At 43.8% G+C, this 140,561-nt stretch overlaps 1 protein-coding gene across 2 annotated transcripts; it reads right to left on the reverse strand.

Moving 5' to 3' along the window:
• Positions 1 to 15,214: 15,214 nt before the first annotated feature.
• LOC121442697 (LIM and cysteine-rich domains protein 1) lies at positions 15,215 to 76,540 on the reverse strand. Of its 2 annotated transcripts, XM_041644308.1 has the most exons (6): positions 76,392 to 76,540; positions 42,012 to 42,100; positions 36,416 to 36,671; positions 30,995 to 31,330; positions 16,901 to 17,116; positions 15,215 to 15,812 (listed from the first exon to the last, which is right to left on the reverse strand). In XM_041644308.1, exons 1-6 carry the CDS (start codon positions 76,431 to 76,433, stop codon positions 15,654 to 15,656), a joined length of 1,098 nt encoding a protein of 365 aa, XP_041500242.1. In that variant the 5' UTR covers positions 76,434 to 76,540; the 3' UTR covers positions 15,215 to 15,653. The 2 variants fall into 2 exon arrangements, with proteins under 2 accessions (XP_041500242.1, XP_041500243.1); XM_041644309.1 differs by lacking the exon at positions 42,012 to 42,100 and having other exon boundaries at positions 76,392 to 76,516.
• Between the last annotated feature and the right edge of the window lie 64,021 nt (positions 76,541 to 140,561).

The raw sequence follows: 140,561 nt of genomic DNA on the forward strand, positions 1-140,561 counted from the left end.
GTGGGTCATTTGCCCAGCATGCGCTTTCTCCCGAGTTTATGCAGCAATCACTTTTGTTGTTCATGTTCTGTCTCTGAAACTCAGACATTTAGGGTTTTTTTTTCCCATTGTTTTCTTTCCAGTATTAACACCAATGCCCCTCTCTCTAGATCCTGCTTTCATGTCATAATCACTTCCTTGAAGCTCATCTTCTTGTTGGGGAGACAATAATAAAAGAACAGATGCACAAAGAAGATAATCTGTACAGTGCTCTGAGCTACAGTGAAGGCAAAGCAGAAGCAGAGAGGAGTAGTGTTGTGCATGAAGTAATCAGGAATGGCTTCTCAGAGTGGGCCATAGCCACATTGATCCTGGGTGGCAACGTGGAATCAATGATGTAAGGACCTGGAGAAGGATGGAGGGGGCATCTGGACATAGGAGCAGCAAGTACAGAGGTTCTGGGGTTGGAACAGGAGTTGCCCATGCTATCTCAGACACAGAGGAAAGGCCCCTGTGCTGGAAGAAAGTGAGCCAGGGAGGTAGAAAGAGATGATGTTGGAGAGGTGTGCATGTTGCAGGTCCTCCAGGCCAGGCTAAAGAGACTGGGTTTTATTTTGTGACATCACTGAGCTGTCAAGTGTGACCTGAGCTGGTGCTTGTTAGTCATGAGCTGATATAGGATGGGTCATAAGGGCACCGGGGTGGAGATCAGTTGGAACTTGGCTATGGGACAATTCTAAGTGGCATGCTGCTTCTGAATGCACAGTAGGCTGCTAGCTAGTGACGATACTGTGGTCCTGGTTCTCATGGCGTTATAGTATACAGAGCTGACCTATGGGGCTACAGGTCACACAAGCAGTATGTCTTTTCCTGTGCTAGCTTTGCAAGCCCCATCTTCCAAATGAGGCCCCTGGGTCCTCCAGGAGCACAGTCAGCTTTCCAGAAGAGCACAGCAAACCCTTGTGAAGTGGCTCTTCAGAGCCTCTTTGTCATTACATGCCAGGGCCACCTCACTTTGGATGCACACAGGGAAGAAGGTTCTGGGGCTCGTGTGATGCCCTTGACTGCCATCTGTGTTAAATATGAACAAGACTCCAGGACACTCAGCAAGTTACTCTCCATAGTCAAGATGGCTGCCTACAGGGCCATTTGTGCATTTTTCTACACAGGGGACTCCCGGACCACCTGGGGTCTCACTGTGACTTGGCAATCTAAGCCATGTAAAAACCAAACCTATAGGCCCAGTCAGAGGCACTGTGACTTTAAAATGATGTCAAAAGAGAAGCTGGCATCTAGAAGTCACACGAGTTGCCACTGACTGTAAGGCCTCCAGGATTTCACTTCTCATAGTTAATAAGCAGCATCTCTGGAGTTAACTGTGTGGTGTTGTCATTCCGAAAATAAGATGTTTTCATTATAGGTTGTGGGTGTTCCTCCTAGAACCTTGGTGTTTTCTTCTAGTCCCTTATTTTAACAACTCACACGCACACGCGTGCACACACATTTTTACAAATGTGAATATGTAAATATATCATGGATTCTCCTCTCAGCTGGGATGCTTCTTCCAGATGAAAAGGTGCTGGTGGCTGGGACTTTGAAATTCCACCTGTTACATTGTGAACTGAGGCCAAACAGCATTCTGTCCTAGCCAACCCTCTCAGGGGAGATTTCCTTAATTTTGAAAAAAGAATTTTAAAAGATTTTTGTTTATTTTTCATTTATGTATAAATAAATGAAATAAAATTTAGGTACTACTGTTTGTTATTGTGTGATTGGTGTGGAGGTGGTGGTGTATGTGTGTGTGTGTGCATGTGTGCATTGGTCAGAGGACAGCTTTCAGTGTGTCCTTTCTTTCCACGGTAGGTTTTGGGGATTGAACTCAGGCCATCAGACTTGGGTGGTAAGTGCTTTTACCAGCTAACCTGTCTCACCAGGCTTTAGAGGCTGAGGCTGATTTTTGCACAACGTGGTTTCCAGTTATCCAGAGGTCACCTTCTTTGCTGAGTTCCATCAGCACTGACACATCACTCACTTAAGCAAAGACTGGCCAGGACATGGAGAGAAACTACTTGTCAACATACAAGAGACTATCAGGGACATTGTTCTTATTTCATCCCCTTTGGCATCAAGGAAACAAGACCATTAACTCCTGTCTTCCCTTTATGGAGATGTATAGGAAGCACCACTGATCCTGAAAGGCCTGAGTTGTGGTTTGGTACACAGCCGTGTCTGCTATGCATGTTATCTGTGCCTCCTTTCACATCACAGCATCAGAGTTAGTAGTTGGTACACAGACCTTGCAACCTAAAGTCTAGAATATTCGCTACCAGGATCTCTATCGAAAGACCTGCTGACCCTGCTCTGGGGAAGTAGGTGAGCCAAGGACTGGCATCCTGGAATGTTTTGTTAGCAACTGAAAAAGAGAGGTGACAGCAGTCACATAAGCATCGTGGCCCTAGTTGTTGGTACCAGGCTTTCCCATGTTTACAAAACTGCCTAGCTCCTAGGGCATACAGACCCCATCTCTGGTTAGGAGATTCAAAAAAGGCTTTGGATTAGAACTGACAACACCTAGGTTGTAGCCTTGGCCCAGTCTTAAGCTTGAGTGATGTTGACAAAGGTACTTTGGCTTTTAGGCTTTCAACCAACTGCCATAAGGACAAAAATATCTGTGTTGCTTACCATGTTAGCATATTGTGGCTGTGTTGACTGCCTTGTTGGATCTGTGTTGTGTACCATGCTGAATTTGTGCTTCCCACCATGATGTATCTACAGGGTTTTCCATGTTGAATGTGTGCCTGCCACTGGCCTCATAGGACCTGTGCTTCCCCCTATGTTGAATCTGTACTACCCACTGTGTAGGAACTGAGCTGCTTGCCATATTCAATATGTACTGGTGAGTGGGGAAGGTCGGGTTGATGTGGGATATCCTTCTGTATATGTGTTGCTTTTATTGGCTAATGAATGAAGCTGTTTCAGTCAATGGCTTAGCAGAGTAAAGTCAGGATGGAAATCTGAGAGATATATAGAAAGAGTAGGTGGAGTCAGGAAGACACCATGTAGCTGCCAGAGGAGACAAATGCCAGAACCTTACAGGTAGACCACAGCCTCATGAAGATACATAGATTAACAGAAATGGCTTAATTTAAGATTTAAGAGTTAATAAAAAGCCTGAGCTAATAGGTCAAACAGTGTTGTAATTAATACAGTTTCTGTGTGATTATTTGGGTATGGGCGGCCGGGAAATGAAAGTGCAGTCTCTGATTACAAAAGGGCACCCACTGTCTGGAGTATGGATCCATATAAGACCTAAAAAAGGCTTACGAAAGGCCTCTAGACCCACAAAAATAGTGCCATGTTCAGCTTCTTTGTAGTCTCATTTTTTTTCAGATAGGCTCTATTTGTTAGAGGCAAGCAGAGATGTGATTCCTTTAAGAGAAGAATTCCTGACTCAGCATTAGCAGCAAAAACTCCAAGGCTCCTTTAAGAGACAGCTTCCTAGTTTATGCTGGTCCTATTATAGAACAACAAATATGGTCTGTGAGCAGCATGTTACAAATTTCTTACTGGTGACATAGACCTGCTGTATCCCTGGAGCTGGGGCTGTGAGCATGCCTTGCAGAGGCGGTGAAAAAGTCTACCATGTTGGATGGTGCAGAGTCAACAGTTAGGGCCATGGAGTTTGTCATAGCCATGTTCGATTAGCATTTTTTTTTTTTAAAAAAAGGTGCTCCTGGTCAGAAAACGATTACAGATATGTGATAAAGACAGATTAAGATAAAAATAAACCTCTGAATGTTTTACAATATGTTTAAAAAATGTACTTAGGTTTGTGAGAGAGAAGAAAAAGAGTATAGACAAGAGTATGGAGAGTCATAGATTAAAGGAGTAAAGAAAAATAAGCCATGTAAATATGGAATATACACAGAAAGTTTGAATTATGTATACTGTGTTTTCTTTGAATTTTTTGACTGCAGAAAGACATTTGATTCTGGGGGCTGTTAGTTAAACCAATATAAAGGTATCTTGACTTCAAAATTTGAGTCTAAGAATATGTTGCTTTGGAAAAGAGGTTCTGCTTTTGTTTTCACAGAAGATGTGAACCTGTAAATTTCTTCCAGGCTAATGTTGCTTGATGGAACAAGACCCCCCAAAAGGTCTCCATGAACCCTAAAAACACATCACCCAACAAAAGCAGGAAGCAGTTTGGAGAAAATTATGCTGAAATTCCCAAAATGATTATTTATAAATACTTATTTTAATTTTAAAAGGTTTAGTTATAAATGTTTAATGGCCACAGTCAATTTCTGAAAAAAATAAGGAAGATATGATATATAGAGATAAATACTTTATATTGGTATAGACTCTGGTCTATGGATAGAAATTTAAGGTTGATTTGCTACACTGTGTATATGTATTTCTCTCTTTTTAAGGTATTATGTTTGTGGAGCTCATTTTAAAATATAATGTATAATTAAGAAATACAGATTAATAGGTAGTCATCTAAAATAATCAAACTTTTAATTATGTTAGATTTTCTAGATATGCAGAGATAAATTTCAGTTAGATAGACAACCTTCAATACTTCATAGACTTATAGAATATGGCAATTAAAATATTTTAAGAACTTAGACTTTTTTCAACAGTGAGACACATCTGCTTCTGGCAGAACCAATTACTTCATGAGGATAATGGGCATCAAAGAGGCTCCTTATGGAGTTTGCTAACCATTTGGGCAAGAAACTGCTCTTGCCTGGAAAGCTTGATGTTATCCTGTATGAACTGGACATACAGGACCCACAAAGAAATGACTGCTCAATTGCCTAAAGAAGGTAAGATAGTCCTTTAGGTTTCCTGCTTCATGAAACAGCTTGCCAGACATTCTACAGGACATAGAAGAAAGTGACTGATAAACTGCAAATAGAGGTGAAACAGAATTTCAAATTTCCTGCTTTATGAAAAAGTCTGCCGAAGGCTATGGGTCTGGGTTGAAGATGGATGCCCCAACATTACAGAAGAATTTTGTTTGGGTGACTGTCTAGGCAATAAGAAGTCTCTGTCAATTCTAGAATTTTGAAAGTTGCCTACAATGCACTTCCTGTTAACATAGGTAATATTATATCCTTCTGGGGTTTTTGATGGAGTTGAAGACAGATAGCTATAGTTATAGATCTCCTTAGTTATGACAAAAGATAAATTAGATATAAAACTTTAGACTCACAAAAATATTGTTAACTGGAATGCTTGATACTTGTTTTTATATGTAATTTTACTATGTTAAAGCTAAAACTTTCCTTTTTAATTAGACAAAAAAGGGGAGATGATGTGAAATGTCCTTCTGCATATATGTTGCTTTGATTGGCTAATAAATAAAGTTATGTTGGGCAGTGGTTTAGCAGAGTAAATCCAGGCAGGAAATCTGAACAGAGATATAGAGTAGGCAGAGTCAGAGAGACACCATGTAGCTGTCAAAAGAGACAGATGTGGGAACCTTACGGTAGGCCACAACCTCATGGCAATAGATAGGTTAATAGAAATGGGTTAATTTAAGATGTAAGAGTTAGTTAATATGAAGCCTGAGCTAGTAGGTCAAGCAGTGTTGTAATTAAGCTAGTTTCTGTGTGATTGTTCATGTCTGGGCAGCTGGGAAATGAACACAGTCTTTGGTTACATCAAGTCTATGTACTTCTGGGGCACATTGCTTTGCTTAGTTTCCTATGCATTTACAAGGCTCGACATCATGTTTTAGCCAAGGGAGATGTTGAGTAAGTGCTTGGCAAGTGGATAAATCAAAGAACCACCCTACTAGTGAATGAACTGTCAATTGTTTCAGAGACAACATTATAATGAGTAGTGAGTACTGCCCAGTCAATAGCCATATTAATCATATGGTTGGTTGAGAGCCTAAGAAGCTGACAGAACATCTCAAAAAAAAATCACTAAAGCCTTCCTGGAGAAGCAGTGCTTTGCAGTGCTGAGAGTTAAAGGCAGATGCAATACCTGGGACATGTTTCAGGTAGAAGAAGACAAAATGTTGTGTGTTTATGTGCTGTGACCCAAGATGTTACAGTCACCTCTTCTGAGGACAGGACCACATAGGAAATGCACTGAGCAAACTGCATCTTCTCCTCTGGCCTAAGGAGCATGATTCTCATCCAGCCTTGATACCTAAAGGTCCTCAGGATGCTTGCCCATCCACTCCTCCCCCTTCCTGTTATCAGCTGAAGATGAACTCTACACAGCTCTCTGTTAGTGCAGCCCAAACCATTCCCTTCTAGGGCAAAGGCTCACACTGCTTTGGAGCAATATTTCATAATTTATATATTTGATGAAGATCCAGAGTCTGTGCCAGCAGTCTGCAAAATCTAACATCCTGGGATCCATTAGCTATGCAAGTCACTTCTCTATTTTAAAACTTTCCATATTTGAACTTGTGGAAGCCCATCTTTCCCATCTATTAGAGTTTTCCCACAGAATGGTTTGTAAGTATCTGTCATTCCCCACAGCTGAAAAAGAAAGGGCCGGGACAGTAAAATCCTTTTAGATATTTACTTCAGGGATTACCATTTTATGTAGGCCTTTAAAAAATTTGTCTTATCTTGCCAGTAATTAAAATATCAAGACAAATGAGATTTTAGTAGAATTCTAATTACTTCAACATGAGCACTGGTACTTGGCTTTGAGCCTGGGTGCATGCTGCAGCTTCCCCAGGCCTCCTATGAGCCTCATTCCTTGATCCTGGGACTCACCCTCTGACTCTGCTTTTGTGAGGTGCTCTTCTCCCAGGGTCATTTGCTCTGACTTCAACATGCCTTGTTCTTATTGTTTTATTTATATGGTCTGCCTTCTGGTACTTTGGCAAGTGGAGTTGGCTCTACTTCACCCGGGAGGTTTTTCTTTCTCCTAGCTGCCTCTAATAGGACCTCTGTCTTTAAAAGGAACCCAGTTTCTTGTCACTTTGATGGTAGATGGTTTTCTTGCCCTGTCCCTGGCCTCTCTTCTTAGAGATGTCTGTCCATCTCCCTCTTTATCGAATAAAGCTTTCATAAGACTAGGCTAGCCTCAAGTTTATGTAGCTGAGGATGACTTTGGAGTCCTTCTGCCTCCACCTCTTGAGTGCTGGGCTTACAGGCATGTGCCATCACATCTGGTTTGTGTGGTGCTGTGGACTGTTTAACAGTCCTTTGCACATGCTAGGCCAGCTCTCTATCAACTCAGCTTCATCCCCAGCTGCTATAGCTGTCTTTACTAATCTTCCCCTCCCCAATAGAGGTTGGCCTCCTGGTGATGATGAGACACTGTTAGTTAGAGTATTATAGGGCTCTTGGCATAGGGATGGGTTGAGGCGTAAACATTTAACCCAGAGTAGCTGACCAAAGTCATTTATAAAAATCCATAAAAAGAGACATTCCATTTGCACTGGGATCATTGGCTCCAAGAAAGATCATGAATCTATATGGTGCTGGCAGCCATGGCTAGGACACTCTGGGTGAGCATGATGGAGAAGACCAAAGGCAATGAGGAGGAATATCATGATAAATCAAAGGGATAGGTGGAGGAAAAAAGCTGAGTCTAAGTTTGAAACTTGAGCTTCTGGATCTAGTTGTTCCTAAAGCTGGACTTTCTCTTGAAGCTGGACTTTCTCTTGAAGCTGGACTTTCTCTTGAAGCTGGACTAGAAAAATAGATTCTAGAATGTACATCATCTCTCACCTTCTTTTGTATATTTATATTGACTTGAACTAGGCTATCTTCTCTTATAACAAGAGATATATAAACATTATTTCTTCTGGCCACAAATCCAAATCTTTTTTGTCTATGAAGAACCAACATTTCCTCAAACAGAACAAAGAAACATAATGCCAGTGTCTGTAGCTCCTATTTCAGCAAAACCAAGAGTTTGAACACTGGATCTCTTTTCATCTGACTAGTAGAATAGGACCACTGTATACACTGACTGAAACAAAACAAAGCAAAACCAACCAACTGGCCAACCTACCTACCAACCAACAAACCAATCAACCAAACAGCCTATCTACCAACCAACAAACCAACCAGCCAACCTAGATACCAATCAACAAACCTACCCCCTATAAACAAACCTTACCACTAACTAACTAACCTACCTACTTATCTACCACTAACCAACATACCTATCAACTAACAAACCAACCAACAAAACTACCTACCTACCTACTTACCTATGACCTACCAACCAACCAATCAACCAACCAACCAACCAACAAAACCAACCAACAAATAAACAACTCTTGCAGAGAATGCCCAGTCCTCAGCAGAACCTGCAGTCTTGTCTTGTAAGAAGCAGAGGAAGCTGTGACTAGGCATCTCCATGGCAATGGATGACCTTGTTATTCTCAGAACCTTCTCATGTTGGAAGACAAGCTTTTGGAGCACAAGTGGGATGACCCAGGGAGTCCTTCTCTCAGTGTCACTAGTGCTTGTGTGTTAATGGGACAGATTTGATGATAAATTGGAAGGATATTTAGGGCAGTGGATTTTAGATGCCCTCCTGCAAGGAAATGGTATGCGAGGTCACAGACGCACTAACTTTCAGGAGCTACGCTACACCATATGTGTGCATAGTTGTACGCTGTGCCATGAGGTTCCAGGTGACAAGAGGTTGTAGGGCCATATTTCTGTAAGGCACGAGAGCCATTAGCCCGGTCTGAGCTGATCACGTAACTCTGCAGGCAAGCTGTCTCTGTTTAACAATAGCCAGGATGTACTGCTCCTAGTTTCTTTTGCTATAAATGTAGATTACCTGAGAAGAGATATTGGCTGAAGCTGATGACATAAGAGTTAAGATGTTTGGTGCTTCCTGCCTTTGAAATTTGGAGGATGTCTTATAGAGATGCTAATTCATGGCCTAGCTGACTGCTAGCATACAGGTAGATGTGGACATGACTTGAGCCCAGGCACCCCATTGCCTAGGAGACAGCCTAATGTGTTTTCCTGCTCAATTGATGTGATGGTATATAAGGTGTTTGGTGAATAAATGGGAGATCTTGGGAGAGAGATCTGGCCCTTCCATGATGACCGTGTAAGCTGCATCAGTTTATTCCTCGCAACTCCTTTCCAGTCTAGTTAGGGAATCTGTGTTGGACCCACACGGGCTTCGACAAGAGGTCACATCCAGGATGCTGCTCTCTTCAGATCATTTCACTGTTGTAATAGTTATTTTAGTCTTTGTGTCTGCCTTCTTTATTTGTACAAGGTCTTGCTCTGTGGTCCATCTGTCCTTGCACATTCCTGTCTTCCTCTTTCAAACTTCTAAGTGTTCAGGTGTCAGGCATGTGCTACCACCAGAACCTTTAACACTTTGTTCTCTTTATGTTTTGATGGTCTCCTACATATATAGATGTGTTGTGGTATGTTTACCTGGTGTGGGAAGTCCTGTATATGTGTTTATTTTTATTGGCTAATGAATAAAGCTGTTTTGGCCAATGGCTTAGCAGAATATAGCCAGGCTGGAAGAGATCTATAGAGAGAAGAGTAGGCGAAGTCAGGGTGACACCATGTTGAAGGAGAAGGACACGCTGGAGCCTTACCTGGTAAACCACAGCCTCCTGGCGATACACAGATTAATAGAAATGGGTTAATTCAAGATGTAAGAACTAGCTAGAAATATCATTAAGCTACTGGCCAGACAGTATTGTAATTAATATAGTTTCTGTGTGATTATTCAGGTCTGGGTGTCTGGGAACGAACGAGTAGTCTCCACTTACAAAGCATAGCCTCCGTTTACATTTACCCTCTATCACCTTCTCATATCCGCCTTACTTGCCTCATCTGTGAGACATATTTTCTCAGCCAGTCCCTCTGTGACTATGCCATGAAAGAAAAGATTCCTCCAGTTATGATTAACAGTCACTAGATGCTTAGGAAGGCCGTGGGCTTCATGGCTACTCCCTCCATTCATGATACAAAGTTGGGGCACAATCCATAGCTGGTATCCAAGGTATATCTATATTTATGTCTACATCTACTTCTATATCTACATCTATATCTATATGATGTGGGATTCCCCTCTGTATACTGTGAATACCATTGGTTAATGAAGAAACTAGATTGGCCTGATAGGGTAGATAAGCAGGGAAAACTGAACTGAATGCTGGGAGAGAGGAGGCAGAGTCAGAGAGAAGCCATGTAGCCCTGCCAGAGAGAGAGAGATGCTAGAACTTTACCAGGTAAGCCACAGCCTGGTGGCGATACATAGATTACTAGAAATGGGTTAAATAAGATCTAAGAGTTAGCAATAAGAAGTTAGAGATAATGGGCCAAGCAGTGATTTAATTAAAACAGTTTCTGTGTGATTATTTTGGGGCTAAGCATCTGGGAACCAACAAGCAGCCTCCCTGCAACATCTATCTATATCTATGTCTATATCTATATCTATGTCTATATCTATATCTGTATCTATATCTGTATCTGTATCTGTATCTGTATCTGTATCTATATCTATATCTATTCTGTGCATTCTTGACCTCAGGAATTGAAATATTTATCTTCCCTAGAGACACCTCAGTAGCACAAAAGTATCTCTCAAGCATTTCTGGTGAACTTGATGTCAAAATCATATGTAAACTCATTATTTTCTACACTGAAAAATTAATTAAGAAATCTCTATTGGGGACTGAAGAGATAATTCAGTAGTTAAGAGTGCTTGCTGTCCTTGTAGAAGATCAGTATTTGTAACCCAGTACCCACACTGGGCAGCTCACAACTGCCTGTAACTAAAGCTCCAAGAGATCTGATGTTCTCTTCTGGCCTCTATAGGTACCTGCACTCATGTGCACATCCTCACACATGATATACACATACATACTATCAAAAACCAGACTCTTTTGCTTTGTCAGTCATTAAAGACAATCACATGCCTTTTGTACTGTAACGATTACTAGTTAATGATAAAAATGATAATAAATCACTGTTCTATTAGTTTAGTGCACTGGACTTATGATCATTAGTGTGTATTTCTTTTACTATAAAGCCCCAAATTCATCATGAAGTGGTGGCCACATACACCTGCAGCAGCCTCAGCGTCTGCTTATCTAACTCTTGTCTGCTACAGGAAGTCACACCGAGTGTGTGAAGTGCATACAGGTCTGGTGCATTCTCTCCGGGATATTCAGTACTGATGCATCTCTGAGAATGTTTCCTGGTACCCAAGTGACTCATGCCTGGATCAAAGCCTCATGCTGAACACCATCAACATTTTAAAATCTGTCAAACAAACAGTTCAAATGAACTGGAAAAATATAATGGCTTCAGAAATGTGTAGTCGGGTAAGTAAATTGATGTGTGACCCTGGACTGCGATTTTTGTTTTATAAGCCATTATTGTGACCATTGGTGATGGTGGGTTAGGTCTGAGGATTCTAAGATAGCAACATTTGTGCATTCATTGCCTGATTATGATGGCCACACGGTGGCTTGTGGGATAAGAACATCCTTGTCGGAAGTCACATGCTAACATTCTCATGGGAGGCTATGGGTGTGATTCAGTGGTAGCACTTGCTTATCCCAGGGAGGCCCTGGCTCCATCCCTGGCGTGGTGAAGAAGGTTCAGGTGTGGTGGGGCCTGATGTCTGAAAAGCTTTTCAGCCATTCTTCATTCCCTTCTTGGCACTTTTCATGTAAGTTTAAAGCTCTAGAAGCAGTAGAAAAAGAAAGCAACAGCAGAATTCCCCAACAAGGCTCTCTGTTCATTAGGGAAGTTAAGAAGCACCTTGGTGGAGAGGCCACAGCCAGCACCAAGCCGTTTTTTCCCCTGGGAACAAGGCTATAAGAGCCACTTTATGTCACAGGAATTACCCCACCCTCACAAAGTAGGAAGCAGGGCTGCTTGAATAGGTGCATAGCCAACAGTGTCTGCTTCAGTCTGAAATCTCTATCTGTGATCTCCATCAGTGGGAACACGGTGCCTTTAGCAAAGTGAACCACAGCAGATCCCGGGCTATTTGTGCTTTCTGTTCCTTGCCAGGCTGTGTACAGAGGGCGAGGGAAATCGTGATGGTGAGATTATTGTAAGGAGGGCCATGGCTCATTCCACATTGCAAACATCTATCAAAATGTCACATTTTGTTCCCCATAAAAAATGCACAATGCTTATTTGCTCATTAAGAATAAAATAAGAAAGAAAGAAGTTTGTAAATGGAGCTTTTCACCAACAAATAATTGCAGTTTGATAAGGGTGCCGGAGTGCTGTTGGCCTGGGGCTGACTGAGTACACAGACCAAGGGGCCAAGAGAATGGAGTGATGAAGTTGGCAGCCACTCTTTCTGCTGATTCAGGGATGATATGATGCAACAAGGACTGCTGGGCATTGAATGCTTGTGTCTTTCTGCTGCTGGTGCAGTGTCCCTCAGCTCCAGGTCCTCCTAGAAGAAGCAGAAATTAAGCATAATTAAGAAACCTGATTGCAAGTTAAAGAAATTTCAACTTCTATGCAAGAATCAGGGAGTTCCTGATTGTTCTTCAAGCGAGAGTACACAGGGGAAGTGTGTATGTGTGTGTTTGTGTGTTTGTGTGTCTATGTGTGTGCTAGTGGCTTATCTGGAAGTAGTGTAGCAGTGTCGAGATACTAAGGTCCTGCCAGAGAGAACATGAAGAAGCATTGCCTGTCTGCTAGAATATGTGCCAGGCAGGATATGACATTGGAGACAATGGTGGCATGGCATTGGACTGAGCGATACCACAAATGCAAAGGCAGGGCTATTTCTGGACAGGAGGAGCAGGGGTACGCTCCAGGAAGATATACTTGATGTCCTCCTGGTAGGCAGAGGCAATCTAATCATTTTGGGTTTCAATAGGACAGATCATGCATCTCACCATCTCCCTGTCCATCTCTCACCAACTCTGGCTTGAGTATGTTTAAATGCTCCCATGGTTCCTATGACAGGGTCTCAGCTTTTATATTTCTCACTAGGGAGGAGCAGACTGGCCTTGTTCACTCTTCTTTTTGTGTTTCTGTCACACATTGTGCAATCCATCCTATCTGTCTATGCTTCGTATTCATCCCTGTATTTCCAGTATCAAAAACTGGGCATAGAATAAATTGACAAGGCTTCCTTCATGGGGTCTTTGTACATGGTATCCATCTTTAACCCTTGATCCTTCTCTCTCTTTCAGATCAGGGTCCACTGTCGCAGGGGCACATTTTCTTTCTTTCTTTTTTTTTTAACATTCCTGACTAGGCCTAGTCTCTTTTTTCTATGTGTGAATCTTCCTTTTATAGCTTGTACAGTAACTATAGTTTCACGTTGACCTGTAGATGTGTTTTTCTGAACCTGGTCTTCATAGTCTGTAAAATTCATGGAAGAAGTGGCCACTGTTTTGGAGGGAGAGATATGCTCTGCACACAGCAAAGGACCAACAACCATAGTGCATATTGAACATTTCTAGGATGGCTGGCTGGATGGCTGGCTTGCTGGCTAGGCAGATGGATGGATGGATGGATAGATGAATATGTGATCATTCTTCTGTACTCAGGGGAAGTGCCTGTGAAATGGATGATGTCCCAGGAGCATCTTGTAGGGCATGCGAACTTTCAATAGATAACCAACTTGACCTTCAGGTAACCAAGAAGGAGCTAAATCATGGGGTGGGGTTTGTACCTATGTAAGAAAAAGAGGGAAGTACTGAGTTCTGAGACTGGAGACAGAGGGACCAAATTTCGGAAGGTTTCAAATGCTATAGTTGAAACCTGGTTCCTAATTTGACAAGCACTGAGGAGCCATGGGAGTCGATTGAGGACAAAGAAGTGCTTAGAACTTGTCTTTGAGATGGCCCAATAATGTTCAAAGCAGGGGTATGGGAGAGATGTAATGGAGGTGATACCCATCACTGTAGGGGAAATCATAACAGTTTTATCAGAATTAAAAAGCACATAAATGGACTGGGGCAGAGAAGAATCAGGGCAACAGATGGGAAATTTTAAGGAGAGTACTGATGACTGGAACGTGTACCCCTGGGGCCAGTGTCTTTTTCATTCTTGTATATCTGGTAGAAAAAGAAATGGTACTTAGTAATTGTGGGAAGGAAATAAATTTGAGGACTGAAAATACTCAGACCATAAAAGGGAGATAAAATTACACCCGTCGAACTTTGTATTTGGCTCACAAAATGTTCAGTTGGCAACATGTGAAAATTGAGAGATTTTAAAAGATTTATGTTTACTGGGCACCATGTATGTCCCACCCACTGCTGCAGCTCCCAGCACTCTTCCAGGTCTTGCCCCCAGAAAGGCTCACCTGTGACCTGCCTAGATACTAGGACTGATGAGTTGAGCCTTTGACTCTAAAAAGATCATTAGCTCCAGTGACCCACATGAAAGGAATGAGACTGTTCTTCAAGTAATTCCTCTCTCTCTCTCTCTCTCTCTCTCCCTCCCTCCCTCCCTCCCTCCCTCCCTCCCTCCCTCCATCTCTCCCTCTCTCAGTCTCTCCGTCTCTCTCTCTCTCTCTCTCTCTCTCTCTCTCTCTCTCTCTCTCTCTCTCTCCCCCTCTCTCTCTCTCCTCTCTATGAGACTGTTAAACAAGGCACCCTATGGGATTGGAATTTCCTCCCAGGAATCTTATCCTGGGAGAAGGAAAAGGCTGAATGAAGTTTGATGCCAGCCAGGGAGGGAATCTGTCACTTGGAGAGATTTCACACAGTGCAGAGATGACTTGATCTGTGTAGAGTCAGTGATGATGCAACAATGGCTGGGACCATACCTTGGCCAGAGATGCTTAGTTATGTACACTTCTTACATCCTATTTAAACACAAGACTCTTCTAAGTACCCCAAAGACGGATTTTTTGTTGGGGATTGCCAGATCTCTTTGTCCCTTTTCCATGTGTGACCAAGTTAAACAATTTTTCTTTTTATGTTTCTCACTATTAATTTGGCTCATTTAATTGGCTTATTGAGGATGGATGGCTGAGCCTGGCTAGTTAGTGCTGCCAAGGCCCCAATCCTTAATTCTAGTAACATTTTTACTTTTGGGTACCATGAAATATGGATATGTGTTTCTATCAGATATTTGAGAGCATGGGAATAGCAATGGAGGAGAGGAAGCTGGAGTCTGCTATACGCACGTCTTATCATATTAGTATAAGATTATTATTAGTGTTTACTCATTTTCCTGCAGTACCAGATCAGGGTCTTGGTGATAACCACCTTTTCCAGAATCAGTGTCATGGTGTAAATAATCAGACAAAATGTGTGTAAATGTGAAATTCATAAACATTTTATTGATATGTTTATCATGCCAACAGCATTGTTTATTGCAGATTCAGATTCCACTTGAAAAAGAGGCAAACAAAAGAGAGTTGAGATCCCATCCTGCCCCTTGGAGAGATCCCTTGTCCAAGGAAAAAAAAGCACAGCCTACAGCTACTTCATTGGATCCCTCAGAAATGCATTCTGGGAGATTTCTCCTAGGGTTCCCTTGCGGGACACCAGCCTGTCTTTTGTTGGCTGCAGTTGGGAAACAATAAATTCATTCTAAGACTTCTTAGAATCCCTCTGGTTTCAAAACTACGGACCCCCAAGGATCTACCACCCCTCAACCTAGAATATGCACTGCTTGCTGGCTGTTGCATTCGCCTCAGAGGACTGCTTCAGTCTCTTGGTGGGATCCAATCGACTCTGGCTGTGGGTGGGAAGCCCTTCAGGAGCGTTTGGACTTGCTACAAGTGGGGCACAGGAGCTGGCCCTTGGTGACAATGTATGCACGGCCACTCAGCAGCTGCTCACAGCCCTCACAGATGAAGTGCTTCCGATGCCAGGCCAGGTCTTCCACGCGCTGGTAGTCTTCGGAGAAGATGATCTAAAGAGAGAGACAGAGGAAGGAAGGCGTGACTGAGGTTCTGGCCCTAAGTAGAGGCAGTGTGTAGGGGATAAATTATGGGCTAGTTTCATTCCATCCCATGCTGTACTGCGACCTTTAAATGCCCCCACGAAGCACTCTGACATGATCTGAGGGTCATGGCTGGGTCTCAGTTTTTCAGACATGAAAAAGAAAATACTCTGCTACAGACAGGTTTTTATTTATCTGTCAGTGAAACTTTTGGGGCAAGTCCAGAGGACAGTTATTTTCTGAGCTGGGATTAAATAACTCAAGTGACCCTGGAAGACAATTAACAATGGGGAAGCAGACAGTGGCCGTTTCCTAAGAACAAGAAACCACGGGTGGTCTGTTGGACCCAGAATAAAGTGACACCCTAAAATAACTCCAGAAGCTGAGAAAAGTCAGAATGGAAACCTGCTTTAACGGGCTCGGAGCACAACAGGACGTGAGCCCCAGCTGTCACTGAGGTCTTTGACAGTCTTGTGACTTGGCAAATTATACCCACTTCTCTGTCACTCCATTTACATATAACCTCGCTTAAAAAATACTGTTGTATAAGGAGTCAAACTTGATTCTTCATACTTGCAGAGCAAGAGTTGACTAGCTGAGCTATCAGGGTGGTCCTTCTATAGCCAAACTCCAAAGCTCTGAGATGGTAAGCATGTGTCACCATTCTCAAATCAGGCCCATTTTGTAGATGAGAAAATCTAGGCTTTGAGGACCCAGTGAAGTGGACCTCAATTTTCTTTTTTTTCCCTTTAAATTTATTTATTTATTAAGGATTTCTGCCTCCTCCCCGCCACTGCCTCCCATTTCCCTCCCCCTCCCCCGATCAAGTACCTTTCCTCATCAGCTCGAAGAGCAATCAGGGTTCCCTGACCTGTGGGAAGTCCAAGGACCGCCCACCTCCATCCAGGTCTAGTAAGGTGAGCATCCAAACTGCCTAGGCTCCCCCAAAGCCTTAAAGAAGAATACACTATCAGCAAAGCCACACCTATTTGTCTTCCGGTTGCGCTGTTCAGCATGGCCACTCCCACTTACTCCCATCTGCCTACCCTGACTCTCACCTCATCGCAGCCTGAGCATCGGGGTCTTAAGCTCTCACAGTAGTGGCGGCCACACCAGGGTGCACCATCCTTCCAGAAGTAGATGAGGTCGACCAGTGGCTCTGAGCACTTGATACACACAAAGCAAGTGGGGTGCCACTGCTTGCTGTAGCCAGCCCTGTCAGCATAGACCACAGGGCTGTCAGCGGGGGCCGCTCCCTTGCAGAGCTCACAGACCTAGAAAGGATATGAGAAAGAGGGACGTGTGATGTCGGTTTGAATCCCAGTTCCATCCTCTCTACCTCCTGTGTGACTTCGGACGAGTTAAAAGACTTCTCTGTTCTTTGGTTTTCCCATTTGCGAAGTGGCATAAATATATTTTCTATCTCTGAAGGGCTAAATAAAGTGACTCATCAATCCCTGAGTCTCGGGTTGATTAGTCTCACCACCCTTGTGTCCTTGGAGTTACTGAGAGTTTCACAAAGTTTTTGTTGAAGGGGAAAACAGTGATAGTCACCTTAAGAGAAAACTGTGCTTCCTCACAATGATAGAAAAAGCTTATATGGCATGTTAGCATATATGTTTTATGTCTGAAAACAACTGTATTTTATAAAACAAAAACAATTTAGTGAGAGGAACAATTCAATATCTTTTAAATAACTCACTTAAGATGGCTGGATTCTCGTAACTACTCATGTGTTTGTATGCCTTGTGCCGTTTTGGTTGAAAACTGTACAGGAAAACTCTGGCCTCACTCTGATAAGTTGGACTAGGAAGGGAGGAGTATTTTAATAGCTGTCCAAGAAAACAGGATGTGCGTCTTTGACTCTACATCAAAATTTAACAAGTGCCTTTTCTCAGAAGTTAGTCATGGACCTGAGATGGACCCTGGGTAAGGGAGCTTGCTGCCAAGCCTGATGACCTGAGTTTGACCCCTACGACCCACACAGTGGAAGGAAAGAACCGACTCTAACCAATTGTCCTCTGATCATATGTGTGTGACATGTATGCTGTGGCAATGCGTGTGTCTCTCAAAAATATCAACAAAAAATGTCACCACATATAGTATAAGGTCACACACACACACACACACACACATATATATATATATATATTATATATTGCTCAACTTTAAATAGATTTCTTGTCCTGCATTGTCTTCTGATCAGCTTTTTGTTCTTGAACAGTTTGAGATTTACAGAAGAAAAAAAAAAGCAGAGAATTCCCACACACGACATTCCATTTTTTCTGTTCCTGATTGACTTGTATTAACCAGGTACCTTTCTCAATGAGCTAGTGGTTAACATGTCATTAAGGAACTTCATTAAGGTACCTTTAGATTTCAAGTGACCTCTTTCCTCTGTTCTGGGACACCACACTTAGCCTTCTGCTTTTGCAGGCTCCCCTTTGGGGGAAGGGGTGACAGTTTCTTAACATGTCTCTGTGTTTGTGGAACCTTGACAGTCTGAGGGAGCCAACAGACCTGGGTTCTGGGAACCACACTTGGTTCCTCTGAAAGAGCAGTAAGAGTTCTTACTCCAGTCCCTACAGTAGACTTTTAACATATACCTCCCCATCTAAAGATGGCAAAATATAAATATTTTGGGAGGCAGATATTAGGTAAAAATGTGTGCCAACTACAATCTGCTTGATGTCACAATCATGGGGTAACACTGAGATGAGGACCCCAGAGGCCAAGCAGGCTCTCCTCATCTGCTACCAGGGGCATATGCTGTCACTCTGCCTCCCAAGGAGGATTGCTGACTTTTGCTGAAGTAGGATGTTGATCTTGACCCCCTGGTTGAGAGTTGGTTGTCAGGTCTCTCCACAGTAAAGATGTGTTCCTCTTTCCATACTGCTCTTTTTGCAAGAAGCATACTCCATGTTCCTCATGTAATGAACCTCCCACTTTCTCAGGGTTCAAGTAAATACATATACTATGTGGAATCATATAAAACGTTGACCTCACAGGTTCCTCTAAAGGTATTTTGAGAACCATTGCTTGACTTATCTCCTGGAGTTGTGAGTGTTGGACAGCATTCATCTTACATACCAATCCACCTATCTATCCATCCATCCACCCACCTAACTATCCATTTATCCATCCATTCATCCTTGCACACCTCCCTCTCATCCTTCCATATTTGTAACTTTGTCTTTTCCATTCTCTCAGGAATGGGAATTTGACAGACCTACAACATAAACTCTCTTGAGCCATTTTAAATCTTCTTCTGCTCCCCAAAGCCCTAGGATAATGATGGCTCTCATGTCCTTAGGGCACATCTGTACCCTGCAGTGTGCTTGGGATGTTTTGCCTATTATGAATAACCTCACACATACCTGGTGGCTGTTTCTGAGTTAGGAAAACGGTTATTTTCCCTTCCAGAGACAACCGTGCCTCTGAGAGACTCGGTGACATGCTCAGTGATGCACAATTTTCAGAAGACAAAGCTGGCATGAGAACCTAGCCATCCTCCTCCACAGCTAGGTCTGTGGACTATGCGCTGTGGCTTTTACAGCTGGGGTCAGCAAACAGCTGCCTGGGGCTCCTCCAGTACAGCAAACATTTTATCCTCAAAAAGAACTCCATTCCCTTATTATTAGACCTAGGGTTTAAAAAAGACCCACATTTAAGGGCTACATTTTCAATTGCATGAATAAATATGTCATGGAGATTTGTTTTCTCTCTTGTTGTGTAAAACGCTCACAAGGTGCTTAATTTTGGCTGTTGGCTCAGGACCCTACTATGTTTGCTGTCTTTGGTTTTTTTTTCTTCAGATACTAATTTTAACTTACTAAATCCTGTCAGCCCCACTCCCAAATATTTATATTTTGCCATCTTTAGTTTGGGAGGTATATGTTAAAAGTCTACTGTAGGGACTGGAGTAAGAACTCTTACTTCTCTTTCAGAGGAATTAAGTGTGGTTCCTAGCACCCAGGTCTGTTGGTCACAATTGCCAGTATGTCCTGCTCCAGGAGACCTTATGCCCTCTTCTGGCCTCTGCAGGCACATGCACACACACATATGCATAAATTAGAAAAAAATAAAAGTTTACTATACTTTGGAATCAGAATATTCCTTACAGGCCCTATGTTGATGGCTTGGTTCTCAGCCTATGGGTATTATTGACGAGAGGTGGGGTCTCATAAGAAATCAGAAGGATGTGGCCGTGAAGGGGATGGTGGGATGCTCATTTCTTAACTCCTCTGCTCTCTGGTCACCATGTGATGAGCAGTTTTGTTCCACTACCATGATTCATCTACACTCACCATGATTCATCACCTGACCATATGACCAAGGTGACAAGGGCAACTTATCATAGGAAGAAACCAAGGAAGCTGTGATCTCAATGAACATTCTTCCCTTGTTAAGTTGATTCCTCCAAGTATTTGTTAAAGTAACAGAAAACTGAACACTATTTCTATCTTATCTCGTTTAGTGATCTACTCAATATACTCTTGCACACTGGAGAGGAAATAAGAAGTAAAATGATGACAATTAGGATAAGGAAACCAAGTGAGACCATGGAACACAGCTTCCTGGAGCACAGTAGGTGCCGAGTTAATATCTAGGCATGGAAGGCATTTGGTTATCTGGATGGATCTGAAGTGGACCCTCACTGATTGATAACAGACTTTAGAACATTCTAGTTTTTCAGCTTCACTTCTCTCCATTGAATGAAAGTGGGGAGCCCCTCAGTTAACTGAAAATGCTCTACCTCTTCCCATGACCGAATGCAACCAGCCTGGGACTCATCAGAGGGTCAAAATCATAAGTTGTAGTCAGCTCTATTCTGATACGCTGCCTGGTTTGCCCACTTGGGCCCTGAAAACCACATGGACAGGGCTGCTGGAGCACACTGTGCATTTTCTGCCTGGCATCTACGTTTTGTAGAATGAAATTTCCAGTCCTTTCCTCCCACACGGAAGGGACTGAATGGACTTACTGTTGGCTGACCACACACCAGATTCCCAGATGTTGCTTAACATGGAAGGAGAGGACAGGGATAAAGAAATGGCCTGGGGATGCTGGCAAGCACCTTGGTGGCACACATAGAAAGGAGCTGCTGATATGGGCTTTTAAGAAAGGCAGTCTGAGTGGGTGCTCAAGGGTGACCCTGAAGTCACGTGGTAGATGGAAACTTCATTTGGGAGCCAATAGGGAACCATTGCAGGTTCTGGAGGCCAGGAGTATGGGGGTGTGATTTGAGCTGTAGGCTAATAACCAGGGCAGGGAGCAGGAAGAAGGTCAGTTTCACAGACCTTGGTTGTAGCCTGACCATCTAACAGTGCTTTGTCAGGTCCCTGCCTGAGGAATGTGCTCTCCGCCATGAGTTTTGGGTGGCAGTTACTACCCTTCACCAGCTCTTTTTTTTTTTTTTAGCAAACAATGTCATTGTCAGTTTGTAAAAACATATAGTATGATGAGCCCCTTCAACATGACTGTTTTCTCTTTCTACCCCTGGGTGGCCTCCTCTTCTTCCTCCTCCTACTTCTTCTGTCTTCTTGGTTTTCTCAAAGGCTGAGGACTCTGGGGTTGTCTGGGTCTGGCAGTCTCATGGGCTCTCAGCCACCAGGAACAGGAATGAAGGATCAGACCCTACACCTACTTGGGCATTATGATCCTGGCCTCCCCGACCACCATCATTGGTGAACCTCCCCAGTCCAGGGTGGTGGGGAGCCAAGCCCCGGAGTCAGGTGCCAGCATGATTGCCGTGTGACTTCGGGCAAGCTAGCCTCTTTATGTCTCAATTTTGCCATCTGTCAAATAGGGACAATGTTAGCAGCACCAGCATTTTAGGGTTATTGTATGAGTTCAGTGGATTTACTGGGGAGTTTGAAGGGCTCATTTATTGTCTAAACTGCTTCTCTCATAGGATAGAAAGTTGAGGCTCAGAGGGGTTAAATAACCCCTCCCCCCATAAGATGACCATGCCAGGGTGAGATCAGGGTTGGAGCTGCCTCTTCGTTCCCATGATGCTATACCATGTGGACTTGCCCTGGATGCTCCTCCCATTCTCTGCATTTCCTGCACCCTTTGTCTCCAGCTGAGCAAGGTCAGAACTTCCACCCAGCAGATCGTCTTAAGTCACAGTTCCATGCCCACTGACTCTTAGCCCTGGGCTTGTGGTCATGCTCTACTTCTCTAACCCTACCTGTTGGAGACCCTAGTTACCAGGCTTATTCTGCCTCATGTCCCACGGAGGGCTTGCAGCCACACACTCTTCCACTCCCTTTCCCTATAGCAACTGATTCAGCAGGCCGGGAATTTGCAAGGTTCAAGGAGATATGGGTACTGCCACTGACTGCACAGTAAGGAACCACCATGGCGTACGAACACCTGAGTGAGCTTTGTGTCAAGTCTGCCCTGTGGCTTGGGGACTACAGGCTAATTTGATTTCCTGGGGACGTTTACATTTTAACACTTTTCAAGGAAGCCCATTTGGCCATTCCTTGGACTTTTTGGTAAAGGAGGTGGTACAGGCGGGCAGAATTTCCTTGGGACTAGGGTAAAAGGCATTTAGAAAGTCATTTATCTTGAGCCTGGCAGCTGTATTTTGCTCCTGTTCCCAAGTGCTCAAACTCAGCTTGCTTGTGAGAGTGTTCCCAGTAGCTGCCAGAGAACCTTGTCTGCATAGCACTTTCCCTTGGGACAGGGGATGTGGGACAGAACCTTTCAGAGGTAGAATGAGTAGAAAGGAGGCTTTTGTCCATGCCCGTGACTTTCTATGACCTGCTCACATAGTGTAAGGTGTTTAATTAAATAGTCAAAAGCAGTGTTATAATCCCAACACCCAGGAGACTAAGGCAGAAGGATCTCCACAACAAGCAAGAGACCATTCAGGGCAACAGAACAAGTAAATGAATAGGAAAAACACAAGTCCCCCCCCCCCCCAAAAAAAAGTCAAAATGAGCAATTTTGAGTATTCTGTGCTTGGACTTAGGCATTGTTTAAACATCTGATTTGAGAAAGGCAAGGGCGATCCAACAAGATTGTTGGTAGCTGAGCCTTTGGGTCATAGGCTTCTTACTTTGGGATGTGTTTAGCTCACACTGGCATAGCCTTAGATATTCTTTCAATTATCAGGACATCCCTTTCCCCGAGGAATCATGTCCCAGCCCAGTGTAACAGAATTGGTGGAGTGCCACCATAGCACATAAAGCAGGAGAGGGGTTGTCTTCTTATGACAAGGTTAGGTCATCGGAAGTGGAAAATATAAGTTGCCATGCACCCAGCACTGTCAGCTATCAGCCTTCTGACTCAGCAACATAGTTCAGCAGTCTTGGTGTTCACTCTTACAACGGTATGGCTGACAAGCAGCTGTGCCCTACTGCACTGTTTAGTGCCATCAGAGAAAACACTATCTATGGAGAATCTGGGAAAATATCAAGCTTCAAGACTCAATGTCACCCAAATCCCTTCCCCTTTTTTATGACAGTGTAAATTTGTACAATCTTAAGCAGAGCTGCCACAAGTTAAGGATCACGTATGTAGCTTTTTCCTGGACTCTATTTCTAAAGACACACCCCGAGGACTCCTGAGGAGACAGAAGTTACAGCAACTGGAAGCTTCCATGCTAAGGTGATCATCACATGGAGAAAGTAGAGGAAGAGTCCCAAGGAGACCCTGCCTGACCAACCTAGCTGTGTGTTTCCCCCAGTGCAGTCCAAACATAAGCACAGACCCCTGCCCAAGTAAAGCTGAGTGGATAGAGCCAAGATGTCCCTATGGGGCTCTGATCAAATGTCTGATCTGAGAACAAGAGGGACCTCATTGACATTAGCCACTTGGCCAGGACGGCTTGCTCCACAGCATAATGAAAGGACGACACTGAACAGGGACAACAGGGACACATGGGGTCATGTGGTTACAGCAAGACAGAGTAGGTTCAGGACAGTGGCCAAGGGCTATGCAGCTATTTAGAACTGTACCTAAGGACCAAGGTTCAGAGGGACTCATGGGCACAGAAAAACCTCTCTAGCTATAGTAATCTCTGCCTTGGGCTTGTCAGAAGCACATCCCAATTCTTCTGTTTCTCTCCTGGAAGGCTCTTATCCGAAAGCCTACCCAGTCTAAATCCAGAGAGCCTCGTGAAAATCTTACCATTGCACTCCAGTAAATATTAACACAAGGCCTTGAATTCAGGCACTGGCTTCACTCCCGTACAAACACTCAACAACTTATTTATAAACAGCATCTCCCATGTCCTCTTATGGTGCTTAGTCCCCAGCTTTGCCTCTCAACCTTGTGTCTGACAGATGGTACCACTCCCCCCAATTTTCAGACCTGGCATCGTTTCTGCAGGCTTAGCTGTCTTGAATTCTGTTTTCTTACACACTAATCTTCCCGAGACCACAGAGGGCACTGGAGGAGCACATTGAGTGCACAATGGTTAGGGCCCCAGGCCTGAAATGTGGTCAGTACAATGGCTTCATTCCTAGGGAAGCACAGGGAAAGCTGGGGCTTGTTCAAGCCTCAGTAATGGTGCTCTCTGGCTTGGAGGAAACTCGTTACCCATGGTGGCCACTACTGCTAACAGCAGTTTTACCAAGAGTGTTTTCTTGGAGCAGATTGCAACTATGGGGTCTTTGCCCATGGAAGCTAAATATCACTGAGATGGGCACGAAGCACATAAACTTACTCTCATGATAGAAACAATAGTCTGCATTTATTCTCACTTAAGTTCAAGGACCAGCTTGCTATTGAAAGTAAGTTACAAGGGATCTGATGTCTTCTTTTGGCTATGACAGTCACTAGATACACACATGGTGCACATATATATGTGTAGGTGAGCATCTATATACATAAAAGTTTAAAAATAAATTATTTTTAAGCTTGGAAACACACACACACGTGTGTGTGTGTGTGTGTGTGTGTGTGTGTGTGTGTGTGTGTGTAAAAATTACAGGGTAATTTTTAGGATTAGATAAAATGACTTGGAAATTTCCTGGCATGGTACCTGACATAACTTAGGTAAAGAATGGCAGCTCACAATGTTGTCACCTGTTGATCATCATCACCAACGTCATTAGCATCAGCATTTCATCATCATCACTAGGACCCTCACTGACACCAGGATCAACATTATCATCACTAGCACCATCGCCACCATCCCCATCATCATCACTGGCACCATTATCATCGCCATTGCTATGGTCATCGCTGTCTTTATTATCTACACCATCTTCCTCACCATTCCTATGACCATCCCCACCATCATCACCAACACCGTCATTAATACCACCATCACAATCAACATCATTGATTGGCCTACAAAAGTAAAAAGCAGAAGAAAAAAGAAGAGAGACAAAACCCAAATAGGGAAAAGCTGAAGATGTTTTTTTTCTTGCTCAGGATTAGCAAACTACATTTCTCCATGGATTAACTCCAGACCACTGCCTGTTTTTGTAAGTAAAGTTTTATTGGCTCACAGCCAGTCACTTGTTTAGATAGAGTTTATAGCAATGTGCTACAGAGGCTGAGTTGAGTAGAGGCGACAGGGACAGTAGGGCCTGCCAACTTCTATATATTCTCTCTCTGTCCTTTATTGAAAATAGCTTACCAGTGGCTGTTTTAGTCAATGGAATATTATGCAGCCCACTCAAAAGAGTGAAGAAAAATGACTGTAAAAGTCACATGGTCATATGGGAAAGTATTTATAGTATAAAAAGTGGAATAAAGGGATTTTTTTCCCTTGGAAAAATGATCTTTTTGAATGCCATTAAAATATCCCCACAGAGAAGGAAGCAGGCAGAGACTGAGGAGCCTGGTTACCATGGTGATCTTGAGGGCTGCTCCCAAGTTCCCACCCATGGGTACCTGAGTCAGGGAAGCTGAAGGGACCAAGGTTGGCTGTGGCTTGGTGGTCTCACATGGATCTCCGCCACTTTATTCCAGCTCAGAAAGAAGTGGCCCACAGAGGGGCTGGGGTGGCTTCAAGTCCCCAAGCAGAGCTGGCAGGAAAGGCAGCCAGCCTGCACAGCCCACAAGCCAAACATCTGCTCCGACAAAGACTTGGAAGTCCCTTGCCCACAAATATGTCCCTTTTGGGATGGGCCACAGCCTGAGCTGCCGGCAGCTGTAAGTTTCCATCTGAGAGGCCGTCCTATGTAGGAGGGTGGGGTCCAAGGCCTTCTGTGCCTCCCTTTGCATTTTTGTGGGGAGGTGGAGGAAAAAGAGTTTGCCTACTTCTGGCATCCCACTGGGTATCTCGGGATCTTAGGAATACATTCTCAGGACTGTGGGGAGCCTCCATTCCTCTTCATTGACTCTCTGTGGCTTGAGGTTTAGGGATGATCACCTGACCTGAGGAAGGGACAAGGTGATGGTGGGAGTGGTGGGGGCCTGTGCTAAGAACGATCAGCATCAGAGCTGAGAGTACGTTTCATCCTCTGTTCTGGCATCCTTTTCCCTTTCTTGGGTTTCAAGTGTGGGATGGTGGAAAAGCGGAAATGCCTGGGCACAGTGACCATGCCTGAGAACCCTGTATATTCAATTTTTGAGGGAACATTCACTGAGCTCTCTAAATACAGTGAAACTGCCTGCAGAACAGTAAGCAGTCAGAGCAAGCAGGCTGTGGCCCATCCAGCACAGGCATTTGTAAATTCTGTCCTGCTGGGAGAGGTGAAGGTTGAAGCTCAGAGGGTGGGTGAGGGGCTTCGAGCAGACTGGTAGAGTCCAGTATGTTGCTGGAGTTCACAGCCCCCCCCCCCCCCGGCCAGAGCACTGAGATGCTCCTGAGACCCATGAGGAGAGACTTGGTCTGGGGCAGGGTGTTCTTCTGCTCTTCAGCACACAAAGAAAAGGGCCTCCTCCAGAAGGCCGGCCTTTGAGGGCTGTCGGGTGCTGCGGCTCACTCCAGACATTAACACTCAAATGTATTTTCCTTTCTAGGAGGCTCCGCTCAGGACTGCTCACACCACACTGCTAGTGATGACAAGACCTGGGTTCGAATCAGCCTACCACTCCTTAGCAAACTACCCTGGCTGTGTCCTAGGCTTCTTATCTGGGAAATTGGTCTGATAACCTTAATCCATCTCATGGTCATCACAAAGACTTAATGACATTTATTTTGTAGATTTTAAAATTTCTCCAAAGGCAGTTTAGAAAGTACTCTGGCATGACACTCCTCTGTGAGAGTGGAATGTTGGGGGTGGGGAGAACTAAGCAGTTTAATGACCATTTGATGTGGAATTCCAGTCTGTATGCTGTGAATATGTTTTATTACCATTGGTTAATGAAGAAGCTGCTTTTGCCTATGGCAGGGTAGAATATAGGTAGGAAAACTAAAGTGAATGCAGGAAGAAAGAAGGCAGAGTCAGGCAGATGCCATGTAGCTGCCCAAGAAGCAAGAGGTAACAATTCATGAGCCTTGTGGTAAAATATAAAATAATAGAAATGGGTTAATTTAAGATGTAAGAGTTAGTTAATAAGAAGCCTGAGCTAATAGGCCAAACAGTGTTATAATTAATATAGTTTCTGTGTGATTATTCAGGTCTGGGTGGCCGGAAAACAAAAGAATAGTCTCCACTTACAGCCATTGATGCTATAATGAGGTTTTAGAGGAAGGCCATAGCTTAGCATATGAAGCCTCTGGGGCAATGAAGGCTGTATAGCAGCATGCATTATTGCATGGTGGGAGATCTTGAGGGGAAGAGGATCATGATTCAGTGTCAAGGGCAGTAGTGGGTGGTAGGGGGATCAAAAATAGTGTTGGATTCTATGCTTGTGTTTCTAGAACACAATGCAAAGTACCCTAAGAGTACCTAGTAGTATTTTTTTAAAGTAGGGATCCTTTAAGGTCACCCATGCACACATCCATCGATCCATCCATCGATTCAGCGATCCATCCATCCATCCACCCACCCATCCATCCATTCATCCATCCATCCATCCATCCATCCATTTATTCATCCATCCATCATCTGCCCATCCATTCATTCATGCATGCATGAGCTTCAGAGAGTGGTACAGGCCCACACTTGGCAGTGAGGCTGCTTTGAGACACAGCTTTATGGCCTGCTTTTCTCCTGAGTTGCCTTAATTGTGACTCTTTCTCCTGCTTTGAGGAGACAGACAGAGAACCCAGTTGTTTTCTTTTGGGACAAATAGCAAGCAGGGCACTTTAACTCAGCATCTTCTGCATACTGTTATGGAAATGGGATCTTAGACAATCTACATATTGTTTGTGCACCTGAAAGTCTACAACTCACCTGACTCTCATGAGTATCAGGCAACTGTGTGAATTTAAAGAGATCCTGAAAGTCTGAGTAAAGCTTTCTGCTTAAGCCCCGTGAAAAGGGAATGCCACTATCTTCTTAGGCAAAACGCTATCCAAATTGTTCCCATCTCCCAGAGCCCAAATGCAGCCTGAACATCTATTTACTTGTTGAGTACCAGCTGTCTACATCAAAGATACCCACTGTAGATGCAGAAATGAACAAGCTCTCAGAATCTACAGAGAGGGACAGATGTGACCCCCACTAATGACAAGTGAGTTTCCAGTTAAAACTGTATTTGGGATTGGACAGCAAACTAAATCTTTCAGAGGCATCAGACAAATTCATCCAAACAGTTTCCTCCTCATTCCTGCTCATTCCTGAGTGTGGAATATGCCCCTTAATGGCCAATATTGTTACTTAAATGCTTCCAAAATACCACGGATATTCCCCAGAGTTAAGTACAGGCAAGGCCCCAGAATCTCAGAGCATCTTTGCTCTAGTTCCATGTTGAGCAAACATGCAGGGTTTAGTCAAGGACAAGATATGCTCTCAGAACAGCATCTCTCCCCTGGGAATGGCAATTCAGAGAAGTCACAATGACATCAAGAGATTCTCTTCCAAGTCGGAATTCTTTAAAACTTGCTCTTTAAGGACAGACAGCTATTAAAGGGTGGATACCAGGCAGGATTGGGGTGATGTGGCGGAGAACAGTTTATAAAACTAGTAGCTACTATGGTAACAAGATTTAGTTCCTTTGAACAGTCTTTCACAGATGTGAGTCTTTTAAGGATTACTGACAGGGCTTGGAGAGATGGCTCCAGTGCCTGAGTTCAGTTCCCAGCACTCACATCTGTCAGCTACAACCACCTGTAATTCTAGCTTCAGGGAATTCAACCTTATCTTCTGGACTTCACAGGCGCCTTCATTCCCACATATACATACCTAAACAGACACACTATATATATGAAAAGCATGTTTCACTGCTAAATAATAAGGAAAAACTCAAATCTTGGAATTCTCAGCTAAAAGACTATGAGGCTGTGGCTCCTTGGGTGGCAATTCCAAGTTGGGTCAAGGTGGGGTGGATGGAACTGGGAGGTACTTAAAAAACCCACAGCCAGGAATGACAGGGTATCCAGGCTCTTAGGCCATCTTTCTGTGGGTTGCTTAGTTTACAAGAAAGACTGTTAGCCTCTTCCCTGCAAGACATATTTCAGGGACATGCTGGCTAATCTTGGTTGTCCATTTGGCTAGATTGAGGATTGTCCAGGGGATTTGATAAAGCACTCCTCTAGGAATGTTGGCAAGGGCTTTTCTAAAGACCAGCACATCATGAAGGACTTTGACCTAGTAAATATGATGACATTGTTGGGAGGTGACAAAAGGTAGGAAATAAGGCCTAGCTGGATATGGGAAGTAGTCACTGGGGACCTGCCATAGAGGCTAGATCTTGCCTTGGTACCTTCCTCTGTTCCCTCTCTCCACTTTCTGTCAACTGGGTGCTTCCTATTCACCTATGTGATCCCTCCCCTGTGATGTTCTGCTCAAGCATACAGTGCCCAAAGACCACTGACTAAACCCTCAGAAACCAAAAGGCAAAATAGAACCTTCCTTTCTCAAATTGCTTATGTCAGGTAATCTGGCCACAGTGACGATGACCTGGTAAACAAAGGGGTCCCTGTGCTGGGACTTTTAGAGTCAAATGTTATGTAGGGGTAGAAACATAGTGGCCATCATCCCCATGGCTCCACTCTTGGCCTGTGGAATAGCTTGAAGCAAATCCATCCACAGGAATTTCACCTCTGAAACAATGGTTTCTCTTTTGTATTTTCTCAAAATGCCCCCACTCCCACCTCCCACCCTAGGTATGTGCGTCTTTGGTACTGTTGCTAGGGAAAACTGGTAACCACACAGCTGGAATTATGTCCTATATCTGACCTACAACTTTCTCCTTTAGATCAAGTCCTCAGCCCAAAGTTCACACCAATGTGGGAGCAGTGACCTCCCCTTTGTTTGACTTCCTGGGGCTCAACAGATACATACATGAACAGTGTGAAACTCACCCTTTTTGGTTTCCCCAGCTTGTCATGCCATCATGTACACGAAACTGCTTTTAATCTGCCAATTGTGCCTTGTTTTTCTGAATAAGCTGTTTTTTTTTTCTTTTTTGTCTTTTTCAAGACAGGGTTTCTCTGTAGCTTTGGTGCCTGTCCCAGAACTAGCTCTTGTAGACCAGGCTGGCCTCGAACTTCCAGAGATCTGCCTGCCTCTGCCTCCCGAGTGCTGGGATTAAAGGCGTGTGCCACCACCGCCCAGCAGCTGTGTGTTTTTGTAAATGATCACTCCTTACGGGGGTCCAAGGCTCTTTCTCAAAGTCTATGGCTTCTGTGTTTCTAAGTTATTTCACACATGTCAGGTTGAACCTTACCACATTCTCAGAGCCTGGCCCTACCCCAAGGGAGCCTAGGTGCTTTTCTATAAGTTGTTACCATTTGTTCATTGGTGGCATTTTCCTAGAGCAATAGTTCTCAACCTTCCTAATGATGCAACCCTTTAATATAGTTCCTCATGTCGTGGTGACCCCAACTGTAAAATTATTTTCATCGCTACTTCTTAACTATAATTATACTACTGTTATTGATTTTAATGTAAATGTTTTTGGAGATAGAGGTTTGTCAAGGGGGTTGTGACTGTGGAGAACCCCTGTCCTAGACTATTATCCGTTCCATGACACTAACCTGGTGGTATTTTCCATGAGTCGCAAGTACCTGCCTCCTTCACTGAACACGAATAAACACACGAAAAGAGGAGAGTATGGCAAGATGGGGCCCTGGCAGCATAACTCTGGCCTGGGGAGCTTCATCCAGACCAGAGGAGACAAGGGACACTCACATATTCCACTTCCTTGGATGGGTCACCCAGGCTGCCATTGGTGGTTGGCGCAGTGGTCTCTGTGCCCTCTGGCTTCTCCTGTGTCTTGCCTTCCTCTTTGGGCAAGCCTCCCTGGCCTGGAAGGGCCACTTCGCCCACCCCGAGGGCCTCACTCTTGTACTGCTTGACGAAGTCTTCCATTGCTTTCAGCTCACTTTCCACAAGTCCACGGCAGCGAGAAGGGTCCTGGTCATATATAGGGAGCTGATGCATGAGCTGACGTCGGCGGTAGAGGGCACCCTCAGTACCTGTCACAGGCTGCTTCTCCTTGGGGATGAGTTCCATGTACTGCAGGCCCTAGGGGGATGGAGTGGAAGAGATAATATCATATGGCTGTAGTTCATGGTCATCGAAGCTAAGACGCAATCTACTTAAAAAAAAATGATGGTTTTCCACTGTGACCCGGGATTGAAATATAAGGATGTTTTCCCTGCCCATATCCATTCCTTCCTGCATGTGTTATGCATATGTATGTTTATTATATGTCTATGTATTCACATGTGTGTACATGCATTCAGAGTCCAGAGGCCAACCTTGGCTGCTGTTCAAGTGCCATTGTCCTAGGTAGCATTAGCTGTTGACTTGACACAGCCTACAACCACTCCTAAAGGAGTCAGTTGAGTAATGTCTTTACCAGGATGGTGTATGGGCATTGAGGGATTGTCTTGACTGTTAATGGATGTAGGAAGGTCCAGCTCATTGAGGAAAGTACCATTCCTTGGGCAGATGCCTGCATAAGCTACCAAGCAAATTAGAACCCATAGGTTCTGCTTTGAAATCCCCCTTAAGTTCCTGCCTTAACTTCCCTTAATCATGAATTATGACGTGGAAAGTATAAACTAAATAAACACTTTCCTCCCCTAAATTGCTCTTGGTTGGAGTGCTCTAGAACAGCAGCAGAAGGTAAATGAGGCCATCCATCCACCTTTTGTTTGAGACAAGGCCTCTCATTGGCCTTGGACTCACGACATAGGCTAGATTGGCTGGTCATCAAGCCCCGGGGATATACTTATCTCTGCCCTTCCAGAACTGGGGTTCCATGTGCCACCATGTCTGCTTTTTTTAAAAAGTGGGTTCTGCAGGACTGAACTCAAGTTCTATCCTTGCAAAGCACGCACTTTAGTTACAGAACTGACTGTCGCCTTAGCCTCATCGTGTTTATTTTCTACCTTAGTTTTTCTTTCACAAGTCACAAAGCAACAGCTGTCTCTTATCTCCAGGAAGAATACATAGGTTGAGAGAAAGAATGCAAAGGAGAGATGCACACTGTGTCACTTGTATGTGCACACCCTGTCGCTTGTATGTGCTGAGATGCTACTGGATCTTTTCCTTGGTTCTAGAGGCATGGATGTAAGCCTGTGTCTGAATTCATCAACCTGTAGGCCCAGGGGATCCCTACTCTGTACGATGCCGTCCTCTGACTGACACAGAATTTAAGAACTCTCTTTGGAGATTTTACCAAGCCAGCACACATACCAGGCAGGTGCTCTACCTCTGTGTTACCAGTGTTGACAGGTGAGAAAGAGGCACAGACTTACACCTGTTAGCTGGCTCTCCATTCGCTCATCAACTAGGCATGGCGGGGCTGGCAGATGACTGCATTATTTTGCTGCTCATTCCCCATATGCTGCTGTGATTTTCACTTTGGGGTGACACTAGGAAGAGAAGGGGTATCTGTCTGCTCATTTCAATTTCTGTCAGAATGGAAATGAAGATCAATCGGCTTTGTCACCTGGTGTGAAGTGATTGTGACAAGTGAGACAGTTAACAGGCGTTGTCTGTCAGCTTGACTGGCTTTGAGTCACCAGGGAAACACAATTTGGGGTGTGTCTAAGAGAGTGTTTCTAGGAAGGTTTAACTGAGGAAAGAAGGTCTACCCCGAATGTGGGTGGTACCATCCTTGGACTGTGGGTCTCAGAGAGAGAAAAAAGCTAGCTGAGCACCTGCCTTTCTCTCGCTCTCTGCTTCTCGGCTGCAGAAGTGATGTGACCAATCTCCTAGAGTTTCTGCTGCTTCAATTCTACTCTGATAGGCTGTACCCTCAAACCATGAGACACAAGAAGCCCTTTCCTCCATTATGCTATGTTTAGTTGGTATTTTGTTTCAACAACAAGAAAAAGGAGAAAAGTAAGTTTGCTTCTTCCACCAAAGCAAAGTCACTACTTTCAACCTCTTCTGTGTTATTACTTGCTGGGCAGTAACCAGATGACGAAACTGTTACAGAATCATGGCAGCAGAAATGCAGAGAGGCTGACCTCACTTGACCTGGACCTACAAGGGACTGTCTTCTCTCTGGTCCTACAGTGGATGTGCTTTATTGCTACTTCAGCTGAGGCTCATAAATGAAAAATCCTGGTCATCTCTTCTGTACTTAGAAGCTTTGGCCAGCTTCATATGTGTATATGTGTATGTGTGTGTGTGTGTGTGTGTGTGCATATATGTGTTTACCTTCTAATGTAACCATCTACTCTGCAAGGGCAGTTGTCCCTTAGAGTTTAGCAGCAAGAATGAAGGTTCTGGATTTATCCCATCTTAGGTTGAGATTCTGGTCCTAGGCACGCTAGCTTCAGCCTCCTTGACACTCTCTCTGTGCACATATTTCTCAGTTGTAAAGTGATCACCGAGCAAGTCCAGCAGGCTCTGGGATTCGGTGACAGGCCTACAGTGCCTATATCATGCTGCTAGCATCCTTTCCCCCTGCTTTCCTATCGGCGGCTTCCCTCCTTTGGAAACACACCTCCACTTAGCTGCCATGTTTGTCAACAGTGTGCAAGAAGCTGTTGGAAAGCTCACTAAAATGTAGGCTAGCAAGCAGCAGTCCCCAGTTCCTCAGGGCAGTTGTGGCATCCAAGAAACTGCATGCTGGCTATGAGTCTCAGTCACAGAGGCAGAAATGTTAAGACCTGACACTACCATCATGGTTTGAATGTGGAATGTCTCCCATGGCTCATGTGTCCCAAAACTGGGTTCCCTGCTGGTGGTGTTACTTTGGGGGAGTTGTGAAGGCTTTGGGAGGCATATCACATAGGGGGATATGCCTCGGGATTTACAGCCTTCGAGTTCCAGCATTCTCTCTCTGTGTCCTGCTCTACCATGAATGGCCATTGGCCATACGCTCGCACTGCCACAGGCAGGAGCCACTCCTGCCACCATGCCGTTCCTGCCTTGATGGCTATACCCTTTCAAAATGTGAGTCACGAACAATCCTCCTTCTTGAGCCGATCCCGCCATTTGTTCTGTCATAGCAAGAAGGGAAATGCTGACCATGACTGCTTCTCAATGAAACCCCAGCAAGAAACAAGTGTGTGAGAGGAATCAACCGGGACCCCAAACACCTAGCAGGAGAACGGAGGCAAGGCAAGTTCCTGGCGCTTTGGGATTTTGAAAACACACGAATTCACCTAGAAGAAATGCTATGACTATTAGTAGCACCTGAGGGGCTTGCGTGAGCTTTTACTTGTGCGAGGCATTGCCAAAGAGTCTCATTTTTGGTGAAAACAAAACTCATTTTAGATTAGCCAGCTTTGTGGGGTGAATTTTGTTCCCTTCCAAATGGAACATTTTGATTTCATTTTCCTCATGGGCAAGACCCCTGATTAAAAGAAAAATCAATCTAGTTTAAAATAGCTTTTCTTAGAAAAAGTATAATTATATCATTATGGGACTATGGTATTTCATGATTTGTTAATTTTAAAATATGTGTCAGCACCTCTAAGAGTAGAATCGACCGGGTCTCAAGTCACTAGCACTCCCCCGTCTATGTGACTGGGTAATTATCTGGATATTACAGATGACTATGGTTTCCTTCACAGCCAGAGCTCTGCTTAGTAGGTCTCAGGGATGGGGAGGTCAGAGGGGTGACAAGGGTCAAGGCCACAGTATAAGAAACTGAGAGGCAAGTTGCTTATTCTGGGTGACTTTTTCATCTCTTCCCTGTACCTCATCATCACCTTGCCTGGCTCCCACAGGTTCTCCTCTGTGAACCCAGCTGGCCCAAGTCTAGCCTCCATTCAGAGCTAGATTCACTTGGAATTATGGGGGATTAACATGTAAACTTCCATTGAAAACCACAGTGAGCAGCCAAAGCTGCTATCAGATGCTAGTGAACAGGGGTGTCACACTGTGAGTGGTGACTGTCCTCAGAGAAGAATGAGTTAGGGATTTGTTTTCCTTCTTGGTGCTATTGGGTGGTGGTGGGCACTTAAAACAGGTGGAGTGTAATGTAATCTTGCAGGCCCCCTCTGAGTCTCAGTTTCCCTCTAGGTACCTGACTGCCATAACTGTATTTGTCTAACCCGTTGGGAAATTATACAAGGCTATGGGGTGAAATACTCTTAGTCTGGTTACCAGTGCATAGCAGTGCTTGATACAGGGGCACAGACAGGCTGATGGCCACCAACTTGGAGGTCTGATAGAGTTCTCTAGTTTTCCTTTTCGTAGGGAAGGATGACGGGCAGCCAGATTCTGCCCCACTTCCAAAATTTAATCAGGCTCGACCACTTGGAAATGAAAACAGAGAAGGGAGGGTGAACTAAAAGAGAGTGCTGGCTAATGCCAGAACTGAGACCAGCCAGCTGCAGAGCAGACAGGAGGGCTTTGTAGTCAGGCAGTTTTACAATGCAGCCTTCACCATGACCCTCTGATGGCTGCCCCTGATTAGACGGGGAGCAGCATATCCGGCGCTTTCACCAGCTGCTTCCCGATACCTCAAAGCAGCTCTTTATGACTTGATGGCTTGTGTGCAGCTGACTTTGTGAATACCAACTGATGGTTTGCATATCCAGGGAGCTGAGGGTAGACCGGATTTCCGGATCCCTTGGCATGCCCTGGCTCTGCCACTGCGTTGATGCCATCATCAGCCCCTGCTTCACCTGGACAACTTGCAAAAGCCACTCTGTGTCTTGTCGTAAGGGAATCTGCCTTGCAGGTTAGTGGAGTTCATGAACACTTAGAAGGTATTCATTCATTCATTCATTCATTCATCTAAGATCAAGAGGCTTCCCTTGTCTGAGAAGGGAGGATGGCTCCTCTGTTTTTCCATAGGCTTGTTGAGGGTTCCAGATCATTGCATATGGAAATAAACATCTTTCAGAGAAAAAAAAAGAGCATTCAGAGAACTGTGATAAACCATTCCCCTGTTCAGAAATGAGGAGCCCCAAAGACACAGTGAATGGCCCTGTATAGAACTGGAAAGCCCTCAAGAGTTCATATGAAGACCTCTCTGCATTCTGTGAATGAGAAAAACGGAGGCCTAGACTGTCTTTGTGTCATTACCGGACACAGGAACAGAGCTAAAACTATGGCCATTTCTACCTCATCACCGAGTTTCAGGAAACCATGACACAGCTCATACTTAACAGAGTAGGAAGAACCAATTCTTACCAGTTTCTGGGTGACTCCTGGAGGAGCCCACTCATAGGTTATGGTGTCAAAGGTGGGGTCTTTGCCGGTGGCGATGGGATTGGTCATGATCATGCGGTTCCTCTTATAGATGCGGATGCCGTCTCCACCTTTCACCCGCGCAGTGAGCGTGGCATACTTGGAGTCCATCAGCAGGCGCCCGATTTTCCGATCGTCATCCAGGTCGGAGCTCAGGCAGTGCTCCTCCTGGCTGCACTTACAAGACTTGCATATTTTCCTGGGGGACAGTAGAAAGAAGTGAGGTCATCCTCCAGAGATGACATGCTTTGGCAGTAACATTATCTACCGTTTTGTACCCAAGCGCAGAGTTTCACTTTATTAACCTTGAAAGACTGACAGCAGACAGGCAAGGTCTTTGGGACAGAGAATAGCATTGGGGCAGCACACTTGTCTCTTTCTGTCTCGCTTTGGGAAACTCAGAATGCAAATATCATCTGAGAAGGTTGTGTTCCATGTTTGTTGTAAACAAGAGCTGCGGTTTCCTCTTGGTGGTTACCATGGCAAAAAACAAATTTATTCAATATGTGTGTGGAGTGTAGTTTGAACCTGGCCCCTGACTTTCTTTTTACAAGTAAAGTTTTATTGATACACAGCATACTCATTTATTTGTATGTCTACCCTTGGTTGCTTTGGGGGCTAGAACAGCACAGTTGAATAGTTACAACAGAGGCCTTCTGATACTCAAAGCCCAAAATATTTATTACTTGGCCCTTTACAAAAAAAAGGTATGCTAAGTTCTCCACTCTTAAGGATCATTAAAATTGTCTCCTGTGATTCATGAGCTGCATAAGCTCTGGTTGAAATTCTTCAGCATGCCCACTGAAGTGAGATCTGGTGGGAATTTTCTTCAGCTTTGTGGACAGAAGCCAGGAGGAAGGGAGTGAACTGAGTAAAACCTTCCAGCTGGGGAGATTGATGTCCAGGGAGGGTGGCTCTGTCAGGGGCCCAGGAGGAGGAAATACATTCTGGGGAAGTTTCAAGTTCACTTGAAAGCCCTGGTGCCTCTCTCTCTGACAATTAATAAAAGAAAGTGTTTGACTGTTTTGTGTCATGCTGTTAAGGTTTGGAACTCCAAGAGAGTTCCGGGGTGTGAGAAGGAAAGTGTTCTCCCCTCCCCTTACAGGTCTGTCACCATAGGTTTGCTGTACAGTGTCTCAGACGCCCCAGTGCATGCAATTTAAGAGACTGTTTAAAAAAATGTGAGCAATGTTAAGACCAACCGCAGGGACTAGGGCAAGGCAAGGGGGCTTATCTGTGGATGCATTATGGGGTCCAAGCAACGTGAAGAGCCCTGTTTGCTTTTACACCTGGCTGTCACAGGTATCAATGGATAGACAGTCTTACAGCTATGGTCACTTGCTTCAGATCATGTCCCTAAGTTGGTAGTTAGCAATGTTGGCAGTTTTTATCATCGTGGTTGGAGGCAGGGTGCCCCTGTCATCTAGTTGATAAAAGCCTTGGATGTGGGCAGACACATCCTCTAGTTCAGCCTCCCTCCTGCTGCCCCAGTACTTCAAAAGCCTGTGGTGGGGGTGGGGTTGAAAAGCGCATCTCATTTGAAGAGGAGGTTTAACTGGAACCTCCAAGGAGCTCACAACTGGCAGGACAGGAGAGGGAAGTGTAACACAAAAGAGGAGAAGGCTGAACAGCAATAAGTTACAGGGCATGGGATATTTCTGCTACCCTTGACTCACTCCCAAATGTGAGTAGGTAGTACACAGATGTGAGTTCAGTGCTCTGTGCTCTGGAGTCTGGAAACCCTTGAGTTAAGGAAGCCTGGAAAAATACCCTATTTTTTTGTTTAGCATCAGGTTGCATCTTGTTGGATGGACTGTTCACATCTGGGCTACTGCACATCTGGGGTACTGCCACATGAGAAGAGTTAAATCTATGACCTGAAGGATTCATCCCAGCACCATGGAAGACAAAGGACCTTAAGAGCACCACAGGGTGCACATGAGAAGTCTTTTCTCTTTGATCCCACAGGAAGGAGTCTCCTGTTATGTGCAAGTGGACATCTCCGTCACAATCCATTGGATTCTCTCACCTCTCCTTATGAGAGGCAGACCGGAAGGCTGCTGATAGATGTTGTTAGTCATTTTCACTTGAGAGCTGACAACAACAGAAGTGGAAAGAAAAGCCCAGTGTGTTGGGACACAGGGCAGCCGCGTCTCCAAGTCTTTTGCGTTCTACTTGGCCCCTTGGTCTCCCTATACCCTACTTGAGGACCTGGATGTGGAGCTGCTCTGGGCTGCTTTGGTCAATGTGGGATCCCAGGATGCTACTCCAGTCACTGGGAATGCAAACCGTTTGAGATGGAGAACATGAGGATAATCTTTGAGGATGTGTCCAGGATACTTCCTCACTGGGAATGCAAACCGTTTGAGATGGAGAACATGAGGATAATCTTTGAGGATGTGTCCAGGATACTTCCTCTGATAGTTATGCTCTTCTTACTGCTGGACACACTGCTTCACTGTGACAGTTGAGGAAGACACCTTCCCACTCTGCCCTAGATCTTGTTAGGTACCCATATTGTGAGGGACATATACACTACCCCAAAGAAACTAAGTAGCATTAATGTGGCAGTGCCTCCTCTCTTTTTTGGGTAGACATGGGCTTTCCTTTCAAACCAGATTGACTGAAATTAAGTTATTTAAGTAACTGCTGTGATTTGAATATAAAATATCCTGCCTAGACTCAGATGTTTGGATAATTGGCCCCTAACTGATAGTGATGTTTATGGGGTTATAAAACTTTCAGAAGTAGAGCTTTGCCAAAGGAAGAGTATCACTGGGGGCGGGCTTTGAAATTTTATAGCCAGACCCTACTTCCTGTTTTCTCTCCGTTCTGGACTGCTGGCACAATGTGATGGGGCTTCATGTTCCTGCTGCCACACTTCCCCCACCAAGATGGGCTCTATACACCTTCTAGAACTGTGAGCCCAAATGAACTTTTTCTCTTAAAGTTCCTTTAGTTGCTGTATTTATCACAGCAAGAGAAATTAAACAAATGCAGCATCTTCATCAGTTGACTGTCAAAACTGGGACATGAAGATGTGTGGAAGTGTGTCCTCCAGGGATGCTGAGACAGCACTGCATCAACATGGTTGAGTTTAAGCTCCTCATGCAATGCAAGGAAGGCTGGACGGTGGTGGCGCACGCCTTTAATCCCAGCACTCGAGAGGCAGAGACAGGCGGATCTCTGTGAGTTTGAGGCCAGCCTAATCTACAAGAGCTAGTTCCAGGACAGGAACCAAAAAGCTACGGAGAAACCCTGTCTTCAAAATCCAAAAAAAAAAAAGAAAAAAATTAAAACAAACAATGCAAGGAGACTTAATTTCCTAGGAAACATGAAGGATAGGGCCAGATTGCTCTGCCTCCGTAAACAACTGACTACCAAACCACAAACACTACGGGGTTGTTTTAGGATGGTAGGTGCCAGCAGCCCAGGACTGACCCTTGTACATGGAGCGAGCATTTACTCCCTGTCTCAGGAAGTTTACAAAGTGATCCACAAAAAGTGGCAGAGATTCCTCAATATTGTCTGAGACCGATTTAAAAAAGGAAGATGAAAGGAAGATTCAAAACTAGTAGAGTTGACATGGTGGAGAAGGTAACTTCCCTTCGGACTACAATCTGCTCAAATGGCTAAAACAGGAATGGGTGGAGTCCTTGCTGCTGAGATCAAGTCAGCTGAAGAGCAACATTATAAGGGGACAGAGGCCTGGGTTATATGACTTCCAAGGTCCCTTCGATGTGGAAGACCATGTGGGCTCCTCTGAGGCTAAGGCTGAGGCTGGTGAGGAAATGAAATGGAGCAAAGGAATGGGACAGTGCTACAAAGCTCACAATCCACCATAGTGCATATGTTTACGAGCTTGAGACTGCATTTCTTTCAGGCCTAAGTTCAAATCATGTCAGTTAGCGAATTCTCTCCAGTTACCCACCTTCCCTGTACATACTTGCAGAAAGGAGAAATATTATCTAATATATGATGTTGATTAACATTTCTTATAGAAGAGTTTGCTTATTAATAAGTAGGTTGTTTTCTTTTGAGATAGGGTCATATGCATAGCAGATATTTTGCAACGACAATATCACCATGAATGTTAACATCTTAGGAAAGCCCTGGGGAATTTTGGTCTGCATTGAATGTCCAAGATATAATAAGACACTGATAATAAAAGCTCTTGGTTTGCTATGGTGGTCTATGGAGTGTGGCCTCTATCTCTGTGGTGGCAGACACAGTCACCCAGTTTGTGCCCTGCATAACTCTAGAACAACTGTCCGCATAGATACTGGTATGAAGATTGCCGGGACATTATGTTTGTTGGCAGCCTCCACATTGTCTTAAAGTCCTCAGAGATAAAAGAAGAAAGAAGACAAATTCCAGAACTCTAGCCAGACCCGACACTCCTCATGGAAGGATAGGAATCACAGGTTCTGGTTTCCCAGTACTGTGGATGGAACGCCTCGGACTACGTGCACTCGTGCATGCCTGTGCGTGCATGTGTGTGTGAGTGTGTGTGTGTCTCTATGTGAAGTCAGAAGGCAACTTTCGGGGTCATTTTTCAGGTGCCGTCTTTCCTGTTATTTGAGACAAGGCTTCTCATTGCTTTAGAAGTTGCGAAGAAGTTCTACTGGAATTTGCTGAGGAGACTAGCTGGGTGGCCAGGAAGCACCAGGGATCCTCCTCTCTTTGCCTCCTCAGAGACATTTGCCTTTCGGGAAGGGAGATCAAGTCCTCATGCTTGCAAGCCAAGCACTTTCCTGGCAGAACTCCCTCTCTGCTTCTACTTTTGGCCTCTATTTCAAGAGCCACACCTAGGTTAAAATCCACCCCAGAGATGCTACTTCAGTGAGGTGAGACCAAGGCCATCTTCAGACCTGAGAGTCGACAGCCCTTCCCCATAGACATCCCCAAATCCATCTTTCCATAGTCATCTGTTGTGGCTTATATGTAAAATCTCCCCACTAGGCTCCTATGTTCAAATGCTTGGTCCCAGCTAGTAGCTGTTTTATGAAGTTATAGAAATGTTAAGAGGTGGGGCCTTGCTGGAGGAAATGGGTCCACGGGAGTTGGGTCCTTGGGGTTCTCATAGCCAGGCTCTCTCCTTCCTGTCTGGCCTTTGCTTCCCGTTCCACCAAGATGCAAAGGAATATCAATGGCACACTCCTGCCACCATGCCGTCCTTTGCATGGCTAATGGTGTCCCCTCCAATCACTAGCCAAAAGAAGACTCTTCCTTCCTTAAATTACTTCTTGTTAGATGTTTGATCACAGCAAGAAAAAAAAAATTCTTGCTGGATCAGGCTTGATAGCATCTACCTTAAAATGGTTTCTGAAATGCAAAGCAGCTTTCCCTATCTTTGCTCCCCAGGTTCTTTACAACATTATCCATCCCTGAATCAGAACAAGAAGAGGGCTTCATTCCCCAGCTGCCCTTCCTAGCATGCATCCTCCAACCCCATGCCAACAGAGAGAACCACCCACATTTTTGGAAAGGACAGTCAAGTAACAAAAGCGGGCAGAGTCCCCTTGAGCAAATCCATTACCTCCACGAATGAGGCTCGAAGCCGGAGCACATTCCCTTGCACCGCAGACAAGCTACGCCCCTTGCCGACTGCTGCTGGCCCAGGGACATCTGGAAAAGGAGGCACAGAGAGGGTGTTTTTCTTCACATTGACCTCTGGGAGACTTGGCATAACAGCAAAGGGCCTGCGTGGGGTTCAAAGGGCTCCTGATCAATACGCTGCCACTCACTGTTTACTGGGAACAGAGAAGAACATCCGGGAATGGGGCCATAGGCAGCAAGTGTTGAAGGGTGGGGCCCTTCCTAATAAAAGCTCTACTGGGGCTCCCCGCCAGGCTCCAAGGCTGTCTCTGAGTGCCAGGGCTGTCTGGAAAGATTGCTACGAGGGGCCATCTGCTTCTTTCCCCACCTTCACTCCTGTCTTAATCTGTCTATCACTGGAATGGAATCTTCCAGCGTCTCCTTCATTGCCTTCTGATTTATTGATAGGATGTGACCGAACCAACACTCCAGGCACAAACAAAGGAACATGCCTTAGCTGTTTATGGCTCTGAGCAGGACTTAAATATTTTGCTAATGTACCAAAAACAATCTCATGAGCCTTTGAAATCTCCTCTCCGGGGAGGGAAACACACAAGGCGACTTTTGTTATTCATTATAAGCCCTAGGAAACAGGAGTGCCTTCGGCTGCCATTGCTGCTGTGGTTAGATTCAGTGGCTCTGGTGGGGTCCTCGAACCAGCAACTTTACTGACAAGCTCACCAGAAATGCAAAATCCCTGGCCCCTTTTCATCACACTGCCCTTTAACAGAATCCCCAGACATTTATTACATTAGAATCGGAGAAGTGGCCGGTTAGTGATGGATCTGCAGGGTGAGAAACTTAACCTAGCTTTCCCCTGGGGGTGGGGGAAGGGAAAACCTGGTAGAGGTGTGTGAACCATCTTGTTCTTATCAGAAGCAGGCAGGGCTCAACCCATTAGAAATGTAAAGGAATACGTTCTTCATCTTGACAAATGCGCAGGTGGCATAGCGTTCGCTTAGTGTCCACTCTGTGCCGTGCACGGGGGCTTTAGTATTGGAGGCTGTATGTCCAAAAGGGATGCACAAGCCAGGGGCTCTGGAAAGGGAAGCTCATACTTCTCACTCAATTTTGCAAACCGCTGCTGAGTAGCAGCGAGGGATAGGTTGCGGTGCCAGACTGTGATTTGGACATAAATGTCAGAAGTATTGAAGAAGCCTTCAATTCATAAGCCCATATGGGAGGAGCAGGGAGGCTTCTTCAACTAGGCCCCTTGGAGATTTAGACTGTGTAGGTTGAATGGACAGAAAATGGTGGGAAGGGAAGCCTGGCAGTGGGAAGAGGCAAGCTGGGAGGAGAACAAATGGTAGAATGTGTATTGTGCTGTCACAAATTGAGTGTGCTTCTGGGGACTTTTGTGGTTCACTGTACTGTGGTGTGTGACACACACACACACACACACACACACACACACTCATGAAGGCCAGAAGACTATGATGGGTATTGTTTCTCCACAGGCACAACCCACACTGTTTATGTGAAAGAGTCTTATCCTGTGGTGAACTCACAGAGCAGGCGCAGGCCCAGCCTAGACTGTCTAGCGAGCCCAGGGTATCTATTTGTTTCTGCCTTATGTACTACCACACTGGCTTTTGGTTTATGTGGGACCTAGAGATAAAACTCAGGTCCTCATGCTTGTAAGGCAAGAAATGTGGGGACTTTTCTATAGCCCTCTGGTTTTAAAAGCGTGTGTGGAGGTGGGGGAGGGGAGGGGACCTGGTGAAGTTTGTAGGTGAACCTACCCTCACTAATCCTTTACAATATCTCCCTCCTGCACCCACATCTCCCAACAGTTAGACCAGCAGTTTTGTGGGCATTCAGAGGGCAGTGTACTTATATTTGTGTCTGATTAGTGCTAAAATCATGTTATACATGCCCCCACCCCTGGAAATGGGTCTTACTATGTGATCTATTCTGATCCCAAGCATGAGATCCTCCTGCCTTAGCCCCTTGAGGGTTAAGATTACAGATCTATGCTAAGTGTGAGCATTGAGGTGGTTCAGGTCACTCACTAACCGTCTTCCTAAGTTGGGGGCCGCATTCCATAGACAGAGCTTTGTTCCTTAAGTTATTGGCCTGAGTCTGTGCTGGCATCCACCTCTCCTCCTCCTCCTCCCCACACCTCAAATTATACGAGCTGAAATATAGCAATCTTTCCACACTTACTACTCGAGTGGTTCCAAGTGTGCTTAATTCACAAATAAGGCTTCATTGTTGGAGTGTTTCAGCTACACCCCGAGGCCTGGAAAGAAGTCATTCACGGAAGCATTTCCTAAGTGGCACGGCAGGCTTGAGCAGAGCTGATCTTCTAATGAGGGGCTATTTAACGGTCCTCCCAGAAGAGGATTAGTTTTGAGGGCTGATCTGGAGCGGAGCCTCAGTGTGGCTGCTAACTCCCGTTTGGTTGAGAAAGAGTGATGTAAGACAGGGCTGTTCCTCAGCGTGACAGCCTGTGATGTGGTGACCAGACTCCCTGTGCTAGGTCTGGCATTTATCAGCTATGCCTGTGACTGGATGCAAGCCATTGTTCTGTCTAGATCAGGTTTCTGCTTTGTCAAACAAGAAAACCACCTGGGTGGGGCTGCCTGGCTTGTGTCCCCCACAGCACTCATTTGGGAGATGTTACAGAGTAGCTCATGGCAGCGGAGTGGAAGTGAGGATCACATGAGCGAACACAAATGGTGGGCACCGGATGTGCGAAGGTGGCTAACCTTTAAGTTGCCAGCCTGTGCTAGCTGCAACAAGAGAGTAGGGTCCCCGTTTTAGGGAGAAGGGCCCTGGTGTGGGGTCAGGCTGGGCTGGTTTTAGTGCTACTTTTGTCCCATTCTCTTATTGTACAGGACCAATGGCTGGGTTTGTTGAGTCTTTCTCTTCCTGACCTACTGGGATAATAGGAACCCAACATGACTCATGGAGTTGCCAAGAAGGTTAAATGAGACACTGGGAAGGATTTAACACACACTTATTATGCACTGTGTATTTACTGTTGTCATTAGATCTTGTGAAAGACAGCTCGAAAGACCTTGAATTGATTGTTCTGGAACTTTATTTCAAGCTTTCACTTCAATGGGGACTTCTGGGGGAACTACTTTTGGAAGGGCAGACCCTATATGTCTACTTTCTCTACTTTCTTCCTTACCTATTTGTTGTCTCTGTGATTTGATTTGAAAAATAAATATAAAAAAACAAACAAGCAAACAAAACAAAGCACAAGGCCAAAGCAGGCTCCATACTTTGTGATTAAGCAAGGCTGATTTTAGCCTTTGTCCTTGAGAAACTCTTTTGGTTTTGTTCTGCTTTCTATTAATTAAACTTGTTTGTTGGCAATCTCATACACATATAATGAAAGCATTCTCCCTCCCCCCATCCTCTCTCATCTCCCCTTCTATTAGGTCAACTCCCCCGGCCCTTCCCTACCAATCTGTTTCCCATGTCACATCATTTTGTTTTGTGAGCTAGAGTTTTAACCAGGGTTGTGCGTGTATAGCCATTGTTTGGAGCTGTGCATTGGAACCTGGTGGGTATACAACCGAAAAGAGTGAGACGCCACTTCCTAGACTCTCTCAGTAGTTGATATTTCAGCAAGAGGGCCAGGGCTCTATGAACTCCTCCCCCATGTGCGGCTGGCTGCACATAGGCAAGGCTCCTGCGGGCCCAATGCAGGTCTCTGCAAACGGCTGTCATACTTGATAACCTCTTTCCGCAAGCCGTTCCTAACGAAGAAAGGCCACTGTTTTCAAGCATGTGATGATGGAGGAGGTCTATCCTTGGGCCAGGTAGCCATAACTATGTAGGCACAGGAAGCAGAACGTAGTCTCCAGCAGGCCAGTGGGCCAGTTTCCATGACAACAAAAGTTCGAGGAAAGCAAAACAAATGGCCTTGCAAGGAAGAGCTACATTTGGGCAGTCAGACCATGCATGTAACTAGTTTTCCGGCTGACTGTTCTACACAGTAAACAGTCACGTGTTCCCGTTCACTGGCAGACCCAAGAATCTTCAACACAGAGGAAATGATGACCTTGTTGATTGGGGAGAGGGAGGGGAATTAGCCCGCAGCAGAGCTCCAAATAAGAGCCTCTGGTTTATAAACAGTGCCCTTCTCTGAAGGAGATGCTGTTGACGGATGGCACTGTGTCTCCCAGCCTCTCCCCGGAGCTGAGTATAGATGCTCAAGGGGACCATCCCTTTAACAAAGGTTTCTTAGAATGCAGCATCTAATCAGCCTTTTCTTTTGAGGGAAAGAAAATGCATTTTGACAACTGGTTTTGGCTCTGGTTTGGTAGGATGTGGTACATGTAACATAAATTCTTAGAATTGAATCGTGCATTTATTTTTTATTTTCCTGTTTTTTCCATCCAAATCAAAGCTTAGGTCTTCAAAGGACTTAGGTAGTTACTGGATATATAGGGAGCAAGAGACAGCCTGGGGTCTCTAATCTCCTTTAAACATTTGCTTTTTGGTGAACTTCTAGGGGAAGTCTCTCTCTCTCTCTCTCTCTCTCTCTCTCTGTGTGTGTGTGTGTGTGCACCCACGCATGTGGTACTTTCCTCTACTGTTCTCCACCTTCTTCTCTGAGCAACTGTCTATCACTGGAACAGCAGTTCACTAATTCAGCTAGGGTGTCTGGCCACTGAGTTCTGGGGACCCTCTTCTCCCCACCCTTGCCCTCACACCAGGGTTACAGGTATGCATCACCGCTCTTCACTGCCTGGATGGGATGTGAGTGCGGGTGATGCAAACCTGGGTCCTCGTGTTTGCTACTTTATGGACGAGACCATCTCCTTCACTCGCCAGGAACTGTGCTAATAACAATGTGTTAACGCAGAGAATAATATGGGGTTGGGATGGAGAGGAATTTAAAAGGGACGACTGCAGTGTTCTTGGTGAGCGTGGGGATTAGAAAAGAGGTGTCCTGCTCAGTTTCTTTCTCCTTGCGGGACTCGCGTTAGATGAAAATGGCAGGAGGATACTGGTTTGTGGCTCTCCTGATTCATGTATCATGCAGTGGCATCCATTTCCCTCAACTCTAAGACTTAGTTACCCTGCATGCTGACTTGTAGTCATGGGTCCTGGGAGATAGAAATAACCTCTGTGTTTCTGAAAATTTCACTCCTCAGTTTGTGATTTATTACCCTGTAAGACATTAACTAGTTTTGTAATTGGTCACCCACCTTGTCCTAACATTAAATTACTATCTAAGACCTGGCTCCTTAAAGGGTTTTGCGCTGGTCCTAAAATCTTCCAGGTTCTTTCATGTATGAGGAGGAGGAGGATCTCGCGATTATGTAACGGTCACAGTCTTACCCTCTGACAGTGGTCTATTTGTGCCTGCACATAACCCCGTGACTCTCCTCAGTGCTTCCTGAGGCAATATCTTTCAAATGAATGCTGGATTCGATCTGTCAGGGGATTTTTATAGGTAAGTCTTATAAATACAGGCCATTCAGGGTCACTAGCTAACCTATTAGGTTACTTAAGTTGAACTCAAAGAAATTCCAATAGCAAACAGGGAATGAGAATGGAGATAAGAGGAGCAGGCTGAAGTTCTGAGAGGGTCCAGAAAGAGCAAGTATTACATTCAGCTAAACCAATCCTAAAACCACCCCACTACTAGAAATAGTCCAATACTTACAGCACTGCACTCCGCCAAGTGCCTTCACTTCCTTAATTACTCTTTGTTCACCCTTAAGATCAGCCTTTGAAGACTGCCGTTATTCCTAGTCTGCAGAATGTTCAGGAATATGGCCTTCTGGAGGAGGGAGGGGCTTTTAAATCCACTTCTGTGTTATGCTCTGTTTTTCTCGATGATCATGAATGTAGCTAACATTTATTGAGTACCCCTTTGTGCGAGCAAAGTCTAGCATTTACATACTATAATATTTCATATAAGCATTCTGCCAACCATACCAAAGAGGTCCTTTTTTATTACTTTCATTTCTAGATATCAATACTGAGGTCCAGAAATATCGAGGCTCTTCTGGAAGATCCAAGAGTTTATGTGACTGAGCAATGATGCTGCACCAGGTAGGTTTATGTATGCTTTTAGCTAACCTGCTATTGGCCATCCCACCAAGAATACTATACTTTACATTTTAAAAGTCGGGACACACCCCTTATCTTGCTTAGTCTTCATAGTGATCCCAGAAGGAAGGTATTTTTCATTTTGCTCATGAGAAAAACAAATCCATAGAACTGATGGGGTTTACTTCCTAAGGCATAGTTCATACTTGGATTATGAAAACCCAGGTCCAACTCTCTACCATACCAGAAGTCTCCAGATCCCAGACAGCTTCCACTGAAGGTGTCCTTGATTCTGGGAATCTGGAAACAAAAGGAGGAATGCAGGTCTGTAGGGTCATGAGGTTGTTGAGGAATAATAATTTGAGATATGTATGTACATTTTTCTATGCTGTGAAATGTTTGTTAAATGATGCAAAGATGTGTTGCTTTCTTTTATGTTGTATTTGTTTAACTCTGTGAAGCTGTGTTACTATGCCTTTGCAAAACACCTGATTGGCCTAATAAAGAGCTGAATGGCCAATAGCTAGACAAGAGAGGAATAGTTAGAGCTGCCAGGCAGAGAAATAAAAGGGATGAGGGTGAGTGAGAAAAGAAGGAGAGCACCAGGGGTCAGCCACCCAGCCACACCCAGCCACAGCCATGTAGTAAGAAGGGAAGACATAGAATAAAGAAAGGCAAAAAGCCCAGAGGCAAAATGTAGAGGAAGAGAAATGGGTTAACTTCAATTAGAAAAGCTGGCTAGAAGCAAGTCAAGTTAAGGCTGGACATTCATAAGTAAGAATAAGTTTCTGTGTATTTTTTGGGGGGGAGCTAGGTCTTGGGTTCCCAAAGGCAACAAACAAACAAACAAACAAGCACACAACTACATGAGGTCCTAGGAAAGTTTGATTTACTAGAAATAGAGTCTGGCTCAGATACAATTTCCTTGACCTCAGATTTCTACCACCTTCTCTAGTTTGGATCAATAAACTGAAAGATGTTCAAGGCAATAGATAGACTTCAAGTACAGAGGGAAAGGTCATAGTTAGAGGAAGTGTATCAGAGTTATGGATCACATATATTCTGCCTTTTCCTGGAAGCCTGGAAAGGGACCAGCTTGTTAATACCTAATACAGCATCATGGATCTGGAGCTTGATCTTGGACCCACACGGTGGAGATGGTGGGACAGATGGTGGTTTGGGGACTATGTGCTAAAAGTCTACTGATCAAAATTGTTAGTGCTTAACAAAAATAAGAGCTAACAAACTTCCTCCTTAGCCAAGAAGGAAGTCATTCCTGGATTCATTTCCAGCTCTTAGTAAGGATCCCTGGAGTTTGATGTCATTGGATGAGGTTCATGCTACGAGTTCAAATATATCCATTTCTATTTCCATTTACTGTTGCCACTCAAATTCCTTTTTCAGTGCCTTTGCACCTGAGTCTCTGGAAGTCTTCAATGCACATTCTAAGCTTCTTTTCATAATTATCTAACCCTCAGAGACCTTCAAGCCTACAAGTGGCTTGAGGCTCCACCTTTCTTATAGTATACAGGAATAACAGCAGTTGTAGTAAGTGTAGTTATTCTTCATTACCTCTGTAGACCATAACCATGGATTCAACCAACCCTGGATTAAAATCTTGGATAGAGGCCCTGGTGAGATGGCTCAGTGGTTAAGAGCACTTATTTCTCTTCTAGAGGATCTGGATTCTGTTTCCAGAGTCCATGTGCAGGCTCATAACCATCTATAATTTCAGTCCCAAGGGATCTGGTGCCTTTCCTGGCCTCCAAGGGCAATTCACACACATTGCGCACAGGCTTACATGCAGGCAAAGCATCCATATACATTAGCATAAATAAACACTAATGAACCATGGATAGAAGAAAATATGTGTTTGTATAGATTTTTATCAATTTTGCATAGTATGGTACTGTGTGAGATGTTGAGAGACAAGCACAGATCCTGTGCAAGGTGACACATTGTTTTCCTATAAGGGTCCTGAGAACCCTTGGATTTTGGTATCTGAGATATTCCCATAACTGATCCCTTACAGATACTGAGGTACAGATGTATTGGGTTTAGAGTTTTCTGGACAATATGCTGCAGCAAGTCTCGGAGACAGGTGTATGTCAAGGAGTAGTCTCCTAGTTGTGGTGGTAACCACAGTGGCAGCACCTTGGAACTTGTGAGTCCTTGGCAATTGTGTGTGTGTGTGTGTGTGTGTGTGTGTGTGTGGTGTTTGTATGCATACCTATGTGTGCACATGTGGAGGCAAGAGGTTGACTTTAGACTTCTTCCTCTATCTCTGTTATATTTTTTGGGACAGAGACTCTCACTGAGTCTGGAGCTTACTGCTTCTGCTAAACTGGCTGATCAGTGAGCTCTGGGGGTCCCCCTGTCTTGCCTCCCCAGCACTGGAATTACAGGTTCACACAGCAACATATGGCCTTTTTACATGGGTACTATAGATCTGAACTCAGGTGCTCATGGGTTTGCGGCAAGCACTTTACTAACTGAAGCATCTCTCCATCCCTGCTGATCTTTTAATACACTCAAGGCCTAGGCTGAAACACAGGCCTTGGTCATAGGTGTCATTATATTTGGAAGTTCCCCAGGGGGTTCCAAGGTTTAGACAAGATTGGGAGCCCTTCCATCTCAGCACAGTCCTTCTGTCTTAGTCCAACCCTCAGATGCTCCAACTCAGAACAGTTCTTTAGCCCATTGGTTTAATAATTTTCTTTCCTAAACACTTGGATACAGTTGAAAGGAATATAAGTTATAATAGTAGAATAGCCATTATGGAAAGCGTATTAGGCTCCCAGTACTAGATATCTGTATCTATATAGCTGGAAAGAGATTATATATATAGTGAAATATGAATGAAATAATGAAAGCGGTCACTACTAGAAGAGGTGGTTGCATCCCCATGTCTATTGCAGCTTTATTCACAATAGCCAAGATAAGGAATCAAGCTAGATGTGTGTCAACCAGTTGATGAATAAGCAACAGAATGGTGTGCGAACTCCTCCAGTAGAATGCTGTATATGTCATCCTTAGTACATCCTTAATAAAAGAAATCCCAGGGAGACGACTTAGTGGTTAAGGGCACTTGCTACTTTCCAGAGGACTTGAGTTTCATTCACAGCAGTCATATAGGGCAGCTAAAAGTAGCCTGTAACTCCAGCTCTAGGGGATCCGATGCAATCTCCTAACCTCTACAGGCTCTGCACATGCATGCTCATGTGTGCATGCATGTACGCATGTGTGTAGTACAATAAATAATTAATATTATTTATCATCAATTGTTAATTAGTTAATAAATAATCAGTCAATAATAATATCTGCTGGTTTTGGCCACTGAGATGGACCCAGAAGCATTAGGTTAAATGAGTTAATCCTGGAACAGAAAGGCAGGGATTGCTCGTTCTCATGTAGGTATCCTAAGAGGGTCCCACAGAAACAGAGTGGATATTGAGTGCCAGGGTCTGGGTCTAGGGAAACGGGGAGATGGTCCTAAATGGGCACTAAGTGTGAGCTATACAATGAGAGTGCATCTGGGAGATCTAAAATATAGTGTTTTGATTATAATTTTGTACTTAGAATTTGCCAAAAGAGTGGATCTTTTCATTACAAGGGGAAAGGTAACTGTGGGGGAGGTTCACGAGTCAAGGGGTTCAAAAATGTCCACAGATACAGGAACGCAAACTTGCAGGCCTCATGTACATATAATTTCTGTATGCCAGTTCTACACTGAGGTAGTTCTACCTCAGTGAACTGTGCTTACATGTTAAACACGACATACTGATGGTGGGAAGGATGACAAAGAGAATCTGATTTTACCCCAGACTTGAACTGTACCAAAACTGAATGTGCACAAACTCTACTGAGGAAAATGAGTAGATGAACAAAAGGATGAAAACTAAGAAATTCCAAAGGAATGTTCCTTATACAGAGTAAAATACGTTTTGTGCAGCATTTGTTTTAAAAGCTGTATTTTTAAAGCTAAAGTCAGACACAGCAAGGGACATCTGTAACCCCAGTGCTGGGGGTGGGGTGGGGCGTGGATCTTAGGAGGCTTTCTGGCCAGCCAGTCAAGCTAAAACGGTAAACTCCAGGTCTACCATTCTCAGCTACATAAGGAGTTTGAAACAAACTTGAGCTAAAGGCCTTGGTCTCAAAATAAATAAAATAACATTTAGGGAGGTGAGAATTTTCCTATTCAACTGCAGGTGGTCTGCAGAATAATTATGACACATATGAACCAACTGAACTAGAAGGAAAACAGTGATGCTTTACCCTGAAGCCCAGGTCAGGCATGGCGACCATCAGCTTGCCACCCCCTGATTGTGATCCTCGTCTGTTGCTTAAAATGTCTCTAACAAACAACACACAAAGTTTTCCACTCCTAGAATTCTAAGCGCTGGACCAACAGAGCTGATCTCAGTTTTTGTTTAGTCTGTGAATTTTCAGCCTCACTACACAGTTCAGTGAAAGGATATCAGAGCTGAAGCGATTTATTCTCATTCATAATTATCTACATGAGAACCTAAAATGCCCGGTATGGAGACTGTAGGAGCCCATGCTCACACACAGGGGATGGCGGAGGGAGAGGAGGGAGAGAGAGGGAGAGAGAGAGAGAACCAAAGATTGCCAAGAATGCTGTTATGTGTCCCCTAATAAAGACAAGGTCTTTGTCACTGTCTTTGTGAGATTCAGCATTGTTCTAGAAGTAATTGGCATGGTTGGCTTCCTTGTCATGGTAAAGAACTCAGGTCAGATAATCATTCAGCTAAGGAGAAAAAGCAGCCATTTCTATGCCTCCCCTTAGCTGCTGTCATGTTCTGAGTCAGTTCCCTCAAAGCCTGCTCAAGTGACTGATGGAGCCCTCTAGAATACAGCTTATACCCACTCCTCCCATATTTGGGAAAATACTATTTTTTTTTTATGGCTATGGCCTAAAGTTTTTACTTGGGTCTTTTCCAAAACCTGGGAAGTTGAGTGAAGAACAAACCAGACGATGAACAGAGAATAACAGTTCTTGAGAGTGGAAAAGGCAAGACTGGGAGAATTCATTTTGCAGTGCATTAGAGGAAAACATCTGGATACAAAGGAACACTGTCATGTATAGGATCCACCTCCCTCCATACCCCACCCCTGGTTAGCTTTCACTGGGGCACAGGATCTGTCTCATGGAGGAGGAACTGGTCAGTGGGCATCCATACAGAAAAGAGCAAGTCCAGACTTAGATTACAGTGTACTCTGAATAATTTCCTCTTCTTCTTCTTCTTCTTCTTCTTCTTCTTCTTCTTCTTCTTCTTCTTCTTCTTCTTCTTCTTCTTCTTCTTCTTCTCCTTCTCCTCCTCCTCCTCCTCCTCCTCCTCCTCCTCCTCCTCCTCCTCCTCCTCTTCTTCTCCTTCTCCTCCTCCCCTCCCCCTCCCTCTCCCTCTTCTCCTTCTCCTCCTCCTCCTCCTCCTCTTCTTCTTCTTCTTCTTCTTCTTCTTCTTCTTCTTCTTCTTCTTGTTCTTCTTGTTCTTCTTATTGTTCTTCTTCTTCTTCTTCTTCTTCTTCTTCTTCTTCTTCTTCTTCTTCTTCTGTTATTATTATTACTACTGATGCTGTGCTAAGGCCTTGCACTTGGTGGAAAACTTACTTCTTTTTTAATTGTTGGGATACTTTAGTGTGGAAGCCTAGACCTTTGCTAAGACCCTGGATGTTCTTGGGTAGAAGAACGAGAGAAACCTTCTCAGCCAGACCACTTCCTCCCAAACACTGCACCTCTTAAGAAAATAATAAAAAGCAGTGGCTCTCCATGCAGCTTGCAGTCATGGAGTTCATATGAGCCCAGTTTGGGTACTTCCTTCTAGAAGAGTTTCTCAATCCCCTCCACCCTAGAGCTGGGGAGGTGTGGGGGCTGCCATCAGCCTCAGGGAGGATGGAGGGTCTCAGTCAGTGGCAGCCTGGAGAAGAGGCAGTCAGCACATTCTGGGGAAAGAGGAAGGGCTGTGGCTTCCCTGTGTCTGGTTAGAAGGACAATTACTGCATTTGGTACTTAAATTCCCAAACTAGGTCCGTGCTAGGGGAGGTGTTAGCATCCTGAAATGACAGCAAAGCCAGACTTCCTGAAAATGCTCCTCTTCAGGAAGGGCAGTCCATGTACCATGAATGACATGATGAGCTCAGTTAAGTTGCACTGAGGTAGAACAGGCAGACGGGAATTGCACGTATGTCTACTAGTAATGTCTACCTCTCCACACAAGCCCTAGGCTGTAACAGAGAAAGTGCTTGCTTAACCAAAGTAAAAAGTTATCTACTCCCTTTTCTTTCTTTTCACTGTCATTTTACTTTGTAATTTTAGCTCCTGTATTTTTAAAAGATAGGGAAAATGATAAGACCCTCACCCAAGGTTTTACAGTTCTTAGAAAGTCCTGAGACGAGAGACACTGAGAAAGGAGAGCTATCAAAATTCCATGAACTGATCTGGACAGATGGATCCTCTCTTCTAGGCCTTGGCAAGAGCCCTTGAAAGTACATGCCTATATGTGGTCATCAAAAGACCCCTGAATCTTCCAGAGGTCAGGAGATTGGGGTTACTTTGACAAAGGCATTAGGGCAAGGTGCAAAGTTTCAACTCTTATACTGAGAAATTTGTTGCTGAGCGACCAGCTGCATGAGACAGCACATGGAAAAATCTAGGAACTCGGTCGTCCAAATCTTGGACACAGACAGTTTTGTTTAACTTTCTATTGGCAGGGTGAGAACTACAGTGATGGAGGGAGAGAGGAAGCCAGCCTCCTTGGCGGCCAGCAGCTTGCTGATAGCCCATGTTTACACACTGCAGTATCCAAAGCAGGTCCACAAATCTTATTTCTTGATACCCCACTGGATTGATGGGACAAGGTTTGTAAGACTGAACTCACATTTTCCTTTGGCACCAACTGCCTTTGAACTAGCTACCAACATTGCATGGGCTAATATGAAGAGAGAAATGTACAAGGCAAAGGGTCTTCTCATCAGTATCTTCTTCGTCTTACCTCTTGTGTGGGTTGCAAGTCTAATGCAGCCCAGGTTAGTCTAATATTCCCTGCATGGAAAAGGATGACTTTGAATTAGCTTTGACTCCGCCTTCTGAGTGCATCACCATTCACGGTGTATGTTGTACTAGGGAATTGAACCCAGGGCTTTCTGAGTGCTAGGCGAGCACTTTATCAACTGAGCAACATCCCTACCCACCAGAGGACTTTGTTTTAAAAGACAGTATCTCATGCTGCAGCCCAGTCTAGTCTGGGCTATAGCCAGGCTATCCTTGAATTTTTGCTAATATTCCTGCCTCAGTTGTCTCATGAACTCTATGATTACAGGCATTCACTCTACTATACCCCACTTGGGTGTTTGTTGTTGCTTTGGGAAGTGCTGGGGAATTGAATTCAGGGCCTCATGCAAGCTAGACAAGCCCTCTACCACAGATCTCCTAATCTATACCCCAATGTTTTTTTTCTTTTTAAAATTGTTTTTTTGAGCTATTCCCCTCCTTTCTTCCCCCCTCACCTTCTACCCTCTCCCTTGATTCCCATGCTCCCTATTTACTCAGGAGATCTTTCTACTTTCCATGTAGATTAGATCCATGAATGTCTCTCTTAGGGCCCTATTTGTTGTCTAGGTAGGTTCTTTGGGATTATGAATTGTAGGTTGTTTGTCTTTGCTTTATGTCTAAAATCCACTTATGAGTGAGTGAATATTATATTTGTCTTTCTGGGTCTGGGTTACCTCACTCAATATGATGTTTTCTAGATCCATCCATTTGCCTGCAAATTTAAAGATGTCATTATTTTTTTCTGCTGTATAGTACTCCATTGTGTAAATGTACCACATCTTCTTTATTCATTCTTTGGTTGAGGGGCATTTAGGTTTTTTCCAGGTTATGTCTATGACAAATAACGCTGCTATGAACATAGTTGAGCACATGTCCTTATGGTATGATTGAGCATCCTTTGGGCATATACCCAAAAGTGGTATTGCTGGGTCTTGAGGTAAGTTGTTTCCTAATTTTCTGAGAAATCATCATACGGATTTCCAAAGTTGTTTGCACTTCCACCAGCAATGGAGGAGTGTTCCCTTTACCCCACATCCTCTCCAGCATAACTTGTTACCAGTGTTTTTGATCTTGGCCTATCTAACACCCTGGCGTTTTCTAATGGATCTTGTGAGACACTTCCATCCCCACAGCATGGGTATACGTTATGAAGAGGAATCCTAGAGGTGGTAGCTGACCTGGCACTTCTGATCCCTTCCCTGGTGCTTCTTCCTCCAATGCAGCCCTTCCTAGGAACGTTTTCCTTCTTTGGCTCTGGCCTGCAGCTTTGTGGATAACAGAGCACAGCTATATGACCCTCACTACGACCCAGAAGTTGATCGGACTCCCTTGAGAATCTTATCCAAGTAGCTCGGGGGAAGAGAAGATAAGAAAAATAAGGTCCTTTTATGGGATCCCTTCCTCCCCCGCACCCACACTTTCTAAATGAGAACAAGCTGCTGGGGTTTCTGGGCCTGATGCCTTCAGGTTACACTCAGAGTCTAATTCATCTCATGGTTCTTAGATTTCAACTCTTCATAAACTTTGTTTCTAGTATAAATTTTAATCTTAAATTTGGCTATATCTGTTCATTATACCTTCTAGTTTGGCGAGACACTTGTGTATTTAGCATTGTGCTAGCTTAATAATGTAATCCTATAAGAATATAATTTCGTGTGTGTGTGTGTGTGTGTGTGTATGTATGTATATTCTAATTTTCAGGATAATATCCTTGCATTGGCCTTAGCTTAGGAAAGGGGCGGGGGCTGGAGAAAATCAAGCAGGAAGGTTTTAAATCTTGCCTGTCTGAGTCTTAATACCTTGAAAGGAAACTTGCTGTTTAAATGTGTTTTGTAGCCCAGTTATTAAAAGTCTGCAGGTTTCACTATTTACTCCTGCTAGGAACCTCAAACTTAAATTGTAGGTTAGTTTATTGACGATGGAAGCTTTACACACACACACACACACACACACACACACACACCACACACGCACACACGATGCTGCATTTAGGGAGGTGTTTCTCTGGTTTCAAAGGACACCCATTTTATAAATGACTCCTCTTCTCTCTTTTTGCTGACATGTTTAAAAACTGAATATCAAAGACAGCTTTTGAGCCCAAGTATTTCATCCTTCCCTTGACTTCTGCACTGCATAAGGACCTAGTTGTACCCTAGGTACAATTGGCTTTTGAATGTAAGAAAGCTGTAGATCTTTAGAGCTGAAAGGACCTTAAGAAGGTCATAGGTCAATTTTTTTTCTAAGTCTAATTTTATAAAGCAGAAATTATATGTAGGCATGGTGGCTTATTCCTCTAATCATATACTGAGAAGGCAGAGGCAGGGGGCTTTATATGAGTGTGAGGCCAACCTGGTCTACATAGGGGGACCGTGTTTCAAATAAACAAACAAAAGCCAAACAAATGGCTTAGGGGGTAAGAGCAGTTGTGACACAAACTTTATGACCTGAAAACAGATTACTGGAACCCCTGGTAGAAGGAGAAACCAACTCTCAAAGGTTTTCTTCCAACTCCCATGTGTGTGCTGGAACATATGCACACTTACACTCACACACACCACACATGCATGCACACCCACACACCATACACACACACACACACACACACACACACACACACACACACACACACAAATAATGATAAATAAAAGTAAGTAAAGACAAGCATAGAAAAAAAAACCCTACCAATCAACCAAACAAGAAATGGATAGCCGGGCGGTGGTGGCGCATGCCTTTAATCCCAGCACTCGGGAGGCAGAGGCAGGCGGATCTCTGTGAGTTCGAGACCAGCCTGGTCTACAAGAGCTAGTTCCAGGACAGGCTCCAAAACCACAGAGAAACCCTGTCTCGAAAAACCAAAAAGAAAAAAAAAAGAAATGGATATTAGAGGTGGCCATTCACCCACAAACAACTCACTGTCAAGGTCTCACCTTTGAAATTTACTAGATGTGATTCAAATGAGAAAATCAAAACTATAGAACGCACGGTAGTTTGCGGAAAATTTCATGTGTCCTTGTCATGTGCTCTTGGAGTGCTTGCGCCTTTCACTTCTTTGTGGTACCCATCATGGTGGACCTCATGTCCTGCCCACTTCGATGACCTTTAACAACTCTTTCTGCTAGATTGCAAGTTCTAAGATGACAGAGTTGCTGGAGTCTAGTTCATTGGTCTACTGCTAGTCCCCAGAATGCCTTGCACATGGTAGCTCCTTAGAACACAGTTTGGTTTAGAAAGTCCCTTTGCCAGCACTCTCAGTTTTTGTCTTTGTCTATGTTTCTTGGCATCAAAAACTAATACGTTAGATGGTCCTTTTCTGTGACGTTAGTCAGTGCCATTCTGAGCCCTGCTCAGCTGTCCCCTCTCCTCCCTGGTTCTAGCACCAGCTCTTCTCTCCTGTTGGACTCCATCAAGTGATTTCATCTCTCCCTTGCAGCTCTCGCCTCTACCCTCCTCAGATACTGGACTCTTGAGTGTAGACACATGAAACTGTCCCTTTTCTTCTTTGGCACCTGATCTCCATTTATCCTAGCTCCATCTATCTGTCTATTTGGCACCTGGGTCTAGTGCCAAATCTCAGCCAACCACTCAAGGCCAACTTGGAAAGAGCTGCTCTCCTTGTTTCAGAGATGAATGTTTCCTCACAGAGTGGTCCATTTCTACTTCAGGCCATAGCTTACATGCCAGTACCCAGAATGTAAGAGACACTGCCTGGACAGGAAAACACATTCCGTCACTGTCTTCTGGAAAGTGACTTTGCAGGGAGGGAAGAACAGAGAATATTTCTATATAGAGACTCTGTCCCAGGCTTTTCTAGGAAATAGAATATATACAAGTACTGGAAAATAGTGAAAACCCAGGCCATCTGAGAGCTTTGTTAAATTGTGCAGGCTTTCTGTGGCATTTTTGGTCTTGGTGCATCAGCTCGGGATTATCTCTTTATCCCCTCCTGCTGTGGGTGGCTCACAGAGTGTTGGGGAAGTTCTGTGCATGCTGGCACTTGTGACATTAAATGTAAACTCTGGATACTATTTGTGCTACCTATGTAGCTCCAGAAAGTTCTTTCTGCCCTTTCAATCTCAGACTTTTGCGTTTTCATTATACTTTTTCCTTTCTGGACAGAGGATCTCACGTATCACAGACTGGCATTGAATTATTGGCTCTATAGCTGCAAACAGCCTTGGACTTCAGACCCTCTTCCCCTGCTGGATGCTGGGATTACAGGTTTACACCACCACATTCAGCCATATTATACTTTTTGTATAATAGTATTGAGAATGAAAACTAGGATTCCATGTATAATAGGCATGCAACTCTACCCTTGACCTAATTCCCAGTCCTTTCTCATCTTTGAATGTGAATTATAGTCTTTAGCAGCTCCATGGCATCATTGTGAGAATCACACATAATGAAACATATAAGATGTTTTGGGAAAACACAAAGTGTTTTGGAGATTGGGAGAAATCAAACATCAGCTGTTTACAGAACCACGTCTTCCTTCTTCATGGCCTTTGTCCTCTACATACCATCTGTGTGACTATCTGCTTATTTATAGTTACACAGATCACTTTTGGAGAACTTGTTTCTTGAAAAATAACTTTACCCCTGAAATGTATTTAAAATAGAAAGCAGCCGTAAGACATAGCAAATGGGAACGGGTTAAGAGTACTGGCTGCTCTTCTAGAGGGCATGGGTTTGGTTCCTAGAACCCACATGATGGCTGATAACAATCTGTAACTCCAGTTACAGGGTCCAACTCTCTCCTCTGACCTCTGTGGGCACCAAGCATGCAACAATATTCAGACATGGAAGTAGATAAAACAGTCGTATACATAAAAAATAAAAACAGATAAACCTTTAAAAGTAGAGTGAATAATGAAACAGCTTCATTACATTCTAATTCTATAAAATTTCCTTCTAAGCACTTTGGGTTGGCTCATGTGACTTTAGCATAAATCTAGTTAAATGTTTGAGAAGTCAGACATGTCAGTACCGGAAGACTTCCTTCCCGATAGAATCAGAAGTGTTTGTGATCTGAAGGGAGATAGAGTCTGGTCAATGTTCATGTTTGTGTATTGACTAAATTCAACCCACAAACAAATTTATATCCTAGACCTCAGGGAACTGAAAACATCCTAGGGAAGGAGGGAAGATCTAGGGCTGAATTTCCTGTCCTTCACCTTTGTCAGCGATTGAGCCTGCAACTGAAGCCATTCATGTCATGCCTCTGAGCCTGAGTTCACCCTCTTGTAAAAGCAGATTCCTGTAAAGATGAGAGAAACTTTGACCCGATGCAATGCATAGCCCACTGCCGGTGCTTCGCCAGAGAAGTCAATACTCTTTATTCAGGAACAAGGATTCTAGTTTACCCTTTCATGAGGAGGGCAGCGTAGGGTTGAGAAGCCTGGGCTCTGAGGAGTACAGGATGGCTGCTAAGAAGCAAAGAAGACAGTTTGGGAGACATCTCTTTACCAGTAAAGACAAGAGGGCTGCTGCCTAGAATGTGAGAGTCTTGAAGTGTAATGGGTAGAAAAAAAGAGGATAATGGAAGAAACTGGTGTAAGAGTGTAGTGGTTGTTTATGGATGTTCAGGTACATGTGTGTATACATGTGCATATGAGAGAGAGAGGAGAGAGAGAGGAAGAAGGAGAAAGACAGGGAGAGGGTGAGAGAGAGAGGAAGAGGGGACAAAGGACAGAGGACACCCTGGAATTTCATTTCTCACCTTAATTTTGAGATGGTATATGTCACTGGGCTCCAACTTGAGTAGGCCAGGCTAGCTGGCCAACAAGACCCAGATACACCTGTCTCTGCTTCCCCACTACTGGGATTATAAAAGCATGACACCATGCCTGGTCGTTTTAAAAGACATGGGTTCTGGGGATTGAACTCAGGCCTTCATGTTTGCGCTGCACCAACTGAATTGTCTCCCACCCCTGCTCTTTTTAAAAGTAAAATTTTAAAACAACAATTAACTGAGCAAGCTCACTCAGAAAAAATTTTAATAGTGTTATCCACGCTTTCAAAACACTTTTCACCATGATCAGTGTGGTATTGGAGGCTTGGCTAAAATTATAAAGCACTAAGCCGCATTGATACTAAGCATTAAAAAAGAAAAAGAGGGTGGAATGCCAACTTCTAGTCTTCAAGATAAGAAGAAATACTACGGTCCGGAGCCGTCTCAGCATCTCCGGTACTTCAAAGACTCCGCAGTTGGCAGTGATTCCGCTGTTTCTCTAAGCTTGGTCAAGGTGGCTACAGAAAGACAAACTTCTGCAAACCCTCACAGATGGAACATTTCCACTGGCCTATTTTGGTATAAATATTCATCAAGGGGTAGAAAATTAAACTAGATATGAGTCTGAGCTAGAAGCCGCTTGGCCTCTATTTCAGCCAGCCTTCAGTCATTCTTCAAGAGGGCCAGCTCTTCTAAGATATGACTGCTATTGTTTGGAGATCAGGGCCAACTGTCTCCCCAGCCTATGGAAATCCCTGGAGTGTGTCTTCAGGGGACCTTGGGCTGGGAAGCGATGGCTGCTAGATTCAAAGGAAGGCCCGAGTTTGTTCTCAGGAAAATGAAAATATATCAAGGTGTGGCTCGTCTGCATCCTGTGGCCATTGCTTTCATAGATAAGGGAAGATAATCTGACTTTGGACACAGTCATTAAAAATTCTGAGTTCGGTTTGGCATGCATCTCACTAGTTTTCTTCTTATCTTAAGATATATCCTGGATACCACCAAGGACAGCATCAAGGTGTCTGCCTCCCTCTACCCCTGCATCCCACTCCTTTGCTGGTTCCGGTTTTAGCTCATGACTATAAAGGCCAGAGAGTCGGTAGTGCGGCATGGGGCTCCACCAAGGGAGAGGAGCATGGTTTTTTTCTCTCTTATACATCTGTATCATACCCTCTACTGTCACGCTCCCTTTTTCTTTTATATCCTCTCAGGAATGACTGTCCCTTCCAGGAGAGAGGGCAACTCTCCCGTTCCCTCATTTCCTTCTTGCCTGACTTTTCTCCATTCCACCGCTTTACTGCTCAGCCTTCCTGTGTTCTGCACTAACAGGGAACACACAGAGGGGAGAGAGGTGAGGTGGGGGATTCCAGCACAATCAGGATATCCTGGTATAGGCATTAAAGCAAGCAAGTCAACAACTGCAGAAGTCCCTGGACCATTCTGAAGGTGACACATGTGTCCAGTGGGAAAGCAGATCAGTGTTAGGAGTTCAGAAAAGAGAGGGCCTGGTCTGAATTGCCGGCCTCACAGAAGATTTGTGCACAGAGAATAAGTCCCTCTCGACAAGAAGGTGTGTGTACAAGAAAGTCTCTCCGGGTAACTGGTGGCAGATCATTCAGGGCAGGCTGGCCATTGTCAGGTCCGTGAGAGAAGAGGGACCATCACTGAAATGGTAATTCCAGACTAATGGAAGGGAGATCTAAAAACCCCAGCAGCAGCTCCTTGAGGCAGACTTCTTCCTTAAAGTGGTATCCACCAGGATGCTACAGGAACTCAGCCCTCATTCCTACGGTTCCCTAATCATCTGCTCACAGATCTATCTTTATTCTTAATTATTGTCTCTTAAAACCAAAGCAAAACTCACACAGACCTTTCCTCCCTTTGTGCATGTATGATGTTGCCTGGGTGCATGCTGTATGTTCATGTGTGTCCACGTGTGTTTGTCATGGCATGCATGTGGATGACAGAGGGCAGCCTTGGGTATTGGTCCTTCCCTTTCCCCCTCCTTGAGAGACAACAGAGACAACGTCTCTTGTTCTCTGCTGCATATGCCAGACCAGCTGGGTGGCGAGCTTCTGGTTCTCCTGGACCCAACCTCATCTTCCAGAAGGATCACAGGGATTGCAGATGTGTGTGCTACTGTTCCTGGCTTTGGAGTTTAAAAATATTAAAAAATCTCAAGTATTCGCTTGATTACTTTACATGTATATTCCCTAAGATCACTAACCAGATAAAATATAGAAAACTTGCATTCCAGAAAGTTTCCAAGTTCCCCTTTCTTAATAATAACCCTCTCTCAGAAAGATAGCTACTATTCTGAGTTCTAGCACTGCCGACTTCTCTTTCTCCCTGTCTTGAACATCATATAAAAGATATTCTACAGTACTATCAAATTTTGTTTCTTACTCCTTGTTTGAGGTTAATCATGTGGTTGCATACATTAGATTAAAAAATTACTTAGTAGTTTCCGTTATCTAAATAGCCATTCTCATGTTAATGGGGGATTTGAATTGTTTTTAATCAAGGGCTATTGCAGGTAAAAATCATTCCAGACACTTTTGTCTAAGTTTTATGGTAGACACCCATGGTCCTTTCTCTTAGACATATATCTAAAAGTGAAACTGCTGCAGGGGTAGCAGTTAAACCCCATGAGAAGCTACCTGCAGCTTCTGGTAGTATCATTTTATTTGTTTTATTCTCCCTGGCAACATCATGTGACTTCTAGCTGCTCCCAGACCTGATAATATCTGACTTCATTTCAGCCTTCCCCTGAGTATCCAATACAATCTCATTATGCTTTTAATCTGTATTACTAATTGAAATAAAAATGTCAGACTCCCTTTTCTGCATGTACAAGCTATTAAGGCCTCTTCTTGATGTACTTTGTCCAGTCTTCGCTTTTAGGGGCTGGAGATATAGCTTAGTGATTAAGAGCACTTGCTGCTCTTGCAGTTGACCGAGGTTCAGCTCTCAGCACCCACATGGCAACTCTCTGCTGCCTGGAACTCCAGGCTCAGGGGATGTGATGCCCTCTTCTGGCCTCTAAAAGCACCTGCATACACGTGATACAATACTGATATGCAGGCATCCACGTATATGTTGATCATTTAAGTAAAATGATTTTTTAAGTTACACATTTAGAATTGGTTTGTGGAAGATATCTATGTATTCTGGATACAACTCTTTGTCAAATGCATCCATGTGTGTAACACGTGAGACACGTTCTCTTTGTGCACTACCTTTCATCTCTTGGTGGTATCTTAGAGAAAGCAAAATAATTTTGATTGACAGTTCTCTCATTTATTTGTTGCCATATTCCCTTCAGAAGAGAAGTCACAGAGGTACACAGTCTTGTATTGTACCTCTATTCTATTCTATTCTATTCTGTTTCTATTTCTATTTCTATGCTATTCTATTCTATTTCTATTTCTATTCTACTCTACTCTATCCTATCCTATCCTATTCTAGCATTCCACGTGGTAATAAACTATGAACACCCTGTAATTAATAAATACCTTGTGCAGGGGTTTGAGCAATGTCTTACTTGGGATGGTATTAACTGCAAGAATGAAGGTTTGATTCCAAGCACACATATAAAACCTTGATTTGGTGGTGCATGCTTCTGGGGAAGTGGAGATAGTTGGATCCCTATGGCTCACTGCCTTACATATACATGTATATTTGCACACACACAAACACACACACCACATGACAGACTCTGTGTTATTTCTTTGATTTAACAGGAATTATTATTTCCTTCCTTAATCTTCTCAGGTTTTATGTTCATAGCTTCCCCACCTTTTTGTTAAACTGGGAACAACAGTGCCAAATTTTCTTAAGTATTGCCCAGGAGTATAGGAGGTTTTCTCTTAGTAATTCATTGGTTATTATTATTATTGGAGTTTCCATTTTAGAGTCCTCTCCTAAGAACAGGATTGTTGGTGGCACAGAAGTACATGAAGATAGACAGATAAAATCCCTCCCAGACAGAGAAATGACACAGCTTGCAAAAGTGGTCCCCAGATCAAACTTCAAGGAAGTCTGTGGAAAGCTTATGCTAGGTCTCCTAGAGGTGGAAGGTGACCCTGGAAATGGAAGCCTCGGCTTTCAAGCTGACTAGTGTGAAAGACTTGGCAGAAGAACTGGAAATAGAGCTTTAGGAAACAACTGGCCATGACCTGGAAGCAAAGAGAGCTGCTGGGGAGAAGCTACAGAGTCAGAGGTTCTAGTTCAAGAGAAGGAAGAGCTTTCTAAGGATCAGAGAAGCTCGTTAAACAAGAAAGCAAGCAAACGAAAAGCAGATCTATTCATGAGCTATTCCCACGGCTGCCCACGTCATCCTGTACTGATGGTTTTGGTTAGGCCGAATAGCGTTTTGTTTTTGAGTCAGGGTCTCAGGTAGTCTGGGTGGACCTCCAGCTTATTATTTAGTTGAACTTCTGATGCTTCTGTCTCTACTACCAGAATCACCACACCTCGTTTATGCAGTGCTAGCAATGGAACCCAGGGCTTCAGGCATGTTAGCAACTGAGTCACATGCCTAGATACTGTGGCACCCTGATTTCTCTGATCCTCTTCCTCCTCATTGTCTCTGTGCTGGGCCTGTCCATGCTAGACAAATAGTCTGCTGAGCTACATTCCTGACCTATTAGTACTTCAACAAACTAGCGTTGGGACCTTGAACAAGTCACTTGGCCTTGCTAGGTCTGTGGCCTCATCCATTCAGCAAGAAAACTAAGACTCTCTGAAGTCTTTACCACCCTTTAAAAACTAATTTCAATTGTGTAAACGCAGAGCACAGGCATTATTCAAATAAGAAAACAGTGATTTTTTTCCCCCTGGGATGGTCCTAACCCTGGGCCCCAGGAAAGGTAGAGGTGGTGATTACAAGTCTAATTTGTTACAAATCTTATTCTGGGACTGTGTTTTCCTCCTGAGCTGTTGGGGCCTGTCGGTTGTGTAGGAGGACAGACTTGAGTTCCTCCATTAAATCTTACCCCTTTTTCAAGTCCTTGCAAATATAACTATGATGACTGTGTTTTCATTTCCCAAAAACTTGGCAGCAAATCATCAGGGTTTTTTCCGGGTCATATAGTCACACCCACCACACGTAACTAACAAAAATCAAGAACAGTCAGCTAGTGACTTTTTTATATTCAACCCTTGTACACTTCACTGTGTTTTGTCACTGGCTCTGAAATGCTTTAAGAAAGAATCCAAGTCAGAAGTCTGAAGAACGAACCATGTGATAGAAACCATTGTGATGTAAGATGCTGAGGCTTGAGGACCAAGGATCTGTCTTTTAGAAGGCTGATTGTCATCGTCAGGGTGTATTAAGATATTTCCTCCATTGCCAATGTGGCCATCCCTACTATCTCACCAGCCCGGTTGGTCTTCAATGAGAAAAAGGAACACATTTTTAGATAAATAAAAGACACAAAGCTGGAACGGAGCACTACAGCGGAATGCATTTCTTCAGTTTGAGACAGCTGCTATCCCTAAGTTAGACAGCAAGTGTGATGGGGAATATTAGCATCAGATCTGGAAGGCAGAAAGCAGAATTGTGGCCTGGTCTGTGTCCATCCTCATCTTTCAACACACCATTCAAATTGCCTTCTTGGGGAGACTTCCCTGACCACTCTGGGGGAGATTCACTTCCTCTCATCTTCCTCAGACTCACTTTTCTACCTCCAGTCAGGACAATGCTGGGATGCTCGGATGGTTTCTCTTTGGAAATCATCAAGTTTGTGAGTCCTTTTCTTCCACTTCTCCACTCCCAGGCCAGCAAGTAATAACTGTGTAATACAACAAACTAAATGCTCACTCCTTTATCTCCGTTCCCTTCTTCTACCCTCCCTCTCTCCCTCCCTCCCTCCCTCCCTCCCTCCCTCCCTCCCTCCTTCCTTCCTTTCTTCGACAAAGTCTGACAATATTGCCCCAGCAAAACTAGTACTTGTTGCTTAGCCTGCCCTTGAACTTGTGGCAATCCTCTTACTTCAACTTCCTGAATCTTAGGATTACAGGTGTGAACAATCATGCTTAGCTTAAAAAAGAGTAAATTCTTATATTTGATCAAATCAAATGTGGGTAAAAGAGTTTCAGCAGCATAATATTTTATTGTCTATTTAAGATTTCACTCTTGTAATTTCTTCTAATGGTATGATAGCTGCATTTAACATAGTTGTTATACATCAAGTGCTATGCTAAGGACTCAAAAGATCATTGTAAAGAAAGGGGTTTAAGATTCATTTACTGATGAAGAAACTAAGGCTTCTTTCAAAAATGACTTACTCAAGACATAACAAAATGAATAGCAGGTCTCAATTTGAGTCTACTTTGTCTACTCTATTACCACACATATATGAATATATGCTTCTACATATATATGTATATATGTGTGTGTATGCACATAAGTATATATGTCTAATGCTGTTAAAGTTTTATTTCTGATGGGAAGGGACCTCCTGGCTATCTGATTGGAAAGCATCTCTTCTCACAATACTGTTTTAAATGCACAAGTTAAAATCCCAAAGAAAGTTAGTATTATTGAAATTATTTAAACACAAAAATTAAGAGCTGTGGATTAATAATATATGAGCCACTTCAAATATTATTAGGAACTATTGGTGGCTATCATCAATATCTCTTCAGAGCAAGAGTGAACATAAATGATGTATCTAAATTCAACTCAGTTAAATAATCACTGATATCCATTGGTATTTAAGGCCCAGGACTCATAAACTTTCAGGGCCTTTGCCTTCATTCCTAATAAGAAAGTCCTATCTTTCAATGAGAGAGGAAAAATATAAAGATGCAATAGTTTGGCTCACCAAGTTGCCTGGTAACCTCTGGTGTAGGCACAGATCTCTCATTAAAAACACATCTTTCTAATGATTGAGGAATATAGTTCAGTGACAGAAAAATCTGTCTAGAAACCTCAGGGCCCTGGGTATGATCCTTAGTACTGAAAAATAAAAGTAAAATGATTTGGCTCAAGATAGTGGCACACACCTGAAATTCTGGAACTTGGATGACCGAGGCAGAAAAATGAGTCAAGACCAGCCTCAACTAAAATGGGTGAGACCCCATTTTAATAAAGAAAAAGAAAAGTATCCCTGCCTTTATCTACCAAGGGGATTCCAAAAGAATCTCCCTTACATCGATCCCTACCTACTGTCCTTCTTGTCAGAGTCAAAGTACTCTTAAGAAGGAATCTAGATGGCTGCGCAGCCAGCTGAGGTGGGGAACATAAGAGTGCCTTGGGAGGTGGGTGGCTGTCCTCCAGGATGGGGACAAAGCTTGGATCTTCTTTCCTTCTACCTCCTGTAGCCAGCAGATTACTTGAGCCTGTCACCTTGATGGTCAGGCTCATGAATCAGTAGCTAGAAATGGCATTTAGTCATGTGGCCCAAATAGATGCTGTCTTCTTAAGGACAGGTTTCTTATAGGGCATTACTCAGCCAGTAGCCCTTTCTCTGTTTTTGTCTTAATCCTTTGGTGCCCCTGAAATCAACACAATGAAAAAAAAATACAACCCAGGGAACATCAGCTTTTGAGGACATGTACTTAGACAGACAATTGGTCTACCTCTCTATCAGCATGAATGCTAAAACTAGGTACTGGTGGGACCCAGGAGCTACTTTTTAACTCTGTTTCTGATGGTTGCTTTCCTAATAGTCCTGCTTAGGATATAAAACGTGGGTAAAGAAATGACACACTCCACTGTTAAAGTAAGATAGCATGTTCGGGGTTTCTCGAAGGTACACAGTCTGAGAGATGTGAGGATTGCCAGGAAAAGAGGATTAGGGTGCACACCTATACACACACGTGTGTGTGTAGGGGGGAGTCAAGAAATACACAGAATCTAGAACATTGATATTGTCGGGCCTTTCTTTGACCATATGAAAAATGAACTCCAGATTCGAGTAGGCATGGTAGGAATCGCAGAGCTTTTGAATTCATTGTATTGTATAGTATGACCAGATAGTGGATGAAACCTAGTAAATGTTAAATAAATATTTGCACAGAAATAGATAAGTGGATTTCACTTGCCTTTGCAGGCAAAGGATCTTAGGGTGAGTGCCTGGGTAGGGTCACAAGGGTGGGGTTGGACAAGGCGAAGTCTCCTGTTGAAAGGTTGGCAATGAGAGATTAAGACGTACTGCTGCTATTTCCATGATTTTGCATATGGTGCGGCCTGAGCATATTTATGGCCAGATCAAGTTTAGCTACAAAGAGAAGGTCCTGCAATCTGATAGCTTAGAAGCTGCCACATGTGATGTAGGCAAACTGAACTTGCTCTTCCAACATTCCAGCACTTAATGACCTATGAGATTTTTGCTTTGTGCCGATGAGAGGGAATGCCAATAACAGCAAGGGGGACAGGTTTATTGCTTACTTACCTCGTTAAACTAGCTTTTAAATGGAGAACTACTATTAGCTCGTGTTCTAAAATGAGGGGTTAGATGTTCAGCAAGGATAAATAACTGGGCAAAAATTGTGGACCTGGTAAATAACAGAATTAAGTTTTATCTCTAGATCACTATGGTTGAAATATGTGGGTCTCCCCACCCAGTGTGTACATGTATGTGTATGTGCACACATATACATATCAAGTGTTTTCTTTAGGAACTCTCCGCCATATTTTATGAGACAATATCTCTCATTGGGACCCAAAGGCTCGCCAAGGGGTCTAGACTGATTGGTCAGTAAGTCCCAGAGATTCTCTTGTCTGGGCCCAGGACAGCTCTAGGAGTATAGGAGAGACCACCATTTGAGTCTCTTCACCTCTTTGGCACAATGATTCATTTGCATTTGTCTCCATAGACAGTTTTGTTTTTTCACAGGATCAAATGTTTTAAAATAATAGAGAAAAAATTCAATCTATGAACAAACCACACAGATTTTCAAAAGCCACCTAGGCCTGGACATCCATAGTTTTTGCCCTTTAAAGTAGAGAGTGGCTAATTTGATTTCTTCCCCTTTAGCAATGTTATGTCCTTTTAAAGCATGTCCTTGTGGGATCCTGGGCTGTGGTTTTCTTGTCCTGATTCATATATTACTGGGCAAAGCATGAGTCAAGCTGACCAAGCATGTTGAGATGTACATTCTCCAGGGAAGCTAATGCTCACACTAATATAGCCTGGAATCTTTGGGTCTAGTATCTCCAGGATTTATTTTAAGAATCAGGATAATAGGGTAATAATGTGATTCCTTGAATGGTTCCTGTACAAGATTCTTAACTATGGAATATCACCAGCCTTCTAGAAAATCAGGAAGAATAGAGAAAGATTATGTTGTATCCCTAGACATGACTGAGAATCGAAGAGTATACTCCTGGGGATGCTCACATATATCACAGAATAGACGCCTGGTGACATTGGGCAACTTCTGGGAAGTTGTTCCCCAGACTATCACCGAGTTTAGTGAGCTGGGAGAACTTAGTATATGTGTGAAACTACCCTCTTTGGATAGGTGAGCTTAGGCTTTGTGATCTGAGAGACCCGGTTTTGACTTCTTAGCCTGTTAAACACGTGGTCTAAATCCACTCAGATGTGGAAAGGACACTTTTGTATTCACTTGGTGATTTTGATCGTGTTGGTGTCAGAGTCCATGGCAGGCAGCCTGAGCATACAGGAGGGAGTCTACCCTTTCTCTCATTTGCTTTCCCCCAAACTTGTCTGTCTTAACAGAGAACAGACAAGTCTCCTGGGAGGAAGGAATCCAAACAGTTGATAATAGTAAGAACAAACACAGTCTTTTTGAGGGGGAAAAAAAGGTGGACAGGTTCATTTCTCAGAGAAAAGAGCAGACTCCAGCTACAGAACTGATGTCAGAATTTTGCGCTTTGTGATTGCCTTGTCATTTCTGAATTTGTAAAAGCCGGGATCTGGGCTGATAGAGCGGCTCAGCAGGGAAAGGTACTCACCATCAAGCCAGATGTCCCCAGTCTGAACTGAGAACCTATGTAACAGAGAGAAGCAACTCCTGAAAGTTGTTCTCCTATATGTGCACTATGACATGTGCACACACACATACACACACACACACACACACACACACACACACACACCCCAAATAAATAAATAAATAAAAATAATTAAAAATAACAGATATCTCCCTCAAGTATCTAAACTTAGAAACCAAATATAGATGGGTCAACTATTAAAAAGAATCTCAGCTTCCACAGACCCCTACTTTACCTTTGGCTCCGAGAGAAATTCCGCAGATGGCATTTCCTAAATCTCCAAGAAATGTATGCTATTGACATGCATGACACCACGAATGTTCAGAACACCAAAAATGTTCTAAGTGTAGTCAAGGAAGCTCCCTGATATTGACAGGAATTTTAGAGAAGTGGCTTTTTGACCCTACACATGTCAAGGGGGCGACAGCTGCTGACCAGATCCTCTTGCTGTAATATAAAGGAAGAAGAGGACAGTCTCAAAGGAAAGTCGTGAAGGGCAGCAGTTGTCTCTTCCTCTGCAATGCTCTAGAAGGCTCCAGGACAAGTCTGCTTTCCTGAGAATGGAGCATTAGGCCTGTTTTGCCACAATCACTTGTTTAGGAGATGGTCTGACGTAAAAGGCAGCAGAGAATGAAAGTAGAAGGAAACTGGATTTTCTCTAACTTCTGCCACCTCTTAGGGAAATGATCTGTGCAATAGTCCTCCAGTGAGCAAATGCCCGCAAGAAGAATAGTGACTACTTGTTCATTAGTTCATTGATTTTGAGGTGCTTGGGGTAGCATCCAGGGTCTCAAGTGTGCTGGGCATAGGCTTTACCTCTGAGGTGCATTCCAAACCCATCGCAGGCCTGTATTAACTACAGCGATTCAGCCACCTGCTAGAAAAATGAATGTTTCAAGGGTGCTGGGTAAGTGGTGGTGAGATCAGAGCATGCCAGGCCTGCTATGAGTCATGGTGAGTCTCTGCTTTATTATACATAGGCTATTTTGAATATGTGAGTCGGGAAGGCAGGGTGATTCTCCCACCCCAGGCCAGCACTAGGCTTCTTCTGGAATACAGTCGGCTCACTGGCGTCTCCTCCTGAGAGTGCCCAGAGTACAGGCACGAGAGACATGCAGGAGCTGGGTGGTCTGGCTTTCTGCTTGGAGGAGCTCAGCTTGCTCTTGTCCTGCCTCAGCAAGCCTGCGGTCATGTGCCCGGAAGACCTCGCTCCCACCTCCACAGGTGGCTGATGCCTGCTACCCCTTCACTGGGATCCCTTCACTGAGCCTCTTCAGACACACCTGTGTGTTAGAATGAGCACCTGCCCTGTGCAGAGTCGCGGTTTTCTGAAAAAGACTTAGAGAGGGCTGGTGAAATGACCCAGCCGATAAAAGAGTGTTTGCCCCACCAGCCTCACTGTCTGAGTCTGATCCTTTGTACTCACAGTGGAAGGGGAGGACTGCTGCCTGAGGGTTGTCCTCTAACCTCTGCACATGTGCTGTGGCACACACACACACACACACACACACACACAAATAAAATAAAAAACAACCTTGGTTAATTTCCCCCTTTGAGCTCCTTTTGGGGACAAGCTGTTTTATACACCTATGGGCGTACCTCCAACGTGTTGGCTATTAAGGTCTTTAAGTGACAGCTTAATATGTTTTTTAAGAGTGGGGGAGCCAGTGACATTCTTGAAGAGTCCTGTTTGTGTTGGACTAGCCTGCCCAAGTCATGTGCCAGAAATTTTGCACACGGCAAGAATTAGAGGTGAAAACAGGAAGGGCTTTGGATGTAGATGAGAACAATCCTGGATCGCCCAGATAGCCATGAAGCATATAATGTGGAGCAATAATATGTAGAGAAGGATGTCTAGTTGAACCTGGACATAAAACTGGTTATCCCATCTCTTACTGCTGCATGGGTGTTATGTGGAGTAACAGAGCTCTTTAGAGCCAGCACGTTGGCACATGCAGCCGTTTTAAATCTCTAATCTAGTCCATTCTAAATCCCTACGTTGGTCTTCTGGCTATCAGGGCATCTTTCAGAGCCTACTAGGCTTCTAGGCACTGCTCCAGCAACCCCTGGTCAGTACTTTGACTCCTCTGAGCCTCAGTTTCCACATCTAAAAGGTGATGAAGAGCTCCAAGTGCTACCCACCAGGCCCCCAACTCTATATCTCTGGGGTGAACTGCTCACTGAGTGACCATCCAAGTTCAGAAGGAGAGACATGATTCTGCATGAACGCACTTTCTATGCGTCGGGTGAGAATGGAAATGAGATCATTGGTCTTTGCTCCAGATTACTAAGGGGTGTGGGGCACAACTGCCTTGGGTATAGCTGAATGCAAGTTTGGTTACTATTTCCTTGGGACAGCAAAAATTAAAGCATGTACCTTCTTGTATCCACATGCTTTCAAAATGAAAAACACCACTAAACATCCTGATAGCTGATTTTGTGTGCCTCTGTGTGTGAATATATTATACATGTCCACATGTGCACAGGGGTGTGTGTGTGTACAAGTAGCCGTGGTGGGTGATGACCTAAGACCAACCTTGACTACTTTTTTTCTCCAGAGCCATCCACTTTGTGTTTTTGAGACAGGGTCACTCACTGGAACCTGGAACTTGTCAAGCAGGCTAGACTGGGTGGCCAGCCAGTCCCAGGGATCTGTCTGTCTCTACCTCTCGAGTGCTGAGATCATACAGATATGCCATGACTCTTTATGCAGGCACTAAAGGTTGAACTCAGGTCCTTATGATTGTGTGGCCAACACTTCACCAAATGAATGGTCTTCCCAGTCTCACTGATTTCTACCGAGTGCTTTGCTGCTGCGCCTTTAATATATATCACCTCACTAATCATCACAGTTAGTGTGAGAAGTCAATGCCGTTATTGACTCTAGGACACCAACACCACCAAACACAGAAGTTTATCACATTGCTCTAGTGCACATCTAGTAAGTGGTGGAGATGGGATTTGAACTCAGATCTGATGCCCAAATCTGTGGCAGTAGAATGCTTAATAAGCATCAGAAGAACAAATTTGTCCTAGTGATTGGTTCTACCTAGAGACAGGCATTTGGCCTTCTAGGCTCTTTTTCTGCCAAGGAATGTTGGCAGTTTCACAATGCCCAGGGACCTGCCTGTCCTGGGGAGAATATCTTCTCTTCCAAGAGAAAAGCAAATGATGGCTCAAGAGCCAGTGGCTTGGAACTGTTCCCCAGCCTCTGCCCCTGTGAATAAGAACATGCATCCCACAACTAGAGAGGCCGGCAGCCTGTCTGGGCTCAGTCACGTGATCTCCAAGGCCACCCCAGTCTGGGATTTTATATTTTCTCTTGAAGACCTTTTTATGACTTCCCAGCTGCTGGGGATTCCCACCCCTCCCAGTCCTTGGGGGACAGGGCAATGGGGACACCGCAATCCATTTCACATTCTGTAAATAGCCCTTCGCAACTCAGAGTCTGAAACTGGTTCAGAATATCTAAGTGTGATCATGCTCCCCGAGGCCAAATGTTGTAAACCCCCACAGTTGCGGATTTTTAAAGTAAATATGCAGTAAACTCTTTCAGTGTGCTGTTGATAGGGCGCAGAATTTAGCCACTTCTGCACCATTCAGCAAGGCCCTCTTATCTCAGGCTCCTTCCCTTCCCTCCACTCTTGAGGTTGAAGACATTGGTTAATCCACCCCGTGGTGATCTTCCCCAACGGTTGAAATTCCAAGAGGTAAAAAAATAGCAGCCCTTTCATCTCTGCCCGCTTCATTCTTTCTCTAAGCCTGTAATTGGATCTAAATGGAAAATAAAACCTTTGCAGACCAAGGAAGTTGGCACTAGGCAGGGACATGAAGAGGAACATGTTCCATCTCTGACCCAGAGAATCACACCCTCCTATGCAAGGGACAATCAAAACAAGGCTCTCTCTGATCATAGCCTGGGCTTTTGATGAAGGGAGGGGGTGCTTTTATAGACTTCATCTCTCATTCTATGATGTCAACCAGCTTATAGTAGCACACTCCCAAATCATTTGACCTCTCTGAGGACAGAGAAATGCTGTCACACCCCTGCATTCTGGTACTTTGACCGAATTTGGGACAGCAATCCGAACATTCCATACCACAGTGCTACAAGTGGAGAGATGACCCCACAGGCACTCTGAGCAGTCACTGTGGGCTTAGCCATCAGATAGTCTGCACTTGAGTTGTTTTGAATCTCACTGTAGGCATGTGATGAAGATGCTAGATTAGAGCAGAGGTGAGAAAGGGTGAAGCCTGTCTTCAAATCATTGAGAAAAATACAGGGCAGTAAGAGCAAAGCCTGAATACAGCGGGAAACCACCAGGTATTCCCCTCACTCAGATCTCATGTTCTGTGAATTCTGGAGGAGAGGGGACACTTGATTCTGCAAATAGTCCGGTGAATGCATCAGGGAGATGCCTGGATTAAGTCTGATTTGATGCCATGTGCAGAGGGATTCACTAGGCTGAGGATTGGGAGGGCAGGAGGTATGGGGCTTCCTCTCTCTCCCTCTTTTCTTCGTGTCCTCTCCTCATGTCTTTTTTTTTTCTCTTGCCTCTCTACCTCCCACAAAGTGTCAGCAAAGGAGGACTTTGCCCTGCAAGATGAAATGTTCTGAAAGCAGAGCTTAATAATGGCTGCTTGGGGAGATTAAGCTACACTGTCAACATTGCTATTAAAACTGTTGGGCTGTCTCTCCTCCATATATCATAAATAGGGAAAGTGTGACTTGTTCGCTGTTGTACAGCTAAATTGGGGCAGACCCAGGGCCAGGGTTTGAACACTTCCGCCCCCAGGAGCTACCTTCCTGTGACCCTGTACTTCCTATTTCTCCATCTGGGAAGCACAGGTTTGTCACTGCTGCCTCCCTGTCCCCTATATCTTCTCAAAGTCCAGTCTGCTGCCGTCAGGGTGCCTCAGGTAAGTAGGCAGTCAGCTTGGAGTTGTAGGCATAGCTGCTGACCCCTCCTGCAGCAATTTACCCGGGACCTTCTGGGCTCTGGGCCAGCCTTTCTTGAAAGGGAAACGTGCAGACCCTGGGGACAGAAATTAGTTCCCCATGCTAGAATGGCTACCACTGCCAACAGCACCAAAAGAAACTGTTCTGTGTTCTGGAGAAACCACACAACTTTGGGAGGGTAGCAAAGGGGGAGGGTGTGTATCACAGACTCCCAAACTTCACTAAAGCCACACCAGGAAAGCAGAGAAGCAGCGGGGACAGGGTGGGGAAAGCTAGGGCATTTCCCATGATCACAAACAAGCGCTTATCCCTGCCTCCTAAATTTTTACTTTAATTCACCTTTAATCAGCGTCAATAAAGAACCAAGACTCAGTGTAAATACTTTTCTTAACAATGGCTTAAAGAGTGGATTTGAGGGATGCGTCTGTTAACTCAAATAAGTATAACCACCTAATTCTGCTTTTTGTGCATTGTGTGGATTTGACGCATCCCTTAGGGTGTTTCTAGGTACTCTGTGCGACCTAGAGCAAGGGGAATGGGAGGATACACCAATACAGAGGGATCTCGGCTCACCTTTTGTACTCTGGGGTTGAGGTCCTTAGCCACCTTCGCCATCCTAGGAATGCAGAAACAGCTCCTGGCTTCTCAGACAGGGGCGGGAGGGTGTGCAGGAGGGACACTGCAGCTGATGGGTCAAGTTCAGGTTTGTGCGCTCAGTCGGCTGCTCTGGGCTCTGCACAGAGCCGCCGTCTGCTTTAATTGGAGAACGGGACTCCCTCTAAAACGTCGCCAGCCAATGCGAGTGGGCGCCCATTGGGGGCCAGCCAATCAGAGCAAAAGGCTGCTCCCCTCCCTTAGGGTGGCCTCCGCACGGCGGCTGAGAATGCAGCTAAGTTCTACCCTGACGTCAGTGCAGCCTGCAGCTCTGCCACCTAGGGCTCACATCTGTCCCCTAGGCGGCAGGAATCCCTTTCCACGCCCTTCTCCTTTAAAGGGCAAGGAGCAGAGGGAGGGGCAGATGAGACCCAGGCAGATCCATTCAGGTCAAAAGAGAGAGCAAATAGAAAAGAGCCAAGGTATTTTTAGAGAGCTGGCTCCAAAAATAAATGCTGAGCAGTGCTCTCTGCCCACCCTCTTCCTCCTTGTCCTAGGGGTACACGAGGCACGTGGTCAGCAGAAGCCTGGACCGACCCTAAGCTGGGTAAGGTCTCTAGTTACCAGAGAGAAGAGACTTTAGTAAATTAACATTTCTTAAAAACAACAATAATAACAAAAAAGTTTAAAATAACTTTTTAATAACGTGTTTGGTCTTCTCTTCTCAGGGGAAGAGAATACAACATGTTTTTACATTTCTCTCTCTCTCTCTCTCTCTCTCTCTCTGTGTGCGCGCGTGCGCGCGTGCACATGTATATATAATACAACACTTAATGTGGACGTCAGGGAATGGCTTGGAGAAGTCAGTTCTCCCCTTCTACCACATGGATTCCCAGCATCGAACTCAGATCATCAGGCTTGGCAGCAAGCGCCCTTACCCAGGGAGCCATTTCAATATTATAGCATCAGAATTACTTCATGTAGTATGATTATCACGACAACTAGGAAGATGAGGAGACACCAAAGTTGCACTCTGCAACAAGACTTGACCTAACCTGTGAAGGCGAGAACAGAACTGGTCCCTGGGGAAGGAGCTCAAGACTGTAAAAGATTCACTGTGAAAATTCGTAATTTTTACACAAATTGAGTCTTGCAGGTCTGGATGAGCAAGAGTCTATCTGATTTTTCTCATCCTTGAAATGAACTGTCCACGTTACATCTGATAACAATACCTGTAAGTTGGCCAGGATTGCTTAGCTATGCCAAGCTGTTTCTGAGTCCACAATGCTGTCTGAGGAAGCTCCCCAGACTTGGATTTCCCTGTCCCCTTTTATATGAGGCAGTCCTGCTTTATCTTCCATGAGGTGAGGTGGTCTTTCTACAACCCACATTGGCAAGATTGCCTACCAGAAGCCAGGGCTCCAGTATGTTAAGTGGAAGATTGGTAGTAGGAGGCCCAACACTGACCTTTAGTGATGGAGGAAGGCCATTGGTTAATTAAATAAAGAAACTGTTTGCCCTGATAGGTTAGAACATAGGTGGGTGGAGTAAACAGAACAGAATGCTGGGAGGAAGAGGAAGTGAGCTCAGAGACTCCATGCTCCCCTCTCCCGGGCAGATGCGATAGCTCTGCTCTCTGAGGCAGATGCAATCGATGAAGCTCCGACCCAGGATGGACATAGGCTAGAATCTTTCCCGGTAAGACTGATGCTACACAGATTATTAGAGATGGGTTGATCGGGATATGAGAATTAGCCTGTAAGGGCTAGAGTTAATGGGCCAAGCAGTGTTTAAAAGAATACAGTATCCGTGTAATTATTTTGAGGCATAAGCTAGCAGGCGGCTGGGGTGCTGAGGACGCAGCCCCGCCGCTCTTATTACTACACTTTAGTGTTGATTCCTTGGGGATTGGGACTGTGGGTCACATATTGAAACTTCCTTATCAGAAGCTTTCTGTTGCCTAATCCTTCATCTTCTTCAAGAATCTCAAATCATCCCTACCCCTTTCTGACTCAAACAGTGATTCCTCTTTCCTATTCCTGGAAAAGACTATGCATTGGTGATTTTACCTCCCCCCACCCCCACCCTAAGATGACAGAGAGCCTATTTCTTTCTCACAGGTTTCTGCTATAATTAGTTTTGTTTGTTCCTAGCTCTAAGTTCAACTATCAAGCACATAAGGGAAGTTGAGGGCCCATTAGTTGGATAGATGAATAAAGATCTGGTTCTGGTGCCTCTCTCTCTCTCTCTCTCTCTCTCTCTCTCTCTCTCTCTCTGTGTGTGTGTGTGTGTGTGTGTGTGTGTGTGTGTGTGTTCATGAGGAGGCCAGAGGACATCATTGGCTATTGTTTGTCAAGGGCTGGCAATCTATGGCAATGTCTCTTACTGGCCTGGACTTTGCCCAGTAGGTTTGGCTGGTAGGCTAGTGAATTCCTAGGGATCCACCTGTCTCTGCCTCCCTATTGCTGGGATTATGACCATGCTACTACACCAAGCTTATTTTACATAGGTTTTGAGAATTGAACCCAGGTTCTTGTGTTTACTAGTTGAGAGTTTTACAAACTAGGCAATCTTCCTAGCTGGGATTCTGACTTTTCATTAACACTCATCAGGCCAGGTGAGATAAAAAGAGATGGCTTTGTCCGCTTTGTTCAGACTCCCAAGGCAGGCTCCATGTAAATATTAGACATCCACCTGGTCAACAGAAGCCTGGCCCTGGATGGAAGTTTTCCCATGAGCGACTCTCTCAGTAGCAAATTCTCAGAACAACAGTGCTAAAGAAAGACATCATGTCAGAAGTTTTCATGTCTCAGAGCAATGCGAACAGAAGCCAGGAGTGTAACAAAGGCAAGCTTTATCCCTTTCCGACCAGGCAGAGGCCTTCCCAGTGAAGTCACTGCCCCCCCCCGCCTTTCCAGGCACTTTTCCTGTCTCATCTTGAGAAATCATTGTTCTGGGGATCATGGTAACTGCATTAACTTGACACTGATAGGTTCAGCTACATTCCCTCCACTTCTCCTTACTTTTACCTCTATTTCCAGGTACATTGAAGGATGTAGATGTCATAGTATACTTCAATGTACCTGGAGACAGAGGTAAAGGTAAGGAGGTAAGGGTCTATTCTCAGAATAGAATACAAGAGCTGCTGTCTTCGGTGCCCAAACCACTGTTTCCTAGAGAAATACTACGGGCAAATGACAGATCCCTGCTGTCCTTTAGAGCCTGTCCCCATTCTAGCTTATAATGCCAATTTCTATCATTCAAGTCCTGCAGAACCATGCACCAAAGGAGCTCCTATAGCCATGGACTTGTATGGCTGCCAAACTATTACAGCTTGTTATCATGGAGAGATTGTGACCACAGTAGCTCAGCATCATTGCAGCTTTGAGATATCTCCTCCTCCTCCTTCTCCTCCTCCTCCTCCTCCTCTTATTCTTCTTCTTTTCTCTTTTTTCTTCTTCTTTCCTTCTCCTTCCTCCTCCTCCTTTCTCCCCTTTTCTGTGTATGGTGTATATGGGTACATACATGCTATACATGTGTGTGGAGGTCAATGGTCAAACATGTGTGTGCCATATCCTTTTTTTTGAGATAATGTCTCTTATTGAACCTGGATCTTGACCCTGGACTGGGTTAGTGACTGGTAAGTCCCAGAGATTCTCTGTTTTTATATTTCTAGGGCTGGGATTATAAACATGTATGCCTCCATGCCTGGCTTTTCTCATTGGTACAGAGAATTGAATTCTGGTTCTTTTGCTTGTATAGTTTTATGCCTGTATGTACTTTAGGGATGGAATTCTTTACTTCTTTGGGGAAGAAAATAGAAATCTGGAAATGTATTTTTTTGGGGGGGTAATAGTAGAGAGGTCTGATTTTCTCAAGGTTCATTGTTTTGAGGTGCTGGAAACACCAATTCATTCCCAAAGGAGTCTCAGGCACCTGCCTTAATCAAGCCCTGGCCTACCAGCTGGGGATACTGATGGAGGAAGGTCATTGGCTAATAAAGGAACTGCCTTGGCCCATTTTATTGGTTAGAGGATAGGTGGGAGGAGTAAATAGAACAGAACGCTGGGAGGAAGAGGAAGTGAGGTCAGACTCGAAAGCTCTCCTCTCAGGAGCAGACGCCTGAGAGAGACGCCATGCCCAGCTCCCAGGATGAAGCTCCGACCCAGGATGGACATAGGCTAGAATCTTCCCGGTAAGCGCCCGTTGGGGTGCTACGCACAGATGATTAGAAATGGGCTAAATTAATATGTGAGAATTAGCCTAGAAGAGAATGGGCCAAGCAGTGATTAAATGAATACAGTTTGTGTGTTGTTATTTTGGGGCATAAGCTAGCCGTGCGGGCAGCTGGGGTGCTGGGGATGTAGCCCCGCCGCCCATATTACTACAGGATACTCCATACATTAAAGAAAAATCCTTCTGCTTGGAGATTGTTGGTCCAATAACTAACACTAGGTCACTCTACCTGTTAAAACTTATATCTTATTAGATCTTGACCACTCAGAAAATGAAAATTCAAAGGGCTTTCTTTATTAAAGATCACAGAACTAGAAATTGCCAGCACTGAAATTCAAATTCACAGTCTCAAATTTTAGGTGTTTTCACCTGTTCCATGTAACCTTCCCCTGACCCTGGTCGCTATTACAGAGGAGTGAGCCACTCTCAGGGAAAGGTAAGTACTTGGTTCAATACAGTTCTAGTCAACTAAAGATGCAAACACTGAATTGTGAGCTAATGTGGGCTCAGTCCTGTGGTTGAGCACACAATGGTAAACACAGCAGGGAGGGGGTTGTCCTCACAGGTTGCTCTCTAGTGGATGGACGTGATTTTCAGCCAGTGACTAGATATTTAGTTAAGGAAACTGCAGATTTCTCAGAGTGTCTAGGGGAAAATGCACGGAGGAGAAAACCATTGTGCCACAGGGTCCAGGAAAGCCTGACAGAAGCGGCAGCATATCAGCGGAGACTTGAAACAGGAAGAAGTTAGGTCCGCCAGGAGCCCAGAACTGTGAGAACAAAGGTCCTCAGGTGGTCATTGGCTTGGTAAGGGAGGGTAGGAGGCCAGTGTGTCTGAAGAGCAGCACTAACAGCTGGAAGGAACCAGAGGAGCTCAGAGCTAGGCAGGCAGGGCTGGATCGGTCTGATAGCCACACCTCTGAAAACACAGAGATGTTGCATATTCCTGCTTTCCAACCGAATACAGTGCATGCCACATGTGACACTTAAAACTTCCCGATAGCCATATTTACAGAAAACCAAAAGGAGCAGATGAGATTCGGTCCTTACAACGAATTTTATTAGACATGATCAGCAAAATACTGCCATCTCCAACTGTGCTTGATTTAAAAAGTTAATTAATTTGTTATATGTGTATGGGTGTCTTGGCTGTGCAAAGTGCAGGTCTGTGGACCATGTGCATGCTTTATGCCCTTGGAGTCCAGAAGAGGACAGCCAATCCCCTGAATGAGTTATGGACAGTTGTGAGTCTCCATACGGGTGCTGGAATTTAAATCTGAGTTCTCCGGAACAGCATCCAAGTGCCCTTACCAACTTAGCCATCTCTTCAACCTCTTCTGTTATTGTTATTGTTTTGTGTTACATCTTTGAAACATCTTATCCTCTCGGTACATCTCCCTCAAGATTAGCCTTACTGCAAAGGTTCAGTGGCCTCATGCGGTGAGCAGGGCTTCACTGCAGACTAAACAAAAGAAATTTAGCTGATAATAGACATTCCCCCATGGCCACCTGGTGAAATTATGGGCTATGAAGTCAGTTATGGATGGGTCTCCTATGGCCTCTGGTGCAGCTTGTACTAAGAGAGACAAGTGATTTTTGCCAAAGTTACAAAGGCAGAGGGACGTTGAAGCAAGATTTGAACCCAGATTTCCTGGAGGCACACCAGATACTTTCATGCATCCCCACTGATTACAGTGTTTTTACCGTTAGGGTGTAGTAAACATGGCCCAAGCTGTCTCCATGAGTGAACACGAATAATGACTTTTATTTGGTTATGAATTTTTTTAGAACATCCTGTATTCATTAAAAACACCTACCACTTAAGGATTAGTAGATATAAATAATTCACAGACCACATAGTCTATTTTAATTAGCTGTTATAAATATACATGAGTGACATCTGATAGCTTAATTTGTGTTAATTTCAACCCACATTTGTGCCATATATTTTGTGACTTGTCCACAACTTAAATTTTTTGGTTTCTTTCCTGCTATTTTCTTTTTACAGGAACTTTAATTTTAGAATAAAGATCTAATTTTCTCCAGATTTTTGGATAACCTCCCAGATCAAGAAAAGCTTTGCCTATAGGGTCAAAACATCTGGATTAAAAACCACATTGTTGGATCCAACCAGCGTTCTGCTTCACAGTCTTTGACAGGGGTGGAGGAAGACATGAGGCAACTCTCTTTGAAAAGCACAATATGCCAGGAGCATAATGTTGAGCCTGATTCTGCTAACATCATTGCGCCTGACCCCCACCTTGCAACTCAAGTTTGCTGTAAGTTACTAGAATTGACTGGTAAATTTGTCCTTGGTGTCAGCTTTGCAATCTACCTTAAGGTGCAATAGTAGCCTTTGCCCATTTAATCGGGTAAAGGGTATACAAAGAGAGAACAGGATGTATACCTAAAAATAGCTCTGAGAAAGGGAGAGAGAGAGAGGGAGAGAGAGAATGTGTGCTTGCTACAGCTCTACCTACCATGGATGAAGAAGTTGGAAGCTACTTGAGAATCTCATGGTCTCTTTAAACTGAGGATAATGATGGTTGTTGCCCTCTTACTGCAAATGCACGTACATTTTTCTTGCTCCATTTTCAGTACACAGAAGTTTAAAGTGGCTCACCATTCTGGTACCTGCAAGTTACTTCTAACAAATACAAGATGGTGAAGGGGTTGGGAATCATGCCATGATTATGTTTCTCCTGGCACAGATAAGGGATTTTGCAGCTGGAATTAAGGTCTAGAATAAGCTACAGAGGGGAGCCTGGGCTGAGCCTAGGAGAAGAGAGCCCACTGCTGACAGAAATAGCCCTTCTTTCTGTCTTGCTGGATCTGAGGAATCAACCACCATCAGTTCTACATCTGCAAGAAAACGACTTCTTCCAACAGCAGATGAGCTTGGATGAAGAATGGAGCCTGTCTCCTGTCTCAGAGGAGGTCTTCTTGGATACCTCATGCCAGCTGACAGCTGGAACTAAGTCTTGTGAGGCCCTGAGCCAGGGACCCAATTAACCAGTTAAGTGTGCCTGAACCGCCCCCCCCCAAACCATTGTAACAATGATTTAGACTTCTTTTTTACCCTTTCTCCTGTGTGTGTCTGCGTGTGCGTGCATGCGTGAACATGCTCCTCTATGTTGGTGCACAGCCTGAGGGGCTCAGAAGACAATCTCAGGTATCAGTCCCCACTTTCCCACTTGAGTCAGGACTTCTTGTTTGCTCCAGCTTTAGCCAGTCTAGCTGCCTTGCAAGGTTCCATGGATTTTCCCAGCTCTGCCATCCACTTCACCAAAGGGGCATTAGGATTACAGATATGCACTACCTTATCTGGCTGGCTCTTCCATAGGCTCTGGCTACCTGAATTCATATCCACACACTTGCTTGGCACATCTTCTCCCACTGAGACATCTTCCAAGCCTCCGACTTAAAAACAAACAAACAAAACTTTATGATAGTATAGAAGTGATGAACTTGACTTCACTGTTTGAACATTTATCTTTTCCTGGAGTTATCAGTTGATGGTTCAGTAGATTCTGCTGATGCTGGGCAGAAGCCTACAGCTCTTGATCAGCCACACAATCTCAAGAGTGAGTGAATATCTATAATTGCTGAGCTGGGGCATTTATTTAGACTATTCATTTTCAGTTTAGAATGAATTTGTTGTGTTTACTTGAGATAGATTGGGACTGTTGATGTGGTCAACTTGAAAAACAAGAATCACCCAGGAGACATGTCTCTTCACATGTCTGTTAGGAATTGTCTAGATTAAGGAATTAAAATGGGAAGATCCACTGTAAATAAGGATGGCACCACATCATGGGCTGTATATATTCTCAAGATGTATACAAAGGAGATAGCCAGCTGAGTGCTGACAGTCATGACTCTCTGCTCCCTATGAGCAGCCACCTGAAGCTCCTGCCTCCAAACCACCCCTGCATGATGGACTGTACCCATCAACCCTTAAAGCAGAACAAACACATCTTCCCTGACATTGACTCTTAATGGTAATAAGCAGTAACTGACAGGGCTCTACCCCACTGGAAGCCGAGGGATGTGTAGATGTGAAAAGAACATGAAGGTGCTATATCTTTGCTTATCTTTTACACCAAATAAAAGACCCAAGCAGCATCATTCCATAATCATTGAATTTGTGTTAAAGCTTTAGTTTTCTGTTACATCTTCGGAAGAACAAGTTTGCTTTGTCTCTCTAAAAGTGACACTCCTGTGAGGTCTTATAACTTCCTTGGCCAGAAAATCATGTGAATGGGGTACCCATTCTTTTAATTGATTTATTGATTGACTTAGTTCTTTTTTTTTTCAGTGCTGGGAATGGAACCTCATGGACTTTCACATGCTAGTTAGGTGTTATTCAACTGAGCCATATCTCTGGCCCAAGTATCTCCTTAAACAGCTTCATTTGTCCTTAAGTTACTCTGTTAGTTACTTTTCTCACTGGTGTAACCAAACACTCAGGAAAGGCATCTTAAGGAACTAAGGAGATAGTTCAGTTCATAAACTTGATTGAGATGGGGTAGTTTGTTTGTGGTCCGGTTAGTCCAAAAGTGTCTGGGGGGCGGATTTCTCCTGTCTTTGTCAAGAGAAAGAGTTCTCACCGTCATGAGAACCTGAGTTCATATTCTGGGCAATGCATGCCTCAATATTAGGGAGGCAGAAACAAGAAGAGCCCTGGAGCTTATTGGTCAGCCAGTCTAGCTAACTTCTGAGCTCCAAGGTTAACCAGAGACCCCATTTTAAAAAATATCAAGTGGAGAATGATTGGTAAAGGCACCACCATGGACCTCTGATGGCCTTCATATGTATACATAACTGCATGAACACTCATACACGTGCACTTGCCAAGCACGCTTGAGGCTCTGAGTTCCATCTCCTACACTCCAATAAGCAGAAACAGGCAAATGCTGGTTCTTATATGGCTTTTTCCTTTCCTCCTTTCCCCCTTAAACATTCAGAGTGGCTCTTCTTACCTGGAAGAGAAAAAGTCACAGGAAAGAAGTAAACACATGTCTATCTTGCTTTGCATCCGTAGTGTTTGATGAGTGAAGTCCTTGAGATGACCAAAGGCTGTCATTTGTATTTCCAGATAGAATCTAGAGCTCAGCCATGTCAGTTTAGCTGACGAAGGCCTCCCAGCTAGTGGGGGTACAAGTTCACACTGGGATCACTCAGGGAGTCCCTGATTTCTGGGTGAGAACCTTCTGGGCAAGGATGGGTCCCCAAACTTTGGTGTTGATGTTTCTTGCATGGCCTTTGACTTCATCTTCTCTTCTTCCTCTAGCTCTGTGCCCAGAGGCAGATCCTCAGACTCCATTCATGTGTACTTTTCTGTCTTCTCATTGGGTCCAGCCAGTGGTAGAATATAAGTGCATATATTTATTCTCCTCTTGTCCTCCCTTGGCAGGATTTTGTGCTAGCCCTGTACCCCTCTGTGATGGTTAGTTATACTTGTCTACCTGACAATGCAGAATGACCTAGTAAGAGAGACATGAAGTTTTGGTTATGAGCCATTAACAACTGAGCTATCTTCCCTAGCCTGAAAGAGTATTAATGAAGAATTGTCTAGATCACACTGGCCTCTGGTTCATGTCTGTGGGGGTTGTCTTGTTTATGTTAATTCATGTGAGCAGACATAGTCCATTTGGACAGAATCATTCCCTAAGAAGTGGGTCCTGTGCTACGTAAGTGTAGAAGGCTAGCTGAACACTAAGCATGCATGAATTTCTTTCTCTCTGCTCTTGACTGTGGCTATGATGTGATTAGCTGCTTCAAGTTCCCGCTGCCTTGACTTTTCAGAAGGCATAGACTTTAACCTGGAATTATGAACTAAAATAAGCCCTTTTTCCCTTAAATTGCTTTCTGTTGGGTGTACACCCCAACAGAAATTAAAGCAGAACACCTGCATATGCATAGTTCCCACGGAACAGTGATAGCTCTGTTGCTTTGACACTTTGGTTTTCTGCTTTTAGTTATTGCTGGCTTTGGGTGCTCCCCTTTTCTTTAAGAAACTACTGGTCCCTTTTTCCTTCTTTATAAGAAATCCCTTCATTATTTCCCTTCAGCAATCCCTTCAAGGATTTCTAACTGTAACTCCGACCCAAAAAGCAATGCTCCTCGATTGGCTTGGTGTCTGCAAGCTCTTTGGCAGATTCCCTGTGGTCTGTTTTGGATTCTTTGTGTTCTCTGTTATATATGAGTCAAGATAAGGATGTGAGGCTTGGTGATCAATGGGAACATGACAACCAGTTTGAAATGCTGGGAAGGAAAGGTGGGAAATGAGGTACCTTATAGCTTGGCTTGCTGGTTTCTTTGAAGTCACAAGGAAACCAACTTTGAAGTTATCCAGCCATGGAGCGCTACTTCAGGCATGTAAGTCTTTTGTGCCTCAGTTTATCTATATTAAAAATAATGTAACTGGATCCAGGATATGGGTAAGTGGTGGATAATTTGCCTAGCCTGCTGGAGACCCTGGGTTCCATGCCCAGGATCGTGAGCAAAAAAAAGTAGTTAGTTTGTAAACACAGCATCTCTAGTACAGAGACAATGGAAGGATGTGAAGAGCATGGGAGATGCAGGCAGCTGTCACTGTCACCGTTTCCATGAGGCACAGCAAATGGCACCAGGGTACTGCAGGGTACCACCAGGTACCACAAACTGTAGCTCCTGGCTAATAAGGCCGCAGGTGTACAACACCTTCTTGCTCACCAAGAGTTTCCTTCCTCCTTTATGGTTTTCTCTTAGCTGAAAAATATTTTAATCCTAGGCTGTTAGCCTTATACTCAGGAATGCCTACACACAGAACCACTGTGTAAACTCGGCCGAGGATGTGCGAGGAGAATGTTATTAAAATAACTGTCAATAAATTTGTCTGCTTTGAGGAGTGGATGTGGGAATGTGAGGCTTAGATAAAAGCTTGGCATCACTGTCCATTTTTTGTTGCTATAACAAAATGCCTGAAACAAGGTAATTTATAGAGGATGGACTTATTTTAGCTGGTGGATTTAGGGGATGAGAGACCTAGGGGCGGGGGACGGCAATGTATTCAGCACATAGAGAGTGCAGGGAGCTTCAGGATACATGATTACACTGTGGAGCTCATTGTGTGGTGAAGCAGAAAACACCTCAGCTCTGCCCCCATTCCCAACTTCTCTCTCCTTTTTTCTTCCTCAATTTTGTCTCCCCTTCTTCTCCCTCTTACTTTCTTCCCCTTTGCTTTTTCTTCTTTCTCCTCCTCCTTGGTGCATCTTGGAAATCAAAGCCATCAGGCATTTGTACCTTTATGTACAGAGCAAACTCATTGACCCTCCCTTCTTCTTATATGATGCCACCATGGGGGTCTGTTGGAGGAGGCCACTTGTTGGTTCCAGGCTGCTCAGCCCCGAAATAATCACATGGAAACTGTACTATTTAAAGCACTGCTTGGCCCATTAGCTCTAACTTCTTATTGACTAACTCTTACATATTAATTTAACCCATCTCCACTAATCTGTGTATTGTCACGTGGCTGTGGCTTATTGGGTAAAGTTCTGTCTGGCGTCTGTCTCTGATAGGGTTACATGACTTCTCTCTGACTCCACCTCCTTTCTCCCACCATTCAGTTTTGTTTTTCCAGCCTAGCTCTACTCTACCCTATTAGGCCAAGCCAGTTTTCTTTATTAATTAATGGTAATCACTACACACAGAGGGCAATCCCACATCAGGGGTCCCATCCTTCTGATATCAATTCCATTTTGATTTCATCTTGATTCTTTGGGGATTAGCTTTGGGTATGAGACACCGGGGCTATCAGTGAAGTTTTCTGGACTGACTGAGCTTGAATCATTCTGTGATTAGCTGGCATGCAGTTTGCAAACAATGTGTAGAAAATACTTGTTTATGTTCAATGTGACCCAGTGGGTGGGAGATGTTGTCATGACTCACTAAGGGAAAAGAACATTCCGTAAGATTAAAGTTCAGTGATAGAAATCCAAATTCCTACTCTAGGAATCATTATGAGCCTTGGGGTCTGGAGGGGGTAGTGGTAGAGATGGATTAGTTTAGCAGGAGCTGTCTCATAGATTTTCAGTGGCTTGGTAAAGAAAGGACCTCCCAACTTCAAAAGATATATTCAAGATAGTTGTTATCAAGTGTGATTTCTGGGCTGCTGCTGAAATGACATGGCCAGCTTCTATCCATGCAAAGTTTCCTATGGTAACTCCTTGAGGAAAGTGATCTAGTTCCCATTGCACTGAGCCCTGGTATTCAAGTTTGATTTCTGTTGCTGTGCAAAAACACTTTGATCAAAAAAACAGCTTGAAGAGGAAAGAGTTTATTTATATTTTCAGTTCACAGTCCATTTGAGGGGTAGTTAAGATGGAAACAGGAGGCAGGAACCATGAAGGAACATTGCTGCTGAATTACTCTCAGGAGCACTGTTTGATAAAGCTCCCAATTGCCTGCCGAGACCACGGTACAACCTACAGTAGGCTAGCCCCTCCTCTATCCTTTAAGATTATTAAGATTGTTCCTCACAGACACTTTTATAGACCAACCTGGTAAAGACAGTTACTCAGTGGAGACTCATTTCAGGTGATTTTTGTGTGTGCTGAACAGACAGTTAATGCTAATACCTGGAGACACGAAATAATTTTCCCATGGTCATGTAGCTGATTGAAAAGCCTTGATTTGAGATTTCATGTGTCAAGATTCCAGTGTTAATACTATAAACCACAGCTAAAAACACCAGCAGCCCCTCCTGAGGTACTGGCCATGTGTCGTGATATTTCATTTGTATTTTAATAAATAAAGTCTGCCTAAAGATCAGAGAATAAAATAGCCCCACTACTCAGCCTTAGAGATCAGGCAGTGGTAACACACACTTTTAATCCCAGTAGCCATTTTCGTTTGCCACAGAAACCAGGTGATAGTGGTGCATGTCTTTAATCTTAGTACTAGAGCGGAATATAAGATGGGAGGAGACAGCTCCCATTCGGTCTCCTTCTGAGATTCCTGAAGGCAGGATCGCTATTTCAGACTGAAGAAGAGGTAAGAGCCAATGACTGACTGTTTTGCTTTTCTGACCTTCAGGTTGAACCCCAATATCTGTCTCTGGGTTTGTATTAATAGTACTACAGCCATGTGCCAAGCAAATATAAATATACATACTTATGTATATATGATATTGAACCATTGCTTAGAAATGAAAATTGTTCTATCTTTCTCCTTCTTGCCACTTTCCACCTATGGGCTGATTGTATATATCCCTCAGTTGCCTAATTATGGATACCATTTATTCATTACTGTGCAGGTATGAGTGTGCATGCATGTATTTGTGAATATCAGTGTGCACATGTGTGTAAATGTGTGAAGAGGCCAGAAGTTGACCTCAAGTGTCATTCCTCAGGACATCATCCCCATTGTTTTTCTGAGGCAGGGTCTTTCACTGGCCTGAGATTTGCTGATTTGGCTAGGTGGTTTCTCGGGGATCTGCCTGTCTCTCAGCCTGTCTCCAGGGCTGGTGTTACTAGTACACACCATCACACACACATGGCTTTAGTTTGGCTGTACATTCTGGGGATTGATATGAGGTCCTTGTGCTTTCTCAGCAGATGGACTGAGCTATCTATTCAGCTCTAGGGGACTGTTTAAAATGACATCGTATTTTTGAAGTTATCTGAACACAGGTAATGGAGAAAATCCAGCTTCTTAAGAGATCCCTCATCTTTGAGAGGTAGAAGTAAATATTGTTGCATTCTTCACTCTGGGACAAACTGAAAAGACAGAAGATATAAAAATCAGTATGCGGATACTTTCATTGATAGCTTTCTCCATGACTGCACTTTCCATCCTGTTTGCCATACTGGCATTTTACTTTTCCAAGGCATCCTGAAACTTTCACCTGGTAACACCTCCCTGTGAGATGCTGCTAAGAATGCCTATGTGAATCATCTGGTCCCAAGAATGGCATGCACATGCTCTGTGGCTATCAGAAGAGGTGAGGTCACCCATGAACTGGCATCACTTATAACTGAGATTCATTTCTATGGCTGGGCTTGAGGACCAAATTAGACTCTTGTTTTAAATGAGGGGATGTCCGATTTGATCCACATTATGGCTCAACTCTGGATGTCCTCCACAAACTCAGCTGGTTCCCAGCTGGTGGTGTGGTTTGAGAGAATGCAGGGCCTGGTTGGTGGAGGTGGGTCATTGAGGGTGATCCTTTGTGGGTTGTGGCCAGCTCTGCTTCCAGCCTAGCTCTCCGCTCCTCGATCTGTGGTTCCTGCCCTGACTTCTTTCAGTGATGGACTGTGATGTAAGTTATATGATGATGTAATTCCTTTCTTCCCTTAAGTTGCTTTGGGTCAGTGCTTCATCTCATACCCAGAAATCAAACTAAGTCACACAGTGATGAGTCAAGTGTGTAATCCAGCCATTTCCTGTTGCCCAGCTTTCTTTAGGGATTAGAGTCCCTGTCTGAGGATCCCATACCGGTCTAGTCCTTTGTGCCCCACTCCATGCTTCAGCTTCCCTTCACCTTTTCTGACTGTTGGATCACCCTGACGACTGTTGACTCTGGGTCCTCTCCAGTCTTCCTTCCATTGGGTCTGACAGATGCTGGGGAGGAAAGTGTGGCTTTTCAGTCAGGAATGCCTAGGTTGTATCCGTGATTTTCTGAGTCTCAGCTATTCAATCGTGGGCACTTTTCATTTTATCCTGATTGTTCCAGCTGTGGAGTGGGACTGTAAGCCTGGGACGGACCCACTGAGAGGAGGGTGGGCATACAAAGTACCCCACTGCTGTTGTCATACATAATAGCCATATGACACCATGATTTACTCTTTTTCCAAAATTCTCTTCTGTTATAATGTCCACCCAGTTATTCCTAGATTACAAATGGCTTAGAATAGCATTCGCCTCTATTGTTATCTTTCTCCCTAGTGCCCAACACCACAACCTTGGCCTGATTCCCCAAGATGTTACTGTATTATACATGGGTATAATAAGCAGTGGCTTCTGCACAGCCACCGAGGAAGCCACTGGATACTTAATGCTCTAAGAGGAGACAGAGTTGGCAGAACCTCTCACGAATCCTGCCTCCCACATCTACCTGTGTCAGCTGGGTAACATCTGCCATCCTCTGCTTGAGGCTGTCTGTGAGAATTCCTCTGCTCCCTGACCTGTTCCAGGTATTTGGGGTCTCTCACTGTTGCTGGAGAATTGTTCTCAATGCCACTTCACTGTGCCAATAAAGACACCTTGAATGAAGGATAGAATCAGTGATTGGCTGACCAGGATTATCCATAGAGATGTTGGAGGACTAAGAAAGTTGTATAGACAGGAACAAGAAGAAAGAAGGAGGGGCTAAGGGAGATTTCTGGGGTTTTGGATCAGAAAAACGTGGAAAATAAGGTCACTCTGCTGTCCTTGGATTTATAAGGTTTGATCTCAATTTCAGAGTTTTATTAATACTAGAACAATTTAGGTAAACATAACATCTCACTATTATAAGTTTTTTTCTTAGTATGAGCTGACATCTGCTGTACCAGTCTGTCTTTTGGGTCACCAACAAGATCCCAAATCATGACACAGAGACTTATTAGTTATGAATGCCTAGCCTTATCTTATGCTTGTCCCACTAGCTCTTATAACTTAACTTGTTTTTCTTCATCTATGTTTACCTCAAGGAATTTTGCCTTGCTTTCCTTCTGTATATCTTACCTTCACTGCTTCTCAGGTCTGGCTGCCTGGTGGCTGCCTGGCCCCTGGCCCCAGGTGTGTCCCTCTCTTTCTCACTCATTTTCTTGCCCTTATTCTCTTTCTTTTTGAGACTAGATTTCTCCTGCCATTTATTCTGTCTGCCAGCCCCAACTATCCTTTCTCTGCCTACCTACTGGCCATTCAGCTCTTGATCAGACTAATAAGGTGTCTTAGGCAGGCAAGGTGAAACAGCAACACGTCTGTACATAAGTAAGCATGCATCCTTACATCATTAAACAAATGCAACATACGCAGATAGAACACACCTTTACACAGCTAAAGTAATGTTCCAGACCTCAAACGAGTGTAACACATCTTAAACAAATATTCTACAACAATCTGCCTTTCAGAAAACGTCACTCATCTGTCCCGTTCCTGCCTTCATGGTGTATCTGAAAGGCTTTGGTCTTGTGTACATGAAGATAGTGAATCTACTAGAAGACTGCAATCAGGACTGGGGAGACAGCTCAGCTGGTGAAGTGCTCACATTGCAAACGCAAGGACATGAGTTTAATTCCCAGAACTAACATATAAAATAGCCAGGCACAGTGGGACTTACATGTAAGCCCAGTGATAGTGAGATAGAAGGCAGAAATAGATAGATCTCTGAGGCTCACTGGTCAGCTAGCCAAGCCCACTAGTTGAGTTCCTGGTCAGGGAGAGACCCTGTTTTAAGAGAAAACAAGATGCAAGGCATTCAACAAAGAATGACTGAGCTTGTCTACTCCTCTCCATACTCATGCACACATATGTGCACATGTACTTGCGCACTGATAACCATGCACGCACGCATGAACATACACACATGCATGCATGAAAAAATGTGATTATGTCTTCAAGAGGTCTTTCCCCCTATTTATAGAATATAGAAATAGTTTTCTTTCTTTTAGCTGTCAGGAGATGTCCTCCAGGTATGTATATATAGTTTTCTTTCTCTTAGGTGTGTTCCATCCCACTTGGGGTGACAAGGGCCATTCTACTATGTGCAGAGTTGTAAGAATGTCTGTTTATAAGACAGGCAGACTTGCTTCAAATCTCTGTTGACCACCTGCTCAGTTCAACTACCTGTGAAATAAAGGCAGCCTTATCAAGCTCCCAGCACTGGGCATGTGGGCCACATGTACAGATGTCTGTAGAACATGCACTGCAATGCTTCACTTGGTAAATGCAAGTGGTGGCTGATTTGCTAATTGCCAGGTAGGGAGTGGCCATCCTGTTTGTTTACTTTAGGAAAATCTCCTTAGTGACCTTTAAGGCCATGCTCAGCATACTCAGTGTGGGTGTGCGGGTCTTTTTCTTTGTGAATAAAGTGGCATTAAGTGTCTCCCTTAAACCCATTATAGTCACAGACATTTAGAGGAAGTTTGATTGTTCAATGTTCACTTTAAACCTATCAGTTCAAGGCAAGTTGCAATTAAAAAAATCATTCAGACTTTCTTTGGCTAACCCTGGGCACTGTAGAGACCTCTGGGGAAGCAGTGGAATGCCCAGACAGTCGTGGGCAGTACTCCAGAGCAGCTGAAAGATGAGTGTGTCCATGGCTGATGCACAGACTATGTAGACACCAAATCCCCCTGACGAAGTCCAGCAATGCTTCGTCGATGATCATCCTTCTTGAAAGACCGGATGAGCTCACCCAGAAGAAGGGGTGGGTGAGAGATTTCAGGAAAGATTCTTAGTTATCCGAAATCAAGTTGTAAAAACTCTGGGGGTTGAGGGCTCCTGTTGATGTCCCCACTTGTTGTCATAACCCCAGAGACATGGCTTGCTGGTGATGTCATCTGACATGAATAGATGTGCCAAAGCCAGAAGCTGCCAGACAGATCCTGGATTGTGATGGAAGGTGAGAGAGACGTGCAAATTGTGTACCACGTGAGCATGGAGTGAGTCATGCTTTCCTGTAGGGCATTATCACCTATCCCAGCACTGACTGCAACTCCTCAAGATATTCAGAAATAACCATCATCTATCCCTGAACAACTCACTCCAAGCTGAGATCTAACCTTTAATTAGGCTCATGTTGTGTCATGAATGCAAAATACCTTCATCTGACTCAGTTCCAAGGACATGATCAACCCCAATCTCGTAGTTCATTCATTATTTCCATCAATGGAAACAGCTATTCATTCATCTGGTCTAACATTGCTCCATGCTTCATTCCATCTGCCATTTCATGGGTGGGTCCATTAATTGTCCAGTCTTTCACTAACTGGACAAATAACTTTTGTGCTTTCTTTCTGTGTGCCTTGCTGTGCTGAGCACTGGGCAGGCAGCAGTGAACTAAGGCAGATACAGGACTGGCCATTCTGGAGAAGACAGACCCTGTAAACAAGTAATTGCAACAAAAGGTGATGAATGGGGAGGATTGTGACAGGGAGGGTAGGAGCCTTGCAGCAAAAATTCACTTTGGCAAGAGCTTTAAAAGTTTTCTATTACCCCAAAGTTGAGATTCCAGTGGCTTAGCTTCTAGAGTGTCTACATAAATAACCGCGAACACTCCTTAGAAAGAAGAGTGAATATTTGTGCAGCTTGTGCCAGGTGGCTGGGCATAGAGCCAAAGCCTCTACCAAGATAGTCACACTTAATCCTCCCGACAATCCTGAGTCTCCCCATTTTGCAGATGAGGAAGCTGAAGCTCAGAGAGAGCAGCAGCTTTTCCACTAGGAGCAGAGCTCTGATGAATGGGATTTCATTCTCTTTGCCGTACCAGTCCCCTGAACTGGAAAAGCTTGACAAAGGGTGTCAAGAATTCGGGGTAGGAAGCATCTTTGAACCTTCTTAGTTTCCTCCCAAGATCCCGCAATAAGGTTTCCATCCCACGAGGACAAATGTAAGAACGTAGGTGACCAGGCAAGAGAGTATTTTGGGGGAAAGCCATGCTCTGCCTCCCAGAAAGCGTGAGAAAGTTTGTCGGGAAGTTCCTTGCAATCATGGAGAGTCCTTAAGCAATGCAACCCAGAAATGAATCAATCTTAGGCTCATGTGCACATTTTGGATGTCGCTAGGATAAAGTAAACCAAACTAGAGAGCTTAATGTCCACATGACATCTCCATTTGGTTGTAAAGCACTCTATTACACATGCTCTCTTTCCTTTACAATGATAAAAAAGGAAGTGAGTCAGTCATTTTTACAAAAATAGTCCTGCATTTCAAAAGAAAACAAACTTTTCAAAGAATGGAGGCTTCTATTTTTTTCCCCCTTAATTCCTTACGTCTCCTTCCGTCAACTTAGTGATAGGGTCCATCGGTCCAGATGTTTGATCACTTTTGAGCTAATTTGGTGATGTTCCCATTTAATTTAGAAATGACTCATGCACAACATGAGTAGTTGCCTATGTCTGGCCAGAGTTAGGGACAATCACCAAAGATGAGAGTGACTAGGGCTTGCCCGTGAGTGACCTGCCTTCTGTTATTTGAGATGTGACTGAATGGCTGCAATGACAGGGGTGGCGTCAGTGTGACTGTGAATGCCATGGTTAGTTCTTTTCGTAGCTGCTCTTATGTGTCCCATGTAGGCTGAGGTGTATCTGTCCTCATGGGCACTGCTCACCCAGTACTACGTATTCCAAGGAAGACTGAACAATACGTGTCTCCAAGGATCTCCTCGCAGGCTCTTCTTGATCATTCTGTAGTTATTAAAGACTTAGACTATCAACTCTCTCCAATGAGGGGTTTCTTTTTGTATATGTATATTTATGTGTAGGTTGTGTGGGGGCTGGAGATCAACCTTGAATGCCATTCTTCAGAAGCGATCCACTTTGGATAATAGACAGGGTCTCTGTCAGGGACCTGTGGCATACTGATTTGGCTAGGTTGGATGGCCAGACAGCCCTAGGGAGCCCTTGTCTCCATCTCCCTATGCTGAAATTACAGATGTTTACCACTACTCCTGGCTTTTTACATGGGCTCTGGAGATCAACCTCGGGTCTTGGTGTTTGCAAGGCAAGTCCTTTGCCAACAAAGCTGTTTCTTTGGTGCTCTAGCTGGGTTTCTTTACCTGACTTCTCAGTCATCACTGAAGTCATCTCTCCTTAACAGCAAGCCTCAGAGTTAGCTAATCTACTTCACAGTACTATGGCTACAGCATGCCATGCTGGTTGTTAGAACTGCTCTGCCAGTGTAGTTTTCCAGTAACAGCCACCAGCATGTCTGTTACTATGAAGATGTATGATTTGAAATTTGATGCCATAGACACTGGTTATGTCCTCTATCTGTCCCACCTCTGCCCATCTTCCCTCCAATTCTGTGTAGTACATGCTGTTGAAGAAGAAATCAAGGGTCACATGAGCAATGAAACTCCCTTTGGATCACACTGGTGGCAAAGTTTAGAGGCAACATCTAAAATCACCTTCCATGCTCTTCACCTTGACAACCATATTTCTTGGCTTTAACATATATCCTAAATGGTTTTAATCATTGTTTTTTTAAAATCAATTTGACATAAGCTAGAGTCATCTGAGAAGAAGGAACCACAACTGAGAAATGCCTTTGGTGTGGGAGGTCCTTCTGTCTATATATTGCTGTTATTGGTTAATGAATAAAGAAACTGCCTTGGCCTGTTGATAGGGCAGAGCTTAAGTAGGCGGGGAAAACTGGACTGAATGCTGGGAGAAGGAAAGCAGAGAGAGAGCCACTATGGAGCCAGAGATAGACATGCTGAAACTTTGTTGGTAGGCCATGACCTTGTGGTGATATACAGATTAGTAGAAATGAGTTAAATTAATGTAAGAGTTAGCCAATAAGAAGCTAGAACTAATGGGCCAAGCAGTGATTTAATTAATACAGTTTCTGTATGATTATTTCGGGGTTGGGCAGCCGGGAATCAACAAGCGGCCCTTCGCCAACATGCCTTAACAGGACTTCATAGGACTTACCTGTAGGCAAGCCTGTGGGACATTTTCTTGATTAATGATTGATATAGGAGGGTCCAGCCCACTGTAGATGGTACCTCTCCTGGGGAAGTGGTTCTGGATGTATAAAAAAGCAAACAATGGGGTGAGCAATCCAGTAAGCAAGCACTCTTCTATGGTTTCTGTTCCATTTCCTGTCTCCAGGTTCCTGCCTTGGCTGCCTCTGGTAATGAAATATAAGATAAATAATCAGTTTCCTCCCCCAAGTTGCTTTTTGTTGTGATGTTTTATCACAGCAATAGAAACTCTAAGAAAACATCTTTTTTACCACCTTGTATTAGCTGTGTGCTTATTTTCCTAATTTTATTAACTCATGTGGGTATGGCTGTAGAAGGAGACTGTGATCATGTGGCATTTTGTCTGTCACTGTTTGCCATAGTATAAGTAATTCAGTAAAATAAATTCCATGAAATTAAATTGAAATGTTTGCACTTGCGTGGACTCAGAATGGAGAGTGGGGGAAAGTTCTGGATTCTTCATGGCTGGCCTTTTCTTTCTGAATTTCATGAGGGTGGGAATCATTTTCATTTAGTTCTCAGTGGCTACATGACTTTTTTCTTAACTCTTATCATAATTTCAATTGTTCTAAAAAGGTTTTTCTAGGAATAGCCTGAGGGCAACTGTAACGTTTTCTGTAGGATTCATTACATTAGTTGAATAACTGTGACCTCAGACTGTGGAGGAGCTGTTGGTACATTTGGGAATTAGAGGTCACCCATAGTTTCCAACTATGTGGATACTCTCCTGAGTAGTGCTTACCAGTATGACCAAGAGACTTAGGAGGGATTTCTCCAGTCCTGGGGACCACAATCTGGCTCTCCTCAGCCAGAATTTAAGGACTTTGAACTCTAGAAGCCCTGTATAATGGACCATAATCCCACTTCAGAGATGACTAAGTCTCTTTTATAGGCCCACCACAGTTTACCCTAGGACCAACAAATAACTAAGAACAGGCCATCCTAGTGTGTGTAGATGAAGTTTGAACATCCCCACCTATGTAATATCCCTTAAGGTACAGGGCAGAGTTATGAGTTGAAAGAAAAAGTGAAAATCAACCAGAAACTAGAGAGACACTCATGAGCTTGAAATTCAAACCTGATTTCCCATGTTGCTTTGAGATCAGTTGTCATGGGCAGGAGGAGAAAGCATATTTTTGTTTTACAGAATGTTAGCTTGATTTACAACTTGCACATATTTGGACATATATTATGTGGACCCTGCTTGTACCCATTTGCTCCAGCCCTCAAGTGGTAGGGATAGGCCTGTAAGTCACCACTATGTAATTAGCTGTCCTGGTTTGGGACTAAGGGGGTTTTCCCTGGGATACAGGATTTAAAATGCTGAAAGAGAAAGTCCCAGACAAATCAGAGGGAGTTGAGTTATTCTCTCTAGATCTGTTTATAATCTAGTAACTGCTACTAATATGTAGATCTAGACATGTTAGAATTCTTGTTTTGGGAACAACAACAATAAAACCTCAACAACTTTGGTTTATGCTTTTATTTTGGTGTATTATTAGAATTTCCCTGATGACAGTCCTGTTGTCTGAGTCAGAAAGAAATTCAAGGTCATTTGACCACAACCAGGCATTCTGTCTCCAGGGAAGGATAAAGCCTGTGAGCAGTGGTGTTTGTAAAAGAGACACCACTCTTTGCGATGAGTATTCACTGGCCCCTGGACAAAGCCCCATGACAACAACTGCTGGATAGCCAAGAAGACTCGATTCCTAGGACTTTTCTTCTGCAAGAGCAAAGAGATGGGCAAGGTGCTATACAACATTAATCATGTCCGTCCTCAGTTCACGCTTCATCACAATGGGAGAATATGCTTCTTTCTAGCCATTCTGTGGACGGCTAAAACTTACAGGTGTTTAGAAGTGTTTGATGACTGAAAAAATGATTATCTGATAAAGTCTTTATTCATACTGAGAAAAACTAAGAAGTAGATGAAGTTAGTCAATCCATGACACTGCTTGATAATTTTGATATATCTGGGAATAAGACATTCATTCATGAGTTCATTCATTCTCATTCATTAATTCATGTATTCCTTCAGGAAATGATATCAAAAGCAATAATATCCCAAGCAAAGGATCTGTAAGAGCAAAGTCCTTGTGGCAGGGATATACTTGTTTGGGGGTCTAAAAGCAGTCCAGATAAATGGGCTGAGAAGAAGAAGAGGTGGATAAGATGAGTTCAGAGGTGGGCAGGAGCCATGACACCTTAGTGGCTACAGTAAATAAAGAGTTTAGGTGTGGTAAGTGCATTAGAATGACCATGCAGTAGTTAGAAAATGCCTCTTCCCCAAAGATACACACATCCTATCCCTGGAGCCATAAATATCAGAAGACAAGACAAAGCCATGTTTTGCAGTCATGATGGTTAAGCATGTGGGTCCTAAGTGTAATCATGTACACACATCCCTGTTAGAGTGAGGAAGAGGAAGATATGACACAGAGAACAGAGGGGAGGGCCATGCAATGATGGTGGCACAGAGTAAGGAATGTAGACACAAGCTAGCCAATAATAGTAGCTTCTAGAAGCTGAAACAGGTCAGCAACAGGTTCTGGATTTTCCAGGACAATTTTAGCCCAGTGAGATTGATTTAGTATTTCCAGCCTCCAGACCTGGGAGGCAATAAATTTTTGTTGTCTTGATCCACTTGTGTTTACTTACACAAGTCATTACTTACAGCAGCTCAGAAGCTGGACCAGGCTGGTCTCAGCTTTCACGGACTTCAAGCATCTTTGGTTTCTGTTCTTCTGGGACCTCCTAATTGCTTCGTGGAGCAGAGAGCAGAGGGACAGGCATAGCAGTAGGGGATCATTTGTGGGTCCTGGCAGGCAAGGTGTGAAGAGTGGAGAAGATGAAAAGGAAACAGCCCTTGGGGTTTTCAGTTGGCAGAGAGAGCATCATCAAGAAAATAGACTTGGGGGTGGAGACATGGCTCAGTTTGTGAAGGACATGGTGTAAACAGGAAGACCTGAGCTCAGATCTCCAGAACTCTCATAAGAAAGAGAAGTACTCTGTGTTTGCCTGAAATCCTAAAATTGGGGAGGAGGAATCAGGAGACTCTTCTGGCCTACTGGCCACCAGTCTAGCCAAACCAGCAAACTTCAGGTTTAGTGAGAGACCCTGACTCAGAATCTTAGGTGGAGATCCATGGAGGAAGATGCTTAATGTTGATCCCTGGCCCCTACATGCATGCGTACACTTCTGCACACATACACATGTACCTATATATACTGCACATGCATGTGCATACATGAAAACACACACACACACACACACACACAAACTCTGGAGTCACCATGATTTAGTGTGATCCCTAGTCTTAGGTCAACTTGACACAAGCTAGAGTCATTTGGGAAGAGAGAACCTCAACCAAGAAAATTCCCTCACTGGACTGACCAGTTGATAAACTTGTAGGACATTTGCTTGCTTGATTATTAATGTGAGAGAGTCTAGCTCATTGTCGGCAGTTCCTCCTATGGGCAGGTGCATCTGGGCGCTATAATAAAGCAGGCTGAGCAAGTCATGAAGAGCAAGGCAGTAAGCAGTGTTCCTTCATGACCTCTGCATTAGTTCCCAACTTCAGGTTCCTGCCCTGCAAGAGTTCCTGCCTGACTTCCTTCAGTGATGGACTGTTACCTCTAAATATAAGACTAATAAAACCTTTCTTTCAAAGTTGCTTTTTGGTCATGGTGTTTTATCACAGCAATAGAAACCATAACTAAGACACTTAGTTTTAGGATAATTACGCTTTTTTATCCAGAAGAAAATCCCAAAACAACAAAGTAATTTGATTTTTTTAAAAAAAAAATTATGTATGTGCATGTGAGTTTGTATGTGTAGGTATGTGCATGAGTAAAGGTGTCTATTGAGACTAGACTTGTCAGGTCCTCTAGAGCTGGAGTTAGCATTCACCATGGGTACTAGGAACCAAACTTAGGTCCTCTGCAAGAGCAGAGCACACTCTTAACCACCGAGCTATCTCCAGTCCCTCAGCTTGTTTCCCCAAGGAATCACAAAGGTCACCCGTCAAAAGATGGCAGGCTCTGTTTTCACCAGAGTGAATTCATGGGCAATGAAACTCTGGATTTGCTCAGGATACCTTTGCTCTTCTCCTCACCAGGCCGCCCACTCTGCTTATAGACAGTCTCAAAGCCTTAGCAGGGGTCAGAAGAATCATCTGATGATGCTTTCTACACCCCTTCAAAGGGAATTTTTGTGGCACTGTTGACTATGGGAGACACATACGAGATATTGCTTATCTGTATCATGATTGGTCTTTTAGGATGTCTCAGAGGTTTCCTGTGCTGATAAACAAACTCCACCAGGCATCTCCGTCTCAGAGAGCACACATGTTGTGGAAGTACGGCTTCAGGAAGTCTAACTCATCTGATCAGGGCATGGTCAAAGACAGCATGTCTAAACTTCCTTCATGTGGGGAGCATGGTAAAGCACGTTTGGATACAGTAGGTCTGTGTGGAGCCCAGAGTTTGCACTTCTTTCCTTTCTTTTATAATTTATCTTTGTGAGTTGCAGGGAGGGTGCTCACACATGTGCTGGTGTGTGTGTGTGGTGGGGGTCAGAGGACAACATTGGGTGCTAACCCTCACTTTGCATATTTTTGAAGCAGTCTTTTGTTCTCACAGTGTGCAGTGGGTTAGCTGGCCTACGAATTCCTATGGATTTTCCTGTCTTCAACTCCCATCTTGCTGGGATTGGAGGTGCATGAAACCATGCCTGACTTCCTATAGGTTCGGAGAATCAGATCTTGGGTTCGGAACTTGTGTGGCCAGCTCTTTAATCCATTAAGCCATCTCCGCAGCCTGGGAGTTTGCGTTTCTGATGGATGGCAGGAGTTGCTCACATGATTGATACCCAGGTCGCATGTGGAATACCAAGGTTTCCAGGGATCATGCTCAGAGGTTTAAGAACCTGTGTGCCAAGGAGGAGTCTGACTTCAGCTCATCTGTTTCCACATGTGTGAGAAAACACAGGCAGTCCTGGATACATTCCCAAGCCCCCATATGACGGCCCAGCTGTGGTCCTGATTAAGCAGAGCGTTGTACATCGGGGAAGCAGTGACACTCTGCATTCTCCGCTGCTGAGCTCATCAAGGGCTCCCTGCCAAATGCAACAGAAGCCAGCTTTCCAGACTGGGTTATGAGGAGGCCATGGTTTGCCAGGCAGGTCCCTACCAACAATGCCAATTGTGGGCGAGACAACTTCCTCAGCTCAGCACAGCTCAGCAGTGTGTGTCTTGCTTGGGACACCAGGAGGCCTGGCATGCCACTTCTGGCATGTGATTTCCAGCACACAGGTCTGGCCATGCCCTGCACCCATTGGAACCCTGCTCTAGCCCCTCTATCCCACGGGAGAAGGTCAAGCTCATTTGCCTGTCTCCAAACTCCACTTACAGCTCCAGCCTTTGTTGTCTGCTGTCTCCTGGATGGAAACTCTATGAAGGAAGGTCTTCATCCAACCATTTATTGTCTTTTCTCTCCATGCCGAAGATCTGACTGTTTAATTAAGAAACCACCCTCATACTCAGGGGAAGGAATGCTATGGTACCAGGGAGAACAAGCCTGGAGAAGCAGCATTACCTTGTGGTTAAGGCTTTGGCACCAAGACATATATTGGGCCATCTCCGGGCCTCTGTTTTCTCACATGTAAAGGGGAGAAAATGGGCCTTTGTCTTGGACCCACTGAAAGGATTCAGTGAGACCACTTATTGAAAGTCTTAACTTTGCTCCAGGTATTTAAACAATGTTCAGATTTGCAAGATTTTACACAAGGTCCCAAGTTCAATCTCCAATTGCCAGCACCACACACACACACACACACACACACACACACACAGAGGACTTTGGAAAGATGGCTCAGCTGATGAAGTGCCCGCCTCACAGGAGGGACCAGGTTTGCATACCCATCCTCCACATTAAAAGTCAGACACATAAGCTTAAGTCTGTAACCCCACCTGCAGGGGTGAGGGTGGGGCTTAGGTGAATCCTTGAAGCTCACTGGCTAGCCACTAGCCATCTAGCCAATCAGTGAGAGGCAGGCTCAGTGAGAGACCCTTTCTCAAAAACATAAGGTGGAGAGCAACTGAGGAAGATAAGTGGCATTGGCTTCTTGCTCCTGTTTGTACACACATGCATACACACACATATGGCACACATATATACACACTGTAAGAAATGCGAACAAAAACTCCACAATAGATCAGCAACTACTGACCACAACACTCATTCCCTCCTTCATGTCCCCTTAGCTCTTCCTCAGCATCTTGGGGCCCCTGGAGAGGCTTAGCTCCTGGTGTTTCTTTGTAAGTGCAATTCTATGAGACTGAGAGTCCCAACTCTATGTCTGAGTCTGATTTTGAAAAGAATCAGCAGTTAGGGACTGTCCCTTTTGCTGCGTATCAGAAGCACTTTAAAAGGAAGAGAATGGAACCATTCAGGATCCCAGCCGGTAGGTCAAAAGGGAAACAAACAGGAATCTTCAGGTCCAAACATTTCCTCCACGTACTTTGTTTACCTTGGAGACCAAGCTCAACACAATTAGGTTTCAATGTCAATAACAGAATGGTTGCAAGCCCAGGACAGGGCAAGCCTTTTATAAAGCTGGCTTTTAGGGCCATAGCTACCACCTTCCTTTCTACTCTGGTGAAGGTGGCCTTGCTGTGGGGGGATGTGAAGTCGTTGGATTCCTGACACTATTATTACAACGTGGGGTGGGGATTAGCCATCAGTGCAGGATAGATATGATCTGAAGATGTGTATTTCCTAAGGTCCTACAAAGCACATCTGTGGCTTACACCAAGCTACATCAAAGAAAGAAAGAAAGAAAGAAAGAAAGAAAGAAAGAAAGAAAGAAAGAGAAAATGTCAGGCTCTGGCTAGAGGTGTTCGTCTACTTCATACATATTTTCCTAAGTACGTAGTACGTGCTAAGACATACAGACAGTAAACAGAACACACACACACAATTGCCCTCCTCCCTGGACCTCCTATCCAGGTAGAGGGCATCTTTAAGTCTTAAAAAATACTTGCTTCCCTGAGCTGTAATTCAGTGACACACAGGAAGGCTTGGGGGCGAGGCACCCGAAGATACTGTCTTCTACGGCTTATTTTCTTTCTGCCTGGCTTTGAGTAAATTTCTTTTCTCACCCTCTTCCTTGTCTCTAAACTCTGAGGGTGACGTGTGCAAGACTGTATCTTACAGTCTGTCCTTGTTGTCCTTATATTTTTTTTCTTGAAAAAACAGAGTGAAGTGACCACTTAACCCTCCCCCACTTCTCCCAGCTTTGGGGGCTCTGATGGGCTAGGTTCTTTTTTTTTCCCCCAAAGGAAATGATTTGAGTAGTAATTTTTCTCTTTCTCTCTCTGTAAAGACACTGGCCTTGTTAGGACGCCTTAATCCCCTCCACCCACTGTTTACCTTCTTATCTGAAAATATTACGGGATCTGCCAATCTGCCAAAGGAAACAGAGACATGTTTTTGAGGCTGGAGACTTACTTTTTGAGCCTGCCAGTATTTATATGGCTTAAATGGCTCCTCTGTTCCTGGGGTCATGTGGGAGGAGCAAGCAAACTTTTACCAACAGTTGGGTGGAAGCCAGAGGCCAGGCCAGGTCAAATCCCACAGAAGACCAGGGCAGAGAGCAGGCTGGGCATGGGGGAGGAAGGAAAGAGGAGGGCCCATGCATCTAGGCAGCTTCATGAGTTCCCTATTCAAACAGCCTGCTCCCAACGTAACTGGGTCTTGTTTTCCACAGACAAGAGCTGAGCGCTGTTTAAAAGAACATACCCCACAAGAAGGGAAAAACTACATTTATTTGTAAGCTCAGGAGAGCCACGGACAGCTTGGGAGCTGCGTCAAGAGATTTTCTTGCTTTTTAACCTTTTGACAATTTATTTACTGAATGTTATGAGTGTTTTGCTTGTATGTATGTACGTATGTATGTGTACCCTGTGCATGTCCAGTGGTTGTGGACATTAGAAAAGGGTGTCAGATCCCTGGGGCCTGGCGATACAGATGATTTGAGCCACCATATGTGTGCTGGGATCCTGACCCAGGACCTCTGAAAGAGCAGTCAGTACTCTTAATCACTGAGCCTGCTCTCCATTCCCTGCACTGGCCATTTTCCGGTTTACTTTTCAGTGACATTAAATGTACTTAGTGTTATGTAGCACTATTTATATCTAGAATGTTCCTTATCTTCACAACCTGAACCTCCAAGTGCATTACACACTAACTTTTCAGTGCTTTCTTCCCTCCAATCCCTGCCAGCCGTCATCCTGGGTCATGTCTACGAACATAACCTTTTCAGGGACCTCTGAAATATATATTTTTTAAATTGCTTCTCAGCTAGAGTGACTTGCTTTTCTATTTATTTTTTCTGGACTAGAACCTGGCACCTTGCATGTGGCAAGCAAGCACTCAACCACTGTGCTACCCCTCCAGCACTTGCTTTACTCAGACAAAATCTCTGTCTATCTCAAGCTGGCTTTGAACTTGCAATCCTCTTGCCTAGACCTCCCGATGTTGGGATGACTGGCCTGTACCAGTCTGTCTGGCTGGGATTTGTTTCACAGGGGGTCATTCTTGTACTCTGGCATCACCAATGGAGACAATTCCTCAACTGAGGTTCCCTTTCCCCAGACAATGCTAGCTGTGTCAAGTTGACCAAAAGTCTGTTACTACATGCCCTAAGAGTATAAAACTGCTAAGTGGGAGACCATGGTGGAGCACAGACACACTCAGAAACCATTATTTTTTATGATTGATGTTTCTAGAAGTAAGCTCTGATGCTGGCCCAGTACATGTGTGTGTGTGTGTGTGTGTGTGTGTGTGTGTGTGTGTGTGTATGTTTGGGGACAGAGTTCATTACCAAAGTATATTCCATGCTTCAAGGTTGCCATAGACTCATATGTCACCAGAGTCACTTGCAACTGTGAGATTTAGGTGTATGAAAGCCATATTCTTCAGAGTACTCTTTAAATGGCTTATAATCACTTTTTTGGGAATGTGATTTGATCATAGTGTGTGGACACTGACAACATGAAGGAAGGCCTACTGATTAGGGATGGGGTTCTGAAATGAGATAGGTTCAGATTTTGACTGTGTTGCTTACTGTGTATCTTAGTTAGGGTTTCTCCTGCTGTGAAGTGACACCATGACCAGGGAAACATTTATTTGGGGTGGCTCATTTACAGTTTCAGAGGTGTAGTCCATTATCATCATGGCAAGAAGCATGGCGGTATTCAGTCAGACATGGTGCTGGTTACATCTTGATCCAAAGGTAATAGGAAGTGGACTGTGTGTCACACTGAGGGAAGCTTGAGCAAAAGAGACCTCCAAGACTGCCCCACAGAGACACACTTCCTCTAACGAGACACACCTACTTCAACAAAACCACACCCTCTAACAGTGCCATTCCCTTTGGGGGGCATTACTACATTGTATGTTCGGCCAGTCATTCAGCCTCCCTCAGCTTTATTACTTCCCATGAACGAAATGAGGATGACACCAGTTATGAGAAGATACTAGAGATGGTGTTTATAAAACTTAACCTAGGAGAGACAGGAGCTACCCTGTAGTTGAACAATTGAGAAGCTCTTGTGATGGATTGTAGCACCAGTGTGAACCTTGGCTTTTAGGTAAGCCTGGCTTCTACTCTGGGCTCCCTACTCAGCAACTGTGCAGTCTAGTTAGGGCTAGTTAGGTCTTTGGTCAACTTGCTACAAGCTCAAGTCACCTGGGAAGAAGGAACCTCAACTGAGAAATTTCCTTCATCTGATTGACTTACTGGTTTATCTATAGGGAATTTTCTTGATTAATGATTGGTGGGGGAGGGTTCAGTCAACTGTGGAAGGTGCCACCCTGGGCATAAAAGATGGGCCTGGATGTAGAAGAAAGCAGGCCTAGCAAAATATAGGGAGCAAGCCAGTAAGTGGAATTGCTCTACAGCCTCTGCTTCAGTTCCTGCCTCCAGGTTCCTGCTTGAGTTTTTGACCTGGAATAGTTCAGTGATGGACTGTGGTATAGAAGTGCAATCCAGATAAACTTTACTTTCTCCAAGTTGCTTTTGGTCAGCGCTTTTATTCCAGCAACAGAAAGCAAACTGGGACAGGGTATTGCTTCACGTTCCTGAGTTTTAAGACTTCTATCTGTAAACTGAGTGTAAATATACAACATTAGGAATATGATTAAGGTGATTTATATAAACCACTAGCTATAGTGCCTAGTGTACAGCAAGCCCAGACAACAGTTCTCTCTCTCTTCTCTCTCCTCCTCCCTCTCCCCTTTTAGTCGTCATTCCATTCTTTCTTTCTTATCTCATAGCCAAGTATCCCCTGATTATGGCACTGAGGTGAGGTGGATAGTACAGCCTCATTCTGAGATTCCTGGAGGCAGGATCGCCATTTTGGATTGAGGTGAAAGCCAGTGGCTGACTGTTTTGCTTTTCCAACCTTCGGGTTGAACCCCAACATCTGTCTCTGGGTTTCTATTAGTCATGCTACAGTACTGTTATGTCTCAGACAAGCTAGGATAATTGGGCCTGAGAATGAAGGGTATATTACTGTATGTCTAAGACTCTGTCCAATTAATACTGAAAATATCTGTTTACCTACATCTGGCTATTCAGAAATTTCCTTAATTTCTTCTTTCAAGGGCATTCGACCTAAAAGATGTATGCCTCTGGGATGTCAACAGGAGGCCAAGTGCTCGATGACCAGGAGTAGCCTCCACCTTCCCTATCACCATACAGTGTGTAACTCCCATGCCTTGTCTCATCATCCAGGTCCCCAGTACACATGGCACTTTACTGACATGTCCCCCATCAAAGAAAGAACCCAGGGAACAACTAGTGTACAGCAAAACTGGATGGATGATCTGAGCCTGAAGCAAATCATTCCCTTCAGGTAAATAGCATCCCATCACCTTCTGCCAGATTGGGCTACTCTAGTCTGACACTATACCCTTTATTTTCAGCCCTAATTGACCATTGCCATGTCTCTATCTTCTGATCCTAGTGCCCAAACCATTATTTTTTGTTCACATCTTATCTCCCATCCTACCCGTAGCATCTTCTGACTCCAGGGCTCAGCTTGCTGGAGAGAAGTGGAACCCTCCCTACTGCCAGCATGGTTTCCCCAAAATATATTTTCCTCCCTCTAATTAAGTCCTGAAAATCCAAGACCATGTTGGTGATACCCACAAAAACAGCTGACCTGAGCTAATGAGAGCTCACTGACTCTGGACTGATGGCAGGGGAACCCACATAGGACCAAACTAGGCCCATTGAATGTGAGGCTTGGGTGGTCTGTGGGGCCACTGGCAGTGGGACCAGGATTTATCCCTGTTGCTTGAACTGGCATCTAGGGGCACAATCTCTTTGGAGGGATACCTCGCTTAGCCTAGATATAGAGGGGAGGGCCTTGGTCTTGCCTTGAAGCGAAATGTCAGACTTTGCTGACTTCCCTTTGGAAACCTTACTCTTTTTAAGGAGTGGATGGGGGAGTGCGGTGGGGATCAGGGTAAGGCAGGAGGAGGGGAGGGAGTGGGGATGTGGATAGCTATGTAAAATGAGAAAACACTGTATTTTAAAAATCTTTATTAAAAAACGTAAAAAAAAATGAAAATCCTCCTTCACCATAAGGCACCAGGATATCAGAAGGTGTATGCTGCAAGTGAAATAGTTTAGTCAGGCAACCAAAGCCCACCGATGTTCAATGCACCAGGCTGCTATTACTGGGTAACAAATAAGCCCAGAGTCTTCCATTTTGCAACAAGAAGTGTTTCATTCACTAGGAATCATATATCAGCTTAAGTGGACAAGTTAGGTCTGTTTCACTTGGGTTCACTCTGGGACCAGGCTGAAGGGGAATCAAGTCCCTGGAGAAGTGCAGGGATGACTAAGGTATGCCTGCATAAGTGTATGTACATCTCAAGGCCTTGCTCAAATACATCTGCTAGTATCCTTTTGACCAAAGCACAAATCACACAAAGGCGTAGCATTACCCAGTGTGCCTTTTGTGGAAGAACTTCCTGGATTCATGAAAAAGGGGCACTGGAAATAGGGAGGGCTAAAGAACTAGGGTCAATAGTTCACTTGATGATTACCGTTAACATGTTTGCATCAACTAGATGGCTCAGTCCAGGCATAGCAGGAATGAAGGGTCTAGTAAACAGGACTCATAAGATTCACGAAGGGATACACAAAAGCAATAGATTGTCCAAAAAAGGTTGTAAGCTGGACACTTGGAGACTATGAGAGGGTACTAGAGATGGAAACTGTATCCCTCAAACTTGGTCATGCATCAGGATCACCTGCAAGGCTTTCTTGCATGGAATAGTGAACTCATCTTTGGTGGTTTGAATGAGATGACTCCCACAGTCTCATATATTTCAATATTTAGTCCCCAGTTGGTGATGCTTTTTGTGTAGCATTAGAAGGTGTAGCTTTGCAGGAATAATAATACCACTGGAACAGGAGAGACAATGAGAGTTTTAAAGTCTTGCACAATTTCTAGTTCGCAGTCTGTTTCCTGCTTGTGGATCAGCTTCCTATTCTAAGCTCCATGCTTTTACTATGTTGTCCTGAATCTTATCTCTGGAACCATGAGCCCCAGTAAACTCTTTCTTCTATAAGTTGCCATGGTCATGGTGTTACATTAGTGCAATGAAAAAGTAACCAGTACACCATCTGGTGTTCTCATGCAGTAGGTTTGCAGCGGTGTTGAGAATTTGTGTTTTCAGTGGACTTGTAGGTAGGACTGATGCTACCCATACAGAAACCATCCATGGTGTTGTAATTTGTAGGACAGGTGACCGCTACTGGAGAGAGATTGTGGGTCTTGCCCAAGTGCATGAATGCAGTGCCCCTTCTCCCTTTCATTTCATCTTTATTCCATCCCAACACATGCGCTTCCATTTTCACATGTGATGTGGGAGTCCCCTCTGCGTGCTGTGCTTACCATTAATGAATAAAGAAACTGCCTTGGCCTGTTGATAGGGCAGAACTTAGGTAGGCGGGGAAGACGAAACTGATTGCTGGGAGAAAGAAGGGCAGTGTAAGGGATGCCGTGGAGAGCTGCCGCCGCCGGAGATATATATGCTGAAACTTTGCTGGTAGGCCATGACCTTGTGGTGATGCACAGATTAATGGATATGGGTTAAATTAAAATGTAGAAGTTAGCCAATAAGAAGTTAGAGCTAATGGACCAAGCAGTGGTTTAATTAATATAGTTTCTGTGTTAATATTTTGGTTCTGGGTGGCTGGGACGAACAAGCAGCTCTCCCCTCATACACACATGTTTCTATTGATTCTGTAAATATCCCCATTACTCCACCCTGCTCCAAGAACACATTTCTTTCTCTCTTGGGTTCCATTTTCCTTACTCTGAGAAGATACTAGAACCTAGAGTGTGGTTGGGGTCCACCCAAAAGAGGTCCATGTCAAGCATTCCATTCTCAGAGTGAAGATGAGCCGTCATATAAAAATGACTAATAGATCAGCTCCACTGTCTCAGTGAGTGGGTGCACCCCTCGTGGTCCCGACTTCTTTGCTTATGTTCTCCCTCCTTCTGCTCCTCATTGGGACCTTGGGAGCTCAGTCCAGTGCTCCAGTGTGGGTCTCTGTCTCTATCTCCATCCATCACCAGATGAAGGTTCCATGATGATATGCAAGATATTCGTCAGTATTGCTATAGGATAGGGTCATTTCAGGTTCCCTATCCTCAGCTGCCCAAGGAACTAACTGGGGACCTCGGCTTGGGCATCTGGGAGCCACTCTAGGTTCAAGTCTCTTGCCAACTCTAAGGTGGCTCCCTTAACTAAGAATTGTGCTTCCGTGCTCCCCTATCTAACCTATTGGGAGCTCACCAAGGCCAGCTGGACTGTGACTGAAAAAGCATGGGATAAAACCGGACTCTCTGAGCATGGCAAACAATGAGGGCTGATGAGAAGCCAAGGACAATGGCACGGGGTTTTGAACCTACGTAATGTGCTGGCTTTGTGGGAGCCTAGCCAGTTTGGATGTTCACCTTCCTAGGAATGGACGGAGAGGGAAGGACCTAGGACTTACCACAGGGCAGGGAACCCTGACTGCTCTTTGGACTGGAGAGGGAGGGGGAGAGGAGTGGGGGAAGAGGGAGAAGGGTGGGAGGAGGGGGAGAAGGGTGGGAGGAGGGGGAGGGAAATGGGAGGCTGGGAGGAGGTAGAAACTTGTTTTTTTTTTTTCTCCTTTTCTCAATAAAAAAAAAATGACTTATAGAAAGGCTATGGCTCTCCTGACTAGTCCCAATGGTTTATCTTATCTTGGAACTGTCCTGCATCTTTGAATTTTCATTTGAAAAGTATGTGTAGTGCCTGGAGACAGCCATCACAAGACACCAGCTTGATTGATTTATGCAAAATGAAAATGTTCCCTCAAGACTATTACAAGTGTGTCATTAAATTTAACCAGGAGTTTGATGAACAGCAACTTCAAACCCAGTTTGCACTTAGAGTTTGACCCAGGATTAGCATGGTCTAGGACCACAGCAGGACTTTCAGGGAGCTCAGCTCAACTCACTGAGCTGGGACACCAGCAAGTGCCCTGTTTGTACCCTAAGTCCCTGCCCCAAGCAGCTGGTGCTGTGAGAATACTTATAGCTCATTCCAAAAGAGGCACAGAAATAAGATCACCTGCTGCCCCCAGGGGACCACAAGAGGCTTCTTTTTGTCAATCCCCCGTTTTACTCTGGGGCACATGCTGTGAAAATCAGGGCTTATTGCTTCCTTTTCCCACAAGTTCCAGTGTTGAAATCTCCCTTATTTCTTTCCTCCCTCCTGTTCACTCTCTTGCTTTCTAGTTGTTTGTTTTGTTTTGTTTTTTTTTTGAGACAAAGTCTCTCTATGTTGTTCAGGCTGCTCTGAAACTCTCTAAACATCCCAGGCTGGCCTCAGATCCATAATCCTGTTGCTGCCTCATATTTTAGCCTCCCAAGTCCCAGAATAAGGTGTGTATAATATCACACCTGGGTTGTGTGTTGGATCTCCATCACTCCTTAGTTCATTTAGCACACATTAACTGTGTCACGCTCTACATGCTGACAAGACACATGTGAGCTCCACAAAGTCACTGCTCTCCCGGAATTTACATTCTAGAAGGTGAAAGAGACAAAAAACAACCAAACAAAGCAATGCACCAAGTAAGTGTCTAATGCTGTGCAGTACTAAATTACAGATTGAGCAGAAAGAAGAGGGCCTTCAATGGGGTGATTTGGGAAGTCTATCTGAAAGTAGAAGTAGGAAGTGCAAAGGCCCCAGGCAGGAAGATAATTTGTTCTATCTGAGGAGCCAGAAATTAGCTATTTAATGGGTTGGGTATGTAAAACTAGGGAGAGATGGCAGATGAGGATGTTGTAAACACAGGCAAGAAATGATCTCACAAGCTTTATGGACTGCACTAGAGGACATGGATATGGTTTTTCAACACTGAAAAGCCGCACAGGGTTTTCAACTGCGTACTATTTGCATTGGCTAAGCCCACTGTGGCTACTTTGTGGGGAACAAAATTTAGGGCACAGGAGCAAAAGCCTGAACACCCCCCAAAGTCTATACAGGCCTCTCATGATGCTATAGGTTTGTGCTCAGGGCTGGAGAAGTGTTTGGAATCAAATCATAATTGGTGTTATCTCATTTCCTCTTAACATTGTGAACTGAGAACTCTCTAGGTTTCAGACTTTAGTTGTGTGTGGTGGACATATCTGTAATCAAAGGCTTTGAGAGACTGAGGCAGAAGGACCATGAGTTCAAGGACAGCATCAACCACATAGTATTTAAGAACCGGTCTCTTGGAAAATACGAATAAGGAAAATAAAAAAAGGGGCAGAAATAAAAAACTGGTTCTTAAATCATTAAGGATCAGTTTATTCAATGTGCAAATGCCGAAAGATTTAAGCCACTCTGCCGATCTTTTCCCACACACCAGCCTGGGGCTGTCCCCTTCGAGAATTCAGCTATCAGCACCCAGCTCCTCTGAAGGAGAGTCCCAGGAGATGATCAGAATTTCAGTGACAGAATAACTCCACATGCTCGACCCATGTGTAAGCTGCCTTCTGCTCCCATGGTGAAGTTTGAAGCTGTCCATAAATATTTGGAAAAAGTGCCACTAAATTCCCAGGGCCAAGGAGGGGTCAGATCTTGTGTTGAGAGTTGGAACAAATACTGGCTATCATGGAGACATAGTCTCTGGCCATGACTAAGAATGCAGTGGCTGGAGTTAGACATCAACTAGACGTGAATTGCTATGCTGGATGACCACACAGCTTCCATGAGGCTCAGTTGCTACATCTTTAAAGTGGGATATTCAATTATGTAAGCACATTCTAGGATGTCATTAGGATTAAACCAGTCAACACTGGCAAAGCACCATGAGAGAGTGAAAGAAAAATGTTATTATAAAGGCATCAGGAAATATCTGACCAACAGGTTAGACATGTTGTTTCTTTCTGAGATCCTTATAAGATGTAAGGAACCTGTTGGTTGTGTTAGGTTTTTCTTTTCTGGTATGTTGTGTGGCACTGTTACTGGGGAGACATAAATAAATGTCTACTCATTCCAGGTAGGGAACCAATAACAGACCAAAGTATGGATACCACCAAAGTACAAGTTGGTAAAGCAATGATTTTTCTTGGGGTTACTTACAGGAATGTGGGTGAGGGGTGACTTAATGAGCAGAAATGACACAGACAGTTGCATCATCAAAGCCTGCCCCAGCATAGGTTATGGCTTATGAAAGCTGGAACCATGGGGCATATTACACAGTCTATAGGCAGCTTAACAGGTTGGAGAGTATTATTTCCATATAGATCAGTTGTATGCAGGTCAGTTCTTCTAGGCAGCCAATCTTGTCAGAGAGTGTCTCTCAGAGTCCTTACTATTTACATATGCCTATGAGGCAGAGGATAGCAAAACTGGTCAGTTTCAGGCACTTCCTGAAGTATTTGGGTTGTTTACTTCCTGGACTTATGGAGCTTCCTTGCAAGGTAGAATGCTTCATCTTCTTTTAGAATATCCTGTTACACCTCTTTGTAAACACTTTGTGTCTTATTAAAATTTCTTTCTAAGATGCAAGGTTTTTTTTTAAGCATTCCAAATATATTTTTATTTTTTATGTTTTTCATTTATGTAGTTAATTTTCTACAATGTATATATGCAGTCTATAAAATTATACACAAATAAACCATACATTAAAGAAAAAATTACATGTAATACATCTGACAACTTTATTTTTACAGTATATATAACATAACATACATAAAGTTTAAATTAAAATTTTGCTTTAGGGGATTGATTTGTGTTTCTGAGAGAATAAGATAAAGTCCTTGCCCAGAATTAGTCAACTGAGATGCCAGGAAAAGGTCTTAAATTTGCCTGAAATTTCTAGGTCTGTAAATGTTGAGTGTTCTCCAATGTCCACAACCTGATTTCCTCTTTGCTACCAAGTGAGTCCCTCCTCCCACTCACCCCTTTAACACTGGGTGTCACTAATGGACATTAAAACCCAGGCTTCTTTACTCGTGGCCAAACCACTTCAGATGGTAGCGGTTTTTCTGCCTTCCCATCCTCTCTTCCGCTCATTCTTCATTCCGAGTCTCTACCAGATTTATTAAATACAGAAACTGAAGCCTGTGACTTACTGAAAGATAATTCGCCAATAGCAGTCATCCTGATCTTTTAGACATCTTCCAAACACCCGTGCTGTACTTTTAGATGGATCCTCCAGCCAATGGAATTGAAGACTTGTCTCTGTTCATACAATTTCACAAGACAGACAGACAGACCGACAGACAGAGATGATAGGTAGGTAGTCACTCCCAAAATGGAGTTTGGAAGTGCCAAGTAGACCCTGGAGCATCCTCACAAAGGCTTTGAGTAATAAAGACTCAAGGGTTGTGCCTTACTCCCACCCCACTTCCTGCCTGTGGTGAGCAGAGCTGAGAGCGCTGAGACCCGGAGTCTGTAGGCCTCCGGCTTTATTATCCGTAATGGCTGAGAGCCTGGCCAGACCATGGTAATGTATTGATACTTCAGAGAACCAAGGAAACATTAGAAGATTTCATTTACTTAATGGTTACTGATTAATTGACTTCCATACAGCCATGAATGCTGCAGTTTTCTGCGAAATGAATATGCAAGGTTTTAATCTTTGGGAAAATGATATAAAACCTAACAAAATAGTTAAAATAATTAACATAAACGGGGAAAGATACATTTTGTCTTATGGTTTTGGAGATTTTAGTCTACAGTTATTGTCTTTCTTCATTCTGGGCTTGTAGAGAGACAGAGCATCATGGAGGTAGGAAGCTGTGGAGGAGAAAACTGTTATCTAAGAGTAACAAGAATCACAGGCTGAGGGAAGGGTCTGGGGCCACAGATGGACTTTCTTCTTCCACCTAGACCCCATACCCTAGTGCTTCCAGAATCTCCCAAAACAGTTCTATGAAGTGGTGACTCGATGTGCAACACGTGAGTCTGCAAGGGCATTTCACATCTAGGCCATAGCACACATTCATTAAACAAGTTGCTTCTTTGTCCTTTCCTGTAATCAAATACAAGAGGCTATAGGGCACATCTCATGCAAACTACCATACCTTGTCTCAAAAAACAAGGTGAAGGTTGATCTTTGGCATCTTTTCACACATGTGCATGTGCGCGCGCGCACACACACACACACACACACACACATACAAACACACACATCAAAATGATGACGGTATCACTGTTTCTATTAGAGTAGTTGTAAAAAATCAACAACTTACTAAGGTCATACTACCAACTTGAGTATAAATTATGCACTCCAGTGCCTGGTCCTTAGGGGATGCTCTTTGCAGAAGAGGTGGCCATTGATTAATATTTTGCCATCTCTACCATGATATTGCTTATCACAGAGCTCACCTCTAACAGTCATAAAACTTGGTCCCTTCGGCTAAAGTATGAATGAGAGCCTGACTTATACTTTGTCATGGTTAGTTTTTATTGCTGATTTGACAAAACCTGGGTCATCTGGGAGGAAGGAAACTTAATTGCAGAATTGATTCAATCAGATTGGCCTGTAGGCATGCCTGTCTTGATTTCCAAATGTGGTAGGAGGGCCCAGTCCACTATGGGTAACATCATCCCTGGGTACGTGAGTCTAGGTTATACAAGAAAGCTACTCGACATGAGCCAGAGAGCAAGGCAGTAAGCAGCATTCCCCTGTTGTTTCTTCTTCAGGTCCTTCCTGAGTTTATGCTCTGGCTTGCCTTGATTATGGACTGTGACCTGGAAGCACATGCTGAAATAAATACCATACTTCCCAAGTTGGTGTTGATCTATTCTTTCATAGCAACAGAATGAAACTCGAATATCCTGTTAGTTATTGAGACATAGATTGAGGATTTGAGTCCACTGCCTGATCAGAAGAAGGATTAGGAATAGGTTATGGTTTAAGTCTGAATGTATTTGGACTTTTAGGAGGTGGGGGTCTAGCTAGCAGAAGTGAGTTGTTGGGGACAGGCCTTGAAGGTTATATCAATTCCTATTGAACTCTCTGCTTCCTGGTCTACCAAGCTTTAACAAGCACACACCACATGTCCCTGCCACCATGGACAGATCCACTATGCTACCATATCTTCTTCACTATGCTGGACTATTCCTTCTGAAACCAAGGGCCAAAATGTTGTCTCCTTTAAGCTGCTGCTGCTGCTCATGAGAAAAGTCACAAACACAAGTGGAGGGATGTTTACTATCAGGAGGAGCCTGCTACATGGTCAACATTGCATCACTTAATATGCTTGCAAGGAGAAATGATTTTTGTTTTACCTCTGTGTGTGTGTATGTGTGTGTTTGTTTGCGTGTGTGTGTGTGTGTGTGTGTGTGTGTGTGTGTGTGATACTTCCTCTAGTGAAATTTCCTCAGGAACCAGCCACCTTGAGTTTTGAAATAGGGTTTCTCATTGTCCAGAAGCGCACCTAATTGGCTAGACTGGATGGCTAGCGAACCCAGGGATCTACCAGTGTCTACCTCCCCAGTGTTGTGGTTACAAATTCAAGCTGCCATGCCTGGCTGTTTGTCCATGAGTCCCGAGAACTGAAGTCAGATCCTCATATTACAGGGCAAACACTTTACTGACTGAGACATCATCTCCCCAGCCCTCTCACCTCCTGTTTGAAGATAAGATGACTTAGGGAAGTGTGGTGACAGGCCCAACTTCACATCACTAGTCATTGGCTATGCTGAATTTGAACCCAAAGATCAGAGAGAATGTGTCCCTTGGTCCCCTTGGTGGTATCACTTTATCTCACCTGGGCTCCTCTTTCTTGTGACTTGTGATGAGGCTTTTTTTTTTTAGGACTCATTCAAGAGCCCTGTGAAACAACAAGTAGAGACTTGCTGATCACAGTGCATCTCATGGCAGCTGGCCCAGCCCTTGCCCTCTAACCCCTGGCCATAAGACCAGTGGCACATCCAATGTCTTGAACAGTGGCCTAAAAAAACAGAGGGGTCCTGCTCTGGGCCTCTGGGGTTGTTTATATGGAACTGCTCAGACCATGCCCCCGGAATGCCTGAAGCCATAGTCGGCTGTGGAGAGAAAATAGCATCCAGTACTCTATTTCTGGGCACCATCCTGACACATTCCAAAACATGAACAGTCCATTTTAGCTCATGAGTGCGTTAACTGTGAGCCGTGGAAAAGCAGCCCTGCTCGTTGAGTGCTCACATTCCTCTTACAAACTTTTGGGTCAGAGCCTGTGTTCAAAGAAGTTCTGGATTTTACTTCTTTATCTGCATGGCCAGAAAGCCTAAAAGAACGAGGTGCCATCCTGAGGTACCTGTGTAAACAGTGCCAGAAATATAATGACTTGAGTTTTCAGACCTAAAAGATTCAATGAGAAGAGTTCTCTGAATTCTTGCTCAATAGAATCAGAACTTTATTTCTCAAGTCTTGTAAGGAGCCAAAGACTAGAAAAACTTCCTTATTCACAGTTCACTCATTCCTTCATCCATAAAATATTGTGGATATCTACCATGTTTAAGCATTTGGCAGTCTAGGTGGTTGGATAAATTAGATTCAATTCCCATTGCCAGAAAACATAGTCTAGCTGGGGAAGAGATTTCATTAAACAACCTTATAAACACATCTAATATTGCAAATTCCTAAAAAAGAAAATGCATGCTTCAAAGAACACACCTAATAAATGGAGCTGCTCATAATTCTCCTTGGGGGTGCCATTCAACAAAGAGGTGCCATTTGAATAATGCAGTGGAGAATGACGGTGGGTAGGCCAGAGAATTCCATGTAGGAGCATAGACAAGACTAAAAATAATATGGCTTCGTTGAGAGTGAGGAGATTAGCATGGTGGACTGTTGAATGCAAATGAGAATATGGGACAGGAAGCAATCAGTGAGGAAATCTCAGTCAGGTCCTGGGAGACCAAGGTAGAGCAATTGGGAGGCACCAAATGACTTTTTAACACCATGATAATGTGAATGATGCTATAATATGTTAATGCTTGTATAAAGAGATAGATGTTGATCTTTTTGTTTGACATTTGAGCACTACAAAAAGACCAGATGTGTATTAGAATTCATTAGTCTTCTTAGACTACATTATACCAAGGTAATGTTCTAGCCTCATTTCTATTATTGGGGCAAAGAGGCTTTGGAGGAGAAAAACATTATTTCATTTACAATTGTAGGTCACAGTCCTTTATTGAGGGAAGTCAAGCTAGGAACAGGAAGGTAGGCCTGCTTACTGCTCCACACATCATTACTTCTGACCACGGAATTCCTTTGTAACCAAAGACACAGCAGGAAATTATGGAGGGTGTTGCATGGAGACTGGAAGGAAGATTCATGTCAAGATACCTTTCTTACACAGTTCAGGACCATTCACCTAGGGAATGGTGCTACCCATAATGGGCTTGAACCTTTTACATCAATTAATAATCAAAGCTATTCCCCTCAGACATGTCCACCGACTAACCTGACATTTTCTCAACTGTGAGTCTTTTCCCAGATGACTTTAGGTTATGTCAAATTGTCAGTTATCTGAGACAGATATTATATAACCCTGAAATATCAGAGGCTTACAGAATAAAGTGCTATACACTGGGTGAGATTTATTTCTGCCCTTCCCCCATCTCTACTCTGGGCCTCAGGATGATGGAGGAGAGGCCCTTCTTAGACCCAGAAGAAAGAAGACAGAGCCAATCATGAGCTGATCATTTTTGCTATTTATTATTGTTATTAGTAGTAAGATGATGATGATGATGATTACTTGAGATGATGGTATAGTTACATCATTCTTCATTCCCTTTCCTCACTCAAACCCTTATCACATACCTTCCTTGCTCCCTTTCATATTAATTTCCTATTTCATTAATTGTTGCTACACAAAGACATACATACACAAATACATAAATCCAACCTGCTTAATCTTCATATTGTTACCTGTATGCATTATTTCAGGGATAAACATTTGGTGTTGGATAATCAGTTGGTGTGCCCTTTCCTAGGGAAGACTATTTGTTCTTACTCACAGCATCTCTTAGTTGCCTGTAGTTCTTCATGCATGTTCAAGGCCTCCTGATCTCCCCTATCCCCTGTTCATATTAGCATGTCTATTATTATTATTATTGTGTTATTATCTGTATTCAGGTCATATTTAGACAGTAATGCTGGTGAGACTTTATGGGTATAGCTTCTGACATTCCTAGGAGACACACTCTTATGGCAAACACTGTTCTTCTTGTTCTTACAATCTTTCTGCCCATTTTTCAGCAATGACTCCCAGGCCTTGGGTATAGATGTGTTAGAGATGTATCCTCTGGGAATATGATCTATGACTGCATTTTTATTGGCTGTGATTTTTGGTGGTGATTTCTATCTGTCACAAAGATAGGTTTGATAAACAGTGATTCTTTTTCTAAGATGAATTTCTCTATGTGCCAGCATGTGTGTATTGTGTAAATCTCAGTGAACCGCAGAGGGATCGACACTACTGCCATTTCCTCTTTGAACAACAACAAAGTACCTGAAATGCCCAAGTTTTCTCAATAGTGATTTATGTTATTTATTTTTCTCCTTGACTCTTGAAACTTTAAATGTTATATCACTTAGGCAATGTGGAAGACTATTCCAGAAAGAGGGAACTAACATGTTCTCTCATGTAACCAATGGTGCCGATGAACTGAGATCTGTGTCCACCTTTCTCTGGTCTTGAATTGCTGAATTTTCAGAATTTGTCAATGATCTGGTCTCATAGAGATTTCTCAGCTCAGTCCCTGGATTTCATTCTGTCCAGCGGGCTGTGAGACTGGGAAAAGGATAAGGAGGAAGAGATGGTGTCAACTAGATAGTTTTGCGAAAGGAGGAAAGAGATGCATCAGGTAACCCCCGAATTCTGAGGAATTTGTAAAGTACGCATGACAAGTGGTATTCCCTTGGCAGTGTACTCTTCTTAGACCCTCAGTAAAATTGGCTTTATTGTCTAGTTGCTTGTGATAGGGAAGAGATATGTTTGTCTATGTATTTCCATACATGAGTGTGTCAGCTTATACATGCAGTGGTGAAGTCAGGTTGAACTTGACTGTAATAAAACAGCAGGTTTCTATGAAAGCCAAATACATTTAGGTGCCTATGTTAAACAGCTCAGTAGTGTTAGCATGGAGGGTAATATGTGAGCCATTGAAGGATATGAAAATAAAGAGGGAGTCATGACAATGGTGGGGAGCCATGAACAGTAAGCTGAGAACTTGGCCTTGAGTACACAATGTTGAAAGCATTTTCGAGTGTTCAAGACCGGAATAATATGGGGGACTGGAGATGAGAACCAAAAGCTTTTGGTAAAAGTACCTAAACATCCTCACATGCCCTTGAGGGAACCTGCCAGCACTGGTGTAGCTGTGGATGAGAGAAAAGTGGAGAGATTTAGAGTCAAGATAAACAGCACGGCCTTGTTTTTTTCTTTTTAAAATAAAAACTGCCATATCTCTACATGGTGTTGCCATGGTAAGAAGTATTTTCATTTGTTGCAAGAGCAGAAAGCTGCATCAAACAGAAAGAAATAGCCAAAATGAAGGCTTGAGCTATCTTTGGGCTATCCTAACTTAGCAGCGTTTTAATTTCTTCATGTTTATATGAGAGGAATGAGAAAAATGAAAGGTCTCAATGACCTATTTCTTCCATTTTCCCATTGAGTGTGCAAACATGCCTAAAATCCATGGAATGGAGGACACTGGCCAAGCAAACAACCACTTGCTGAATGAGGGGTGGTACTTGCGTGGTACCTCTGCAGCCCGAGGGCTGTTGCCACGCCCCCCTCCCGTTCCATCACCTTTTTTGTTTGATTTTGTTCATCTCATTTCCTGTCTTTCAAGGGTATCCATTGCAGGTATATTTCATTTGTTGCCATTGACTTTTTAAGGGGCCTCCTTAGGTGCCAGTAAATTCTGGAAGACTTCAGAGAGGACATACGGAACTTTCCAACAAAAACAGTTTTAAAAAGAAACATATTCATAATGTCAGAATAAGGAAAGCAGAGTCAGAACTCGGACAGTGTTGCTGGACCCAACCTAGGTGTCTGATAAAATGGTTAGTTCTAGGGTACTAGTGATGTTACGGGTTGGAATTAAAACAAATTAGAACCCTTGACCTCTGGGAACTGAAGGCTCCTGCTGAAAGCACCAGAAATCAGGGAAGCAAATAATATTTTGTTAGGATGCCTGGATTCTCTGCGACCCATAGTCATGACCTTAAATGTGACACAGTCATTGAGGCTGAGGACAGGAGGCATTGGCAGTTCCAGGCACCAAAAGGCTGAAGGGTTAGGTCTTGTATTTTTCGAACAACTTAACAAGTTCAGCCTGTGAAGCACCCATCTGAGAGATTGATGTATACCGTCCCAGTGTTACTTCCTGCCTATGAAGTGCCCTTCTGAGAGATAGATGGATACCATACCAGGGTTACTTCCTGCCTGTCTTTTGTAGTTGCTCTTGCTAGTTCACACTAATAAAAATGGGCCTGAAGGGCAGAGGGCACAGGTTAGAAGTCAATGGACAACAATTCATTTCATGGTGGGAACGTGGGTGTGATTATATTCACATGGCTGGTGATGCATCTTCTTAGATTTTTGTGGAAGACATGGGGCACATGGGGATGCTTTCTTGGGATAGCTGTAGGCAAGGCGATATGTAGAAGACCATTAAATGTCTGAGTAGTGCTAGAATGGCATCCAATGTAATTCAGTGCTCATTTGGTGAGTATCTATTTGTGTTAGGCAAAGTGAAAGACTGGAGAATGTAAAGAGAAATGGCTTTAAACTGTCCCCTTAATTGTGATGTGTAGATATGGATTGCCATTAAAGTCAGAATCCTGCCATGTCATAGGTCCTGGAGCTGAATACTTTTCCCCATTTAGTTCTCAGGGAACTGCTATCGGTCAATGTTATTATTACCACCATTTTCCACAGGAAATAGGTCCTGAAACCCTAAAGACTCTCCTATGCTTCCATATTAGTAGGTGTTGGAGCAAAGGTTGAACATGGACTGTCTTTCTCCATGGTGTGTGTTTTAGCATTTATTCTTGTAGAAGAGCTGAGGGTCTATGTAGGCTATAGAAACAAGGACATAGTGGCCTTGGAGAAGAAATGTTACTTACCAGGTAGTCCAGACATATGACAGTGGAGAGCAAGTCTGCCTTTGATAGAGAAACAGCCCCTGCAAGTGTTTAGAGCAGACTCAAAGAGTCTGTTGAGGGGCTGGAGAGATGACTCGGTAGGTAAGAAAACTTACTACTCTTCTAGAGAACTCTAGTTTGGGTCCCCAGACCTCATGCTTAGTGGCTCACAACTACCTGTAGCTCTAGGTCCAGTGATTTCATGTGTTACATACACACATATATGTAAATAAAATATGAAAGTATTTTTAAAAGATTCTGGTGGTAGCTCAAGTATCTGTGAGATGAGGCCAGGGACGAATGATTACATTTACAGCAAGTCTTTGAGGGTCAGCTGCTGCTAAAGACCATATCTTGGTGACCATCTATTGCTGGCCATCTATGGATAACTAAGATTAGACCAAGGCCCCGCTCTTATGGAGTTCCTTCTGAACTGCACATGTCATTAAGCAAATATCATATGGCAGTCTTATGAGAAATCAGATTGACAAATGCTCCTGTAGTCTGGTATTTGTATACTTGGTGCCCAACTGGTGCTGCCTGGGGAGACTCAAGGATTATGGCCTTGCTGGAGGAAGTATGCCATTGGGGACATGTTGATAGAGGTTTCTGTCCCACCTGGTCCTACAGCTGTTTAGTCCCAAAGAAATACACAGAGACTTCCATTAATTATAAACTAGTTGGCTCAGTAGCTCAGGCCTTTGTTATTAACTAATTTTTACATCTTAAATTAGCCCATTATTCATGTCTATGTTAGCCACATGGCTTGGTAACTTTTATCAGTGAGGCATTCTCTTCTTCCTTCTTCTGTGTCTAGGTTACAACTGCAGACTCTTTCCTCTTCCCTGAATTCTCCAGTTCTCATTGCCCTGCCTATACTTCCAGCCTAGTTGCCCCACCTATACTTCCTATCTGGCTACTGGCCAGTCAGTGTTTTATTAAAATACAAATAACAAAATTTTACAGCCTATAAGACCATTGTCCCACAGCAGGGAAAGACTTTCAGAGTTCTAAGGTTATTCCCAGTTTTCTCTCTGCTCTTGTCTGTGGTCAGAGTTGTTCTGTCTCAGCTACTGTTCCAGATTCTTGTCCCTTTGCTCTGCCATTGTGGATTCTAATCCTCAGGAACCATAAGCCCAATCAAAGACCCTCTTTTGTGTGCTTCTATAGTCATGATATTTTATCACAGCAATAGAAAAGCAACAATAAGAAGACCTCATGAAATCCATGATGGGCCTGACCTCTCTGACAAAGTAACATTCAAGTTGGGCTTTGAAGATGGAGACTGAGGTAGCTGTGCAAGAACCAGCTGTGTTGAACAGCAAGGGAAAAGGACAGACAGAGGGAGCATGGAGTCATAGACTACTTCTAAATCAAGTGTTCATAGCATGTGTTCCTATGTTTATCACATGATCTTTGTAGAGGGTGTGATGTGTTTTGTGTTGTGTCTCCTGTAGACTTGTGCAGAAAACTCATACTTGGGGTCTCCTATGGGTTCTCACTTCCACAAAGCCATTTAGGATCTCAGTGCCACTCTTCCAAACTCTTAGTCAACTTGGCATGCTTAATGATGCCAGTATTTGTTGTGATGTGCCTGCTGCATTCATTCTGCTGTGTCCCCATGCCAACTGGCCCTCTCTGGACTTGTGACCTTCTCAACAAAGGGTGCCATTTCATACTGTTGCTTTGTTTTCACCGGGGCCATGGAAAGTACAACTTCATTAGCAGTCTCCCTAGGTGGGGGGAAGTTTTCTTCACTGACATCATCTCAGGGCTGTCAGTTCTCATTAACAAAACAGGAGGCCTTTTTGCATCCACCCACCCTACTCCTGGTCTGCCATTCTTGGAATAGATTCTTGTTTAGCAGAGAGAGGAGACAACAGTACTGCATAGACTTCTCAGTTGACTCCTACCTGCCAAAGAAAAACCACCAGGAATCAAGAGGAAGTGACAGAGCCAAGTCACAGCTCTCTCCCAGCTCCTCCATGTCCTAGGCCTTGTCGCAGGACCCCCTCTGCCTTGCCTCTCATTAACCCTCCTCTTCTCTTCTCTGTCATTGGCGGTCATGTGAGTGAGAGCCGATGAATATGTGATCTATTGTTGACCAATACCGCTTTACGAGCCTTAGCCTTGTAGAAGGCTATGGGCAGGTAATCTGGGTGAGGCTGCAGAGCCTGGGGTGAGGTCTTGTGATGGAAGATGGAAGAAGAAAACCTCCCTTTCTGTTGATGAGCTGGGAAGGATTTAGATAGACCTGCAGTTGTTTAGGTACTGCCTTCTTTAAAGTAGAATTGAGAGATTAATTGAGTCACTATTGAAAGTTTATTTTTTTTCTTTCTTTACGTTCAGTTTTAGAGATCTTAACAATGGGGATGCATTCTGAGACACCCATTGCATGGTGACTCAATCTTTGTGTGAATGTCATAGAATGTGCTTAGAAAACTTAAGGCAGCAATGATGTCACTAGATGATGTCATCTTTTGAAACCAGTGTTCCATTTATTGTTTGTTGTTGACCAAAATGTCATCTAATGAAAACTTGAAACCAGACAAACATGGGTTTCTCTACTCTATGAACCAGTTAATCTAAGTCAGAAGCCAGTTTAAGTGCTAGTTTGCCATTTCTTGCAGCTTACACCTGCCCTTGCTGGCTTTTTCCTCTTGACTCAGAAAACCTGCTCGATGCCAGGCACACAGTCACGAAAGCACAGTGGCCAAGTCCTTTTTGCCTCCTTCTATCCCCTTCCTAGCCAGCAGAGTCTCTGATGCTCAGTGCTGGCTTCTCCATGGAGCCATTGTCAAACTTTACTCCCCATGGTAGACTGTATCCAATTAGCCCCGTCTTTCATGTGTGTTTCGTTTTTCTTATTTTCCCTTTTTTTTTGTTTTGTATCTTTTAAACAAGTTTTGACTAGTTAAAAAGAAGCACCTTTCTGTCCCCGCCACAGTGGAGTGTGAGGAGAAAGATACTGGAGTGGGGGCAGGAGTGTTATCAGAAACAAAAACAAGACAGGAGAATCCTAATGACTGTCAATTTCATGTGATACCTCAGGACCACAGCAAGGCATTGGCAGAGAAAAAAAAACCTGGGAATCCAGACTTGGTGGTAGAAGCCTGTACTCCTAGCTACTTGGGACGCAGAGGCAAGAGGACCACAAACTTTAGAGACTTCTGAGCTTCATAATGCCAGAATAATCTGGAGCCAGCATAGATAACGTAGTAAAGTTTGTTTAAAAACAAAAATGAATCAGACAACCCAAGATATGGCCTTGAGTAGAGTGCTCGCCTAGTGTGACTGAGGCTACTGCTATTCAAAAATGAAAAAAAAATAGTTGAGGTTACATCTGGAAGCATTGGCATCATGCATGATTGAGTTTTACTACAATCATTTACTGTAGGTCCTCCTTAGCCCAGCTTCCTAAATTGTGTGTTGCAGCCGTGAACTGGGGTTGCATAACTGAACGTGTGTGTGTGTGTGTGTGTGTGTGTGTGTGTGTGTGGTGTGGCAGGTCACAATACGTCTGGCAGCAATAAATGGTTTCTACATTCTCAGCAACCAAAATTAAATTCAAAATCAAACAGCTCACATTCACTACAGCCTTGATTCTGTACATGGGACAAGTGCACTTTTTACCTCGTGTGCCCATCATGTCCCACGACAATGGATGTTGCCTGAAAGGCAGGTCTCTGCTCAGATTCAAGATTCTCATATATTATAAATTGCAGGGTTTTGTATTATACCTTAAAACTTCTCCAAGTTTAAAGAAACTTAATGGTTTAACTATAGAAAACAAAGGATTTTGAAATATTTTCTACCATCATTCTTTACCATGTAAGGATCAAGTGAGTGTATTTTTGGATTATATTGTGCTAAAATGTTTGATTTTAAAAGTTATCGTTTAAGTCACCTAGTTGAGTCTCTCTCACACACATACACACATGCAAAATCACTAAATTAATTTTGACTTGAGATTAAGATAGAACTTCCAACAATGTCTGAAATGGCCCTACACATACTTGGGCCATTGCATAATATGTTTTTATTCAAAGAGGAATGGACAGTTATTAAGTAAAGATGTTGATCAACTATGAAAAACATTGTGATTCTCCCTGCTCTGCAATTTTAAGTATTCGGCCAACATTTAATTCTTTATGTAAAAATAAACAAGCACATTCTCCTCACTAGTGTGCAAAGTTCAAGACCCAAATTCTCCACAATGCAAAAAAACTAGATGCATCTACATGAGTTTTTATTGTTCTAAACTATTACATGTTTTATTTTATTCCAATTAAAAATTTCTTCCCAAATTTACCCAAGAGCTCAACTTCCTAAAGTTATAGAACACTAAAGACAGCAATCCATGAGAAACAAAATGATTGAAATTTATTTGTCTCTTTCATCATCTTTACACTAATAGGACTTCCGATCGTTATTGTTATCATTATGTTTCCCTCAATGTTATCTCCCTCCAAAGGTCTCATCACTAACAAGTTTCACTCATTCCAACAAATACTAGTCTACCTTATTCTAAAATAGATAGTACTTATCCATTCCCCTAAAGATGAACATAATCTTCGTACTGATTTGCCTTATTATTTTCATTGAATCAACAAACTTCCTAGGTCTTCTACCTCATACCATTACACCTACCACCCTACTTTCCATAACCTATCTTTAATAAATGCTAAAATTATATATATATGTGTGTGTGTGTGTGAAAATATGGTTTTACAATAAACCATTTATTTATTATTGGTAATTGATCTGCATACTTATTTTATATGCTTGTATATTTATGGTTGTATAAAAATTTCTTAGATGGGGGCTAGAGAGATGGTTCAGCAGTCAAGAGGGCCTATTGCTTTTGTGGAGGCCCAGGATTCAGTTCCTAGCACCCACATGCCTGTTATTCTAGTTGTAAGGGATGCCTTCTTCTGGACTTTTCAGGCTCCCACACACATGCTGTTCCTTTGGCAAGTGACTTCCAGCTACTCCCAGTCTGGGAATCCTTGTTTGGATTCATGAAGGACTGTGTTTAAGAGTTCTTTACATTTGCTTACTGGGTGACAGAGTTCATTTTCTGGTGCTATAAAAAGATACATGGGACATAGCTGTGTATGAAAAATAGAAGTAAGTTCACGTGGTTCTCAGTTCTGGAGACTGGAAAGTCCGAGGGAATAGAGCCAACATATCCTCAGCTTCCAGGTGGGGCGCTTCCTGGCTTAGTATCTTAACAGTGGTGGCTTCATGTGATGACCGAGAACAAGAGAGCCAAATAGTATTTGTTTTTATAACACAACTGTTTTGTCAAGAATCCATTCATCCATGCATTCATGAATGGATAAGTCCATTCATAAGGGCAGAGTGCTCCTGGCCTACTTACCTCATTAAAATATGATTAATGTATGACTTGGGTCATAAGGTAATAGTGAAATTTCAATGCACAGTGCATGCAGAATACTTTGCATAGTGCCCTCTGCTCCTCTTCATACTCTAACCACCTACTCCGCGCTTTCGCATATCATTATGAACAGTTGTGAGGTCTTTAGGGCCAGGAAGAGGGAGAAGCTACTTCCAGGGTTCTGGAGGGCTGACAGTTGATGCCTCCGTCACAGAGAGAAGGAACTCTGGGCTCCCACCTAGCATTTCTAATAATCTTTTTTTTTTTTTGCCATAAATAGTTCAAAAAAGAAAGCAAAATGTAAGAATGTGTGAGTCCTGCCCAGGAATGTATGCTATGTTCTTTTAAAAGGAAATGTCAACAGAGAGTTGGGTGACAACCAGTCTCACGTCGCCCTTTCCAACAAAGAAGAGGCCATTCCTTGGAAACTATTTATAAAGGCTCTTATCTGAGGGAAGTTAATTCTAGGCTTTCTTCTAATTCAGAGAACAGGAGGGTCAACTCATTAGCTATAACAAGCCTTTTGGAATGGGCATTGCAAAGTTGGAAGGACATGGCCATTCCCGTGGGAGTGCTCTTTGGTTGGCTACAATGAGGCAGCTGGGAGTATGAGATGCCACGGTTTACACTCTACTGCCTCTTGGCACAGGGTGATATTTCTGAATTCAGACCTCAGTTTGCTTATCTGTAAAGTGGGCATGATGATTCTGAGCTCCCTAATAAGACAGACATGAGGATTGAGTCTACAGGACACACCCTGTGCAGTGACTGATTCACCGGTCTTTCCTGGGTGTTGTGACTTTTCATCTTCCTCTTCTTCCTTCTCTTCTTTCTTTCATTTCCCCTTCCCCTTTCCACCTTTCTCCTCCCTGCTTTCTCCTCCTCTTTTTAAGTAACCCTCTTGTCGTCTGTCTGTGACTGTTTCGATCATTGCCTCTAACGATTCTCCTTCTTTATAACTGTATTATGACTGCTATCTCTGGTGTTCATTGAGCGACATCCATCTTCATGGCTGTTCTAATCCTAAGAGTAGTGCCTAAGTTAATATCACTAGATCATTCTGCAAATGAGAAAAGGACTTGCCTAATGGTGATGCCGTTGTGGTGGAAATGCCTGCAAGAGGGAGGGATTACAAGGAAAATCCAGAAGCCAGAGCAAGGGGATGGTAGGTAGAGACTTGGCCCATCTCTAAAATCCTGCTTGAGATAACTACCCTAGGAATTTCCTGAATTCTAATGTCCTCTAGGTAAACAGCCCTAATGATCTAAGAAACTCTTACTAGGTCCCACTTCTAAACATATTACCTCTAGGATGAAACTTTCCATGTAAAAACCCTGGGTGACAAACTCCAACCATATGCAAAAGATGGCAGAGACGGTGAACACTCATATTGGAGCCTGCTGGGTTATGAGCCCATGCTTACTTGGTGACCATCTTTGTAGCCTTAGGGAAATGGCTTTACCACTTGGAGCCTCTGCCATTGAATTCAATGACTGCTTAAGCATTCAGTGCCTGGCTGGTCATCTGATCCTAAGTGCAAAGTTAAGGAGAGTCACTCTTTGTGTCCTGGAGGAGGCACTGGGGTAGATTGTTTGGAGTGTCTTCCTCCTGCTCCCGAAGAGCATGAAGCAGGGTAAAAACCTCCTTCAGAGTCCTCCATCTTTCTTCCTGTAAAGTCAAACCAGAATGGCACCAAGATTTCCAGGCATGGTGACAGTAGTGACCTATGATTTCACGGCCTAAGCCTTTTACTCACACTGTTACTATGGATACACTGAGCAAGAACACCCAACAGTGGCTTTGGAGAGCTCTCGGGGCTGTCCTATCCAAACATCACATAAAAGAAGAAACTGAAGCCTAGGGGCATAATTACTTCAGACCAGTGGGGTGGTGATGGTGTGAATGGGTGGATAAGAAAGAATAGACTCTGAAGCCAGACTCCAAATATCTGGACCTTGTTTATACTGCATACATATGGGACTTCAGACCAGTTGCTCAAGGTGTCTGTCCCCTTTCTTTACTTATATTCATGGCCCCTGAAACACTTAGTACTGTGGGTATTCCAGGGAGTTAATGTGTGAGGCTGTGTTGCCACATCCCACATGTCAGTAGTATCCTCTAGTTTCCAACCCATAGTATCACTATTAATTGGCATGAACTTGTAATCAAATCCTCATAGTATTGTTTTGTTCTGCCTACCACACTTTACCAAGCTCCTGGGGCCCCAGGCTGTCATAGTGTAGGCTTTCTAGAAGCAGATCCCTAGATATGCATTTTTGCTTGTTTCTTTGTTAAGCTTCAACTCCACTGAAAAAAACAGAAAAGAATGTGGGCTGAGGTGTTTTGCATGGCTAACAGGGGCACCTCATTCCAGTAGAAGGGTCAGAAGCAGTGGAGGGGCTTGATGTCTGCAGAATGGCCATACTGATGCAACCACGTTTGGGTCAGAAATTAGAGAACTATTGAAACCATATGGAATGTATAAAGACAGGTTTCCTGATCATGATTCTCTAAGCAACATAGTGCAACAGCTATTTGTATAACATTTATATTGTATTAAATATTTTTAGTCAGCTAGAGATGATTTGGTGTGTTTGGGAAGATATGCAGGTTTCATGCAAATATCTCCCATTTAATGCAAGGGATTTAAGGTTGCTAGGATTCAGGTATTCAAGGAGACCCATCCTAGAATCAGTCTTCCTGGACCACAAAGAGACAACTGTGCTGTCCACAGTATAGAACTAACCCGGCCTGTCTTGGTATAGGTTGATCTCCAAGGGCCATGACCATGGCTGGGACAGCTATGCAGCTCAAGTAGACCCAAAGACCTGGAGGCAGAAGACTTTCCTCCTCTGATGGATATGGAGGATATGGGTTAACACAAACACGCCAAGACATGTGCCTATGTAGCTGTTGGGTCTAAAGATACTGTTGACAGACGTTTCTATCCTGCTTGGTCCCGCAGTCATTTGGTCCCAAAGAAACACACAGAGGTCTACATTAATTATAAACTGGTTGGCTTATTAGATCGAAAGAAAGAGAGTAATTGGCATGGGGTGGGACAGAAATCTCTGTCAAAAAATGGCACAAATTGGGTTAATTAGCATTTTAAAGTCTAGTTTCTTGAGTTCTTTATATATTTTGGAGATCAGACCTTTGTCTGTTGTGGGGTTGGTGAAGATCTTCTCCCAGTCAGTAGGTTGCCTTTTTCTTAGTTAAGGGAACCACTTTAGGGTGCACAAGAGATTTGACCCTAGAGGGGCTCCCAAGTGCCCAACATGAGGTTCCCAGTTAGTTCCTTGGGCAGCTGAGGATTGGGAACCTGAAATGACCCTATCCTAGAGCAATACTGATGAATATCTTGCATATCATCATAGAACCTTCATCTGGTGATGGATAGAGATAGAGACAGAGAACCTACACATGAGCACTGGACTGAACTCCCAAGGTCCCAATGAGGAGCAGAAGGAGGGAGAACATGAGCAAAGAAGTCGGGACCACGAGGCGTGCACCCACCCACTGAGACAGTGGATCTGATCTACTGGGAGCTCACCAAGGCCGGCTGGACTGTGACTGAAAAAGCATGGGATAAAACCAGACTCTCTGAACATGGCGAACAATGAGGGCTGATGAGACGCCAAGGACAATGGCACGAGGTTTTGATCCTACTTAATGTGCTGGCTTTGTGGGAGCCTAGCCAGTTTGGATGTTCACCTTCCTAGATATGGACGGAGGGGGGAGGACCTAGGACTTACCACAGGGCAGGGAACCCGGACTGCTCTGTGGACTGGAGAGGGAGGGGGAGAGGAGTGAGGGGAGGGGGAGAAGGGTGGGAGGAGGGGGAGAAGGGTGGGAGGAGGGGGAGGGAAATGGGAGGCTGGGAGGAGGTGGAAACTTGTTTTTTGTTTATGTTTTTTTTCTTCTTTTCTTAATAAAAAAAAATTATAAAAAAATGGCACAAATGTCGACAGCTAAATCCACTTAAAAACTGAGAGAGTTTGGAAAGTAATTCTAGACATAAAAGACAGTTAAGCTTGGCTTCTTGGTAGCAACATTTTCTCAGGTGGGCTCTGCTAGAGGTAAGCGTGTCTCATTTAAGAGAGATTTCCTGTCTCAGCCCCACCATGGAACACTTAAACGGTGTTGATGAATAGCTGACCACATGCTTTTTGGTGGTGGCAGGGAACCTGAAACTCCATAGAGTTGTGGCAATAAACATAGCTCTAGCTGGTACCTCCACCATGAGGCTAGACTTTCAGAATGCCAAGGAATAGGGTGGATCCAGCCGACAAAATGACAGCTTAATTCTAGCCATATCGCTTAACAAATTAAAGACTAACATGGTCAGAAAAAGGAATATACAGTAAAGAAATAGGTAGGCTTGGAAGAAAAAAGAAAAAGAATAAAGTCCTTACAGAGAGAGAGAGAGAGAGAGAGAGAGAGAGAGAGAAGTTGGGTATGGTGACATACACCTTTAATCCTAGCACTTGGGAGGCAGTGGCAGGTGGATTTCTGTGAGTTCTGTGAGGACAGCCTGGTCTACAGAGTGAGTTCTAGGGCAGCCAAAGATACACAGAGAAACCCTGTCTCAAAAAACTAAAAATTAAAACTAAAAAGAAAAGAAATAGAATTTAAAATTAAACCCACATAACAATGGAAAATACACAGAAAGTCTGGATACTGTATATTATTGTGTTGTCTTAGAATTGTATGACTGCTGAGGAAGGAGCAACAGCTGCTAAAAGACATTTGATTATAAATGCTGCTGGATTAATCTAACATATGTATTTTGAAAATAGCTTGACTTCAAAATTTAAGTCAAAAGATAAATAATTTGAGAAGAGGTTTTGCTTTTGTTTCCACAGGAAATGAGAAGCTGTGGACTCATTCTGGGTTAAGAAAATCAAGTTCGATTAAGAAAGGCCCCCTGAAAAATCTCCGATAGGAACAAATGGCTCAGATGATCCAACATTTCAGAGGACCTCTGTTGGAGTTTCCTCTGAGTTCTATATCCAGAACAGTTTCAAGACTGCTGGCTGAGATGATCAAGCCTCACAGAACACTCCAGTCAGGACTTGACCATAATTATAAATTTTCTTTTGGTCCCCAAAAGATTATCAGTTTCTCCAATCAGTAGGAAGTATCCTCAAAAACTATGCCCACATTTCCAAAAAATGGATTATGGATGTTTGCCTTTGTTTAGAATGTTGGTTATAAGTTGTTATGGATAATGGTCAGGAAAAAAGCTAAACAAACGAGATTCGATTCAGAGTTCTTTTTTTTAAAAAAAAAAAAAAGAGGGGAAGTCCTGTGGGACAATGATCTGTACCCTTTCACTTGTAGTATTTTAATAAAATGCTGATTGACCAGTAGCCAGCCAGAAAGTCAGATGAGGCGACCAGGCAGGAAGTTGAGGTGGGGTGAGCTGGGAAGATGAAATTGTCAGTCTGCAGTAGTAATCCAGATGCAGAGGAAGCAAGATGAGAATTGCTCACTGATAAAAAGTACCAAGTCATGTGGCTAACATAGGTAAGAATAATGGGCTAATTTAAGATGTAATAATTAATTAATAAGAAGCCTGAGCTAAAGGCCAACCACTTTATAACTAATGTAGACCTCTGTGTGTTTTTTTGGGACTGAACAATTATGGGACCAGGTGGGACAGAAACCTCTGTCAACAAGAGGCGGTGGTGGGGAGGAGGCAGAAATCCTTAATAAATAAATAAATTTAAAAAAAAGACCTACACTCAAAAAAAAAAAAAGACACCATTGAAGGTTGCCCTAAAGTTATCCTTTCTGTGACATGGAACAAAGACTCCCCAAGATGGAAGAACCCACTTATTTATCAACAGAGATCTGGAAGTCTGTGTGAAATGGTCTTCCTTACCTAAGTCGCCAAGCTGCAAGAAGAACCCATTGAGTTTTAAGTTGTCTTACATTCTAAGTAATTTAAATGTAAATATCCAGGTTGGGAAGCTAGATAAGTCCACAAAGTGCTTGCTTTGCAAGCATGAGAAGGATGCTTGAAGCATTTGGAAGTTGGAGACATGTGACTTTCTGAGGTGCTTTGACCAGGCAACCTAGCCTTCCTTGTAGCTTCCCGACTAGTGAGAGACCATGTCTTTTCAAAAAATAAGGTTGGTTGTGGGGGAGGACAGCAGCCAATGTTGTTCTCCTGGGTCCACATGTGTGTGCCCATGTATGTGGGCACACACATACACATATATTAAAACATTTAAATTTTCATGCTTAATCCATGAATTAAATAACTTCTTAGTCTTAGAAGAATGCAACCCTTAATCATCTGAACAGCCCTTATCTCATTACTATGCAGGCATGAGAGAAGGCAGAGAAACAGGAAGGTGTAAACATCCTTAAAACCTTTCCTTCTCTTTTCACGGCCAGATCAGCTTTCTGAGACCCCCACTCTTGGTCTCTTTAAATATCTTTGCTTTCTCTCCATGTGGAGGCATTTGTTCACTGACCCATAAAGACGGCTCAGTGCCCTTTGCTGGGCTCTGCTGCTTGCTCACACCTAACTCCTTATCCACAGACCTGTCTTCTCTCAATATCATTCCCAAGGCAGTCATCAAAAACTTCTGATGCTGCTCCATTTTGCATTTGGGTAACTCCAATCTGGCTCCCCAGCTCTCTCCCTTGCTTTCCTTTGTCTCTCTTGAGACTTGAAGCATAATTCCTTCTGTCATCTTTGCTTCTCCCTGGGTAAGTTGGCTCTGGCCACTTGAATGGCTGAAGTAGGTAGCATGGCTTCTGTGGTGATAATGGCGATCAGACATCATTAGCCTGTTTTGAATGTTTAAAAAGCATTCCTTTGCTGACCTCTGCTGTGGAGCTCTGAGTCTGGTTCCAGTGAAGGTCTAGATCTAGGTAGTAGCTTTTCAAGTAATTTGATCAAGGAACCAGGAGAGCTGAAAATCAAGGCAGAAAAGTTCATATGGTGGGTGTCTGTTTTTTACTTGTCGGTCATCTTACATCTTAGCTCCTTTTCCAGTACCATGTCTGCCTGCATTGTGCTGTGTCCCAACATGATGATGATGAACTAGACCTCCAAAACTGTAAGCAAGCCCCAATTAAATGTTTTCCTTTATAAGAATTGTCATTATCATGGTGTCTCTTCACAGCAATGGAAACCCTAACTATGGTTGATGTCTACAATTCCAGAATTTGGGAAGTAGAGGCAGGATAATCAGAAATTCAAGTTCATCCTTGGATATAAAGCTAGTTGAAGGCCATTCTGGACTACATGACACTGTCTTAAAGTATAAAAGGAAAGAAGGAAAGAAGGCAGGTGGGAAGGAAGGAAGGTAGGAAAGAGAATTGGTAGAAGGAACCAGCAAGTAAAATAGTAAACATGGATATCATTTTGGTCAGGTCCCTAGCCTCAGATAGAGGAGATTTGGTGTGCACATCATGCCTGGATTGAGGAAAGGCAAAATGGACTTCCTGCTTTTGCACTGGCTCACCATGTAGGTATGAACTCCTGGCAAGCCCAACTCTATAGACTTTCCTGTAGCTCTAGTGGTTCAGGACTATCTTCTGAAGAAAGTTGTGAATGACAACTGGTGGAAACAATATGATGAAGGAGAAGACTGTCCACTCATTTCCCAGCTGCCCAGACCCAAATAATCACACAGCAACTTTATTAATTACAACACTGTTTGGCCAATGACTCAGGCATATTTCTAACTAGCTCTTACATCTTAAGTTCACCCATTTCTATTATTCTATATTCTACCATGAGGCTCATGGTTTGTTACATTTTGCTTCTTGGGCAGCTCCATGGCATCTGCCTCCTTTGACAGCTATGTGGCATCTCCCTGACTCTACGTACTTTCTTTCTTTCTTTATCTCTGTTCTGATTTCCTGCCTGGCTTTACTCTGCTAAGCCATTGGCCAAAAGAGCTTCTTTATTAACCAATGGTAACACAACATATTCACAGCATATAGAGGGGAATTCCACATCAATATGATTAAAAGCTAGGTGGAGGAGGGAAAATGACTGAAAGCTAAGTGGAGGAGGAAACGTGACTTCAGTGTTACAGAGACTTCAGAATCTGGAGGGGGAGAGCCTAGGTATGTCTACTGCAAACCTTGGCTTTCCTTTAAATAGATGCCTCTTGTGTGCTCGGTTGGGGTCAACATCAAGATTTCAGTATTCACACTGTTGCTATCATAGGAAAGTAGTGTGTATTCTGTGTACTGTAAGATCTTTGGCAGTATCCCTGCTGGTGACAACCCATCGATGTCACTCAAGTATGGTAAGCAAAAATGTCTTCATGTGGAACCAGGTGTCTTCTAGCAAGCAATTCACTTCACTGGGAACCTCAATCAAGGTCACCAGCCTTCCCTACCAGAGGGTGAACTTCAGAGCTATACTGAAATATCAAAAATTTATTCCATAGAGTTTTATTTGAGTTGAGAGATCCATGGTTGCTGATTGACGGCAGAGGCTAAATCTTGAAGAGACTGGCTGCGCTTGCTTTCAATCATAGATACCTTGGTCTCTGCCTCTTGAGTCCTGTTTATTTCTTTTAGCTTCCATCTGACCCTCAGACTCAGTCACCCTGTGTCCTTTAATAAATCCCTGCTTCAGTTAACCCAAATCTGTTTCTGTTGTCTCCCATGAAAGAACTTCACAGACACAAGGATTAATCTATTCAATTTTACGACTTGGTAACAGTCATTTAAGACTGGAAAATTTCCAGACACAGAATAGAGGGGAGACCTGCACTTGACCATGGTTGCTTCTTCTTGTCTCTATGTTTCCAGTCTTCCTATTTCTCACATTTGTATATATTCTTTAGGCAATTTCTTGCCACTCCAGGGGGTGCTGAGTTAGTTAAATAAAGTACTCAACTATCTCTTCTTTTGCAAATGTGTGTGATGTATGTGTGTGCATGCAAGTTTGTGAGCATGTGTGCCTGCATATGTGTGTGTATAGCCATGTGCCCATGTGGATAGGTCAGAGATGAACACGGGATATCATCTAGGATTGCTCTTTACCTCAGTTTTTGAGACAAAGTCTGTTGTAGGAAATCTTACAGAACTCATTTATTTGGTTAAACAGGCTAGCTAGCAAGCCCTAAGGTTCCATCTGTGCACACTACCATGCCTGGCTTTTATGTGAGTGCTGGGACTTTAACTCAGGCCCTCCTGCTTGTGAAGCAAACACCAAGCCCTCTTGAAGCCTCTCAGTGATACTCTTAAGGAAAGCTCTTTGCTTCATGATGTCTCTGGGTATTGGTAGTGGGATCATCTTTAACCCTAGGACTCATCAATTCATAAGGAGACATCAACTCATAAAGAGACACAGATCTGCGTTTCTCTGTGTTTCACATGTGTGTAATTCTCTCTCTCCAAAAAAGGAATTGTTCTCTTTTTTTCTGGGTCTTGGAGAGCTGCCATTCTGTTTTTCCTGGAAAACTATCTACAACCTTGGAATGGCTCCACTTTCAGGGATGTGTAGCAGAGACCATTATTGATGTTGGTGATGGCTCTATCAGAGTGTTTGAAGCCTAAAGGCTGAATCCCCACATCCTTCCAGCACGCTCCTGATGTGCCCCTTTCTCCTAACTATGATGTATAACTTTCCAGCTTCTCATGGGGGTTGTTCTCCACCGCAACACAAGAAGTCTGTCAGTCTTCAGAGAAACATCATATCCTTAGGTTGGAATTGCTAGGAGACATTTGAATTAATTGAAAATGGTCTTTGAAAAATCTTTTCATTTAGAAAACTCCTTCCTTTAAAAAAATATATAATTGTCTATTTCTGAAAATAAGAATTTTATATATTTTTTCTACCTGACTGCTAGAAAGATCTTAGGTAGATTTGTTACTACTCATAGATTCTTGGTTATCTATCCCAACTATATATCATATTTCTTAATTCCTTTTCCTTATGTGAACTCATTAGGACAGCATTTATTTATTAAAAACATTGTGCTCTTTTAAAAATATAAGTTATTTTCAAGCTCTTTTGGGAAGGAATAGGGCATAGATTACACAATGCTATCCACCAGCTGTCTTGGATATTCTTTTAGCTGATTGTACTTCTCTGCTTCTACAATTGGACCAGTTGTGGCAATTGGAACATCCCCAGGCCCAAGGCAGGCAGGCAGGCACTCACTCATCACTTGATTATGGATGCTAAGTATATTCATGCTTGGTCCTTTGGATTAGACATGGTCATGAAGCGAGATACTTTCTTCATTTTAGAATAAGGGAAGGAGCAACGGAATTGAAGCAGTACCCCTAAATTGGTAGCACAGGCAAGGGCTGTCACAAGACACGGGTGTGCTGTATTTCTGTTTTGTGTGACTGACCTGGTGGTTTTAAGAGGTGATATAGAAAGTCAAGGGTTATGCTAGGTTCCACGGTGATGCCCTGAATCTTGCATGCATAACCTCCATCTAGGAGATTCTGACACAAGTGGTTCAAGAACCAGTTTAAAAATGCAGAAGGCAGACCTGATCTCAGCTACCTGAAAGGAAGGTTGCAAGTTCAAGGCCCACCTGGGCACTTAGTGAGACCTTGTCTCAAACAAAATCAACCTCACCAAACAGCCAACAAGTAGAGAAAGAAACTGAAATATATTAAAAATGCAGAAATAAAGGATTGATTTTTTTTGAGAGTTATCTGGGCATAGGTATCTTCTAGGAATGATGTCTAGACTTTGTCTTCTGATGGTCTCATTGAGCAGGTCTAGGACCAGGCCAAGGAACCTGTCTTTGGAATAGTCATCTCAGGTCAGGGGTCAGGAGGACATGCTTCTATTCCTATTGCACTGGACAGCAAGCTCTCCAAGCAAACAACCGCTTGCCATGACTTTACCAGACTAGAGCAGTGGCTTCAGCTTGGAGGAACTCTGACAATTGACCTGTGCAGGGTTTACACCTAGACTGTCAATTCCATAGGCAGAGGGTGCAGAAGAGCCGGCTTAGAAAGGGGGGTTATCGGCCAGTTGTTTTACCCAGCAATCTGTAGTGGAGAAGTCAGGGTGGCCTTGATATTCTTCATAAGGTACAGCATTATCTAAAATGAGAGCAGTGGGTAGGAGATGCAGCTCAGCAATAGAGTGCTTGAAGACCTAGGTTCAACTAAGCACTGCAAACAAAAACTTAAACTAATAAATAATAAGCAAGATGTTGGTCTGTACTTGTGGTGTACAGAGGGAAAACACTGTTTAGAGTCCATGGGTATACTGTGGTAGAAAGTGAAGGTAGCCTTCACTTAGCACCTACTGTATACCAGATCACATTAATCACATTAATTTCATTCATTAGCTTGTTAAACACTCACACCTTATGATATATAGAAGATATCAATTTTTAAAAAGTTGTATATCTATATTATATATACATTTGTGTGTGTATGTATATATGTATATGAATGAGTATCTGCATGTATTTTCCCCATGTGTATGCAGTGCTCCATAGAGGCCAGAGAGGGTACCAGGTACCCTGCAGTTAGAGTTAAAGACTGTTGTGAACTGTCCTGTGGGTGCTGGGAACTGAACCCAGCTTCTCTCAAGAGCAACAAGTTCTCTTTCTTAATGATAAATAAAACTGAACAGAAAGGGACTTCCTTCTTTTTGCCAGAGTGACCTGATGTCTCTTTAGCCACCAGTGTCTATGAGACTACATACTACAAGATCCCCACTGTAAAGTTGTCCCACTACATCTTAAGATGGCCCTCCATCCTATTGGGCAACGCCTGCCCCCAGTAACATGCAATTCAAGCTTTGCAGTTTCTCAGTGTAACATCCCCTTCTGCTGGAGCCAAGCCAGCGCAGCTCCCGCGTGACATTCTGTTTGCTCTGTGTCTCTGATATGTGCCTGGTGTAATATTTACCAACTGGTCGACTCTGTGGACAGAGCAGGCAGTGAGACTGTCTGTGTTTGCTCCACGTTGCTTCCTGGCTGGGCCCATTTCCATGGCAACGGGCCTTCCTGTCAGCAGGCTAGAAGGAAGGCACAAAGGACCACACTGTTGGGGACTGTTGCCTGTGGGCCAATGGGCTTGAGTTTTCCTCTTGGCTCTTTAACAAGAGGAGTAAAGTTTTCTCTGGAGCTTTTCCTCTTTACTTTCCTGTGTCCTGAAAGCAATCTATTTGG

This window comes from Microtus oregoni, unplaced genomic scaffold, assembly GCF_018167655.1.
Source record: "Microtus oregoni isolate MIOR12 unplaced genomic scaffold, Mior012 000094F_ref0000399, whole genome shotgun sequence".
NCBI lineage: Eukaryota > Metazoa > Chordata > Mammalia > Rodentia > Cricetidae > Microtus > Microtus oregoni.

Excerpts from the sequence above, each read along its gene's own strand:
- LOC121442697 (XM_041644308.1), bottom strand. The coding sequence starts at position 76,433 with ATGGCGAAGGTGGCTAAGGACCTCAACCCCAGAGTACAAAAG. Across the intron at positions 36,672-42,011 it reads TTCGAGCCTCATTCGTGGAG|GAAAATATGCAAGTCTTGTA; the intron begins GTAATGGATTTG and ends ACTGTCCCCCAG. Across the intron at positions 15,813-16,900 it reads GATGCTCAGGCTGCGATGAG|ATCATCTTCTCCGAAGACTA; the intron begins GTGAGAGTCAGG and ends CTCTCTCTTTAG.